At 36.4% G+C, this 144,179-nt stretch overlaps 6 protein-coding genes and 2 non-coding genes across 9 annotated transcripts; 3 read left to right on the top strand and 5 right to left on the bottom strand.

Annotated features, from left to right (window-relative positions):
* Nucleotides 1-15,376: 15,376 nt before the first annotated feature.
* Nucleotides 15,377-15,483, bottom strand: LOC145596329 (small nucleolar RNA R71). Its single transcript, XR_014103174.1, has one exon. It is a non-coding gene; the product is annotated as a small nucleolar RNA R71 (small nucleolar RNA).
* A 12,831-nt stretch (nucleotides 15,484-28,314) lies between these two features.
* Nucleotides 28,315-28,420, top strand: LOC145596217 (small nucleolar RNA R71). Its single transcript, XR_014103091.1, has one exon. It is a non-coding gene; the product is annotated as a small nucleolar RNA R71 (small nucleolar RNA).
* Nucleotides 28,421-45,368: 16,948 nt separating this feature from the next.
* Nucleotides 45,369-51,601, top strand: LOC145595239 (ADP-ribosylation factor-like protein 8c). 2 transcript variants are annotated; one of them, XM_081651620.1, is made up of 7 exons: nucleotides 45,369-45,431; nucleotides 45,535-45,616; nucleotides 49,834-49,915; nucleotides 49,999-50,031; nucleotides 50,105-50,226; nucleotides 50,840-51,001; nucleotides 51,175-51,601. In XM_081651620.1, the coding sequence occupies exons 2-7, from the start codon at nucleotides 45,579-45,581 to the stop codon at nucleotides 51,290-51,292; spliced, it is 555 nt and encodes a 184-aa protein (XP_081507746.1). In that variant the 5' UTR covers nucleotides 45,369-45,431; nucleotides 45,535-45,578; the 3' UTR covers nucleotides 51,293-51,601. The 2 variants fall into 2 exon arrangements, with proteins under 2 accessions (XP_081507746.1, XP_081507745.1); XM_081651619.1 differs by having other exon boundaries at nucleotides 45,396-45,616.
* Nucleotides 51,602-54,579: 2,978 nt separating this feature from the next.
* Nucleotides 54,580-58,066, bottom strand: LOC145595238 (putative inactive receptor kinase At3g02880). The gene is made up of 2 exons (XM_081651618.1): nucleotides 56,496-58,066; nucleotides 54,580-55,515 (listed from the first exon to the last, which is right to left on the bottom strand). The coding sequence occupies exons 1-2, from the start codon at nucleotides 57,865-57,867 to the stop codon at nucleotides 54,884-54,886; spliced, it is 2,004 nt and encodes a 667-aa protein (XP_081507744.1). The 5' UTR covers nucleotides 57,868-58,066; the 3' UTR covers nucleotides 54,580-54,883.
* Nucleotides 58,067-68,117: 10,051 nt separating this feature from the next.
* On the bottom strand, nucleotides 68,118-69,818 carry LOC145595710 (15.7 kDa heat shock protein, peroxisomal-like). Its single transcript, XM_081652127.1, has 2 exons — nucleotides 69,664-69,818; nucleotides 68,118-68,402 (listed from the first exon to the last, which is right to left on the bottom strand). Exons 1-2 carry the CDS (start codon nucleotides 69,800-69,802, stop codon nucleotides 68,119-68,121), a joined length of 423 nt encoding a protein of 140 aa, XP_081508253.1. The 5' UTR covers nucleotides 69,803-69,818; the 3' UTR covers nucleotide 68,118.
* Nucleotides 69,819-71,329: 1,511 nt separating this feature from the next.
* On the bottom strand, nucleotides 71,330-77,463 carry LOC145595237 (uncharacterized). The gene is made up of 4 exons (XM_081651617.1): nucleotides 77,057-77,463; nucleotides 76,833-76,955; nucleotides 75,227-75,445; nucleotides 71,330-72,100 (listed from the first exon to the last, which is right to left on the bottom strand). The coding sequence occupies exons 1-4, from the start codon at nucleotides 77,222-77,224 to the stop codon at nucleotides 71,663-71,665; spliced, it is 948 nt and encodes a 315-aa protein (XP_081507743.1). The 5' UTR covers nucleotides 77,225-77,463; the 3' UTR covers nucleotides 71,330-71,662.
* A 494-nt stretch (nucleotides 77,464-77,957) lies between these two features.
* LOC145594269 (protein FAR1-RELATED SEQUENCE 5-like) lies at nucleotides 77,958-80,314 on the top strand. Its single transcript, XM_081650605.1, has 4 exons — nucleotides 77,958-78,120; nucleotides 78,512-78,715; nucleotides 78,837-79,501; nucleotides 79,784-80,314. The coding sequence occupies exons 1-4, from the start codon at nucleotides 77,958-77,960 to the stop codon at nucleotides 80,312-80,314; spliced, it is 1,563 nt and encodes a 520-aa protein (XP_081506731.1).
* Nucleotides 80,315-84,407: 4,093 nt separating this feature from the next.
* LOC145594268 (uncharacterized) lies at nucleotides 84,408-87,485 on the bottom strand. The gene is made up of 3 exons (XM_081650603.1): nucleotides 87,398-87,485; nucleotides 85,345-85,585; nucleotides 84,408-85,252 (listed from the first exon to the last, which is right to left on the bottom strand). The coding sequence occupies exons 1-3, from the start codon at nucleotides 87,483-87,485 to the stop codon at nucleotides 84,628-84,630; spliced, it is 954 nt and encodes a 317-aa protein (XP_081506729.1). The 3' UTR covers nucleotides 84,408-84,627.
* Between the last annotated feature and the right edge of the window lie 56,694 nt (nucleotides 87,486-144,179).

Below are 144,179 nucleotides of genomic sequence, written 5' to 3'. Positions count from 1 at the left end.
TAAAACACATAGTGCATGGGAATGTAGTTAATTTGACAGAATTTGCACATTATTTTTATGATAATCCCAATCCCGATTTTCGCATATATAAAAGAAGGGCTTTCCTTTATTGTTTATTTAATCAATTGCTCTTAGATAGCGGTAAAGATAATGAAGGGCAATCAATAATTGTATCTGTTATAGAACAAGTTGAATCTGGGAGAAATCCAATGCCATTAATTGTTGGAGAGACTATGCTATGGTTAGATGCATTGAGAAAAAATCCAAAAGCACCTTTTAGGGGTTCTCCAATTTTATTACAGGTATAAAATAATATTATTATTAATTGTCAAGAACTAAAGCATATTAATTTTACACTGTAATACTAATTTAAACATATTTTTTGCAGATATGGCTCATGGAGAGATTGAAGCTTATTAATCCCCCTGATGACATTCAAACATATGTTCCAAACTGCATAATCCTCCGAAAGAAGCGATTCTTGAAAATCGGTCGCCGTGAGTGGAGCAAGGTGTTTGCTGCCGGTGATTTTACCATAAACTGGGTTGTTCCTTGGTGGAGGATCGAGGCGATGATTGGTTGCAGTAACCAAGCATATTGTCGTCTCCCGAGCTTGTCAAGACTAACCTTTTATTTCCCTTGTAGAGTCATGAGACAATATGGTCTTGCACAAACCATCCCTACCGGAGATCTTCGCCGCCCTCATGAATTTCCTGTGTCACAAGAGATTGAGCGCTTCGATGGATACTGAAGTGGTAGGCCTTTATGGGAGGTGATTGCCTATAAGGAACCGCCTTGCTTGTCAAATAAAGTGAAGCAGTGGCTTGATGGAAGATTTCAGAAGCCTCAAATTACTATTGAAAAGACCAATGTGAAGGACCGTCTAGGTGACAAGAAAGTTCCTGCTAAAGAGCGTCTAGGGGAAAGAATTGAATTCAAAACTCCTATTATGCCTAGAAAGAAGAGTGCTAAGAAAAATCAAGGAAATAGGAAAGTTGACTCTACTAAGAAGGAAGTTTGGATAGAGAAGAAACATGGGGTCCTAGCGGAAGGAGAAACTATCCATACCAAAATAGAATGCAGATCTTCTAACGGTTGTCTCCTAATGAAGGTTATGGATCAAGAGGAAGAGAAAGAAGACACAAATTGGAAAAGAATGAAGAAAGAGAAAAAAGATTAGAACATTGCTTTTCTTTTGATGTATTAGACAAAATTAATTTGCTTTAGTTAATTTTTCAGCTTTTATTTTATCAATAATGTACTTTCTTTATTAATCAATAAAATTTCAGCTTTTATTTTAATTAACTTTTAATTAAAGCAATGAAAACAATTACAACACTTATTTTTCGGAAAATTAATTCAAGTACGGGAGTCGAAAAAATTTCCAGAATACGTGAAACTTGTCCAGACGCTTGCAGAAGATTGGCGCTGTCATCTGTGGCACTGTCGCTGACGATTTAACTCTGTCGCCTGGCGACAAAATTGTCGTCTGGCGACAGAGTCTGTTTTCTGGCGCCAGTCTTGAAACTTTGCAGACGTGCATTTTTTGCTTCGGGGATACAGGATTTGAAGAAATTAAAGTGGCCGCACCCCATTCGGGTTGCCTACGTATCCTTTATTTAAGGAATCAGGCCAAACGTAGCTCTCTTGAGTGTTTCCTCAAGTATTTATGGGTAGTATTTCTTAAGTTGGTCAAGGTTTGTCATGTTTGAAAATTCATTGCCATCCATATCAGTTAATTTAGCTGCGCCTCCTGACAGGATTGTTTTGACAATATATGGTCCAGACCAATTAGGGCGGAATTTGCCTCTCGGGTCTAAAACATTTTTCCTTAATGCTTTTAATACCAAGTCCCCAACCTTGATATTTCTAGTCTTAACCTTTTTGTTGAAATGTCTAGCCATACGGGTTTGATAACATTGGGTATGGTGTAGAGCTTCTAGTCGTTTTTCATCGAGTAGGATTAGCTCTTCATATCGTGCTCTGGTCCACTCAACTTCATCGAGTTTACTTTCTAACGCAATGCGTAAAGAAGGTATTTCTAACTCTACAGGTTGTACGGCATCCATCCCGTATACTAAATTGAATGGTGTATTTCCTGTTGATGTGCGGATTGACGTGCGATATCCTCACAGTGCGAAGTGGAGTTTGTCAGGCCAATCTTTATAATTTTCAGTCATTTTCTCAATGATTGTTTTCAGATTCTTATTAGCGGCCTCAACTGCTCCATTTGCTTGAGGTCTGTACGGGGAAGAATGGTGATGTTGAATACCGTACTTTTGCAGCAATTCTTCGCATTCTGCTTGAAAGTGAGTTCCATTGTCACTTATCATCTCATGTGGGACTCCGTATCGACAAATTATGTTTCTTTCGATAAAGAGTGCTACATGTTTGGCGGTGAGTTTGGCATATGATTGTGCTTCCACCCACTTTGTGAAGTAATCTATTGCAACCAAGATGTATTCGTGACCTCCTGTTCCTGGTGGTGTAATTTTTCCAATTATGTCTATTCCCCATGTAGAGAAAGGCCATGGTGAAGTATAGGTGTAGAGAAGAGATGGTGGGATATGTTGCAAATTTGCATAAATTTGACACTTGGGGCATCTTTTTACATATTGATGACAATCTTTGTTCATGGTAGTCCAGTAATATCCTTCTCGCATTATCTTTTGGACTAGCATTTTGCCGTTAACATGCGTTCCGCATATACCCTCATGGATAACTCTCATAGCCTTTTGAGCATCTTTTTTTCCTACACATAATAGAGCTCGTCCCTTAGGTACCCTTTTGTGTAGTTCATTTCCTATGAGTACAAACTGGGAAGCTAAGAGCCTTAATGCTCTTTTCGCTCTTTTGTCCGCATGGGGAGGATATTCTCCTTTGGTGACATAATTCAATATATCTACGAACTATGGTTCTTCCTCTGGTTCTTCTTCTTGAATTACTTCATCGTCCTCTATGGCTTGGATGTATGCTGGTTTATGCCTTTTCTCTATGGTTAAAGGCATATGTTCAATTTCTTTAGGTATTCTAACCATTGAGGCTAATCTTGCCAGAGCGTCGGCGAATTGGTTTTCCTCTCTAGGTAGATAAGTGTATTCTACCTTTTCCAGTTGATCGGTGAGAGTTTCCAAATATGTCTGGTAAGGAGCTAGACTCTCACTCCTAACTTTCCATCTTTTGGAAATTTGATTAATGATTAGGGATGAATCTCCAAATATCCGGAGTTTTTCACGCCTAAGGCTAAAGCGGTTTCGAGGCCTACCACGCATGCTTCATATTCAGTTGCGTTGTTGGTGACGTCGAAATCTAATTTGATGGATATAGGAACATGCTCTTCCTTAGGTGATACTAATAAGACTCCTACGCCGCACCCCTTTTGGTTTGAGGCTCTGTCAAAATATAGAGTCCGTGTGTCATCCTCTGTCATCATTAAATCTTCGTCCGGGAATTCATTCTCTTCTAAGGGTGTTGAATCTTCTATTGGGAAATTTGCTAGAAAATCCGAGACCACTGATCCTTTAATTGCTTTTTGAGGCATAAACCTTATGTCAAATTGAGCCAAATTTACTATCCATCTTGAGATTTGTCCATTAAGTGTAGATCTTTCGAATAGATATTTTAAGGGATCCATTCGTGAGACTACATAGACAGTATGCACGAGCATGTAATGTCTTAATTTAGTTGTGGCCCATACCAATGCGAGGCACAACTTTTCCAATGGTGTGTAGCGTGTTTCATACTCGAGCATTTTTTTACTCAGATAGTAAATAGCATTTTCCTTGCTTTCTACCTCTTGTGCGAGCATAGCCCCCATTGTTTCCTTTGTGACGGTTAAGTATAGTCTTAAGGGTATTCCGGGGAGTGCTGGAGCTAATACGGGAGGATTCGCGAGATAGGCTTTGATCTTTTCAAAGGCTTTTTGACACTCATCGTCCCATATGATTGTTACATTTTTCTTAAGCTTTTTGAATATTGGCTCGCATATCGTGGTTAACTTGGATATGAACCTACTTATATATTGTAACCGAACAATAGATCCTCGAATTTGCTTTTCTGTTTTGGGCGGTGGCATAGACATGATTGCTTTAATCTTTGTGGGATCTATTTCTATTCCTCGAGAACTTATGACATAACCCAAAAGTTTCCCTGAAGTGACCCCAAAAGCACATTTAGAGGGGTTTAACCTCATGTTGTATTTTCTTAGCCTTTCAAAGAATTTTTTTAAGGCTATTGGGTGTCCTTGACGATCTTTTGATTTTACAATCATATCATCCACATAGACTTCTACTTCTTTATGCATCATATCATGGAGTAGGGCAGTTGCTGCTCGTTGGTAGGTGGCACCTGCGTTTTTCAACCCAAATGGCATTACCGTGTAGCAATAAGTACCCCAATGTGTTATGAATGTTGTTTTCTCCATATCTTCTTCAGCCATGAGGATTTGATTGTATCCTGCGTATCCATCCATAAACGAGAGAAGTGCATGGTTTGCTGTGTTATCTACCAAAATATCGATGTGTGGCAAAGGGAAGTCGTCCTTTGGACTTGCCTTGTTTAAATCTCGATAGTCGACACACATTCGAACTCTACCATCTTTTTTCGGAACTGGGACCACATTGGCGACCCATTCGGGGTATTTGGATACCCGGATAAAACCTGCAGTTATTTGTTTTTGTACTTCTTCTTTTATTTTAAGAGCTACGTCGGGTTTCATTCGACGTAACTTTTGTTTTACAGGTTTCATTCCTGGAATTAATGGTATAGTGTGTTGAGCTATTTCTCTATTAATGCCTGGCATATCTTCGTATGACCAAGCAAATACATCGATAAATTCTTTAAGTAGATTTATTAAATCGGTTCTTTCTTCTTTGTTTAATGTTAGTCCGATTTTAACTTCTCTTTTAATGGTTGGATCTTTTGAGATATCAACCGTTTATGTATCCTCAATTACTGGCGTTTTATTTTCAAGTGTTTCCATTGCTTTAATAATTTCTTTGTCATTTTCATCATTAGTTAAGCAATGTTCGTCATCTTTAGATAAAGAAAAACAAGAGGAATAAGGGGAAGAAGACATATTATTGAACTCGGAAATCATTACATTGAATAAGGAAATATCCGTCGGGACTTGATTACTAACTATCTTAGGAGTAGGAAAAGAAGATGAAGATGCTACAACTAAAGACTTAGAAGACTCGATAGGGGGAGACTCTAACTCAGATTCTGACTCAGACGACTCTTCGAACATTGGTCCTTGTCCTGTAGTTATTGAAACCTTCCTTCCACTTGTAGTAACGATTCTCACCGTCTTGCGCCATCCACGCTCTTGATCTTCTATGGGAGTGATAAGTTTGGAGGGATCGAAGTTTTCACTTTGGAGGACTGCTTGGATAAGTGATGAATTATCCTCCACATGTTTTGGTTCATTCTTTTCCCTTCCAAAGAGGAGTCCCATGACATTAAAGTCGAAACAAGGGGGTGCTTTTTCCTTATATGTTGGAGCTGGGATCTCGTCTAGGAAACAACAATCCAGGAAGATTTCGAATCCAGGCTGCCTTATACCATTCACAACAAATGGTTCGGGAAATTCATGACAAGGATAATCCTCTCCTTCTCTTATAAATTTCCCATTTAAAGTAAGAGGATATTGGTCCATGGGTATTTCCCTTTTTTGTATGCGGGCATTTCTTGGTGCCTTTAATTTTTCCTGGGCTCGTTTAAAGTCTTCGCGAGTTGGTTCGAAACCAAGTCCGAAAGTATCCAGTTTAGGAAGGCTAGGTAAACCCATATGTTTAGCTATTCCTTTTTTCTTTCCTAGAGTCATTCCAGGAAAGTGTCCTTGTTTTCTTAGGATAGCATTTGTCACCATGTTCGAGTGGAGGTCATAATGAAGAGGGATCCTCCCGTCTTCTTCTATTAAGGAGACCTCTTCGCTAAAGCCCCAAAAATCTTCGTCGTTTTCATCGTGTTCCACATTAATTAGAGGGTTTTCTACCGTTTTGATCCTCATAGATGAAGTGATGTGGCTAGGAATGGTAGGTCATTGGGCTACCACCTCGCCCTATCAAACAATATTTATAGCTTAACCAACCCCTAATAGTGTAGCGGCAAGTCAAGGTCGAATCCCAAGGGAATGATGTTAAGTGCACGAAGTTTAGATCAAGCTATTTCGGAAACAAAAGGGGTTTGAAGTAGGACTAGGTCTAAACTAGGAATGCAAACTTGTATTTAATCGATCTAAAAACACTAGGGCAATGGATCCACATACATTCACAATGGAATTGGTAATTTGGGAGGTCAAACCGACTAAGTCAATCGATATGAGGGAAAATTATCATGTATCCAAAAGAGCATGCTAAGGTGGTTCACCTAGAGGTCTAACTAGCGTCAACTACGCTAAACACTAACTAGGGAACACAACAAAGCACCTCAATCGTGAAATTGCAAGTCTACTAATCAATGGTCCGTGTCATAGCAAACTTACAATGCAATCTAGTGCATTAATCAAAGATGGCCAAACCTCAACTAATCACACACATGCACATGAAAAATCAACCAATTTAATCATATCATCAACTCCATCAATTATCCCCAAATTACACTATTCCATCATTCATGCATGCTTCACCATCTCCCTAGCTAGAGAACTACTCACTAGCCATAGAAATGGAGATCAAAACTACAACATTCATCAAATTCATCATCAACATGCTTGAATTCAAAGATTAAACCAACAATCAATCAAAATCAATCAAAATTCAATCAATAACCAAATCAATCATCAACAACATGAAAAACTAATGAAATCAACTAAAATCAAACTTGAATTGAGATTAAGAAGAAGATCCTTCCAAAACTTTGATCAAAAGATCAAATACAATGATGAATTCTTAAACAAACACCAAAGATCATGAGTTTCTCTCTCTAGTTCTTGAGTTTCTCTCTCTAAAAATTCTCCAAAAACTAACTATCTAATTCAATCTAAAACTTCCTTTTTCAAAAATAGGTAGAAATAACTATATATACAAGGAGGAGGTTGGTAATGACGCCCAAAAATAGACCCTCGTAAGTGCGGGCGCTCGGAGGAGGGAGAAAGGCGCGCACGGGACACACCCAGGCATATGCGCCCGCACGTGCCTGGTGTGCGGCCGCACACGACCAATGTGCGGCCGCAAACTCCCTGTGTGCGCCCGCACGTGCCTGGGTTTCCTCCCCTTCTTCTCTTCGTCCTAGCTCAAGTGATGCACGCACCTAGGATGATGATGATGGAGGACAAGGTGGGCAGAAACTTTCTTAAACTTCTTGAAGAATGAAAGCCATGAATAAGGCATAAACAAAGCCTTGAAGCTTGCCCCTTGGATCCACCTTTGACTTGAAGCTTCTTGCACCTTCTCTAGGCATAAAAGCAATGAAAAATCGTAGAGAGGAGGCTCGGGAATTCTTGGACAATCGATTACCACCTACAAGCAAAAGATAAAAAGCAAGTAAAAGAGAAAAATAACAAATAAACTAGAAAAAGACATGAAAAAGAGAAATAAACTACAAAAAGCATAAAATGAGGAAAACAAGAATGAAACCAAGGAAAACTAAAGAAAAGAGAGATAAAATGAAATAAAAATCATCCAAAAAGAAACCAAATGAGTGCCAAAAATGTCACTCATCAAATTCCCCCAAGCTAAACTTTTGCTCGTCCTCGAGCAAAACCAAGCAAGGAAAAGAGAGGATGAAAAATTTATTAAAAACGAAAAAGAAAGACTCAAGATAAGAATATACGCTAATACTCATTGTCGTAGGAATCACAGTTGTTTTTAGCTACAACAAGCCCTTTAAACCCCAAAGTCGCCTATGAGGACGAGTGAGGTCTCGTAAGGGTATCCCAAGAGTTTGACCCATAACTCTCAACCAAACATCAATGAGGCAAACCAAAGAATTAAAAGAAAAAAAAATGAAAGAAAAACAAACCTTTATGAAATGAATCAACATAAAGACTATAAAGCAAATGAGTGACAATCTTTTTCAAGTAGTTAAGGTATGCACGTTTCAAAATATCCAAGGTTGATTGAAACATAGGGTATGCTAGGCATAGGAACTAGTTATCACAATTCACTTTCATCCCAAACAATCTTACCGCGTTCTTCCCACTAGTCTCAAATCTCCCTTTAGTGAGTGTCCCAATGATTCCTTGAAGGAACCGGAAAAAGAAATATTTTAGGCTACTCGACATCTTGACTATGCATCCCCTTTCCTTAGGCAATGACCCATGATGCCCTCCCCCGAATAGTGACTCAACTATCTAGGTCGAAAGGTCTTTCCCCAAGGTTGTAACGCAAGGCATAAAGGGTGAAGGTAGGCTAAAAATTTAAAAATTTGGTGATATTACTAAAAAGTGAAGCAAAAGGGTGATCAATCCTTAACACCACAATCAAGAAATTACCAAACAAAAACAACACCCCCAAGCTTACTTGAAGCTATACTCACAAAAATATATACAAAAAGCGTACACGCTTCTCCCCCAAGCTAAAATGGAGCATTGTCCTCAATGCTTAGTAGGAGAAAAGAATACATCAAAATATTTTTGAATATTTCACTTTTCACATTTTTTGTTTTTTTTTTTTTTTTTGTTTTTTTTTTTTTTTTTTTTTTTTTTTTTTGTTTTTGTAAATGCAAAGTCCTTGGCTTTTTTAACTTGCGACGGCTTTTACAACATTTGCACTTATTTGTCCATGCCTTTTATAATGTAGGACGACTTTTACTCATACTCATTTGCCATTATTCACAAAGAAATCAAAACACAATCTTGCTTTCATAAAAACCAATTTTCCAACTTAACCACCACAAACTTCATCTCAAATGATCATATTGCTTCACAAAAATCAAGAAAAGTAGAAAATGAAACAAAAGGTCAAATAACTAAAGATGTGGCTTGAAAAGAAGGGATTAGGCTCAAATGGTTGCAAGAAGGCAAATGGAAACCCAAAAATAAAAGAAAGTAGCAAAACAAAGTAAAAATGAAAATACCACCCCGAAAAATGTGCCTTTGTCCTTCCTAGATAGTTCGGTCTCGTGTTTGAGAATTATACATCAAGCTTTATTAGATTAGGTTTGCATAGTCAAGGATCCACGCCGCTCATACAAGGAATGTTGAAGGCTAGAAAAACAAGTAACCTCACAAGGTTGTGGCAAAAACTCACCAATGGTGTCAAATCAACTATAGGAAACAACTACCAACATACCACAAACAAGTAGAATCCGGCTTCATGATCCTCCTAGTTCAAACCAACTACCCTAGCATACACTATCCTAGAGTCAACCGAACATAATCTCAAACCGTGCATACCTTTACAACCTAGGAAGAAATTCATGCAAAAGACAAGTCCAATGTACAATGTTCATCTCAAAAGAAAAGAAATGAAAAACAATGCCTCAAAATCACATCAAAAACAAAAAGAAAAATAAAAGAAAATAAGAGAAAAAAGTAAAATAAAAGAAAGTGAAAGAAAAGAAAAATGGAGACATAGGAAAGGAAAACATAGGAGAAAATCATGCAAAGGTCTAGAAAGCATGTTAAACACATAAAAATCCCAATCGACAAACAAGTGATCGATAGACAACAAAGTCACCGATCCCAAACACATTACGTGTTAACAAGCATCCATCCTCGAACCATTCAACTTCTCCTAAACTAATCCTATTCTATGCAACCAAGGAAAATAAAGGGAAAAATAAGAAAGGTCTCACCGGGATTCCAAGCATAGCAAAATAAACGAAGCAATAAGAAACCACCTCGTAGCATTCCATATCCATAAGCTCTTCAAGGAACCAAGTGAGAAAAAGAAATAAAAGAAACTATGAACAAAGAAAATGGTTAGTAACTTCAAAACAAAGAAAAGAAAACAACAAATAAAAGAAAATAAACAAAGCAAGAAATATATACAACTAAGGGAAAGAAAAACTAAAACTAAACTAACTAAAGAACTACTCTAAACTACAAGATTTGGATTTAAGGGATTTGGATTGAGGGATTTGGATTTAAGGGAATATCAACAACAACATGTCAAGCAAAGCATCTCCACAAACAACAAACATCCAAGCGAATAGGGCAAACAAGCTAGCTACAAGGAAAGTAGCCTAGAGATCAAGAAAAGTGGGGAAACCAAAAAGAGGAAAGAAAATAAACATGCAAGCAACTAAGATATGTACACAACAACAACAAGGTCACCGAGCAAGTTACTAGTTCCCCCAAGCTAGATAGAAAATACATCTCAACATCCCAAATCAAAACAAAGCAAGTATCAAAAATATAAGGGATGGAGGTAAAAAGCATGAGAAGCTAAAAGGGAACTAATAACTACTACCGCCACCACCACCACTCCCACTAGGCCCGGCCCCATCGGGGTCTCTGTTGCGCTCGGGGTCATCGAAGGGATGAGGGTAAGGCTCCCATCCTCCGGTGTACCCATCGGGCCACCCATAATGCCCCTTGAAAAGATCTTGTTGCCAAGGAGCAAGAGGGGTGTAGCTATCGGGCAAAGTGAGCTCAAAAGGGTGGTTGGGATGGACATGGGGGTAGTTAGGATCCCCCCTATAGTCACTACCACCCGGAGCCTTGTAATCATAGTTACCATGCTCATCCGGGTAATAGCGACGCTCGGTGTCGGGGTTAGGAGGCCCCGACCAATAAGGATGCCCAAACGAAGGTAGAGGACCTTGTTGGGGCGGGAAATATGGATAGTTAACCGGGGGAGTGATGTTCCCACGGTTAACTTCCATATCATAAAGTTGTTGTTGTTGTGAAAACATACCTTGTTGCACTTCTTGAATACCTCTTACTTGGTCATAGAGTGCCCTAAAGTCTTGATCGTACATGCCATCAATGTGGATTTTCAATCCACTCATTTGCTCACTAAGAGCTCTCAAGTCATCATTGGCAAAAGCATGTTGCCCTTGTTCTTGTTCTTGCTCATGGGAAGCTTGTTGGTGTGGAGAGAAATGTTGTTGTTGTTGTTGTTGTTGATCTTGTTGTTCTTCTTCATCTTCTTCTTCTTCTTCATCCTCCTCGGAATCAAAGTTGGGATGTCGAAAGGACCTTGGAACATGCCAAACATTGTTGGCAACCCTAGCCAAAGAAGTCAAGCGAGGGTTAGGCAAGAAGCACCAATGCTCGTTGCCCCTTAGCCACTCATGTCTCCCTTCACTGAAACCCTTGGAGATAAATTGGATTTGGCCCAATTGTTGCATATCAAGATAGATGGAAGCTGCATCCCCTATCTCCCTACAAAATGGAAGATAATCATTGAGGCGAAGGCGAGTCACAAGCCTAGTCACCATACCCCCACAAGGGATCTCTCCCGACCTTCTCTTGCGAAGTTCCAAGCAATATTGGGCAAAGATGTAGCCCAAGTTCAACCAGCCCACAAACTCCGGGCGAGTAGAAAGCCAAAGTACCTTGAGCTCCAATTTGCTCAATTTCCCCATCTCTTGCTTGGGGAACAAGACACAGCCCAATAGACGATGCACAACCCTAAGGCAAGGTTGGAACACGTCCGAGATCTTGGCCTTGTTGGCAATGAACTCACTACCACCGGAGATGTCTTCCCACTAAGAATCTTGATCATAATCCAGGAAGATGAAGTGTTCAACGTTAATAATATCCCCATGGGGATCAAAGTCCAAAGCAGCGTTGAACTCCTCCAAAGATTGGTCAAAAACTTGGTTGAATAATTGGAACCGCACTCTATATACCCCTCCAATGGGTACTAGCTCCAAGGTAGCCAAAAATTCCAAGGTAGGCTCCTTGTAAGTACGGTAAGCATCGGCGATGAAAGTCCCCAATCTCAAGTTCAAAAGTAATGACCGCACATCATCATCGATCCCCAACTTCAACATATCGGGTTGAAAGTGATGGCGGGTTTGTTTGAGGGTTCTTTCATCTTTGAGATTTTGGTAAAAGGCTTTTTGTTTTTCGATGAAATTTTTCTTCTTTGGAAGAGAGGTTGGAGGTCGTGTTTGAGTAGAAGATGGGTTGGAAGTACTAGGCCTAGAAGATAAACTAGGCCTAGAGGAGGTGCTTGGGCGGGGAGGCTCTTCAATGCTAACATCGGTTTTTCGCTTTTTGGTGAGTTTCTTGAGGTATTTAGACATTTTGAGAGGTATAAGAAATCACCAACAACCAATCAAGTAATCAACCAAAGAACCAAGAACACCACACCCAAATTCAACGCTTACTACCAAAATCACCAAACTTCCAATTTCACAATTTCTTTCAACCAAACCAAATCCAAACCAATCAATAATATCAATGTACCAAGAAAAATTCCTTTCAATCAATCCAAGAGCAAAACACAAAGCCAATTCCAAAATCACCACTTACTACCAACTTTCCAAAATTTCAACTCACAAGAATTCAACCAAAATTGATGAAAATTGCTACAAAATCAACAAACAACACAATGTCATGCAAAATCAATCAACAATCATCACTAATTCACAACCAAAATCAAGAACAATCATCAAAAATCACAAAATCAATACTGCACTATTCATGCTTATACAAAATTGTAAATCATGCAAATTTATGGTATAATTGACAAAATTAAAGCAAGGATTAGTGATTATACCGTCAAAGAAGCAAGATAAACCAAGTTTGAGCAAGCAATTCCAACTCCACACAAAACCCCCAAATTTTCGGCCAAAATGTGTAGGAGAGAGAGTGAGTGAAATTTGGGTCAAATTGTGAGGAATTTATAGTGTAGGAAGACTTGTGAGTGATTTGAGTGAAAAAGGAGTGATTTTAGTGAGGAAATTAGTGAATTTAGATGGTGAATGGGAGATGTAATGGTGCGCACAAGGAGGGTTTGGAGAGGAGAATTCGTGGTGGTGAGGATGGAGAATGGAGGAAATGAAGGGAAAGAAGGAGAAAGAAGAAGATAAAGGCCCCGTCCAGCCATGTGCGGCCGCACAAGGCTGGTGTGCGCCCGCACACGAAGTATGTGCGCCCGCACAAGCCTTGTGTGCGGCCGCACATACTGTGCCGTCTCCTTCCTTCTTTTTTTTCTCAAAAATTTGATACTTACTGCCTATTTGGGTGTGCACATGAATCATGATGGTGATGAGGAACAACATAGGCAGTAGCAAAAATTATTTTCAAAGTCCCAAAAATTGAAAATTCATGTGCACACCTCAAAAATTCACCAAGCATTAATTTCCTCCATTATTCAAAATATGAATTTCCTATCTCACTGATGTGTTCATTTTATATATATGTTTATCCCCGTCCCTTGGTCGTAATTAGTAGTGTTTTTGGCTCAACCGAGCCACTTTTATTACTAATTTGTGTTTTCCAGTGCTTTGGTAGTTTTTCTTGTGTTTTGTAGGAAATTGCATTCTTGGAGCATTTTCCCGGGTTTTTAGAGGAGCATCTACAAGTATTGGAAGACCGCGACCCAGTTCGATAGCCCAAGACCGATTGGAGTCATCAAATCGGTGATTAAGGGCTCGAGTATGAAGATCCAAGGAAGAAACTCGGATTGGGCCGAGGAGAAGAGGCCCAATCGAGTTGTTGGTGGCCCAAAAAGAAGCCGCCCATGTTCGTGGGCTCCGCCCGGTGCACGCGCCCGGCCGGGCGGGCCAGATCGAGACGCGCCCGGTGCACGCGCCCGGCCGGGCGCGAGAAAGCCATTAGGGGAAAAAGAGCGGGCCCGGTCGGGCGGCCCCTTGCCCGGCCGGGCGCGTGTCGTTCTCTAGGGAGGTTTAGCCTTCCGTTCAATTTTTGTTTAGCGTTTAGAGCTTGCTTAGTATTAATGTAATTTTTATTAGGCGAGATGATGATCTCTTATCATTATTATTACTCTAGTTTTAGTTTTTCTCCTCCTTCTCTCTACTTAACTTTCTCTCTCTAGATTTTATTTTCCTTCCTTGTTCTTGACACTCTTGTAATTCCGCCGTCTTGGTACGATTTCTCCTTTTATTAATTTCAGTATTTTATTCTTTCCGATTTCTGTTATGTCTTGTTTAATTATTATGCTTTGCTTAGTTTTGATCATGTCTGAGTAGTTTCCTTCTAGGGTTTATGGGGATCTAATAAATAATATGAAGGGGTTAAATATATGATCGTTAATTATTAATGCTTAATTGATTTCTTATTGATTGTTTACATGCTATGCAATTAGATTTGGCCAGATTTGATTGTATGAGTTTAGCAATATTGATTCGAGATTCGAGAGATGAGAATTGATGTTTAGGCTTAGTTTCAATAAGCAGATTAATTTATAAATGGTTAGGTCGAGATTCGAGAGATGAGATTTAATACCGGTAAATTAATTCTGTGATTTAATACGTAGCGAAAGCCCTTTACGATCTGATTAATTGATGCATTGATGATTGGTTATCATGTTTACCCTGGAATATTGTTTATTAGTGAACCTATACCCTAGACTTTATTAATATTGTTTTCTTCCCTTACTCATTCTCCCTACTTATATCCTTCGTAGTATAGACTTTTATTCACAAAAATATTGGTTACTTTAATAATTTAGATTATAATTAATTAATTAGGAATAAAAAGACTTGTTTCCCTGTGGATTCGACCCTACTTCCCTATCTGCATTAGCTAGTGGACTTAGGTAATTATTTTTGATTAGGTGATACGACTTTAGCCTGTCAAAATTTGGCGCCGTTGCCGGGGAAACGGTTTTATTTTTATTTCTAATTGTTTTTATAGTTTAGATTATTTTCTCTTTTGCCTCAAGGGACATTAGTTCTTTGAGGTAGTACTAATATCTGTTTTTTTTTTAGTTCCTTGTTTATGCCCAGGTGTTCCAGATCAGGTTACATTCCATTCGATCCTGAGATCGAACGCTCGTTTCATAGACAAAAGAATCTTTACAGGCAGATCTTAGCAGATTCCGGGAGTAGTGATATTCCTGGAAATCCATTACCTTCCTCTAGTGATTCGGAGCATTCATCTGATTCAGAACTAGAGATGGGTACACCACCACCTCCACCACCTCGTAAGCTAAGCGATTATTCGCAACCATCGCTGACAGATTTTCCGCATCTTTCTCCTACGCCCGATCTCGAGGGAGTCCAGTTCGAGATCAAACCCCAATTCATCACGATGATAGAAAGAAAGCAATTCAGTGGAGCAAAGGGTGAAGATCCTAACCTTCACATTGCAGATTTCTGTCAATACTGCAATACTATTAGGTAGAATGGGGTAACGCAGGATCAAATCAGGGAGATTCTTTTTCCCTTTTCTTTGTGTGGAAAAGCTAAATTATGGTTTAATGGTTTGAATAGAGCTGCACTTGGTATTACTAACTGGGAGACTCTTGCGTTGAATTTCTATAATAAATATTACCCTGCAGAGAAAACAGCTTTATTAAGAAGCGCCATTCAGAACTTTGCCCAGGAACCAGATGAAGCATTATATGAAGCTTGGGAAAGGTTCAAAGATCTGCAGAGGGAGTGTCCTCACCACAATTTGGCTAAGTGGCAACTAATTCAAGCCTTTTACAACGGATTAGGAAATGCATCTAGAACAATTTTAGACTCCGCAGCTAGCGGTAGATTTATGAATTTAAATGTTGATGATGCAGGTCAGGTTATTGAAGATATGGCAATCCATAATTCCCAATACGGGAATGCTAGAGGTTTTGCTCACAAGGGCAAACATCATGTTGATTCAGTCACTCTTTTGCAAGCCCAGCTTACCTCTATTTGTCAGAAATTAGATAATCTCACCACGAACAATTCTAATTATGTTGCTAATGTTTCTGCTGTCGCTAATAATGCTAATGATGCTTTTTGTGAAAATTGTGGCAGTGTAGGTCATTATGAACAAGATTGCAGGAGTTCTATGGAGCAAGTTAATGCTTTCCAAACTTATAAGCAAAATAATCCTTACTCCAATTCCTACAATCCTGGCTACCGGAACCATCCCTACCTATCTTACCGTAGCACCAATGTTCAAAATCCTCCACCTCCACAACAACCACAACAAGCACCCCCTCCACAGCAGAAATACTACCATCCTCATGCCAATCAGAAACCCCCATCACAACCCCCTACTACATCTTCTGATCCTACTTTATCAGAAATTAGGGCAATGCTGACTAATATGCAAAAGCATATGGAGAGTAGAGACCAACAGATTGACTCTATTATAGCCCATAATAAAGTCATGGACACCCAAATTGCCCAATTGTCCTCTACCCTTCAAACTCGTCAGCAGGGAGCTTTACCAGCGCAGGGAATCCAACCAACGGATCATGCAAATGCAATCACCCTAAGGAGTGGTTCACACTACGATGGGCCTCCTATGCCCAAAGATGATGAACCTGTTATAAAAAAAATTGCTAATCCTGATTCCGTTGTACCAATTTCCCCTGCAGGGCTGCAGGGTAAAATTCCTGGTGCTAATATTTTTGATGATTCATTGCAGGGTACAACCCCAGGGAAGGATACACCCCAGGAGAAGAGTAGGGAAGCACCACCAGTTATCAAATTACCTTTCCCTAATCGCCAACTAAAGACTAAGTTGGACAAGCAGTTTGGTAAGTTTCTGGAGGTTGTTAAAAATTTGCAGGTAACGGTTCCTTTCACTGAACTTATTACACAGGTTCCTGCATACGCTAAATTTATGAAAGATATTTTGACTAGGAAGAGGGCCTTTAATGAAGTAGAAACTGTCGCTTTTACTGAGGAGTGTAGTGCATTATTACAAAATAAATCTCCTCCTAAATTAAAGGATCCTGGTAGTTTTTCTATCCCTTGTCATATTGGTAATGTCTTCATAGATAAAGCATTATGTGATTTGGGTGCTTCTGTGAGTGTAATGCCATCGTCTGTCTGTTCTAAATTGAATATGGGTGAATTAAAAATTACTAATATCACTTTGCAAATGGCAGATCGTTCTGTTAAATACCCCTTAGGTATTTTAGAGGACGTCCCTGTTAGAGTCGGTAAATTTTTCATCCCTGTTGACTTTGTTGTTTTAGACATGGCCGAGGACACACAAATACCCATTATATTAGGTAGGCCTTTTCTCCATACTGCAGGAGCCATTATAGATGTTAAAAATGGTAAACTAACCCTATCTGTTGGTGATGATAATATTACTTTTAATTTAGGGAAGGTTTTAAAAGGTCCTATGCTTGAGGAAAACTGTTGTTTGATTGATGTGTTGGACATAATGGATGATATTTGTGATGATAGCTTGACACAGATTCTTGCAAGGGATCCCTTGGAAGAAATACTTTGTGGTAATTTGTCTGTAGGTGATGCGAGTATCTGGAGCAAGGAGGTGGATATTATTGAAAAAGCACTTGCCATAGAAGAACTGGATGACAATGACAATAAGAAGGTAGTAAAATTAGTTCAGGAATCGAAACCTGCAGAGGTAAAGAAACCTGAACTAAAACCTCTCCCTTCTCATTTAAAATATGTTTTTCTTGATGAGCAGGAAATGAACCCTGTGATCATCAGTACTGCACTTGATGACCCACAAATTTCCCAACTTCTAGAGGTTCTCAGAACCCACAAAAGGGCAATAGGGTACAGTATTGATGATCTCAAGGGTATTAGCCCAGATTTTTGTATGCACAGGATACACCTAGAGGATAACTACAAGCCCTGCATTCAACCCCAGAGGAGGTTAAATCCTAACATGCAAGAGGTAGTCAAGAAAGAGGTTATGAAACTACTTGATGCAGGTATCATCTATCCTATTTCTGACTCCAAGTGGGTAAGTCCTGTACAGGTGGTTCCTAAGAAGGGTGGGATGACTGTTGTTAAGAACGATAAAAATGAATTAATTCCCACTAGAACTGTTACAGGGTGGCGTATGTGCATTGACTATCGTAGATTAAATGTCGCCACTAAAAAAGACCACTTCCCTCTCCCCTTCATTGATCAAATGCTTGAGAGATTAGCAAACCATAAATTCTTTTGCTATTTGGATGGGTATTCGGGATTTTTCCAAATTCCGATCCACCCTGAAGATCAGGAAAAGACAACATTTACATGCCCTTATGGCACTTTTGCATATCGTAGAATGCCTTTTGGTTTATGTAATGCACCTGCTACTTTTCAACGTTGCATGATGAGTATCTTTTCTGAGTTCATAGAGTCTATCATGGAAGTCTTTATGGATGATTTTAGTGTCTATGGTTCTTCATTTGATGCATGCTTAATTAACCTAGCTAAAATCCTGAAAAGATGTGAAGAATGCAATTTGGTCTTAAATTGGGAAAAATGTCACTTTATGGTGACAGAGGGAGTAGTATTGGGTCACATTGTATCTGATAAGGGCATACAGGTAGACAGAGCAAAAATTTCAGTGATTGAGCAATTACCTCCCCCAGTAAATGTTAAGGGAGTTAGGAGTTTCTTGGGTCACGCGGGGTTTTATCGCCGTTTTATCAAAGATTTTTCTAAAATTGCTAAACCACTGACTCAGCTTTTGCTTAAGGATGCCCCTTTTGTTTTTACTGACGAGTGTCTTGAGTCTTTTAACAGGATCAAGCAGGATTTAATTTCGGCGCCCATCATATGTGCTCCTGATTGGAATCTTCCCTTCGAGATCATGTGTGATGCAAGCGACTTTGCTTTAGGAGCCGTGCTTGGACAGAGGAAGGACAAAGTTTTACATGCTATCTATTATGCTAGTAAAACTTTGGATGAGGCTCAAATCAACTATGCCACCACAGAGAAGGAGTTTTTAGCTGTCATTTATGCTTTAGAAAAATTTAGATCATATCTAGTTGGTTCTAAAGTAATTGTTTTTACTGACCATGCAGCTTTAAAGTACTTGATAGCCAAGGCAGAATCAAAGCCTAGGCTACTCCGGTGGGTTCTCTTGCTCCAGGACTTCAACATTGAAATTAGGGACAAAAAGGGTGCAGAGAACGTTGTGGCAGATCACTTGTCACGAATCAGGTATGATGAGGGTAAGGATTTTCTCCCTATAGATGATTCTTTCCCAGATGACAACCTGTATGCAGTGGTAGAGCAACACCCCTGGTACGCCGATTTTGCAAATTATTTAGTGGGTGGTACTCTACCTCTTGACTTATCCTACCAACAAAAGAAGAAATTCCTGTATGATGTTAAACATTATTTTTGGGATGATCCTTTTTTGTTTCGTGAGTGTGCAGATGGATTATTTCGCAGGTGTGTTCCCGAATGGGAGGTACACGGTATTCTCACTAGATGCCACACTTCACCTTATGGAGGACATCATGGTCCCTCTAAAACAGTGGCCAAGATAAATGAGTCAGGATTCTATTGGCCTACCATGTTCAAGGATGCTAACATTTTTGTGCAGGCTTGTGACTCTTGCCAGAGGACTGGCAACATCTCGCGGCGGCATGAGATGCCTCAAACTGGTATTTTGGAAGTTGAAATTTTTGATGTTTGGGGTGTTGATTACATGGGACCGTTCCCTTCCTCTAGAGGGAACCGCTATATACTAGTCGCCGTTGATTATGTATCCAAGTGGGTAGAAGCCATTGCCACTCCTACCAATGACGCCAAGGTGGTCCATAGGCTTTTCAAGAAAACCATTTTTCCTAGATTTGGAGTGCCTAGAGCCATAATTAGTGACGGAGGATCCCACTTTCATGAGCGGAAGTTAGATACCCTCCTAAAGAAGTATGGTGTTTACCATAGGACAGGGCTAGCCTACCATCCCCAAACTAGTGGCCAAGTCGAAGTGTCTAATCGCGAGATTAAGGTCATCTTAGAGAAGGTGGTAGCAAAATCTAGGAAAGATTGGAGCGATAAGTTGGATGACACCCTATGGGCATATAGAACCGCATTTAAGACCCCTATAGGTACCACTCCCTATAGACTTGTGTACGGCAAAGCATGTCATCTTCCGGTGGAGTTAGAGTACAAGGCATATTGGGCTATTAAGGAGCTCAATTTGGACGCTAAGCTAGCGGGAGAGAAGAGGCTTCTACAACTTAACCAACTTGATGAGTTTAGGTTGATGGCCTATAATAGTGCGCGAGTCTACAAGGAGAAGACTAAGAGATGGCACGACAAGATGATCCTTCCGAGAGAATTCAACGAGGGTGATAAGGTGCTGTTGTTCAACTCTAGGCTTAAACTTTTTCCAGGAAAGTTGAAGTCAAGGTGGTCGGGTCCTTTCACAGTAAAACGGGCCAACAAATTCGGTTATGTAGAGTTGTTTGATGAGAATGGCAATGAATTCAAGGTGAATGGGCAGAGACTTAAGATTTATCATGACGGGGCTACGATTGGTGCTGTTGAACTACTACACCTGACTAGTTCCAGCTCACCTAGAGAAACTTATGGTAAGTGGGTCGTGCGGGACCTAGATAAACCAGCGCTTTGCGGGAGGCAACCCGTATTTTACTTGCTTTTATTTTTGTTTTTCCTTCTTTTTCTTATGAGAGGAGAGAGGAGGGAATTTAATGAGTTTTATGAGTTTTTGATACAGTTTACAGGAAAAGAGTTAGTCAAATTTTGAGGAAGAAAAAGTTCGTCAAAACTTGCTCTCGGGCCCGACCGGGCGGAGTTCCGCCCGACCGGGCGCGAGAGTTGACGTATACGGACTCAAAATTGGCCCGACCGGGCGGAATTTCGCCCGACCGGGCGCGAGTACGAACCTCAGAATTGAAGAAAATTCGCCCGATCGGGCAAGGGGACGCCCGACCGGGCGCGAGAAACGGAACCAAAAAAAAGGGAATGATCGCCCGACCGGGCGAATAACCGCCCGGCCGGGCGCGAGATAAAACTCCCAAGGAGGAATAGATCGCCCGACCGGGCACATGACCGCCCGGCCGGGCGCGAGAAGATATTCCACTAGTTCACCAGATCGCCCGACCGGGCAGTGCTACGCCTGGCCGGGCGCGATCAAATTCCCCGAATTTATAACCGTTTCCTTCTTCTTTCTTCATTCTTCCTTCTTTCTTCCTTCACTTTATCTCTCTAAAACTCTAAATTTCCTCTGACTTCTCTCTAAGTTTTCTCCCTTTCCCTTACCCAAATCCAAATTTTTTTCACATATTATTACTCCTCTCTTCATCCTCTACATTTCTATACCAAATATTTTCAGTTTCCACAAATTTAATTTTTGACCACTCCCTAAAATGGCGGCTAAAAGAGCAAGAAGCCTACTCGGAGGAAGCTCCAGCTCGTCCCAGCAGTACGACCCGGCGCTCCAGCTCCCTCAGTGGCCGCCGATCAAAATCGCAACGGCGGAGCAACGGGAAAAACTTGAGGTGCTCTACGGACGCGAGGTAATCCCTTCACGGTGGTTACACCGCCCTACTTTAGAAGCTTTAGGTTTATATGGTTTTGTTAGGAGATTTTTAAACGATATTGGTATGCGTAAATTTGTAGATATGCATTATGCCACGTACCGTGAATTAACCTGTGAATTTCTGTCTTCTCTTGTTATTCAAAACCATAAAAGTGGTCCTAAATTAATATTTAGGCTTAACAATAAAAACATCACTCTTTCTTTTGTGGAATTCTGTAAATTATTCGAACTGGAACCTGATTTGAACAGACAATGGAATGCTGAATTTAAAATGGAAGATGTTTATTTAGCTCTAACTGGCATTTCAAATGTTTCTGCTCAACATGCTAGTGCTAGGCCTATTCATCACCCCATCCCCAAACTGTGGCAAAGATTTGCCGGTGTATGTTTCCTAGGTAGAAATGAACCCCATAACTGTCAGACCAACGAACTTGCTGTGATTGGTCATTACATTTTTGGGTATGAAAAACTGAACATCGCCCGGTATATTATTCACCACCTAGGTAGGCACGCCACGGCCAGCAACCACCACACTACCCCTATCCGTCTTGGTGGCCTTATCACTAGGATAGCCATCAAGAAGGCCGGTTTTGTAGAGAGTGGACCTCATAGGATGACCAACATGGGGCCGGATACTTACATGACCTCTAGGTACCTTGAGGAGCTGGGGTGGTTGAGAGCGGATGAGAACCAGGTCCCCCATTGGTGCATTAGGACAGGGACTGAACAACCCTTGCCTATTTTTCCTTTGCCCAACCCCGACCTGACCGCCTTTCCCCCAGGGCAGGAGTCTTATACTTATGCCCTGTTAGTTGCCCATGCTAGGGGTGAGGATCCACAGCAGGCCCATCCACCTCCAGTACAGCCCATTGCACAGCCACCATCACCTCCCCGACAGTCCTACTCCGTCCCTCACGGTGACTCTGACCCAGTTTGGGACTTACAGAGTATGGGGCTCTACCCTATTTATGATGATTACGCTCGTCGGGGCAACATTCCCGACGATGCGGTTTACCCAGACTGGTTTCAGCCCCCACCCCAGGGATACGATAGGGATCCCACTGCCCATGGCATTTACACTGACTATTCCTCGTTCCATGGGTACGGACAGGACATTCCTTTTGGGGGACCGCCGGGGGGGACTTTTCACGCTAACTATTTTGGTAGTGGCTCTTTCGGTGCAGATGGTGCCGGTTCCAGTGGTGGAGCAGGTGGGTCCTCTCATATGGACCAGGATGAGGATGAGTAGCCAGCTGGGCTACTTTCGAGCCAATGAGGACATTGTCCAATCTTGGCTTGGGGGAGGATTTTTGGATTTGGTATATATTTTTCTCTTTCCTTTTCTTTATTTTTGTTTATTTTTGGTGTGTTTTGTTAGTTTAGATTTATTGCTTTCTAGTTTAGTTTATTGCTTTCCTTATATGAAAAATACAAAAAAATTGAAAAATTAAAAAAATACAAAAATACGAACCACTGAACTGTAAATCATGCTTCCCTGTGCCCCATACTTGAGAAAATTGTTTTGATTCTTGGTATTTGATTTTGAGCATTGTGGATTAGTTGATCATGACTTGAAGTTTAATTACTTGGATTCCTAAACATGCGTCAATTTTGTCCAACTACTTGTGAATATAGTGCTTGACTAGTTGATTTGGTTAGGAATGTGTGATTAGTTCCTAGTATGTCAATGAATTTGAGTATTGGTTTGCAACTATGAGTAGTGTTTCATGACTCAATATTATGCACTTGTGGAGGACAAAGGCATTTGTTCTTTTAGGTGGCCTTCAGATTTATTTAGATACATTTGTTCCCTTCTTGCTACCCATGTTGTTGCCTTGACCTTTTGTTGTTTATTTGCCACATTACAAGCCTTATTTGCCCCATTGGTTACTAGTCCCAAGCTTGGCTTGGGGGAGCTATTAGTGAGTGAGGTGAGGGAGTTTGTAGTGTGCACATTATTTGCACAATTGGGTGGGTTTGAGAAGTTATTTGTTCTTGATCATATTTTTATTTGATGAGTTTTATTGTGTACATATTTGAAAAAAAAAGAGAAGTTCAAAAAAAATATAGTGAAAAATAAAAAAAAAAGAAAGTGAACTTCTAGAAAAAAAAGAAAAAAAGAGCAAAAAGGAAAAAAAAGTTTCATGTTCAAATTATCTAAGTGAAGGTTTATCAAAAGAAAGAAAAAAATTTGAGTTTCATTGTAAATATTTGAGTTTGAGTTCTAAGTTTGTTTATTCACTCTTATTCCATATTATCATATTTTTATGAGTGAAATTGTAAGTTTTGGGATGGATTTTTATGATTGGAGTATATTTGGTGATTTATGTTGGAGTTAGTTATGTTGGAGATGTGTATGACCATTATTTTTGGTCATGGGTTTATTAGGATATGGCTCCCTTTTTGCATAGCTTTTCTCTCACGTATTCCCAAATTTATCCTACCCTTTTCCCTAGCCTTACATTACAAGCTTTAAAAGACCTTTTGACCTTGTGCATAGAGTTGTGTAAATATGAAAGTGTTGTTTATCAATGCAAGTTATGATTTGACATATTCCGAGTCGACTATTAGGTTGAGCGTATGTCTTTTTAAACACACGAGTGTTGTGAGTTTGGGAGGGCATTGTTCACATTAAAGGGGTTGGGATGGAGAGCGATCGAGTACATCTTTTACTCGCCACATAAATGAGAGTTGAGTGTGTGAGCACTAGTCTTGAATTCTATATGCTCTTGTGGTTTGCTCTATTTGACAATTGTTGGGGATGAAGGGTGATTAGATGGATAGGATTGGTTGATTTTGAAGCATGTTCACTTGATTTGCCTTGAATCGTTTGTGCTTGATTTTTATATTGGGGTGAGGCATGTTTTATTTGTTCATTGAGGAGCTCCTTGCTTAGGGACAAGCAAGGGTTTGGCTTGGGGGAGTTTGATGTGTTCATTTTATATATATATTTATCCCCGTCCCTTGGTCGTAATTAGTAGTGTTTTTGGCTCAACCGAGCCACTTTTATTACTAATTTGTGTTTTCCAGTGCTTTGGTAGTTTTGCTTGTGTTTTGTAGGAAATTGCATTCTTGGAGCATTTTCCCGGGTTTTTAGAGGAGCATCTACAAGTATTGGAAGACCGCGACCCAGTTCGATAGCCCAAGACCGATTGGAGTCATCAAATCGGTGATTAAGGGCTCGAGTATGAAGATCCAAGGAAGAAACTCGGATTGGGCCGAGGAGAAGAGGCCCAATCGAGTTGTTGGTGGCCCAAAAAGAAGCCGCCCATGTTCGTGGGCTCCGCCCGGTGCACGCGCCCGGCCGGGCGGGCCAGATCGAGACGCGCCCGGTGCACGCGCCCGGCCGGGCGCGAGAAAGCCATTAGGGGAAAAAGAGCGGGCCCGGTCGGGCGGCCCCTTGCCCGGCCGGGCGTGTGTCGTTCTCTAGGGAGGTTTAGCCTTCCGTTCAATTTTTGTTTAGCGTTTAGAGCTTGCTTAGTATTAATGTAATTTTTATTAGGCGAGATGATGATCTCTTATCATTATTATTACTCTAGTTTTAGTTTTTCTCCTCCTTCTCTCTACTTAACTTTCTCTCTCTAGATTTTATTTTCCTTCCTTGTTCTTGACACTCTTGTAATTCCGCCGTCTTGGTACGATTTCTCCTTTTATTAATTTCAGTATTTTATTCTTTCCGATTTCTGTTATGTCTTGTTTAATTATTATGCTTTGCTTAGTTTTGATCATGTCTGAGTAGTTTCCTTCTAGGGTTTATGGGGATCTAATAAATAATATGAAGGGGTTAAATATATGATCGTTAATTATTAATGCTTAATTGATTTCTTATTGATTGTTTACATGCTATGCAATTAGATTTGGCCAGATTTGATTGTATGAGTTTAGCAATATTGATTCGAGATTCGAGAGATGAGAATTGATGTTTAGGCTTAGTTTCAATAAGCAGATTAATTTATAAATGGTTAGGTCGAGATTCGAGAGATGAGATTTAATACCGGTAAATTAATTCTGTGATTTAATACGTAGCGAAAGCCCTTTACGATCTGATTAATTGATGCATTGATGATTGGTTATCATGTTTACCCTGGAATATTGTTTATTAGTGAACCTATACCCTAGACTTTATTAATATTGTTTTCTTCCCTTACTCATTCTCCCTACTTATATCCTTCGTAGTATAGACTTTTATTCACAAAAATATTGGTTACTTTAATAATTTAGATTATAATTAATTAATTAGGAATAAAAAGACTTGTTTCCCTGTGGATTCGACCCTACTTCCCTATCTGCATTAGCTAGTGGACTTAGGTAATTATTTTTGATTAGGTGATACGACTTTAGCCTGTCACTCACCTTTCTAAAAATTCTTACCCTTTTACCTCAAATTTCGATTGAAATCGAACAAAATATGATTTGTGCCATGAACACCTTCCATCCATCATGCAAGCTTGTTGAATTCCAATCCCACAAACGAACATCCTAAAAATCCAAATAAAGAGAAAAGTAAAAGAAAAGACAAAGTAATAAAAGAAACAAAAAATGAGAAAAATCAAAAATCAAAGAGAAAGGTTAGAAACTCTGGGTTGCCTCCCGGGAAGCGCTTGCTTAAGGTCCTAAGCTCGACCCTTCCTCCTAATCTCGGAGGATCAAAGAACACCACCCTCTTCAAGGTGGTTGATAGAGCAAATTTTTCTTCAACCTTTGGAAACTTCTCATTGTTGCTTGATGAAACTCTCACAAACTTCTTTTCAAATTCTTCTTTTTCATTTTTCAACTTCTTCCTTTTTCTTGCCTTCTTAGAGTCACGAGCCTTTTTCTTTGGCTCGACTTCAACATCCATTGTCATGGAAGCTTTCTCTTCCTCATGAGGATTAAGTTTGAACCAATTTGGAAAACCAATATCTTTCTCATCCTTTGGCTCTTGAATCTCAAATTTTTCTTCACTAACAACATCAATACTTGCAGAAGCATCATCAACAAACTCAAAAACATTGTTAGTGGAAGAATCAACCATGCATATATCATTGATGGAATGAGAAAGACTAGCACATGCAATATCTTGAACACAAGACAAAGACTCATGCATAAGTTTCAACTTAAATCTCTCTTCTAAATTCCCACACCTCAAAGTAATTTGACCTCCTTTGACATCTATTAAAGCTCCCGAGGTAGCTAAGAAAGGCCTCCCTAAGACGATTGGAATATGTTCATCTTCCTCAATCTCTAGAACAACAAAATCCACCGGAAAAACAAACTCTCCAATCCTTAAGGGGACATCATCAATTCTTCCCTTAGGAAGCTTAATAGAACGGTCGGCCAATTGAAGTGTTATCTTGGATGGTTGAAGCTCACCAAGATCAAGCCGCTTGAAAACCGAGTAAGGCATAATGCTAACACTAGCACCAAGGTCACACAAAGCATTTTCAAAAAGCATTTCCTTAATTTGACAAGGGATTGAAAAATTCCCCGGATCTTCCATCTTCCTCGGGAGTTCACCATGGATAAGAGCACTAAAGCACTTCCCTCCATCCACCGAACTACCCTCATCAGCATCCTCTCTCTCTTCTAAGATCTCCTTAACAAACTTGGAGTACTTAGGCATGTCGGGAATTGGTTCGGTAGGGGGTGTAGGATCATGAACATCCTTAAAAGCTTCAAGGAATTTCCCAAATTGCTCATCCATTTTAAATCTCAAGTATTTTTGGGGATATGGAAGATCGGGAATTCTCTCCATCTCACTCATCCTTTCATCAACACACTCTTCTTTTTTGTCAACCTCACAAAAGAATTCCTTAGACTCAACTTTTTCCTCTTCATTCTCCTTAGCAACACACTCATCTCTTTCCTCCTTTGACCAAGAAACTCCCTCATCAAAATCAAATCCACCACTAGTGGATATAGAGTACACGGGTTTCATTGGTTCAACACCTTGGGAAGGCAAAGATGAAGGACTAGCAAAATCCTTAATTGTGCTTGCTAATTGAGTGATTTGAGTCTCAAGCATCTTATTGTGAGTCATCATCTCATTGAATTTCTTATCACTAACCGCCATATAGGTGTTAATGATCTTGGTTTGATTATCAATAAACTCTTCCAAGGCTGTCTTAGGAGAGGAAGGTTGTGAATAGGAATTTTCATTTTGAGTCTTTGGAGCAAAACCTGGTGGGGGACCTCTTTGAGCATTGTTTTGAAAATTTCCCCTTCCTTGGTTGTTCCAATTACTCCTATTTTGATTTGAACCATAACCTTGATTATGGTTACCACCACCATGATTATGGTTTCCATTACCTTGGTTATGATTCACATAACCTTGGTTTTGATTACCATAATTATGATTTTGATTACCATAATTTTGGCCTTGATTTTGGCTACTATAACCTTGGTTATTGTTACCACGAGAACCTTGATTCCCTTGGTTCCTATAACCACCATTATGATTATAGTTGTCAAAATTGCCTTGGTTTTGGTAATTCCTATTCCATTGGCCTTTTTGATTATCAAACCTTTGAACATTGTTGTTTGACACAAAATTGACAAGTTCACATTCATTGTCAAACTCATCAACACATTCATTAGGACAAGCACTAGAATCATGATCATACGATCCACATGCATCACAAAACAAGCAACCCAAAGGCATATTATGTGAAGAGGGAGGGGGTTGAGAGTTAGAAGGAGTACCTCTCCCCTTAAATTGGGAGGGAAGATTGGAAGCTTGAGAAGAGGTAGAAGTGCTCTCAAACTTAGCTTTGATTGCGGTGACCTCCTTTCCTAAATTTGTCATTTGAGAGGAAAGGTTGTTGATTGCATTGAGATGGTCCACCGAATACAATGAAGATTGTTTGCTTGAAGAGTCTCTCTCCCCATCTTGCCAATCCCTATAATATGTCACCACATCCTCAATGATGTCCACAACTTCTTCCTCGGTTTTGTTCATGATAGGGCCCCCGGCCCCTCCATCAAGGCATGATTTGCCTTGGGGACTTAAACCGCCATAGAAGATTTGGATCACTTGGTATGTGGGGATTCCATGATGAGGACACTCCCTTTGATACTCTTTAAATCTCTCCCATGCTTCATAGAGACTTTCATTTGGCCTTTGCTTGAACCCTTGAATCAAGGCTCTTGCCTCCGCCGTCTTCTTTTGGGGATAGAAACGGGACAAGAAAGCCTTTGTAACATCATCCCAAGTTCTCAAGGAGTTGGGCTTCACCTCCTTGTCTAGCCACTCCAAAGATCTTCCTATTAGAGAAAAGGGGAACAACTTGAGGCGGATGAATTCTTGAGAGACCCCATTGACTTTGATAGTGTTGCAATATTTTTCAAATTCTTTCAAATGGTTCAATGGGCTTTCATTCTTAGCCCCACTATATTGCCTTCTCTCGATCAAGGTGATCATTGCCGGACGGATTTCGAAGTCATTTGCCGGGGTAGTTGGTGGAGCAATTCCACTTTCAAATCTATATGCCCCGGGCACTCCAAGCTCCTTCAAGGCTATTCTAGGATGTTCACCCATTCCTTGTTCTACTTGAATTTCTTCTTCACTCGAAGAGCTATAAGCCAAAGATCTAATATCCACTCTTCTTCTTGAAATAGTCCTTTCTATTTCCGGATCAAGGGGAACAAGGGGACGATCACGGGTTCCATGCATGCAAAACTCACACAAAAATGTTAGTAGCACGGCTACAAATGTAGCCTAGAGAAACAAAATCTTTTTGTATTTTATCAAAAAAATGAAATAGACTCAAAAACAACATACACTCAAGCACCACTCCCCGGCAACAGCGCCATTTTGATGTGGCTAGGAATGGTAGGTCGTTGGGCTACCACCTCGCCCTATCAAACAATATTTATAGCTTAACCAACCCCTAATAGTGTAGCGGCAAGTCAAGGTCGAATCCCAAGGGAATGATGTTAAGTGCACGAAGTTTAGATCAAGATATTTCGGAAACAAAAGGGGTTTGAAGTAGGACTAGGTCTAAACTAGGTATGCAAACTTGTATTTAATCGATCTAAAAACACTAGGGCAATGGATCCACATACATTCACAATGGAATTGGTAATTTGGGAGGTCAAACCGACTAAGTCAATCGATATGAGGGAAAATTATCATGTATCCAAAAGAGCATGCTAAGGTGGTTCACCTAGAGGTCTAACTAGCGTCAACTACGCTAAATACTAACTAGGGAACATAACAAAGCACCTCAATCGTGAAATTGCAAGTCTACTAATCAATGGTCCGTGTCATAGCAAACTTACAATGCAATCTAGTGCATTAATCAAAGATGGCCAAACCTCAACTAATCACACACATGCACATGAAAAATCAACCAATTTAATCATATCATCAACTCCATCAATTATCCCCAAATTACACTATTCCATCATTCATGCATGCTTCACCATCTCCCTAGCTAGAGAACTACTCACTAGCCATAGAAATGGAGATCAAAACTACAACATTCATCAAATTCATCATCAACATGCTTGAATTCAAAGATTAAACCAACAATCAATCAAAATCAATCAAAATTCAATCAATAACCAAATCAATCATCAACAACATGAAAAACTAATGAAATCAACTAAAATCAAACTTGAATTGAGATTAAGAAGAAGATCCTTACAAAACTTTGATCAAAAGATCAAATACAATGATGAATTCTTAAACAAACACCAAAGATCATGAGTTTCTCTCTCTAGTTCTTGAGTTTCTCTCTCTAAAAATTCTCCAAAAACTAACTATCTAATTCAATCTAAAACTTCCTTTTTCAAAAAATAGGTAGAAATAACTATATATACAAGGAGGAGGTTGGTAATGACGCCCAAAAATAGACCCTCATAAGTGCGGGCGCTCGGAGGAGGGAGAAAGGCGCGCACGGGACACACCCAGGCATGTGCGCCCGCACGTTCCTAGTGTGCGGCCGCACACGACCAATGTGCGGCCGCACACTCCCTGTGTGCGCCCGCACGTGCCTGGGTTTCCTCCCCTTCTTCTCTTTGTCCTAGCTCAAGTGATGCACGCACCTAGGATGATGATGATGGAGGACAAGGTGGGCAGAAACTTTCTTGAACTTCTTGAAGAATGAAAGCCATGAATAAGGCATAAACAAAGCCTTGAAGCTTGCCCCTTGGATCCACCTTTGACTTTAAACTTCTTGCACCTTCTCTAGGCATAAAAGCAATGAAAAATCGTAGAGAGGAGGCTCGGGAATTCTAGGACAATCGATTACCACCTACAAGCAAAAGATAAAAAGCAAGTAAAAGAGAAAAATAACAAATAAACTAGAAAAAGACATGAAAAAGAGAAATAAACTACAAAAAGCATAAAATGAGGAAAACAAGAATAAAACCAAGGAAAACTAAAGAAAAGAGAGATAAAATGAAATCAAAATCATCCAAAAAGAAACCAAATGAGTGCCAAAAATGTCACTCATCATGAAGCATCAATGGTGATTGGAATGCCTCCAACTATAGCCTTTACTTGTTGATGGAGAGACGAAGGGACGGCCTTTAGATCATGAAGCCAAGGGCGCCCTAATAGCAGGTTGAAAGAAGCTTTGATATCTACTACCTGAAATGTAGTGGCATGTTCAATTGCGCCTGCTGTTATATTCATAGTAATTGTCCCTAATGCTTGTCGTCGTGAATTATCATAGGCTCTTATTCCTTAGGTTGATGGGGATAAATCCTCATCTCTTATTCCCAACATTCTTGCAGTTCTAAGTGGGCATACATTAATTGCCGAACCGTTATCAACAAGGGTCATAGGGACATTCATTCTTTTGCATATGACTGTGAGGTTTAGAGCTTTATTGTGTTTGTCACCTTCCGGGGGTAGATCTTTATCAGAAAAAGTGACTAAATTAATTAGACTTGGGAGATCACTTGTGAGGAAGTTTGCAAGTCCCTCAGGAGTGGTGTCCGAATCTATGCCTACTTTAGCCAGTGCATCCATAACTGCTATTCTATGTTCTCGAGACGTGGCTAAGAGTTTCCATACATTCATCTCTACCTTAGTCTTTTTTAGCTGCTTGACAACATCGTTGTCTTCTATAATAGGCATGGGAATTTGCTGGATAGAAGGTATGGGTTGCGTTAAAATGGGAGGTTGTACTCACCCGGACCTAGTGAGGACATCTATAGGTGAATCTTCCTCATCCCAAATGTCACTTACTGGGTATATTGTTGATAGAGGAGTTTCTTCAATATCTTTAAGGTAAACATCCTCATCATCACTGTCCCATACTCCATTTATCATGGCATCCTGTGGAAATTGAACTAACTTTTTCTCATCAATCAAACGTTGAACCAAATCTCTAAACTTAAAGCATTGCTCTATTGTATGTCCTCCTGATTGATGATATGCACAGTAATATTTGTCTGTCCTTTTCAGCGATTCAAATGGTCTAGGCTCGAGGGGTTGGACTTTTCCATTCTCGAAGAGCATTTTGAACATGTTTGTGTATGACGTCCCAATTGGAGTGTACTTCTTATTGTTCTTTTTGGGGGTGTCAATTACTTGGAAAGAAAAGGGTTTCTTTCGCTTAAGCAGGTCATTTTGCTTCTTTATAGCTTCGAAGGTTTGTGACATAAATTCTTTCAATTCTGAAAGTACTAACGTTAATGCCAATACTTCTTGCTTAGTCGCGGGTTCTTGACCGGAGGATTCGAGAGCATCTTCGAAGATTTCTTCTTCGATGTTCTCGATAGGCTCTATGAGATTAGATGGATCCTCTTGGTTTTCTTCGTCAGAAATAGCCAAAGAATCCGATAGTGGTGCAGTATTAATACTTGGCTTCTTACTTGCAGGAGGTAATGGGAGCTTGTTACTATCAATCAAATCTTGAATGGCTTCTTTTAACCTCCAACAATTTTCTGTAGGATGTCCTCTACCCTGGTGATATTTGCAATGTGCATTTGGGTTCCAGCTAGCCGTTCTCCTTTCGACAGGTGGATCTCCAAATGGTCCAATGGGAGTTATAAGACCTTTTGCATGTAAACGATCGAACGCGGTGTCATAACTCATACCAATAGGAGTATAGTTCTTCCTAAATGGTTTCTTTTGTCCTTGGTTATTATTCATTGCTAATACTTCATTAAGAGGAAAAGTGCTAACATTATTTGAGTGGGTAGATTTGGATGAAGAAGGATTGTCGTTCTTCTTATTTTTCTAGCCACTACTTGAGTTGTTACTAGCAATTTTTTGTTTAGTGAGGTCATCCTCAATGTTGATTCCAATGTCATATACTGCTTTGAAAGTATTTAGGTTGCTTTGGTATTTGAGATGCTTGGAATATTTTTCTTGGAGGTTCTTAATGAACATCCTAACGGATTCCTTTTCACTAGGCACTTCGACCATTTTTGCAGTGGTTTCCCTCCATTTATTGAAGAAAGAGGTAAAACCCTCATTTTCTTTTTGTTTCAGCATTTCTAATTCTCTGTGATCGGTTTCAACTTGTATATTGCATTTATACCTTTTAATGAAAGCGCTCACAATAGATTCCCAACTAGAGGTCTTTTCTTTATCAAGTGAAAAGTACCACTGTTGACATACAGCTTCTAAGGATAATGAAAACACAGAATGAAAAGCTTTTCTATCTATCCCCTTAATGCCCATTACAGTTTCAAAAGCCCTTAAATGAAAATAAGGATTATCCATAGCCTTGAACTTAGGGATGTCGTTGGGATTGAATTTTTGTGGAAGAAGATCCTTATCCACCGAGACCCCTTGGGAGCTAATCTCTTGAAATCTGAAATCGTTGGATAGCTTGCCCAAACTTTCCTGGATTAGGTCCATTTGTTTCTGTTTCTCAGGGTTATTTATTTGCAGCGATAGGTTTTGCAACATCTCAGCCAAGTTGGCTACCTGTCCCCTGACTTCATTAAGTTCTTCTTGACTAGCCATTGCCTTCTTAGCCTTCCTTTTCCTACCGATTGGTTTGTCGAAAAGTAAGACTTGAACGAAAGTATTGTCTTTGATTAACCGCCCTTCCTTTCTTGACCACGCGCTGTAATTTAAACCATATTTTGTTTTAATATTTGACTCTAATTGACTTGACCTTATGTTTAATCAAAAAAAAATGATGGGGTATATATTATATATATATTAAGGGAAATTAAATTGGAGGATTAATATCCGACTTACCCCCCCAAAAAAAATGACGGAAAACACGCATTCAAGACTCTCTAATCATGGTCATAACGTGACAAACATGTTATGTGTGTGCTTTATGTGTATGTGAGTGACATGCGTTGACTACTAGTGTGCGACCATGGACTTTTAAATGCCTAGACTCAATTAAAGACTTGAACATGGTTTGAGATATTAACAAACTGATTAATCCGATTAGTAGACTATTAATTAGACTCGTCGTGGTGACTCGAGCAAGAAAACTGGACTGTTGCTAAAACAATAGAACTGTCGCCGCCGTTTAGAGCCTGTCGCCAGACGAAAAAATTGTCGCCGGGCGACAGACACTAAACTGCAGCGCCACAATCCAAACTCCTGCGCCATTGCTGGAACATTAATCTGGACTGTTCCCAGTAATTTTACTCTAAATGGACATGCCTAAAGTCGTACTAAGTCGAATTGATTAAATTATTAGTCTTTAATTAATTCAAGATTAATTAATTAATTAATTAGACAAAGTCCTTTTAGTCATTAGTCAATTTATTAGTCTTTAACACAAGTCAAACAAACGGTTAACACACATATAATATATACAAGCAAAAAGTACACGTAGATCACATAGTCACAACATGATGAGTTTGCAACCTAACCATGGCTCTAGTTCTCTAAAGTTCGAGGATATGGGTTAAGTCAAAAAAGGTCCATGGTTGAGAATCCACATGCATTGCACACAAGCCTACCGGGAGGGTTGGAGCGAATGGACAAGATTCCGCGAGTTCGTGATGAAATCGAACTCGACGCCACGGTTTGGTGGATTCACAAAACTTACACGTCCCCAAATCTGAACTTTGCACAAGATAGTGGAATATTCCATTGGGCAGGCGAAGCAGGAACCCCCAGAGGGTTATATCCATATGTAGAACACATATGGGTTCAGAAAAGTGAGAAAATGACTCAATCAATAAGCAAAATCGAGCCAACAACACTAGAAATGGTTAAAGCAAGAAGACAGACCCCTGGCTCAGTATTGGAAGAACTTGGCGCCAGACTACAGGGACTGTCGCCGCAAAAAAGCTTCTGTCGCCAAGCGACAGAACTGTCGCCAGGTGACAGAAACTTTTTACGGGCGACAAGCCCTGTTTTCTAGACGCTAGTTCCTACATGCCTTGGCAAGTTTCTGTGTTCTTCGAATTTTCCAGATTTCGCATCATCTTTTCGATTCTAGTCATGAAAGATATTTCTCAAATTTCCTACGTGTAAAATTCCTATGGATTGACTCATGGGGTACTCCCATGAGGACCTTTTAATGCATATGACAATAATGTTAATCAAATCACGCACATGAAAAACTTAGAATTTTTCGAGTCTCATCCGCTCATTCTAAATAATTGCCAAAATTTAATAAATTTCAGGAATATAAATAGAAATCCTCCCCAGTGGAGTCGCCAAAAACTGTAGGGAATATTTCAAGCATTATGATAATCCCAAACTTGAACCCCACTGTGATCATACACTAAAGTACGGTGGCGTTCCAAAGGGAAAGACAAAGAGCAAAAAGACTCGCCAACAAGTTTTAAGGAACTTGTACCCAAAAGACAATCCAAAGGACCGTCAAATACTCCATAAGGTCTTGAACCAAATAGGGTCCGGGGATGAGGGTACGAATCCAATCTACAAAAGAAAGGACCCGCCCTATAAAATAGGCCTCTACTTTGTTCTGCTCATATTCATGCGCGCTTTTCGAATAACATACAAACATTATATTGATCCTAACCTGTTTATCTATGTTGGTTGAAATTAATGCACAAATAATACTATTATTGGCGATCACTTGAATTAAAATCACATTAGCCTAAACCAAATTATTAATTATCTTATTAAGCGTGATTTCAAGTACAAATTCCCTTTAAACCTGCATAAAAGGCGTGATCAGGCAATAACAATAAAAATATATATCAAGCAACATAAGAATAATAAATATTAAATAATAACGATGATGATAATAGCATGATAAGGCATAATAAAGCTTGATAATAATAGCAAGATCCTAGGCATGATACTAACAAGATTAATAACAAATCCTAGCATTTCACTAAGTAATAAAGATCAAAGCTTTAAACCTAACATGGTACTAACATGATATTAGAAAGAGTAAAGGCATCCTAAACATGATACTAGAAAGCATTAAAAAATCCTAACTTGATACTAGGAAGCATTAAACAATAATAAACATGCAATCTACATTGTGAAAGAAATAGGGAGTAAGCTAATCTACTTACTTTGAAGCCTCGTACCTCTTTCTAATAACAAAATACACAAGTTAGTAAACTTCAATGAAAATAAATAAAGAACAATTAAAGAATCAAATTGGAATCAAATTAAATAAAGTTTTGACTAGTTTTGGACCAAACCCTCAGAAATTATCAAACCTTGCACATCTAGGGCGAAGGCAACTTCGAACTTGGATAGGTGATTCTAAGTCTAATGTATGCGGAATATTGTATGTAAAAACTAGCTTAGAAAAAGAGAGAAAGAAAGCATATATTGCTCAAGAGAGAAAAGAGAGAATTGATAGTGATTGATGATTCTGAAAACAGGAGTTCGGACGCTATTTATAATGAAAATAATCCGGAAAATCACGGAATTTGATAAGGAATAAAACTCCACGCTGTCGCCAGGAATTAACTCTGTCGCGACGCGACAATATCTGTCGCGAGGCGACAGGGTCTGTCGCGTGGCGACAGACTTGTCGTCTGGCGACAGCCTGTATAAGCGCGTTTTTCTTCACACGGAATCCGATCTTTAATCAACTTGATCTACGGAATCCGTACAGAAGATAAAATACATATTTTAAGATAACAAAATAATATTTTATTCCAAATAAAAAACCTTTAAAGATAATTAATTATTAATCCTATCAATATTAGAATTAAAAGGAACTTTCCAGAAACTTCTAGAAAACTATAATTAATCCTAATAATTTTAGGAATTATAATTAATATTCGGCCCTCCTCTAGATCATTGGGCCGTATTAAAATAAAGCACTGGGCCGAGTTTAGTATTTTGGCCATAACTCCCTCATTATTCATCGGAATTGGGCTTATAATATATCGTTGGAAAGGTCTTTTCAAGCCCCATCCAACTACACCATTATTGGACCCTTATCATGGACCAAAATAAACTGAAATGGACGTTTTCAAATAAATAAAGTCATTTTCCCCTTATTTAGAAATTAATTAAAACTAAACCGCGACACTTGACTTTCGAATCACTTTCACCTAATTCGATAATAACACGATGCACAAGGCATTCATCACTGGGTTTGGTTTTGGGGAGACACAAATGGGTGTCTACAGCCGTTTTTACGGTGGCGCTAATGTCTTAGATATTCCTAAATCGTGTTTTAAAGAGGGTAAAGTGTATTTTAAAGGAAAGGAATTTCTAGGGTGTTACATCTGAGCATGAAACTGAATACCTAAAGTTGATTGCATAATCAACAATCACAGCAAATCCACATTGTATACAGTAGTCCCTTACAACATCTCTCAAATGCTGCTTATCTGCGAACAACTGCCATGGCTTCAAAACAATTTTACCAAAGCCCTCATCCTGATATACTTCCCCATTGTTGTATAACTTTGCAAAATAGTTGTCCATGTCATTTTCACACTCAAAAATAGGTTCCTCAAATGGATCAAAGCCATCCTTAGTCAAAGGACCATAATCATCTCCCTCATTATCTTCTTTTGTATCCACACTCTCATCAGTGTCTTCATCTTCAACCACAGTTGGGCTGTACCCTTCATCTTGCTTCATCATCTTGCAAACTCAAAGCCTGGTCATCATCATCCCTAAGGCTAACAGTCAAACTCCTTCTAGTGCTCACAACCCCAGAAGATGCATTTTGCTCACTGCCACTTGCACTACTACTACTACTAACAACTCCATCTCCTCTTATAGAAACTGACACTTTGGAAGATTCAGCAGACTCTTTTTCACTCAAAGTTTTACTACCCCTAGCAAAATGTCCTATGTTTTGAATAGGTTACAAAAGTGATTGGGTTGATGGGTGAGGCGGTTGTGCTTGTTGTGTAAACAACTGAGATGGTATTTGTGATGCAGGTTCCTCAATGGGTTGCTCAATGGGTTGGTTTGGATCCCATGGAGTGGGAGAAATGTTAAACCAGTAGTCTGCTGTGTTAACCCTAGCTCTCCCTCTCCCATTTCCTCTACATGTCTCAGTCAAAACTCCTCTGCCTCTCCCTCTACCAGCTCCCCTGCCTCTGCCTCTAGCATTGCCCCTCCCTTTCCCTTTCCCTCTCCTAGCTCCCCAACCTCTCCCAGCTCCTCTCACACTTGCAGTCACTATTTGAGTATCAGGTTCCCTGTCAGTATCACTCTCTCTATGAGGTGAACCCATATAGTCAGTCCATTATTCATCTATGCATTGATTAATAGCATGGTCAGTTTGCTCCAACTCAAAGTCATCCATTGGAAGTTTCAGAAAAGAGACCGCCTATTTCAATAAACAGGTCTCTTTTCTTCCTTAACCTTTTTTAAAAATAAGTAGGGAGGCAAAGAGACCTGTCAATAAAAAAGGAGGTCTCTTTGCTGATACCATATTTTAGCCAATAACAGGAAAGAGAGCGTCCACTATTAGGGTCTATTACTGTAAGTTGAAAGAGACCTAATTTCATAAATAACGGGTCTCTTTGCTTTTTCTGAAAAAAAAAAAAAACAAAACCGCTAATGTTGGTAGCGGTTTTAAGCCAAACCAAATACCAATCCAACATGGACGGTTTTGAGAATTTGCTTTTAAATGGGTGTATAGTGGGAATTTGTGTTTGTTTTAACATTATTGAGGGAAATCGCTCTTTTTGTTTTAAAGTAAATTTTCTATTTCAAAATTTACTACAAAACATATGATGTAAATAAGAAGTAATCACAATTTGACTGCCCTGCCAATTGATATTACAGTAGATTTAAAATTAATAGACCAGGACACAATTTCTTAAGACACAAAGAGACAAATGTAAACATGTAGACAAATTTGATACTATGAAGCAGAAATCATTATAGAATTTATAAAAGAAATTAAAGCAATATTTTTAGAAACTTTTCCACTAGAAAGTAATACATCTAAAAGAACAAGAATTCTATGTAGATTTTTGTCAATACATCAAATTATATAACCACAACCAAAATCAATACCATTATAACATATATAATTACAAGAAATAAATTTAAATACCTACCTTATCATCCTAGACTATTTAACACCCTAAACCCTTACTCCTAAATCCTACCTACAATAATTTGCGCTAAGAAAGATCAAATTATATTTTACAATATCATATTATAGTTAACGGTATAATGAAATTTACTTGACATCCACACAAGTGTTGTCATACATAATAAAATATATTTCATTAAAGAACATGCTAATACCCTCTACTTGGTTGGTTTATGGAATAAATGTTTGCTACGTGACCCAAATACAGATCCAATCCAAAGCTATTTTTATATATTTTTTTTCAAGACCATTTGCTTTGGATCTGAATGCAATAAAAAATAAAGCCTTGGAAAACGAAATTCCGAGCTAAGCCATCTAATTTGGACAAGAGAAATGTACATAATCATGATAATTTAACATTTATTTTTTAAAAAAAAAAAAAAATTATGTATCAGACTCGTATTTGTGAAATCATAAATGATTCACCAAGGGTTATGAAAATATGATGGAGGGTTAAATCAATCCAAAATGATACTAGTTATATCCCAATCAACCGTGTCTATAATATAAACAAAATAAAATTACCCTAAAAACTTATCCATTAACTTGTCACAAACGTAGATCAAATCAATTGATAGGGCTTATTCTGATTTACTAAATTGAGCTGAACTGAACTGAATATAATATGAAAGGAGGAAATTAGGAACTGAATTGAACTTAAGCTGAAGAGAACAGGCCCATAATGCGGGATTTTAAAAAGTAAAAATTGACGAAAATAATCTCAACTTTGCCTTATTCGCTCAAAATAATCCCAAATTTAGATTATTTTTTATAATCCGAACTTTGATATGAATTTGCTCCTAATGGTCCCAAGTGACCGGTAATCTGTTGAGTAGGTAAATTTTTTTTTTTTTTCAGATTTTAATTTACACGTGTCACCACGTGATTGGTCAGAAATAAGATTTAATTTTAATTTTATTTAAAAACATGATTATTTGTTACCAATTAACACTTAATTATTGTTCAAAAAAATAACACTTTCTTCAAAAAAAATAATAAAAAAATTAACAATGTCAACCATCAAGCCACCAATCACCATCACCAACGACCCAGCCCCCTCCACTACCCTACCTCCCTTGAGCCACCAACACCAACCCAACCACCTCCACCACTTAACCTCCCCAGCTTAACACCCACCTTTACCACTGTACCACAACCACTATAACAAAATCCCGACCGATTTTCGGCGCCCAAACCACATACCACCGTGGCAAAAGCCAATAACAAGAGCCATAACATCATCAACGATAGTGGTTTGTTGATAACAGGGCAAGAAGTGAGGGAGTAGAGAAGAAACACTACGGCTGACTCGATAGTGGGCCGTTGATTTTAAAGGGTTTCGTGGGGGAGGAGGGTTGGTGGTTCAGAGGGAGGGGGACGGCGCGGCGGCGATGAGGGTGGAGGGGCTCCGCGCATGGCCGGATTTGGGGGCAGGGTCGGGCACTCGAGCTGGGCAGTGGAGAAGGTGGTTGGGGCTAGTGGCTTGGTGGGATGGTTTTCTTAATTTTTTTTATTAACAGTTTTTTTTTCCTTAAGAAAATGACTTTATTTTTTAAAAAAAATGTTTTTATTATTTTACCAATAAGGAACCGACACGTGTCATATAAGTTGTTATAACAAGTTAGATGACTGATTGGGACCATTAGGAGCAAATTCATATCAAAATTCGGATTATTAAAAAATAATCCAAAGTTGCGATTATTTTGAGCGAATGAGGCAAAGTTGAGATTAGTCTTGTCAATTTTTCCTTTAAAAAATTGACTTCAAAATATTTAATTTCAAAGTTATAGGAGACAAAGTTGTGACTTATTAAAATTGAAGGAAAAATTGCGGAAAATAATACAACCTTTAGCCCGTTCTTTTTTAATAATATAATGCAACCTTTTGATTAATTCTTAATAATATAACCTTTGGGGGTGTCAATTTTAAATAAGACAAAAAACTTGTAACCTTTAAAACCGGTTACCCATTACACGTGTCATCAGGTAATTGGTTTAAATATTAAATTAAATTTTTTTATTTAAATAATTAATTTTAGATTTAAAAAGACAAAGAAAAAAGGCAACCCCCTTTTTAACCCCCAACAACCACCATTCCACCATGGCAGCCCGCCCTTCCCCGGCGAACAAACCCTACCCACCCCCCTGCGGCGGCCGACCAACCTTTATGATCGAGCTTCCCTTCCCCTGACACGCGAGCCTCACCGCGACGCAACACAACAGGGGACATTTTTTTCGATGCAAGGGATGTGAAGTGGGGGGGCTTTTCAGGCAAGGAAAAGGGAGGGACGTTGTTATCGGGGTCTAAGAAAGGGAAGGAGTTAGTTTAGTGGTGTTTCGGCGGTTGTGTGGTGGCTGATTGCGTAAATTAGGGTGGTTTTGGTGGTGGTTGGGAAAGGGGAAGTTGACAGGGGGAAAGGGGAGGTTAAGGTTAGGGGGTAATTGAGTCAGTCGGCGGCGGAGGAGTTGGTTGCCGGCTATCCTCGCTGTCATGGACTCATGGGTGCTGCGTGGGGGAGGGAAGAGGAGGTGGCGTGGTGGTTGCTGGGATTAGGGTGGTTTTGTGGTGGTTAAGAAGGAAAGGGGGTTAGGGTTTGGCTTGGCTGTTGTCGCGATGGAGGAAAGAGGAATGTCGGGGTTAAGGGGGAAGTGGTTGGCGGACGGTGAGGATATTGATTACCAGACGTACAGTCGTCGTCGAGGCCTGAGGGTGCCAGGTAAGTTTGGGGGAGGGGAGAGGAGGTGGCTGGGTGGTGGTGGTTGGGTGGTTTGGTTTTTTTTTTTTTATTTCTTTAATAATAATTATTTAATTTATTAATTATATTGAAAACCCAATAAAACAATAACACGTGTCACGGTGACCTTCAAAAACAGGTTACCAACAAGTAATGTCTTGTTTAAAATTGACACCCCCCAAAGCTTATAATATTAAGAATCAATCAAAAGGTTGTATTATTAAAAAAGAACGGGCCAAAGGTTATATTATTTTTCGCAATTTTTCCAAAATTGAAATAAAATTATTACACTTTTTATTATGAACTTATTAGAAGCGTTATTTTTTAAAAATTATTAAAAATTAAAATTGAAATAAAATATAAACCATTAAGAATATACATGAAACACATTTACTGTCATGATAATTCATATTATTCTGATACAATATACACACATCAGTTGATGTTATAACAAATTAAATATGATTGTTATGTGGATGATTAAGTCATCGCTCTATATTGCACGACATAATGACGGTACAAAAACTTCTTGAGAGATATTCCAACTAATCCATTATTAATATGAAAATATTTACTAATAGCTCACTAAGGGTTAAGTCCATCAACCACGTCTCTAATGAAGGTGGTTAAGGGTCTGTTCTCATTCGTTTATTTTTAGTTCAGTTCGGCTCAGTTCAGTTCAGTTCAGCTCAGCTCAGTTCAGTTCGATTTATGTCTAATCATATTGCTAATGATATAAAGCCAAACTTTATTCTTTTAAGCTCTTATTACAATGGCGATGATAATGATAATAATAATAATAATAATAATAATAATAATAATAATAAATAATAATAATAATCAGTAAATAATAATAGTATATTTTTCTTAAATATTTTAATATGTAGATTTGTATATACACATAAGTATAATAATAATAAATAATCAAAGATCACTTATCCGTAGTCAAAAATCACTAATTAATAAGTTAAGTTCAGTTAAGTTCAGCTCAGTTCAGTTCATTTCAGCTCAGCTCAGCTCAGTTCAATCAATGAGAACAGGGCCTAAGTCTATCAACCACGTATATATCAACATTATAATCCTCACACATTGATCATTGTATTAAAAATTAATGTATGATTGTAGTATGGACGAGTAACTCATCCCTTGTTATATAGCACCATACAATTTAACGACAAAACTTTAAATGGGTAGGATTATGCCAACTAATTCATCAATATAACACACATACTAATAATTCACTAAGGGTATCAAAAAATCAGAAGGTGTACAAAAAAATTAATATGATACTTCGTACTAGTTAATTAGTGAAATAGGTTAAGTACAACATCAACCACATATTTAGTGCAATAATAATGCAAAAATGATCCTATAAATTATTTAATGGTCTTCTAAATGTTGTATGATTCAAAAAAAAGATTTATAAATCAAATTTTAAAGTTATTGACGGTATAAGTTGTGACTTATTGAATAAAATATGCCTATGTCATAATTTACTTCTATTAACTACAAACTTTTTTCCTCAAATAACTAAAAAAACATAAAAACTCTGCTTTTTATTTTGACATACTTAGTAAAATTTATGAAAAAATTGAAATAATTTGTTATAAAAAATAAGTCAAAAACTATGGAGGAAAAAAAATAATTTTTCCTATTATGATGAGTTATTGGTAAGTCGTGACTTATTGAAATTATACTCCGTAATAAATTTTTATTTTGATTCAATTTCTTATATTAAAATATATTTAAAAAAATATTAGAACTTAATTACTAAAAGTTGCCAATAAACTATGCAATTGTCGTGTTTGTAAATTGTGAATTATTTGTGATGTCTTTAATCTTTAAAAATAGTAGAGGCTGGGTGAAAATAAATTTAGAATGATTCTAGTTTAAAGATATGCTAAGTTTAACATCAATTACAATTTTAATTCCAAATAAGAAAAAATGATCCTAAAAATTGTTTAATGATTCAATAAACCTTGTTGTTGTTTTTATCTCCCCTCATCTATAGTTTGTACATTCTCCATAATTAATAAGCAAATGAACTATATACGATCTATAAAATAAATACCTAATGTTCATAACAATTATCCAACTAATTTATAAAAATACCTAAAAACCATAAAATATAACAAAATTAAGATGGAAATTATAAAGGATGTTATAAATTTCTTGCTAATTGAATCTTCAACATTATCAATGGAAGGATTACAATTGTTTGAGTTGGAATCATCATCTTCAAAACTCACAAAAAAATTTATAAGCGATAAAGAAAAGCAACAATGGCGGCCAAGGTGTTAGATTACATAATAAAACAAATTAATTTTTTTTTTCCTTTTTGAAAGGGAAATAATTTGTTTAGAATAGAAGATAACTTTCTCTCTTCGCACCATATGAAAATATTTCCGCCACAAGATTCATTTGGGTGGGAAGATGAAGAAAATTTCCCTCCTAGTTTCCCCTATTGGTGGTGTACAATATTCCATTGTACTTTTTTTTTTTTGGCTGCAAACACTAACTATGATAAAGATGCGTGTAGCAGCACAATCTTATAAGGGTGTGGTCTACATCACAAACTATGTAATTGGGTGCACATATTAGCATAAATGACACTAATGAACTAAGGTTCCATGGAAACAAGTGGAATCTTTATTATTTTCGATAATTGTTTAAACATTATTTAAACTTATACTTCCTCCGTTTTCTTTTACTTGCAACATTTCCCTAAAAAGGAAATGTCACAATACTTGCAACACACTATAAAAGGAAAGTTACTTTAAGGAAAAACTATACTATTTTCTTATTTAAAGCACTTGGTCCACTAAATTACACTTCTAACAACCTCTCATCCCATTTTAAAGTGTATTGTATCATGTGAAACCCACATTTCTTAAATACCGTGAAAAAATGTGTGTTGCATCTAAAAGAAAACGAAGGAAGTATAATTTTCCATCATGCGTGACTAAATTAGCCTTACTTTTTTTTATTTATTTTTTTTATTTAAGCATTTCTTAACCTCCACCCTTTTATTAAGCGGATTCCTTCAAAAAAATTGTGCTATTATTTTCCTTTGTTTGCTTCTCCAATTACTTTTTCTAATATCGATCTCACACGATTGACTTAGTTTCCTTTCCCTTTCCACTTAGTTAAACACTAAATTGATTAAAAAAAAAAAAAAGCATTTAAATACCTTTATTCTTTAAGATTTCAGGATACATAGGTAACTTTCTAAAACCAAACCCCACAAAATGATTTTAAATACTTAATTTACAAAATAATATTAGAATTGGATTTTAGGATGTGCCAAATTGATTTTCTTGTTTTTGATGTACAACACTTAAATTGTGGAGGTTGAGAGAGAATAATTTAAAGGGAAAAAAATTAATTATAATGGAAGAGAAACTAAGTCAATCATCACATGAGATGTAAAAAAAAGTAATCGAAGAAACAAACAATGGAAAATAATGGCGAAAACTTATCGAACTAAATCTATTTAATGGTTACTTAATTACATGAGATGGAAAATTAAGTAGAATGGAATTAAACAAAAATACATTTAAACAAAAAAGCATTAAAAATACTTCAGATTTCACTTTCATAAAAATCTAAATTTTTCCAATGTCATTGATGTTGTTATGTGCACCTAAATGCATACTGTGTGATGTTGAGTGCACCCTCGAAAGATTGTGCTGCTATACGCACCATTGTCATAGTTGGTGTTGTTGCGGCAATTTTTTTTTTTTTTGGTGCAATATATTCCTTATCGGACATAATCAATTAAGGGCTACCACATTGGACCAAGTAAAGGATGTAATCATAACGGACTAGACCACAATTTTGCAAATGGATTGATAATATGGCTGATCCACATGTTCATGTAATGTGTATGTGTGTAAAAGAGGTGTTAACACATACTTGTACATCCGATAATGGCAACTTGGTAACAACATTCACATTTTTCAGAAAAAGGAAAGCGCCAAATGTGCGAAGTTTCCATTGCTTCCCAACAACGTTTTCTTCTTTGTTTTTCTTTGAATTTCTCAATCTTTTCTTATTTCTGGGTATTACTTTGCTCTTCTTTTTAGGATTTCATTTGCATTTGATACCACGAAACCCTAGATTTTGAATTATGGGTCTTTGGGATTCTCTACTCAACTGGCTCCGAAGGTAATTTCTTCCTCAAGTTTTGATTTTTCCAATTTTTAACTTTTTTATTTTTTGTTTAAGCTATTGTATTATGTTTATGAATTTTGATTTTGATTTGTGTTTTTATGCATCTAGGTATTGGTACTATTGGAGTTATGTTTGGTTTAGTTGAGAATAAATTGAAGTTTTATGCTCAATTTTTAGTCACTCCATATTCATCAATTAGATTGCTTTTGCTGCTGTTTGAGATTATGGATTTTAGGGATTTGGTTTTAGTCCTAGGTTAATTAGTACTCGTATTATGGAATCCAATTATGGTGAAGGGCTAATTTCTGTAAGCTATAAACAATTAAGCTAAAATGGTGTAAAATTATTCCTTCAAAATTTTTTTTAAAGAAAATATTAGTAGTCGACTAGTCGGTGGACATGTTAAACTTGATAAACTTCATGCTCGTCTCAACTTTCTGGTGAGAATGTTACGCTTGTCTGATAACTAAATTGCAATGGAGGGCGAATATGTGACATTACGATTTATGAAGCTGTTTAGTAAGCCTCTCCTCTTTGTTGAGGTGACACTAACCTTGAATTCAATAATTTCTTACCCGAAATTGGTTTCCCTACGCCGAACCCTCTAGAGAGTAGAGACACGAAAATGAACTTGTAGAAATTTTCTTGACGCCCTTATGTCTACTATAGTACTATGACTATGTATTATGTAATGAGTATGGATCTTATGATGTAATTGTTAGGTCATTAATCTCATTATTGATTTAGTGTATACAAAACTTAAAGTCCATGGTGAAATATTGGGAGAACATGTCAAACACATCAACGGAACACATGGTTTCAACGTGAATGATGAGCCTTCATTGCCTAGGAAACAAGATGCTCAAATCGACATTTTCACTAATGATACCATTTTATATGCGTTGTGGTTGTTTTCATTTGTCGTTCTTGTCCTTTTTATGTTGCTGTTTTTGGTTCGGTTTACAAGCTGTCTAGGTAATTTCTTGGTCATATTGATTTAGCGTATTATTGGGAAAACATGTCGAGCACATCAATAATATACATGAAGCAATATTTATAATGAGATTGATGAACTTTATTGTCTAGGAAATTAAATAAGATGCTCTAATTGTTATAATGGACAATAAAATGCTTTAGTTGTGATAATTTACCTTATTGTTAGAGACTTTGATTTGTAATCTTCTTAATATCTCATTTTGATTTTGTAATTTCCTCAAGAGTGACCTATGAAGTAGAAAAAATACTCCATTTTTTTTTTTATTCTTTTATAGAATGCTAACATATTCACTTTCATGCTTGTTGGCACAAAATTAGATCATTAATGATATCTATAATTATCAAATTAGATCTCACATGTTTTGTTTTTCCTTGTGTAAATTTCACCGATCATGGTCAATGGTGCAAAGTGTTTAAAAAACAATACAATGGGTTTTGATATTAAAGACTTTTGATTGAGGGTCCATTGGGTTTTATGTCTATGCATCTCAAGACCTGAATTTGGTTGATAGTTAACTCCTCTTTTCCTTTCACAAAAAGGTTTTGTTTGTTTTGTTATGAATTGGTGATACACATTGAATCATAATTAACGGTAAGTTTTTCTACATCTCTTTGGGATAAAAAAATGTCTTCTTCTAGCTTGTTAAGAATACAAGTATAATTGCCATTGCTGCAATATCAATATCTCCATCTAAAGCTTATCAGTACACCATTATGATGTGGATCTCTCAAGACTCTCACAAGGCTCACAAGCTATAATAACATTGGATCTTCGGAATTTAATAAGGACTAAAGAAATTACACGAAAATTAAAAGGATAGTACTCTAATTATCGCAGGAATAGAGGGTCTCTTCCTAGTCGCAACTAGAAGATGATCACAAGTTGCAACAAGTGATGCTTTTTTATTAACAATCAAACGAACAACGCTCAAAGGATTAATTCCCAAAACAAATCTCTCTCATTCTTACACTATTATTGATATACACCCATTTTTATAGGGTGACAAATCGTACAATGATATGATAGAAAACTAATAATTTTATCCTAAAATAAGATAAAATATTAAGAATCCTAATCCTAATATATTCACTAATCATATTTTAACCAACTACAAAATTTTTCCCAACATAAATAAATTAAATAAATAAATAAATATCCTGATAGCTAAAACTCTTAAAGTCTAAAAATAGGAAAAATCCTTTCAAGTGAAAGGTAAAAACCCATAGGAAAAAATCCTAATAATTAATTATAACTAAAAGATAGTGTAGGCTTTCTTAAAATTCCATGAATTTTCAAGAATACCCATATTGGTCTATTGCTCCCGCATCACATGTGAACTTGCCTGTGATGTTTATCATTGAGCTGAATTTATTGAAGTTGGCTGGAATTCCAATGCCTATGTGAAATAATATTTTCTACAAGTTTTAGAGCTTAAACATAGAACCTTACTAAAACATGGACCCGTCTCTTTTGTTTTTTTGAAATTGAATTTTGTTTATTTCTCTAATTATAGACAAAAGAGTATGTAATGTTAATTGTAACTTGTGTAAGTGCCTATGGTGCATCGGGATGATTAAAAGGAGGGTGGCAGGGTGGGGTGGGAGGAGCGAAGTGAAGAAATGCAAAATTCAATTGCAAGCTCGGTATTAGACTTTTGTTTTTCAGTAACAGGGATGCTTAAATTCTACCCTGAACACAATAGATACTAAAAGCTGGAAGTTTGTAAAGCTTGTTGACATTTTGTTTATATGTCTGACTAAGACTCCATTTCTTATTTCTTATTTTAAAGAGATTAAGTTTTTTTTTTTTAAATAAGAATAAACTATTGCAGATTCTATGAATGAACCAAGTTCTTTGGGATATTATTTCTACCATGGATTACAAAATTGAGTACTTTGTATCTTTTACTACTAGTAGCATGTAAATAAACCTAGTAAATGTGCAGTTTGGATTGAGTTTGCTATATCTGGTTGGGTGATGAGCCATATAGTATTGTGTTGGTTTAGTTCAATTGACATTACTATGTATAAATGTCCCATTCTTTCCAATTAAAGAACAAGTCAGTGGTTAATCTTGTTCACCCGCCATCACATCAACCATGTCCCACTCTTTAGCTTTTACTAAATTTTTATGTCTCCATCCATTTTAAATCATTTTAATAACATTTATAGACACTCTAAAAAACCATTTCAGAGTCAGCAATAACTATATTCTAGAATGGATGGATTTTTAGTCCTCAGATTAGTTAAATTTGTTCTTGATGTAATTTGGTTATTTTGTATTAATAATATTTGTGTCTGATTTGGCTTATTTGATGTCTGATTTGGCTTATTTGATGTCTGATTTGGCTTATTTGATGTCTTTACATAATCTCAAGACAATAAAGACATTGAGATCAATAGCAAATGGCCATTCGCCATTTTGAAAATAGCGAATAAATGCTTTATTTTCTTTTTTTTTCTTGTATTTTTTCAGCTCTTATTCTTTGTGAATTGTTTATCAATCTTTCTTTTTTAAGACACTGGTGACTTTTTTTTTCCACTTTCAATCAATTTATTTGATTCTATGACTATTCTAAAAATAATTGTTGATAGTCAGCTGTGAAGTATTCTTAGATAGATGGAGTAATAATCTTTAAATTAGTTAGATTTGGTTCTTGGTTGGAAAGAGTTAGAAAGGATATGAAGTATTTGGAATTCCATGAGGATGAGGTTTTGGATCGTAAGGGTTGGTGGAGGAAGATTTTTGTGGATGACCACACGGAATAATCAAATTTGGTTCATGTAGCCGACCCCTCTTATGGGATTAAGGCTTTGATTAATTGGTTCTTGACGTAATTGGGTTTTTTGTATCGATTTTAGTTTGGGTCTGATTTGGCTAATTTGGATTGAGTAATAAGGTAAGATTACATGAAAATTATATGCAACACTAGAACAAAGCTGTCAAGCTCTTGTCAAGCTCTTGTAAAACCCAAATGTCAATTGTAGGGGGTTAAATGATTATAAGAAACCATGGAAGATCATGTTGGCTAATCCCATTAAAATTAGCTTTCTATGGTGATTTTGTCATGCTTTTCTTCTGATTTCTTGAGGTTTTTTTTTTTCCTACTCATACATGCTTAAATACTACCGAAATAAAAATTGCAGTTGCAGGGGTTAGATAATGACTGCTTGCTTGAAGCTCATAATTTCTTGTTTTTGTATTTGTCTGTCAGCTTATTTTTTAAGCAGGAAATGGAGCTATCCCTTGTTGGCCTTCAAAATGCAGGGAAAACGTCCCTTGTTAACGCAATTGCTGTGAGTTTTGGCATAACTTTTTGCTTACTTGTTAAATTTAATTTTTTGGATTCTTTTGACCATTGTTGCTAATCTGTTAACAGACCGGGGGATACAGTGAAGACATGATTCCAACTGTAGGTATCTTTACAAAGAGAATTTTTAAAGTGTGTATCGTCTTGCAAGTAACAGCTTACACTTTAAAACCAGGTCGGATTTAATATGCGCAAAGTTACTAAGGGCAATGTGACTATAAAGCTTTGGGACCTTGGAGGCCAGAGGAGGTTTCGCTCAATGTGGGAGCGTTATTGTCGTGGTGTCACTGCAATTGTGTAATTTTCTCAATCAATGGACTTGTTACATTTCTCTTTTTAACTCTTTTGATTGTGTTAGTGTGATATTCAATGTTTACTAGAACAAATAGAAACAAATCGTTGCAAAGGGAACATCTTTTCAAGTACTAAATAGCCTTTTAGTCTACCAGTGTCTCTAGGTTCTTTCTTTCGACTTTGTCCTTTCCTCAGTGTACCCCAAACTAGCCTATTTGTGTGCTTATTTTAACCCACTAGATTGTGATTACCTTCTGAGCTTTTAAACGGTACAGATTACTAAACTATGTTACTATGGCGATTCATGTCGTCATTGAATTGCCTCATTATTGTGTTTAATAGAAAAAATACTTCAGCTTGAAATATGTGTTAAATCTTTTTTTTATTAATGACTAGCAAGATAAGTTATGGTAATTTAGTAATGACTAGCAAGATTAGTTTATTTTAATTCATGAAACTCGTTGCAGAATAGATTTTTTTTCTTCTTTGGTTGTGCCTCTGGAACATTTGAGTCTTCCCAGATGCTTAATACCAACATTTATGCGACTGTCTTTTTGATCTGTATTACGGTGCCAAATAGCAAAAGAGTACTCAATCTTCTTTGCATCACATATAGGTACGTAGTAGATGCTGCTGATAGAGACAGTATCCCGATATCCCAAAGTGAGCTACATGAACTTCTGGAAAAGCCATCGTTAACTGGGATTCCCTTGCTCATTCTTGGCAACAAAATTGACAAGTCAGAAGCTCTTACTCAGCAAGCTTTAATGGATCAGCTGTAAGATCATTAAATTTGCACTTATGCTATGGTTCAACTTATCTTAACTTGTCGTTACTAAACTATTTAGAATGTGTTTCTAGCTTGTATGATTTTCTTATGGTTTGGATTTTTTTTTTTTTTTTTTTTTTTTTTTTTTTTTTTTTTTTATCTGTGCTTACTTTCTGCTGCAGAGGCTTACAATCAATCACTGATAGAGAAGTTTGCTGTTACATGATCTCATGCAAGGACTCCGTAAACATAGACAGCGTCATTGATTGGCTTATCAAGCATTCAAAAATCGCCAAATGATCCAAAGCCAAAAAGAAAGGCTAGTCATAGTATGTTTGATCTAATTGGTATATGTGGTTCAAAACAAACAGTTCAATTGGCATTACATAAGCGTGACATATCAGGATGCAGGAACTATGATCCATTTTCATGCCTGTTCAATCAATTTGCCAGCTTATACGTAGCTAATGTATGCTAAGCTATTATTATTGGTTTAAGTGTTAGGCTGTTATATATTTTTTTCAATTTGTATTAAATTTGATTTTCATGTGCGTCAATAAATGCAATCTTTGACAATTATTCTCCCTGAAGCTGTTAATTTATTTATTATATGTTGACTAATCTTACTCTTCGTAACATAACTGGACTTATAATACTATTTGTGCTTTCTTCATTTCTTGTTACCTAGGATTCTAGGAAGGATTCCGTTTACATCATTTGCCCATTGCAGCTCAATAGGTCAAATACAATTTAGTCAATTTTATAGGGGGTGTTAAATACCACCATAAAAAGTGATCTAAACCACCAACATTTAGTGTGAATGGGCAACCAGGCCCATAGTTTTCACCACTATCTTACCTGTTGCCACCAATCAATAACACCTTGACACCACCACCCTAATCGATGACAATCACCACCATTTAACCAGTGATAACCACCACCACGACTCTGATCAGTGACCCACCACATCCCCCTCAAGGATGAACTCACCTTCCTCGGTGGTGGTTTTTTTTATTATTTTGGACAACCACGGTAATCGAAGCCTCCGGTTACGACTTTGGGCTTCGGTTACCGTGCAAGATAATCGGAGCCTAGAATCGATTGCTGCAGCTGCCGGAAATTAAAAAAAAAAAAAAAAAAAAAAAAAAACACCACCTTCTTGCCAGCGAGGGAAGGCGGTGGGTCGTTATTGAGGGGGATGTAATAGGTCACCAGTTAGGGTTGTGGTGGTTGTCACTGGTCGGAAGGGGTGGTGGGTCGCTGGGGAGGATAAGGGGTGTTGAAGTAGTAACAACATGGTTGTCCATTCACACTAAATGTTGACGATGGTGATAATTTTTTTGTGGCAGTGTTTAGCAATCCATCTTATGTATTGTGTTTCAGATAGCACCAAGTGCTTGTAATTTTAGACTTCATATTAGATTTAATAGACTTCATATTAGATTTAATGAAAATTAACTTAAACCGAGAAGAATGTATGCAATTTTTTTTTTTAAGGAATGTGGTTTTTTTCTAGAGTTGATTTTTTTTTTTTTTTAATTCTCTAGAATTATAACAGGAAATTATAATTTAATAATCTTAACTCTAGAGCGATTTTATTTTAATAATTTTAACTTTCGATCTTGTAGAATAATATCAACTTTAGGGAATAAAAACTCAATGGCTAGCAACTTGTTTTACTAGGTTATCCAGATATGTGTCAACATGTTATTGGCCTAAATTTTTGTATAAAAAGTTATCTATATCTATACTTTATTAGTTAGTATTTAAAAACACAAACCATAATTTTTCATATGATACATGTCATCACAAGTCATTCACTACCACATATGACACATGTCACCCCTTTTAATATTTTTGTTTAAGTTTTTATGCATTATACAACTTGCAAATTCAATTAAGAAAATGAAATGTTTCATTGACTTAAAATATAACTTAAACCAATATGTCAAGTCATATACTACAATCTTCATGTATATATACGTAACTAAATTCCTTTATCCTTTTTTCACAGTTCTACCCTTATTCTTTTTTTTTTTTTTCCTTTTAAGTTTAGCAATGAAACAATTACTTCGTATTTCATATTAAAAGTTTCAACTACTGAAAAACACACCAACATATGAAATTACTTAGGTAAGAACCCGTGCATCGAACGGGCCAAAAGGCTAGTTATTAATTAAAACCACCCCCACCACCCTAAACACTCTATGTTGTTTACTTTCCTAATGAATCATGCCTGCTCTAAATGTTCTGAATGACGGTTTATGTTAGTTATTCCCGTATCAATTTGACATTAGGCTTTGTTTATGTTTTTTTTTTGGTTGTAATTGTATTATACTTCTATAATTAGGTAGATGCTACATTTGCTTCGGGTTAAATACTAAAGTTTGGATGACATTTCTTCAATGAACATCTTTAATTTTAAATACTAAATTTAAAAATAGTTGATATGTTGACATTTACATTTATAAGTCTAGAAACATATCATTTGTTTTATTTGCATTTAAGCTACAAATCATTTGACAAATATATTTAGTTATTTACTCATAATATATTTAGATTTAGTCAACTGTTCCTTTGACAATCAAATGAGAGACAAATCAGTGGGTCATGCATAGACATAACTTACGTAATTTGGCACAAACCCAAGACAAGCTAGCCTCGTTCTTACTAAACAAGAATGTTAAACAAAATTGCAAGGTGTTCATTGGCATGGTATGACATATCCTAAACGATCTCTTATATATACTCCTTATACCGTTATACAACCTGCCTTGGTACCATATTCATTGGCCTGCTTGCTCGACCCATGCCTAGCTCTATACCATATTCACTGGCCTGCTTGCTCGACCCATGCCTAGCTCTATACGGCTATACAATGCTCACCTCATTGTATAATGTATATGCCATAACAACCTCTGGTTTCATTTTGGGTGTATTAGGCCAAGGAAACGTTGTTAAAGGACAAGAGGGCCCACCATTAAAAGATGAGAGAATAAAGCTAAGTCATAATATACAATAAACACGTTGTCTTAACGTGCAATTAAGTGGGTATCACATCTAATCCGGCCCTCCAAACACCTGTATGCAGCTAAACAGGAATCAAACACTAAAAGTAGAAGTAGTTGTTTAATCTAAATATAAATTCTACTATTTGTTTGAAAAGAAATCCAACATTACTTTTACTTTCAAGACTAACATTCCGGTTGTTCAAAGAACTAATCAACTCCCCTAACTTCTTTCCACATCAAAAGAACAATGTTTTATCTACTTCGTTTTTGTTTTTGTTAAAGTTTCACCAAATTAATCTTGCATCAAAAGCAAATTCCTAGAAGACAAAAAAATAGGACATAGTATTAGGAAAGTGGTACCAAAGAATAACTGGATCTAATTATGGCAACAAAATCAACCGGGGACACTTTTAAGCCAGGGTTTGTGGTTCTAGTTCAATAGGACACTTCTCGATAACATATCATAAGAAAAGGTATTATGAAAGTAAAGAGAAAAAAAAATGAGGATTTATGGATTATTCACATTTCATCTCCACACAATCAACAATCAATGATGTTGAATGTAAGTACAAAAACATTGGAATAAAAAAATTACAGGTGACAAAGTAAAGATAAATGGTTCCTGAAATAAACAAAATCAATGAAGAAAAAAAAAAGAATTTTAAAAAAAAAATTAAAAATAAAAAAGGAAGAGAAAAGTAACTACACAAAGGAATGAATCTCAATCAAACAAAGGAGAGTTTCAAGAATAAACAAACAATTTTGAGTATTTCTATAAATTGTGGTAAACAATTGTAAGAATTGATAGTGTTTGTTATCAATTAATGTTTCTGAATGGATGGATGGTTGTGTGCACCTGACGCGGAGTGTATAGGGAGGATTAGCTTGGTTTGGAAGGTGTGTTTTCTGGATCACTAATGATGTCTGCAAGAGGGTCTTGTCCCGTTAACGTAGATTGGCATATTTCCTCAATGCGACTGGTTACATCACCCATTGATGGTCGGCTATCTGGGTATTGGGCACAACAGTCGATTGCAAGCTGCAAGAGCTTGACCATCTCCTCCTCGACATTCTGATATCTTAGGAGCTCCATGTCAAAGACTTCAGCAGCCCACTCTTCCCGAACAACTGACTGCACCCACCGTGGCAAGTCCACCCCTTCTTCATTTAAGAGAGCATGGGTAGGAGCCTTGCCTGTAAGCAACTCCAGGAGGAATATACCAAAACTGTACACATCGGCCTTTTGAGATACTCTACGAGGATCAGTGATCTCTGGTGCACGATATCCAGCTACACGGTTTGGAGTTGCACTTGGACTTGCAAGTTGTGCAAGGCCACTATCTGACACTCGAGCTTCATAAGAGTTGGTAAGAAGGATGTTTGATGACTTTATGTTACCATGAGAAGCTGTGGGGTTCTGTGAATGGACGTAAGTAATGCCACGAGCAGCTCCTAGAGCAATTGCAGACCGAGTTTCCCAGTTTAATGGTGTTCTCCCACCTCCTCTGTTACCTATTGAAAAGAGAGAAAAAACCAAAATTTTCTGTTATTTTCCGTTGTAAACCTTATTTACATTTACTGTAAACAAAGCAAATCTTCTGCAAGAACTTTCAATATACATACATATCTACATTGTTAACATCAAAATCCTCAAACAACGAAAGTAGCTATTCATGATTGTGAAATTGAGAAGAAAGTGGGGCACATATTATTAAACGAATCTTTCGTTGTAGGCTACAAACTACGACACAGCAGAAAATGAAATAACTTATAGAAACAACAGCTAACAGGTAGTATCATATGCCAAAGTATCAATCGCGACATTAAACTTCATGTTAACGATATACCACAAAACAATAATGATTTGGTGAAGGTTAGATGATAAAAGTTTAAGTAGAAACCCCTAAATAAAACATACCCAATACACTATTTTCCAGGCATGAACTTGATGTACAACCAACTTCATAGACACCCACTGACTAAATTAGCAAAGAACACCAACCCAAAAAATCTTAAGCAACAAGATTACACTCCCTAGATAAGAGAAAAATACGCGCTTGATTATTGACCAGATCTCAAATCCGGGGTGGTACATAATATGGACTCAGCATAAAAAAAACACTTATCATGACTAAAAATGCAAGCAAGAACTTTTAGTAATTAAAACAAGATTTCCAATAATCAATGTAGTTGTCTCAAACCAGCAAGGATTTCGAACTTCTAGCCATGTATCAAACTTCTAAACACTTCGAAATGATTGTATTGTTTCTAACATACTTAGATCCAATATAAGAACTGCAGTGCATAGTATACAACAGAAAAAGATCCAGAAAATCATGAGCAATGTGTATAATCATCATGATTCATGAAAGCAATAAAAGGTTCACAATAGACATAATAATTCATTCAATCAACCAAAAGCAAAAACAATAATAAACTAAAATCTAAAAAAAAAAAAATTGAAACACATGAAAAAAATAGTAGCTTCTTACCATGTAATAGAGCAGACAAACTGCCCATTGGGAAGTAATCATAAACTAGAAGCTTCTCATTAGCACTACAATGGTAAGCTCTAAGACCCACCAAATTCTCATGATCTAATCTTCCAATCTCCTCGAGTTTCTCTCTAAACTCTTTCTCCGTCACTGTCACATCCTTCAAACGCTTCACAGCCACCGCCACGCCATTATCCAACGAAGCCTTGTAAGTCGTCCCATAGTTGCCTTTCCCCAATACCTCAGCCGACGCCCTCAACAAATCATCCAGATCGAACACTCTAGGCCCATTACCAAAAAACACCAATGTCTTGTCCACACCACCCCCACTCTTAGCACTGGATTTAGCAGCAGCTGCTGCAGCAGCTGCGGCTACAGCACCCGAGCTCTCACCGTTCCTCTCAGCAGCTCGCTCCGCCGCCCCTGACTCCACATCAGATTGCTTAGCACCACTACCAGCAGCAGCACCAGCCGCGGCAACTGCATCCACAGACCTTGTCCCAGGCTGTTGCTCAGTCTTTTTCTTTTTTCTACAGCAGCAGAAGAAAATCAGTAGCAGAATCACCAGCAATGCGATCACACAACCAATTACAATCCCCGCAATCGCCCCAGCAGATAGCTTTTTCTTCTTCTTCTCCCCACCATCACCATTTCCACCATCACTCGGATTAGCAGAAGGAGCAGTAGCAGCACAGGCAGTCAATGAATTCCCTTCGAACGCCGTCGACGGCATCCCGCAAAACTGCGAAGGGATACTCCCAGTTAACAAATTATGAGACACATTAAACTGCTTAAGATTACCAATCTTCAAATCTGGAATCGAACCCGTCAATTGATTACTCTGTAGATACAATGTAGCTAGATTAGTCAAATTATTAAACCCTAAAGGGATCCCACCGGAAAATCTATTCCCGGCCAAATCAAGCCGGAATAAATTCTTCATCGTAAACAAAACCGCCGGAATCTCGCCGGAAAGATTATTATGCTGAAGATAAAGGTACCGAAGCTGCGACAACGAAGAGAAATCACTCGGAATATTCCCGGACAACGCATTATACCTCAGAGATAAAAAATTAAGCGAAGTAAGATTCCCCAAAACATTGTTCGGTATTCGGCCTATCAATCCGACCCCAGGCAAGTGCAGCTCGACAACACGACCGTTTGTATTACACACTACGCCTTGCCATTGGCAGGCGTTGGGCGCGGAGGTGTTCCAGCGGCCGGGGAGAGCGGATTTGAGAGCGGACAATGCGCGGGAGTCGGAGGGGTTGGCGTCGGCGGGGGTTGCGGTGGGGAGGAGGGAGAAACCGAAGGTAATTGCGAGTAAAACGACTACTACTGTTGGTGGTTGTTTGGTGGTTGACTTCATTGTTGGGTGTTAGAGAAGAGATCAGAGAGAATTAAAAGGAGAAAGAGTGTTTTTGTTTTGGTTTTGGTTTTGATTTTGGGTTTATTTGTTGGAAACGGTAATACGTTGCATTTTTCCACACGGAGAGAAGGAGAGAGAAAGAAGAGAGAGAGAGAGAGTGTGTGTTGTGTGTATAGAGTATAGAAGTGTGGAAGGAGAGATAGGAGATTGGAGATGAAGATTGGTTTAAGTGGGGTTACCGAGTTAATTAAAAACTACGGACTAACTGCTGTGTACTTATTAGTTGTATTTATTGTATTAAATATTTTTGTTTAAGATTTGCGTTTTACTTTCTCTGTCTTACAAATATTGTTATATTATACCGGTATGTATCTTACGTCCATGAGTATTTTATTCTCATTTTTATGATTGTTTTTCATTATCATTAACTGAAAAAACAACCTAATATATTGTACCGTAAGGTCTTAATATGGATTCCTATCTTTATTCTACTCCATTCGTCTTAAAATAAATTAGCACGTTTAACTTTTTTTAAAAAAATCGGGTGTACAATAATTATTGTACATCCATTATAAAGATAGGCTAAAGTGATCAAAAGTTACCCCTGAATTGAATAAAAGTTACCCCAATAAGCATAAAAATAACTCAATACAAATAAAAATTATACGCTTTATTAGTAAAAAAATCATATTTTAAACGACAAAAAATCAATTATTAGTGATTGAATGTAATTAAATTACCATTATAAAACTTTTTTGTTGTCTATTTACATAAAAATTATATTATGTTTAAAGTTACCCAAAAAAAAGGCAAAAAGTTACCCTAAAATTAGGTAAAAGTTACCCTTATACTGCTCGATGTACAGTAATTTTATTGTAAACCGGGTGTATACAAAAGTTTTCCAACTTTTTTTTTTCACTATTTCATATACCACTTTTTTATTTTAAGGGGATTTGATGTACCACTTAGGGATATAAATAAGCGTTATATATTTTTTAAATTTCGTATTAAAATAAAATACATGACAAAATTAAGAATAGATTTTGGATTTTATATAATTAATAATTGAAAAAGTTTTATACAGTTATAATCATTTTTTTTAAAAAAAAAAAAAAAAAACAATATCAAATCTTTAAATTTGATTACCTTTCTTAATTTATAAGAGTTGATCTAATTGTCTTAACTATTTTATTTTTGTAAGTGTGTCAACAATATCAATATATAAATCTTATATGATTTTGTCAACATCTACAAATTGATAAGTTTTTAATTGCTTTAATTTGTGGGATTATGGTTTGAAATGAGATTATAAAAACCCAAATGTTTGTTTGATGGGAATTACATTACAAAATGGGAATGGGTATTGTTTTGTGGAAATGATCAGATCAAAGATTGAGAATTTTCAAGTTTAGTAAAAACGCATACCTTATACTCCAATATGCAATGGTAAGTGTAAAACTAGTTTAGAATTCTCAAGGTTCCTAGAGATTGGGTTGTTCCTGCGCACTGGTTAGTTGAGTGTGCTTGTCATCGTCAGTTCGTCCTTTTGGTTAGCTGGGTGTACTCGTCATTGTAAGTTCCTTAGTTGGTCTTTTACTTTCTGTGTTTGTTAGTCATTTACAGTTTGTTTGTCTTTTTTTTTTTTTTTAATGATCTTTAATTTGTCAAAAAAAAAAAGGTAAAACTAGTAATTTTTATAATTTTTTATTTCAAATTCCAAAAACTAGTAAATTTTGTTTTGTTTTTTAATTTGAAAGAAATCAATTCATTAATAAAAAGTACGAACAATTTCCGTAAAAATTGTTTAATTATAAATTAATTCCCTAATTTGTGTCAGTCCAAAAACTTATTCCCATGGTATTATTGTCCACGTAGGCCTGGTACAAGGTTCGGTTTTTTTTTTGGTTCAGGAAAGAACTGATAATGGTGATAGCGGTTCTATATACCATTAGCTGTTCTTAGACAAGAACCGCTAATGCCGATTAAATAATGCCACACTTATATTACTCTTTTAAATTCCTTCTGGCTTTCTTCTACTAAAACCCAAAACCCAAAAAAAAAAAAAAAAAAAAAAAAAAAAAAAAAAAAGGAAAGTAATTGATGTGGACTTTAAATTTGAGTAAAAAAAAATTTGTATTGCATTTTTTTTTCTGTTTTTTGTCGCAGGTTCTTTTGGGCATTATGCCTTTTTATTTAACAGGTAAATATAGCTGTAATAATAGTTGGCAGGCTCACAGATTAAAACTGCTAATGACGTTAGCGGTTTTATACATAAAGAACCGCTAACTTAGCAGTTCTTTATGTATAAGACCGCTTACGGTTTAGCGGTTTTTTTCTAAAAATTAAGAACAAAAATTAATGAGGCTTCTACCAGTCTTACATGGACAGTACCGTGGGAATAAGTTTTTAAACCGACATAATTAGGGAATTAATTTATATTTTAGCAATTTCTAGGAAAATCGTTCTAAAAAGTGCGGCATCTAAAATTTAGGGATTTTAAAATTTTCAATCATTTTTTTAATATGTCAAGCAAGTGATTGACAATAGTAATGATCACACCCACCAATTCTCATTCCCACTCGCACCCAATATTCCCCAAATTTCATTCCTACATGCTAAGAGACCGAGTAGAATTTCAATTTTTTTTCCCAAAAATAATGTGCGCCCGGAAAGAACATTAGACATATTTGCATGGTGCACCCGAAAAGAACATTAGACATATTTTTAAGAACATGGGTAAAAAAAAAACATACTAGTGTTTGAAAAAGAACATGCTAGTGTTTGAAAAATAACATGTTTGTATTTGACAAAGAACATACCTATATATATGTTCGTATATACTTATGTAATATGTTGATTAAACATGTTTTTTGGGTTTCAATAATGCAAAATATGTTTAATTTTGGCTCGTATGTTCTTTGAATTTGGCTTTTTTTTTTTTTTAAAGATGGTTCAGCTCGTATGTTTTTTAAGGTAACAAGTTATTTAACTTATGTTCTTTTAACATATGTTATTTTGAATTTTGAAAATAAAACCTTGTATTATTTTTAGTTGAAAATAATTTTAGAGAGAGAAAAACAAAATTATGTAAAGTTGAATTTTTGGAGAGAGAGAAAGCTTTCGTTAAAGTGTAATTTTTCATCAAAGTTTAATAAAGTTTTTATCATGTTCTTTTTGTAATTTCTTTATGTTCTTTAGTAATGCATGTTCTTTGTTAAAAACAAACCTGTTCTTTTCAAATAACTAAATGTTCTTTTTGAAATACCGAATATATTCTTTCCGCTTTTTTTTTGTTTCACCACATGGTGCACCCGGGTGCACCAACCATAGATTATTAAAATCTTATAAAACTACACGCATAGTGTATATGTTCAGCCATGGTGGAGACTGGAGAGTTCCACCAAGGCCCCAACCCATATAATGCCTTTTTTTTTTTTTTTTTTTTGGGTGAAGCTAACCCATATAATGCATTAATACAATTCAATTGTTAAAAACTTTACAAAACAATTTGGCACTTACTCCGTATTACAGTAATTATCATCATCTTATGTTTATGGATTTTACATTGTGAAATTAGGGACAAAGAGTAATGAATTTCTATTGCAAGTATTTCAGGTCCTTTTGAAACGGAGGATTAAAAAAATGAAAATAAATAAATAAAGTATAATAAAAAAAGGTTAATGGGGTTGAAAGATTAGTTGTTTGATCGCTGGTCAGTGGTCATTGTCTTCTGCTTAAAAACAATACGAAGTACCTTTCCTTTTTCTTTTTCTTTTTTCTTTTTTCTTTATCGAATATGTAAATTGGCCTAAGTTTAATTTGTTTCTCATTTAGGTTATGTTTTAGTGATTGACTGATTGGTACTGCACTAACTTGTGGCGAAACTGAAAACGAGGAACACGATTCTTTATCTTTTTCAGGGTTTTTTAAGGGTTATATTGGAACACGAATCCGGTTAAAATTACTTTCTTTGGTCTTGGTCAATCTGTGATAAATTACAATTGGGTTTAATTGATGTAATAACTTTTTTACTTTTGAAAACCACCATTCTTGTATACAGTTAGAGGTGTCAAAAACTAACCTGATTAATCTAATAGATTCGAAAAGTTTTAACTTATATTCTACTGACATGAACACAATAATCTAGCAGAACTCAAATTTGAAATAGACCCGACCTGATGCGACCTCACTGAACAACCTGAACCCTCGAATTGACACTACAGCCCTGTTTGATTCACCTTAAAATTGCTGAACTGAAATTATTTTTACTGAACTGAACTTATTTTTACTGAACTGAAATTATTTTTACTGATTTTCTATTATAATTCTTCTTTAAGAAAACTGAATTTTACTGAACTGAACTTATTTTTACTGAACTAAAATTATTTTTACTTAATATTATTTTTTTAAGATGAAGAGAACATGGCCTACCTCTACTCATAGTTCCAATAAGTAAAATTAAAACTATGTAAAATAATATTGATAGTAAAATACTTTAGTGCTTATTTGGTCAACATGGAAATCACATGGGAAATTATTTACTTTAACATAATTCCTTTGAAATGGCCCTAAGTTATTTGGTTCTTCTAAAGGAATTTGTAGTTCATAGGAATTTTCAGTGACCAAGCAGAGGTGGCCTGGGTAATTAATTTCTCATGCATTGTGAGAATAAAGTTCTAATTCCATGAATATACAATATAATCTCTCCATTTTCACCTTTTGCTATCTAGGCCCCTGTCCTAACACTTTCATAACATACTTTGCTATTTTCAGTTTCATGTTAAGTCATGTTATGTCACACAAACGTACCTAGTTTGTAGCTAATTCTCATCTTTAGTGTGTATTGCAAGTTTATAATGAGCAACAATAAAATTGATATTCAGGTATCTATTAGAAATATTTTGTGTGGCCCATTAATATTATCATTTGTGTGGCGTAATTATATTAAGAAATATCATATGTGACATAATTTATGTGACGTACTCCGGTATATTTATTTCCCAAAAATTTCACGCATTATATTCCCTACTCCATGATACACTCCAACATCAAATCTTTAGTAACTTTCGCAACACCAATATGGCGAATATCCAACACCTACCAACTCATAATAAAGTTATCAACTTATAATTGCAAGAGGCTTGACGGCTTGAGCACCGTTTTTTGTCCAAGTATCTTAATAAGATACACTCATACATTAAACCATTAGGTTCAACTTTACACCAATAAACAATTGCATCGTACACTCACCAACATAAATAATTCTAAAAGTATAATAGATTGATAAATCCCATACAAAAAAAAATATATATATATAAATATAAATATATATATATACATATATATACTTGATATGTTGTTGATTTGCGAAAGTTCCTCACAAAAGCGAAACACATCTTCGTATCCACCGCCAAGAGCCAGCAAGCTATTTAAGTGTAGTAGCTGGTCCATGATTATGTGTTTATTTTATGTACAAATTTCAATCATTTTTTTATGAATATAACAATAATATTATACTTACAATTTGTATAAGTTTCTCGAATGTATAATAAATAAATAATATAATTGAATGATACAGAACAAATTTTAAGAAAACATTATGGTATTCAAGATACAAAATGGATTGTTTAATTCCTATTGTGTAGGCTTAGTTGACGTTAACCGTGTCTTAAGAGTAGGGTGAGTAAGCGACAAGTTTCTACATTACCAAAATGACTAAACTTTGTACCAATGCGGCCAAGACAATTATATCATAATATCATGGTAGTAAACCGTGTCTTAGGAGTAGGGTGAGCTGAACTGAACTGAACAGAACGAAACTTATTAGAGTTGAACTGAACTGAAAATAAACGTGTGAGAACAAGCCTTTTGTTAAGCCCGTATATAATTAATTGTATTTAGTTGGTTAACGGGCTAAGTTTAGGCCCTTGGCTTAGGTTGTATATATATATACCGCATTAAAAATCAATACAAACTAAGAATACACATTCTTGACATGGTATCAGGCCTAACCTAAAATTCTCCTATTTCTTGGAAGACTAAGAAGCAGGATACCGTTGCTAAATCTTCTGCGGAATCTGAGTACCGTACAATGTCTAAGGCCACTAATGAGTTGAAATGGTTGAAGGCTCTTCTTGACAGCTTAGGAGTTTCGCATCCGCAAGCGATGAGTTTATTTTGTGATAGTCAATTTGCGTTGTATATTGCGCAAAATCCGGTCTTTCATGAGCGTACTAAGCATATTGAGGTTGATTGTCACGTTCGGGATGCAATTCAGGAAGGGATTATTAGACCATCATATGTGAAGACGACAGATCAACTAGCGGACATCTTCACAAAAGCATTAAGCAAGCAACAATTTTTTTATTTACTTGGCAAGTTGGGCATTTGTGATTTGCATGCTCAAACTTGAGGGGGGGGGGGGGTGTTAAGCCCATATATAATTAATTGTATTTAGTTGGTTAACGGGCTAAGTTTAAACCCTTGGCTTAGCTTGTATATATATACCGCAATTAGTATTATGTGCACCATGGTGCACCTAGAAATAGGTGCACCACTACTATACTTTTGAACATTTAGTAAAAAAAAAATTGAACATTTTACAAAAAAATGAACATTTAGTAAAAAGATTATGAACACGTCACAATAATTGAGCATAAACATGCAATTTTTATGTTCATATTTTATCAAGAAATGTTCATTTTGTATACATTAAATGTTCAGTTTATATTACAAAACCATTGAATTATTACGAGTTAGTTCAAAATTTGTTTGACTCGTAGTAATTTAAAATTTGCAATTGTTCAGATTTTTTTACTAAATGTTCAAAAAAATTTATTGTTCATATTTTTTTACTAAAAGTTCAAAATTATAGGCGTGGTGCATTGCGATTGTTCATATTTTTTTTTTACTAAATGTTCAAAATTGTGATGTTCAGATTTTTTAACTAAATGTTCAAAATTCTTGATTGTTCAAATTTCTTTTACTAAATGTTCAAAAGTATAGGCATGATGCATTGCAATTGTTCAGATTTTTAAATTAAATGTTCAAAATTTGCGATGTTCAGATGTTTTTATTACATGTTCGAAATTTGCAATTGTTCAGATTTTTTTACTGATTGTTCCAAAGTATAGGCGTGGTGCACCTAGAAATAGGTGCACCATGGTGCATCTTAAAATTTGCCTATATACCGCATTAACAATCAATACAAACTAAGAATAACATTCTAGACACCTTTAGACATAAAACTATGATTATTGGCCTATAAATAGGGCTATATTAGAGGAGAGTTTGTCCAATTACACAAATTATCCAAAAAGGCGGGTGTACGTTAATTTATTGTAAGACATGTTAAAGTTATCTTAAAAGTATTTAAAGTTGCCCTTTATACTAAAAAAAGATACTACATTCTAATAATAAATTTTATCTTATACAAAACTTATAACGTATTAGATTAATCATATTAGTCTTTATAGTATGTAATCATGATTCTATATAAATTACACATTTGAATAAAATTAAAACCAAAAACAAATTAAAAGTTACAATTTTAAGGGTTAAAATTACCATAAAAATAGTTATTTAAAGCTTGTTTCAAAAAAATAACTTTATTTAAAGTTACCCTCAAACTGTCCGTTTTACAATAATTAATGTACACCTGCCTTATACAAGACTGCCCAATTACTATAATCTTACAAAATTATAACAGATTACTAGTTAGGCCCTTAGAGGTTTAGACCTAGGTGTAATACCCCCTATTTTTAATGTATTTTACATATTATTTATTTAATTATAAAATATATTTTGGGTCAAACTATTTTAATTAGTTTACAAGTGAAACAAGTTTTAAAATATTGGCCAATAAATATTAAATTCAAATGTAGCCCACTTTCACAATAGGGCCTATAATCCTATTTACGGCAAATTTTAACATGCACCATGGTGCATGTATACCCGTGTGCTCCAAACAATAAGATAAAGATTACAAAGCCCCACATATTCTATCAACTCTCACACTTTCCTGATTTCTGATTTCTCTCTCCTCTATTTTTCTGTCTTTTAATTTCATTCAATATTTGTTTTTGATTAAATTCCTTCACCACCATTGTTATCATCACCATAGATTGAATTCCTCCATCTCCTCCTCTTACAATAAACTAACATCTGATTTCTCTCTCCTCCAATTTTCTCTCTCTTAAATTCAATTATTATTTTGTTTTTGATTTAATTCTTTCATCACCAAATTAAATTCAAATTTCGTTTTCTTCAACCTTCAATTTGAAGCTTTTTTAATAGTGTTTCTACAATGAAGTGAAGTTAAAAATGACGAATTTGACGAGGAGAAGGTGGTTAAGACGACAGAAGATAATTAGTTTAATTTCCGATGAGATCCATTATCTTAATCACCATAGCTTCGTTTGATTTTCGAAATATGTAGCTTTCATATTCATTTAATCTTTTTTTAGTGATATTTGTGTATTTATTATGAACAGCTTTGTTTTTGCTTATTTTGGTATTTTGAACATTTTAGGTTAAAAATATGAACATGTGATATGTTTCCAATATATATATATATATATATATATATATATATATATATATATATATATATATATATATATATATATATATATATATATATATATATATATATATATATATATTTACTGACATATATTTTTGGAATTATGAACATCTTAATTATAATTCTGAATATGTTATACACTACTTACGAACTTTTTTTTGTTTTAGATCTATGTATTTTGTAATCATATTGGCATTCTATACATAATAATTTATATATCTAAACATGTGTTTACATATGAAAATTTATTTAATGTGATAATTATTATAAACATGTGTTTTCATATTCTATCATAAAGTTATGATCAAATTGAAATGTGATAATTATGCAAAAATGTAACATACTTAGCAAACAAGAATTTATATAATCCCTCCATTTTTAAAGTACATTCATTCTCTAAGAGTTTGTTTGACATTGTTATGATTTTCTGTTTTATTTTATTTATTTTTTTATTTTTGTATTTTAAAATCATACGATGAATGTCACATAATGAATCAAAAAATTAGTCAAACTTATTAAAATCATGATAATTGTGAACACTGATAACCATAAAGTGAAAACACTTTTTTTATTTTTTATTTTATTTTATTTTTTTCCGGTTTTTGGTTTTTTTCTTTTTTTTTAAAAAAAAAAAACAGAAAATTGACAAACAAACCCTAAATCTGTCGGTTTTTTTTTTTTTTTAAAAAAGTGCATCAATCATGAATGTCGACTACTATAGTTTAGTAGGGAGTAAGCATGAACCAACCAATTTTCTCACTAGATCCACCTATGTTTTCCAAAGCCAATTTAACATAGCTTACCACCATTCCCGACCTACCAACAATAGTATTATGTGCACCATGGTGCACCTAGAATTAGGTGTACCACGTCTATACGTTTGAACATTTTTTTAAAAAAGAAACTGAACATTTTACAAAAAAAATGAATATTTAGTAAAAAAAAAACATTAACACGTCACGAAACATGAACATAAACATGTAATTTTTATGCTCATATTTTATAAAGAAATATTCATTTTGTATACAGTAAACATTCAGTTTATTTTACAAAACTATGAATTATTACGAGTTGGATCAAAATTTATCTGACACGCAATAATTCAAAATGTACAATTGTTCAGATTTTTTTTACTAAATGTTCAAAATTTGTTATTGTTCAAATTTTTTTACATGTTCAGAAGTATAGGTGTGGTGCGTTGCGATTGTGCAGATTTTTTTACTAAATGTTCAAAATTAGCGATATTCAGATTTTTTTACTAAATGTTCAAAATTCACGATTGTTCAGATTTTTTTACTAAATGTTCAAAAGTATAGGCCTGATGCATTGCGATTGTTCAGATTTTTTTTTACTAAACGTTCAAAATTTGCGATGTTCAGATGTTTTTACTACACATTCAAAATCTACAATTATTCAGATTTTTTTTTACAAAATGTTCAAAATATAGGCGTGGTGCACCTATAGTGCATCTTAAAATTTGCGACCTACCACCACATATATAAAACAAACATGTTATATTTCATCTAATGGGCCAACTTCACCTAAGTTTATTGAAACTATTATTTGAAGACTTGAAATAGTAGTTCAAAACACAATACATCATACATTTATACTTAATTTTTTATAGCTAAAGCTAAACTGCTAAAGACACGCAAACATCTTAACCTTTAAAGCTTGCTAGAGATGTTGATGGTGCGAACTTTAGAAGGCTTAGGATTGTTATCCTTAGGAACAACTATAGTTAACACACCATTTTCCACCTGAGCTTTAATCTGATCAACTTTTGCATTTTCCGGTAGCTCGATTTGCCGGTAGAAGTTCCCCTTACCACCTCTTTCGGCTACATGCCATACAATATCTTTGCCCTGCGACTCCTCTTTTCCTCCTTCTCCTTTTACGTGGAGAACATTCTCTTCATCTACCTCCAATTTTACGTTATCCTTATTGTATCCTGCTCATTATGGACTTGCTCATATCAATATGCAATGTATAAGACTAGTATTTTGATAGCTTTTGAATGGAAGATGGACAAGAAGTTCTAAAAACATTATAATGCATATAATATGACATTTTTCGTATTCGTAAAAACAAATCCTTATGCAAGTCCAAAATTCTAATAATAATGTTATAAGTCATCCAATATAACCATTGATCCACTCGTGTTTTCTACAATTACAAGGGAAATAAGTTTATATATCCACCTATTTTGAAAGCCCCATATTTTGGGACCAGAGCCAACACCCAACTTGCAACGGCCCAACCTCATTCAAGGTAGGAGCATGTTTGGTTAGTGTATTATTTGGGTTGGAAACGGATTCGGTTAAACCATTATCGTTATCGAATATATGGTTAAGAGATTTGGTAACAATTACCTTTATCTAAGGGTAAAGAATTCCATTCAATTGTTACCACTCTAAAACCTAAAGTAACAAATACCTTTACATTCCTCAAATACAAATACTACTAAATTGTTAGATAAATCAAACAAATTAAAAAGAAATAGTCATATGATTCATTTTCCCCCTTTTATTGGTTTCCTTTCCACTTTGTTTCTGGTGTTCTAACCAAATGTCCCCTAAATCTCTAATACCTCATTCTTTATCTTTTACAATTTCTTGATAGACTTGATTGTTTTATAGTAAATAATTTCAACACATATACTCTATATGTTTTGTTTTTCCACCAACATATGCAATCAACGAACTAGTTGCATAAGCCAACATTAATACTACCTTCGTTTCGCATTATCCGCAACAAAGGAATATTTTATATCTCACAAATAATGCCCCTTTATTGCAGATAATGCGAAACGGATGTAGTAGTTATCAATAAAAAAAAAAACCCATGAAACTGTCTAGTAGGTGTAGAAAAATTTGTAGCAAATCAACTCAAAGTAGCACGAAAAACGCTTAACGTGTCTAAAACAATTGCAATGAATTGCAAAACTAGAGTACTAGTGGCAATTTAGCAAAGTTATTTAGTACTCCTAAGAATTATACCCAATTGATAAAAAGTAATCAATTAGAAAATTTCTTATTGGTCAAAATTAAATGTAAAATTTACCAAGCTGGGAATAAATTAAAGCTAAGCACTGTTAATTTTTAAGATTATCAGACAAAAACAAATTAAGTGCAATGTTAATTATTTATACATGAAATTAAAAATAAAAACAATTTATTCAAAAATGAAATAATAAGAAAGAGAAATGAAACCTGGAACATTAATTTTGAAGAAATGAGCATTAGGAGATTCAAACCAGTCCAAAAGAGCAGTGGAAGCAGACCATTCACGATACATTGGAGGACTCCATATTATGCTCCTAAATGGCTCGCCAAATAATCCCTTTCCCATTTTATTATTTGTAAAAAAAATTCGTATAAACTTCTCTATCCTACTCTGCCTTTAATATGGGAATTTTATTTTCATTTTACATAAATAAATATATAGTAATATGATATAATTATGTAGGTGATGTAACATAAACCATGGCCTAGAAGGTTCTGCATGGCCATATGCTGCTTCCAAATCTTTCTAGAGAATGACGTATGTTACCACACTCTTCCATCAGTTCGGATAATTGGATCGGGTTTGATATGGTCGGGTCGGATCGGGTAAATTTTTAAAATTAAGTTATACGGAGTAGTAAATTATTATGTCCACGCGAGTCAAATCCGAATCATATATTTTTGGGTTGGTTTCGGATCGGGTCGAGTCGGGTGTGCTTTTGACACCTCTACTCTTCTGTAGGATCGGTGGGAAGTCTTGGAACCTTTTGTATTAGCACACGTTTAATTTATTCATCTGTTCTAAATCACTCACGATATTTTGACTTTTTCATTATTAATATAGTGTGCTTTAAGTTTTTTACTTCACTTTAAAAAGAATAATATTCCATAAGGCCCTGTTCACTTCACCTTAAAAAAATAATATTAAGTAAAAATAATTTTAATTCAGTAAAAATAAGTTAAGTTCAGTAAAAATAATTTTAATTCAGTAAAATAAGTTCAGTTTAGTAAAATTCAGTAGCTTTAAAGAAAAAATATAATTGAAAATCTGTAAAAATAATTTCAGTTCAGTAAAAATAATTTAAGTCAGCAAAAATATTTCAGTTCAGCAAAATTAAGGTGAAGTGAACGAGGCCTAAAAATATTTTCAGTTCAGTAAAATTAATTTCACTTCAGTATAAATAGGTTTAGTTCAGCAAAAATAATTTCAGTTCAGGAAAAACCAGTAAACTTAAAGAAGAATTATAACTGAGAATCAACAAAAATAACTTCAGTTTCGCAAAAATAATTTCCGTTCAGCAAAAATAATTTCAGTTCAACAAATATAAGGTGAAGTGAACTGTGAACAAGGCATAAAATTGAGAATTATTATTAATGTACTTCGTATATATTTTTTATTATTAAAGAAATTATAAAATTATTTTAGTGGACTGAAATTGAAAAATTACCCTTTTAACTTTTCCATGTACTTTTATTATTTCATCCTTTCTTTTTTTATTTTATTACATGTGATAGTTTAGAAAAGGGTAGATCATTTAAGGATGGAGGAAGTAATAAATTGAAAACAAATTTATTTGTACAGTTTTAATATTGCAAAATTTTAAAGCTATATGCAATTCTGAATGTATGTTATCAGAGCTTGATCTTGCAATTCTTGAACATTCTTTTGCATAACTATGAAATTTCCTCTATATTATTTCATATCTTCTTTTTCACCTATGGAAGGCTTATATATAGAAAAGTACTGAAACATTAAATATATGGAAGGCACGCCATTAAGATTCTACTTCACCTATGGCAAGTGTTGGAAATTTAAAGCCACAGGATAACCAGAAATCAGTGGTAAAAACCTTCACTAGAAGATATAACAGTAAATACATTTGTTCCAAACAATGCTCTAGAAGGTGGTGACCATTTGGGTATACATAATAAGCTAATTGGTTGGGGAAAGAAAAATCACATACATAACACTTGAAATTATATACGGAATACATTTAGAAAAAATTAAAACAATCCATGTAATAACTCTAGTTTGATTACTTTGCTTTCTTCTAAAACATTAGAAATCCCTCTCGTGTCGAGGGGAGAGGGAGAGAGAGAGAGAGAGAGAGAGAGAGAGAGAGTAATCAAATTGATATAAGATTATATTTTCTGAAGATTACATAACTGATCTGGGGAAATTAGGGAGGACAGGGGAGGGGGTAATTCATAATTCCATCTTTGCCTTTTTCCTTGCCAGGAAACGTTCTTTGGCAGCTGCGAGAGCTTCCTGACTTTTCTTATGATGATCCTGCTTAGGCTTATCAGTGGGAGGTGGTGGGATGTCTTCTAAAGATGTATTAGGAGAAGGTGCCAGGTTTGCAGCTGGCTCTGGCCTAACCTCAGGAGCAACAGCTGCTTCTCCTCGATGTCTATCCTCCAATCTCGATGGGGAGACCACCGCAGAGCTGGTGGATGGATTTCCCACAGCTCTATCATTTAAGTCTGGTTCTTTCTCTGACTTCTCCGGTTTTTTTAGCTCTTCAATGGCAGTTGCTGGTTCCTTGTCCCCTCTCCCTGGCTTTTTAGACTTTTCTTCCGCTCCAAATGCAACATTTTTTGCTAAATTGAAGTAAAAATCTGTGAGGTCGCTCTTCTTGGTAACCTGCAAATTTCAGAAGGCAGCCAATATTACTACTATAAAGCCGAGCACATTTGATATTAACATAATTATGTAAACACATAGAACAACATGATAACAATCACATCTTTCTCACTTCAAACAAACCCCATCATAGAGCAACACATCCTCGGATCCTCCTCATATCCCCTAACCCTCATCTGTTATGTCATGACGACTCAAGACATTAGAACGTTTATTTTCCGTCAATATATATTTTCTTTGTATGTTCACCTTCCGAGTTCCGACATCAAGGGAGTAGAGAAGGATCAAAAAGGGGAAAGGCTTTAAAAACATTCAAACCGAAGAAGAGAGAAGCATCTCATGGCCCCATGGCGGAATTCATATTACCCCAAGTATAATTAATAGTTGATTTATTTCCCTCAAAAAAAAAAAAAAGTTCATTTATATTAACAAGGGGTAAATCATTCTCTTTCAAATTTGTTTGTTCTAATAAAATTGGATTTTCTGGCTAATGTTGAAAAGTTGAATTGAAGGGTAGAAAAGTCAAACTAAAGAAAGTGAAGGTGAATTTAGGTAGCTGTGAGAAAAAAAGAGGTAGCAATGGTGTTATTGCAAGGAATTTATATTATAACCCTCATTTCAAGGGTAGTATTATCCTAGTATGGCGGTGGGTAACTATTATCTCTGTTATGAGGGTACTAAACTCCCCATCTCTCTTTTCCTCATACCACCATTAACATATTTCTTTTATTAATACCTCATCTTCATTTTCTAGGTTTGATCTGCAACTAATGTGAGAAAAAATTAGTAGTTCCAAACCAACTACTAAAAAACCTTTACAGCTTCAACCAGCAGTGGCCATAATATGTTCCATTATACCCATTATACGAGCTTAACAATATTTGAAATCATACTCTTATGCTGAAGTTCAATTTTGGCTAATTACATCTAGAGATGTCAATCAATTGTTTAATTGAGGTTGGGTCATATTCATATTAGGTTCGAGTTTGGTTATATTTACGGTATATTTTCATTCAAGTCATCCAATTTCGGGTTCAGATCTGGTGGCGGGATCAATTTAAATTTGGTCATCTGGTGTCAGGTATGAGTTGGGTTATTCAGGTCAACTCATAGCTTTTATGGAGAGTGTTCTTGCTTCAACAAAGAGACATATCATGATATCAAGTTTTGACGTCCATGTCTCATTAGTACTGAATTGTTATTTAGAACTTCTCATCATACACAACCAATGTCACTAATCACACTAAGAAAAGTTTGCTTCATTGTTTAGCGGATACAAATTTAAAATGAATAGGTCTGCTTTGATTGAAAGGCAAGGATGATTTAATGAAGAAGCTACATGAGCTAGTTAAAACCCAAATCAAGAAGTGGATGAAGCATGCAAACTAGAATAGCAAAGAATCACAAATAGCCTGAATCTAGGGCATATAATCTGATACACCATTAAAAGGACAGGAAGGAACAAGCTTACACCGCACATCAACAACAGGCCTTTGAAACCATCAAGAAGGCAAGCTATATACAATGCCTATAATATTGAACATCCTACTATCCTAATATTCAAAACAGCTAACTGATAATCTTTCTTCATTGATGATGAGATAAATAAAGAATTAAGGGCAATCCATCCAAAGAAAGGGAAGATGATGCATGCGCATTTGAGTTTAGATTACTCATGTCAATTTCGTACTGTACAGCTGTACAAGCAAAGACCCTTGACTGCTTCACAGTATTTATCCTAATATTATATCCCAACAATTAGCACAGGCATGTGCATAACCATCATCCAAGGCTGAATGTAAATCCAAGTTTGAGGAGAGGACTAATGCTAACAATTGCTTCCACTACTGAGTTTACACTTAGTAGGTGTACCCCGCCTACTCCCACTAATTATTCCCAGCTACATACCTCTGTATTTTTTTTTTTTTTTTTTTTTTTTGATAGGTAAGAAGATGGCACCCTACCAGATTGGAGCCTATCACAAAGTCACACAGGCAAGGCCTCTTGGAGTGGGACGGAAGGGTAAGGGAGTTCCCATCCCCAAGTTGCATTTAGTGGGGTTAGGAAAAGTAAGTTCAACAAAAATAAAGTGACTTAAATGCACCCTTACTAAGTAACTACCCTACTACTCTTCATTATCCATATTGTAATAACATAGCATACTATAGCAAGTTATATTCAGTTACTTGTTTATTGTAATTCCATTAATAATATTATGAGTCAGCAAAAATTTTGTGATAGTTTCTCCTATACTTCAACAAATAAATTTATATGAAGTTATTCTCCCATCTCTTTTTGTTCTTGTTATAATTTTTGTGTACCAAAATTTTGTTTTGATTTAAATCTATCTTTCTCATCTTACCTTTTGTCCCAATATTACCTTCAGGACTTCAGAAAATTAAAAATCCGCAATATTAGCCTCATTTTGTACAAAAGCTGGGCACCATTCATTTATATACAATTACCCTTTCCATTCAGCAATTACCACCCATACTCAATTACCTTTATTTTTCCATTAATTTTCACAAATACTCAATTAATACATATTTATTTTTCAACTTCCAAAACAATATAATCCAATTTTCTTAATCTCTGAAAAAAAAAAAAAAAAAAAAAACAAAACAAAAAAAACTCAAACAGGAAAAACAAAAAGAGGCAGAGGGAGAGTATTATTTTTAGCGAATGACTTATGTTGCCATGTACATTAAAGTTTACTCCCTGTGTATTAAAATAATTGCAACACTAGCCTTTGCAAAGAAATTTAAGAGATATAGCTTGCGGGTGTGATAAGAGGTGGCAGGGCATCGGTAATGTTATTTCACCGAGGAAGTAGATGTAAAATGTGATATTGGAGCTAAAGAGGGATAAAAAAATGTGGTCTTTTTCTTTGAAGGAAGTGTTAAAAAAAATTTTGGCACAAAAGAAGCATTAAACATTTTGGTCACATGGGTAGATTAGATAATAAATATTAACTAAAATAAACTATTAAGCTTCTTCTTCTGCATTCAATGAGATAAGTCATCTTGCTCCCATATTCATTTTGAGAGTAATAAATCAAGCTGAGCCACAATTTATACAAGCCATTAAAAACACTAAAAAGATCTAAAAGCAGAGACAAAAACTTACATTATCTTTCTCTTCGCGCAGCTCACGCAAGCGTTCTTCCTCCATCCATCTTGCCTGCTCTGCAAGCTTCCTTTTGTAAGCTCCAGTAACAAACTTGTCTTTATCAGCATAAAGGTGGTCATCTTTGCTTCTTTCTTTTGCAAGCTTCCTCTCATAAACAACCTCATGTTCTTTTTCTCTTTTTTTGGCCTTTTCCATCAGTGCTTGAATGTATTTTGGCTGAGACATTCATATGAAATGCATAAGAAGAAACATCAACAAAGATGAAATTTCTGTTGCCAAAGAACCTAGAAGTAACATGTCCATACAAGAAGTTACTTATAAAAGACAAGACGAGCATCAGCTGGAAAGAGAGACAACTAAATGGTGAGAAACCAATAGGAGAATTTTCTTACAAGTTGTAAACCTTGACATATAAAAGCAATCAACATTGGGTTACATGAAAGAAAGTGTAGGTATAGGCTGCAGGAACACTGGGAAGTAAACAAACATTGAGAAAAATTCTCAAAGGTCACGTTTTCAAGTCAACAATGCTACTGCTAAAAGAACATACTTTTGACCAAAAGCCTAGAATAAACACAAATAAATCAAAAGGAATGGCAGCAATGTTTGTGATGAAAAGTTAAACAGATAACTTCACTGCCAACAATCAAGGGGTCAAACAGCAGCTTACTTGCCTAATCCACAAAACATAGATGAGAAATTGAAAACCATCATAAATGATTTTGTCGTTTTGAAAAACACCCTCACAAGTACCAACAACAAAGCACAAAACACAATTATTCTGCAGTCAGCAACTTAGTACTACTTCCTCTCCATCTTTCTTCATACTTGAGAATTCAAGATTATTTTCCATGCATTTTTCATTTCAAGATTAAACACCCATCTCCATTGCAAAATTTTTGAGATATTTGCAACCTTCTGCCACGTTCTTGCTAATTATTTTCAGTCTACCAGGAGTTCACGACTAATTGACTACCACCAATGGCTGGCCGTACAACCACCTTTGTCAATGAGAAATGCAATACTCCAGGGAATTATCTCATCACTGAAACAGATCCCAAAACCCCTACAATTTGTCAACGCCTTTGGGCCCTCACTCAATTTTTCACCTCAATTTCTGGCTGGTAGCTGCCATATCTATTTACCTGTCTCAGTCCATTTGCTTCACCATCATGGCAACATTAAACTTGTGTATGGCTAAGTATCGAAATAAGTTCAAATCACAAATGCTAATGAAAGCATGGGGAGATGTAGTTATGGATAAGGTTTTGTTAACCTCCCACAAAAAGAGGAAACCAGATTAATTCCATATCTTTTGATTCATAACTAAACCATTGTTTGTATGTTTGCAATCGAAGTTAATGCTTCTTCACCACTTTCTTGGTTTTGTACTCTTATGCATATAAGAATGTTTATCCTTCTATTTTTCTTAATTTATATACAAGCTAGAACTGTGAGATTGTAATAGTTCTGATAACCAGCTACTTAATCACCCACAAAATATTTCATCATCTTGTTATACTATCAATTAAGGTTCGAAACTATCAATTAATGTTCAAAATCAAGAAAATGAAATCAAAGTTAACCGAGTTAGACCAAATACCTGACGCTGTTGTCTATCCTCGGCTTTCGGCTTAACAATTTTCGCTTTCATATCATCATAAACACCATCATAATCAAACACTGAAGGATCTTCTTCTAACGCTTTCTTATATTGGTCCTCAACCTACAAACAAATCAAACAAATTACACCATTAATTTCACTCCAAAGTTCAAAAAAATCGATAAACCCAGAAATAAATTGAGGGAAAAAGAGAGAAACCTTACATCTTTTAGGGATTTGTTCTTGAAAGCTTGACGGGAAATTTCTTTCTCAACATCATCATCATCGTCGTCGTTGAAAGCAAGGGGTTTGGGGGGCAATGGTCTCGCTTGCTGCTGTTTTTGCTGGGATTTTGGAACCCTAATTTGCAAACCGTACTTGCTTGATTGCATTGTTCACTAATCCACCTGAGAAAAACCCTAAATTGAATACACTGACAATGAAATTAATGATAAATCCTAGATTGAGAAGTTGATATCGGACGATTTTAGTATAGGGGAGCTCAGAAGCTGCTTCAATGGAGGAGAAGAAGCTCGGAAGCTGCTTCAATGGAGATGGAGGATTCTTAGTTCGCGCTTCAATGGAGGAGAGGAAGGGGTGTAGGCTGTGCAGCGAAATAATGACACAATGTGAAAAGCTAAACAAAAATAGGAAAATTCGTAAATATTAAGTCAACCTTTTAGCCATCCGCTTTATTATGTCAACCTTTTAATTAATTTTAAGAAAAATTGCTCGGGTTAATCTGACGTTTGTCTTATCCGCTCAAAATAATCTCACCTTAATCCGACATTTAATGTCAATCCGCTTAAAATGGTCCTAGCTGTCAAAAATTCTTGGGTGGATCTGGTCCACAATAAATTTATTGTGGACCTTATGGTCTCACGTGCCAATTGCCACAAAACCCAGCCAGCCCTCTGACCTGTTTCCCAAGCTTACTAATATCTCTTCTGCCACAGCCTACTAACTTCTTTCCCAAGCCTTATTTTCGACGCCATTAACAACTTTCCCAGAGCTCCAATTTTCATCTCTCTCCTTCTAATTCTACTCAATTCTAGGGTTTATTTTCAGACTGATCAATCAATTTCTTCAAAATTTATGGAGAATTCTTCTATAAAATCAATTAAAATGGATCTAAATCAAAGTATACAGGACACTATAGAAAACTTTAATATTAATGTCATCGATTTCGATCTGAACGAAGCTGTTGAAGATGAAGAGCAAACTATAATTGAAGCTGAGGATGAGAATGAAGTTCATGAGGAAAATCAACTTCTAATGCAATCTCAAGGTATTATACGATATATTTATATGCAATTAATTTTAAAATTTGATAATTTGAATTGCGATTATGCAATTGTTTGTTTGGAAAATTAAATTAGGCGTTTAGGTATTTTGTTAATTTGATAATGTGAATTAAGCGATTATGCAATGCGATTATGCAACTGTAAATTATGCGATTGCGTAATTTATGTTGATTGAAAATTACAAGTTTATAGACATGCAAACTCACTTTTAAGTAACATAGTTGCCTTTAATGATAGTATAGTCATCTATTTTTTAAAACAAATACATGGTAATTATATGATGCTGTTAAAGCTTTTCCGACATGCAAAGCCACTTTTAAGTAGCATAGTTGCCTTTAGTGATAGTATAGTGATCTATTTTTTTAAAAATACCAGGTGCAAGTAATAACGATGAGATTAGTGGTTGGTTAGTAGGAGAAACTCGAGCAACACTTGCGGAAATACATGAATTGTATTGTCAACATGATGCTGCTGTTGGTTTTAGTGTTAGAAAAGCAAAACAAACAAGCAAAGTTGGAACTAAAGATATCATCACCAAAAAGTTCTTTGTATGTTCTGCAGCTGGACTAAGAAATTTTGGTAAAAAGAAGAAAAAAAATTCCAGAAGGACTCTTCAGTTAAAAAAAAAAAAAAAAAAAAAAAAAAAGACAAAGTAGGAGAGTTCCAATAACCAGGACAAACTGTAATGCTTTGATAATAGCAAAATTGAATGAGGAGGGGCAATTTGAGATAGTTCAGCATGTGTTGGTGCACAATCATCCACTCACTAGACCACAATGGAACCATTTCCACCGTTCAGAGCGTGCAATGACTGGAATTAAAGGGCAAGCGATTGAGGCCATGCAAGAATCTGGACTAAGACCTATGGAATCCTTTAATTACATGTCAAATGAAGCTGGAGGAGAAGATGCTATTGGTCATACAGTGAAAGACCACATGATTTATTGTTATAAACTGAAAATAAAGGCTATTGAAGGAGGAGATTCTCAAGTAGTTTGTGACAAATTACAAGAAGCTTATTCTGAGGACCCTAACTTCTTTTTCAGAGTAAGGTTGAATACAGAAGGAAGGGTTTGTAACTTGTTTTGGAGGGATTCCATGATGCTTGAAGATTACAAAATATATGTGGATGTCACTGTATCTGACACCACATATAGGATGAATCGTTACAACCTCATTTGCGCACCCTTTGTAGGAATAAATAACCACTGGAAGAACACTATGTTTGCTTGTTCTTTTATAGGTGATGAGACCACAGATTCATTTGTGTGGCTATTTGAGACCTTCAAAAAGGCAATGGGTGGTAAATGTCCTGTCTCACTGTTTACGGACCAAGATGCAGCCATGGCAAAAGCAATACCAAAGGTAATTTCTATTTTTGAAGTAACTTTTTGAATACCACTACATATAAATATGTTTGTACTGAAATTATATTTAGTTACCTCTATTTTAAATGCAGTGGCCATTTTTAAAACTCTAGTAACTGTATAAAAATGTGCAGGTATTTCCAAATACTAGACATAGACTATGTCTAGTCTATGGCACTTGATTCAAAATGATGTAACAAGATTTGGAGTTTTGAAGAGTGATGACACATTCAAAGCTGCTTTCATGAAATAATTGAGTGGTTGTATTACTGAAGCTCAGTTTGAAGTATGTTGGGATTCAATGATGACAAAGTACAAGCTGAAAAACAACAATTGGTTCAAAAGGTTATACTCACTAAAGCATAAGTGGTCAACAGCTCTAAGTAAGGACTTTTCCGCAGGAATCTTGTCATCACAGAGAAGTGAGAGCACAAATTTTGCAGTGGGATTCAAAGCAAACAAGAAAACAAGTTTGACAAAATTCTACAAAATATTTCAGAAGACAGTGAAGACTTGGAGAAGGAATGAGGATTTTTATGAGTTCAATAGCACAAAATCAATTCCTACTTCAAGCTATCCAATGTCTGCCTTACTTAAACATGCTGCTGAGGTTTATACACATACATTATTCAGGGACTTTGAAGAAGAATTCAACCTAGCCATTGGATCTCAAACTAAACTGCTATTCATAAATGGAGGCAAAATGGTTTACCAAGTGTACCTTGAAAGCAGAGATGGCACAACTCAAGCAGTAACTTATGATCCAGTTAACCAAACAATTCAATGTCCATGCAAGAATTTTGAAGAGTAAGGTTGGTTATGCTTCCATTGCCTTAGAATCTTACACATGCATTATGTTGAAAAAATCCCAGAGCAATACATATCTTTCAGGTGGACTAAAATGGCTAAGGATAATGTTTGGGAAAGTAAGGAGGCAGAGGAAAGGAAGAAGGGGACATTAAACAACTTCACACCCTGGCAGCTACACATGGTGATTGAGGAGGTATTATAGTCTAATCCTTAAGAGCCACAAGTTTGAACAAGCAAGGAAAGTCTTAGAAGAAAGCTTCGCAAAAGATTCAAGTGCAATTGATGAGATTATTTCTGCTGTGAACTCAACTGAGAACACTACAGGTGTAGAAGAGAATTCAGAAGCAAATTCATCTAGTGTGGTTCAAGTACTAGACCCAGCTTGAGCGAAAACTAAAGGAAGCCAATCAAATAAAAGGATTCCAGGAAGCTATGACTACATGAAAAAGGGGAAGGGGAAGAGAAGGAAGCATAGAGAATTTGGTGCCAAAAAACCAAATATTAATAATAAGTATATGCTCTGATAGTTTTAAGAACACCAAATTGTATCATAGTAACCTGTATTGTTACATGGTTACCTTTTATTTTTAATTACATTCTTGGAAACTTTATATCTTCTAAATACTTATTTTTATGATATAGTGTCTTTCATGATTGACATAGTAACCTTTAATTTGATCTTAAGTGTACTTGATTCTTTTCAAACAAACAATGAATAAAGCAGATGAGTACTGTAATACCTTATACCCAAAGCCTCCTTGTCTAAACTTGTTGTTAATTGGTAGTTTGCTCTACTACACAGAAGGCTCCTTTTAGTTGTTAAACGAAGGCTCCTTTTAGTTGTTAAAGCTTTCTTGTTTCAATGTTTCTTATGATTAAGAGATAACAAATCAAGAAAATGAAATGCTCAAAATCTTATAACTAACTACTGGTTATTATGGTATAGTGTCTTTTATGATTGACATAGTACCCTTTAATTTTCAGATATATATTTCTTGGAATAGTAACCTTTTTTTACAATATAGTGATCTTTATTTTTAAATAGTAATCTTTATTTAACTACGGCAGCTAACGCGCGCAATGTGCGCGTCAAATCTAGTCATATCTATAAGGTTTTTTTTGGTTTGGCATTTAAATCACAAATTTAGTTTTTTTTTTTTTTTTTTTTTTTTTTTTTTTTTTTTTTTTTTTTTTTTGAAACAAAAAATCACAAATTTAGTTAAATTAACAATAAGAGAAAATATATAAAACAACTATACTTAGGAGGTATAAATGTTCAAGATAACTAACATTATGAAAACATAAAAGTAAATAAATATTTTAGAGGATATAGGTGTCTAAACATTATTCATTAAAAATAGTTTGTACATATTAATGAGGGTATGTATGTAAATACACATTTTGAAGGGTATAATTGGCATTATACTATTCATAAGAGTAGCTTTCTACTTTTTATAAGGTAGGGATACTCTTGTATTGTCAGTTTTTTACCATTAATTAACATAGTCCATAATCTTGACATAGTTACCTTTGTATTCAGAATAGTAACCTTATTAATAAAATAGTGACTTTATTTAAACATATAGTGACCTTTGATGATTACCATTAATTTAAAACAATCCTTAATTTTGACACTATAAAATGTTGAAAACGAAGTGACCTTTTTTCACCAAACAAAGACCTTATTTCACCAAACAAAGACCTTATAAATAATATAGTGACTTTATTTTAACATATAGTGACCTATGATAACAAAGAACTTTAAAAATCGAATTAAACAAACAATATACCATTTACATAAAATGTTGGCAAAAGCTTGTTTACACAAAATGAATATTTTTCCAATTCTTCATTCAATAACCTACACAAAAGTTGAATGAATACTAATTAGCTATACAATCTTTAAAGTACTTTTCTTAGCATCAGAAAATTATGATCACAACTAACTCAAAATATCAGTGACATCTTAAGCCTTTCCTTTCTTCTTCTTGTCTACAATCGGCTTCTTCTTATTCTTCTTCTGTTCAATCTCTTTCTTCCTTCTTTCTTTAACCTCTTTTGAAAGACGCTGCCTATCAGGTTTGAATTCAGCCACCTTACCAATTATAATTGATCTAGCTTCATTCATATCAGAAAAAACCAAAGATGCAACAATTTGAATCCGGAGAATCTTTCTATGTGAAGCCTAAAAAAGTAAATTATCAATATAAGATATTGTGATATTAATTAAAACAAATAATTTAAAAGGGATAGAATCATAACTGTTTTTAAAATTTCACATTTAAACTCATCAGCTCCATTGAATAAAAGCATACTCATTATAGTATAAACACCAGAATCTGAATTATCTTTGATAGATCTCCAATTTAAAGTAGGAAACTCCAAAGCATAGTCAACCATATCTCCAGATTGAGTAAGCCTTTGATCAAAGAAGGTACTGATCATATCACACTAGCAAAAAATCATATAATCAGACGTCATCTAGAAAACAGGAATTTAATTTGAACAAGGCTACCAACACAAACAATGACTTTGAAATCTGAAGCAAAATTTCAAACTAGTTTAAAATTTGTCCAAATCCTAATTCCTAAAACTCAAAACCTTTAGACAAGAAAATAGTGAGAATATGGAATGAGAAAGTAATACCAAGAGACTAGACAACATTTTCAAGAAGATACGACCATCCTCATCATAATTCAAACTATCAATAAACTGAATTTTTCCTTCAATCAAATTCACCACAAATAAGCAATAGTGATTGCCACAAAGACAAGGTAAAAATATCTGCAACAAAGATACCATAATTAGTAATAGTATTTTACAATAGGCACTCTCATTTTAAAAAAGGTATCTACAACATAAAAAAAGGAACTATATTTTTCAAAGCATCAAAAAACAGAAAGTATTACAGCTCCACTTCTAACAAATCAAAATTATTGCAAGCTATTTTCATCCACTCCTCCAATTCTTGATAAACATTGTCCAATAGTTGTGAATTGTCATCACTGCCGGCAGCTTCTACTATTGTAACCTTCATAATATTTAAACAAATAAAAAAATAAGTGAAAAGTATAAATATGTATAAACATTAAAATAATTAAACAACTCACACTAATGGAAGAACCAAAGTACAATTTCCGAGGTCCATCATTAAGACATTTCTGATTTTCATTGAGAAGCAATGCCCAGCAATCCAAAATACTACTGCCCATGATTTCAGAAGGCTCTCCTAATGTGTAGAAGTCTTGTCTTTGAATCAAATGCTTTTCGTGAAAAAAAATACCAACAGTTCACTGAGTCAAAGAGTATAAAATAAGAATTAAAAAGGTGTTTGATAAATAAATAAATAAATAAGAGAAAATCAATGTAATCAAACAAAACATTACTTACTTAGGAGCCAAACAAGAATCATCGATAATGCAATAGTCAACAATCTCTAGGACTATTGGATCCAATAGCTTCATTTCTTTGTTATTTAACTTCAAAAAGTGTGAAATGAGTATAAGCTTTTTATCAGATTTTCAATCAAAAGAAAACGAACACCTAGACCCTCCATTTGCAAGAATATTTTCAAAGCCAATCACAGGCAAAGTGCCTCTAATTGCCTCCCTCCCTTCAATTGTTTTGTTATGGTCAAATGTAGAAATGTCATCCAACACCTCGGGCATTTTTGTCACCCAAATAGCAAGTTCGGAGATCTCTTCAATCACATATTGAACTCGAGGATCCAAAAAAACTGATCATCCTGGGACATATTAATAGCAGGAGAGTTATTGGGTCTCATTGCGGCGTGAAACAAGAATCTGTTTTATCTTGTCATTGTAAAAACAAGAAATCACATTCATATCTCTTTTCATGAACAAAAATTGTTCATGAACAGGCTGCAAAGACATTAAAAAAATCATGTACAGAATTTTTAATAATATCCAATAATTTATATATATATAAAAAAAAAGAATAAAAGTCAGCTACTCCTTACATCAATAGCAGCCGAATGGATCTCTTGATCAGACATCGAACCTAGTGGGAGAATGAATTGTATTGTACCAGGAACATCAACACCCCCCCCCTCGACATTATTAACATTCCCCATACTTTCCCCTGTAGTACCCACATGACCATCATAAAACTTCAGTTTACCACTAACAGGATACACATCAGAGAGTAAAATCTCACACCCAAAACTTTTAGACAATTTTTCCTTCTTAATTCTGTCCCTAATCAACTCATCATTCCAATGTTGAATTAAGGGTAAAGAAGAACTTAATTCAATATTCCTAAATTTCAACCTATGGAAGTTAATAATCTCCAACATCAAAATACAACCACAACAGTTTTGAATTTCTCCTTTTTGTAACTTTTAATGCCTTCACACAGTTTTTCAAGAACATATTTACACCAATTCAAATTCTTAATTTGTTCAACATCATCAAGTGCCTTGGCAATCCTAAGATCAGCGGTTCTGTTAGAAGTAGGAGCTAAAAATGTGGATACCGCATGCATAACAAAGAGTTTCTTAAACTCATCTCCACCTTGACCTAAAGTAGGTATCCTATCTTCTAACAAATTAAGTGGAATTTGATCATTTTCATCTGTCAACCCAAAATTCAACCTCCACTTCTGTTTGAAAACAAATTCTGGATTTTTTTTATTAGCAGCTCGAGGTATCTCCTCAACATTTTTGGGGTTCAAAGGAAGGCAAAACACATCATACTCAGTCACCACAAACTCCTTACCATTATCAATTGAAAACATGCAGCTACCATAGTCAAAAGAATTAATTAGCCACCTATACATGCTAGTAGGATTCCTTTTCAACTTTAATGATAATAACCCTCTGAAACCGATTACATTTACAGAATTTATTTGAGCAGGAAAAAATTTAGACATCATGTCAACCAAATGCAAAGGCCTACATTTAGTTTTAAACGGCCGCAATCTGCAAAATAGAAATAATAATGCATAGTCACACCAACATGCATGTAGAATCTAACTTTTTGAGAGCACTCCAAAGGAAATAAAGTTACTTACGTAGGTACATCACCACCAGCTTCACCCGCTTCAATTATTGATTTCTTCGTTCTTGTCCTTGGCTTCTTAACACGAACAAGAGCAGCAGCTTCAGGGCCAAGTCCAGGTTCATCTTCACGAGCTCTCTTATGCTGAGATGAAGGTGAGCCAGTTGTAGAAACTTGATGCTCATTAACCTCTTCAGAAACATCTTCTTCAGCAACACTCTTTTTCTTGTTAGCTCTAGTTTTCTTCTTCAATCCTTTGGCAACATTATTATAGAAAAGAAATCAAAATGTAAATTATAGTAACCTTTCTGAAACAATAGTGACCAGAAAATTTAAGACTAGAGAATCATAGGAATCAACACTCAAAACAAACCAAAACATGTCACCAAACCAAATTTCTGTACACAATTAACTCTCAATTAACACATAATCAACCCAGCTAACTCAATTAACCCTTTACATATCTAAAGTAGAAAAATCAAAACTCCAAACAAAGCAAGATAACAAACCAGCAAGATATCATAGTCACAAGTCCATAGTATACTTCAGTATGACTGAGGTTCCAAGCTTAAAAAAACAAAGCACTTCTTCAGCTGACCACATTAATGCAGTAAACTAGACAACAAATTATCGGATCTCAAATATAGAAAATTTTCTAGTGTGGATTCTATGTGGGAGAAGGAATAGAATGCTTTTGCAAAGAAAAAACATAAACCTGCACCTAGCCAATCCTCTGCGCTAAAAGGAAATCAACAAAACAATAACAATAATACTGCAAAATGCACAATAAAGTGACTAGCGGATCATAGCAAAACGTACAGAATGTCAAATATGATCAGATTTTTCTACAATCTAGAAATTAAATTCCCACAAAACCGTGCATTTCTACCTTGTCAAGAAAATCTAAGCACTATTCTTCTCTACCCTTAACAAACAAAGTACCAAATCATTTTTTCACACAGCCAACAACTTCAAATTCCAATAGCCAAAGCAGCACAAGTCCACAACTACCAACAACAGCTTTGTAATTAAGGTTCAGTCGCAACAAATTCGCATTCCTAAAACTCGATTTTAAATTGCAACTAACAAAAGCCAAAAGGAGTACCAACTATATCTCTAAAATCTCCCTTGGCTCAGCCACTCTACTGCATTAGAGAAGTTTTTAACAATGCAATCACCGCCAGCCCAGCAAAACCTCAAATCGATGTTACAACAACTCTCAGCATATCCACGCCAAACTCTCAAAGTGAAATCCTAGTTTACACCCCATAATCCACATAACAACTTAATGTCACTAACAAATCACACGCTCGAGAAATGAGGTGAAATTTGCATGATCAATTATAAGAAATGCCTCGAAAAATTTCAACAAAATTACATTTCACAGTAGTAGCAGCATCCCTCTAAACAATCTACTAACTCATGACTAGCAGCATAAATACGAAAAATATAACCAAAATTGAAATTAACTCTAAGAATAGCCACTTGCCACAAAGAAGTATAAAAAGGCACAAAACCATGCGCTGTCAGGATTATCTAATTGCAGCAGTAGGGGTCAGAGATTCAAACAAAAATTAAAGAAAAAAATATCCAAACAAAAATTCATACAAATAGTTTCAATTAAAGAAAAACAACAATTATCAACTCAAAATTGCACAAATCATCATCGAGAACAACACATTATCAATCAAATTGAATGAGAAAACAAAAAACAATCAAAATTGAACGAAATAACAATCGAACATCGCAAAACCCTAGATCTTCACTACGAAACAAAATTCAAACAAAAATTCATACAAATAGTTTCAGTTAAAGAAAAACAACAATTAATCAGCTCAAAAGTGCACAAATCATCATCTATCGAGAACAACACATTATCAATAAAATTGAATGAGAAAACAAAAAACAATCAAAATTGAACGAAATAACAATCGAACATCGCAAAACCTTAGATCTTCACTATGAAACAAAATTCATACAAAAATTCATGCAAATAGTTTCAAAAGAAGAACGACAACAATAAATCATCTCAAAATTGCAGAAATCAAAAGATAAACAAAGATTACCAGAAGGTGGTAGTTCGTCAACTTTTGTAGCCGAAGAACGAAGGCCACATTTTCGTTGAAATGTAGCACCTCCTTTGGTTTTCGCCATTAAAGGATTCAAGCTTAAGAGAGAGAAAATGGAAGAAGGGAAGAGAGAGAAAATGGAAGAAGGGAAGAGAGAGAAAGTGTCAGCTTCTTTGTGAAAATAAAAGAAAGAAATAATGTGGAACAATTAATTTGTAAGAAATTGGGTGAGTAAATTGTCACGTGAGGTATTTGGTCCACAATAACATTATTGTGGACTAGGTTTATTTAAGAATTTGTACCTAGCTGTTGGATATATTTTGAATTATTTTGAAAATAGATAATTATCAAGAAAGTGGTCCATTTATTTTGAAAATTAGTTTCCCATGATCAAGGAAACTAACTACCCATTATCCCACTAAGTTAGGAAACCGCCCATAACAAACTCACGTAAAGTAGGAGTTTTTGATGGCAAAACTTCCTATATAAATGTAATTCAACGTGAGTCTCATTCAAGCAACAAGGTCACTGCATCCAACTCTCAAAAATACATATACACCATCAAAGTGAGAGTAAGGGTCTAGCACCAAAGTTGAGAAGAGATTGTTCACGGTTTCGGCGTCGTGACGAGGTTGTTCGAGTCTTCATCTTCCATGTAATTAATTTGCAATGGTTGGAGGTATACTCATCAATTATCGCTTCCGCAATCATGTTTTGTATGTTTACAATTTAAGTTATAAACATGTTGTTTGCTATTCATGATTTACATTTGGTATTAGAGCCATGTTTTCCTCTGCCTTGCTTAGTTAGAATCGTCAATAATTTTTACATGCTGCTTAAATTGACGATGCAACAATCTCGATTGTGTTGGGCAATTATTTCATATATGCTACTGTATAATATGTTTTTGGATAAGGAGTATGAATGCTATGATGTTAATGTATCACTACTACTTGATGTCTCTGTGCATATTGTATTCATCATCACATATTTATATTTTTTACATATCTTTTTTATTTATTTATATATAAAGTATGGATATCCCCTCTGCATGCATTTTTTAATGTTTATACAATATGTTTTGCATTTATCCAGATACATAATTATAGTATGTGATAAATTAAAATAAAAGGAAAAGGGTTTCTATTAGTGCTATTGCGATAAAATCGTTTTCATATGCAACGCATTAATAGTCAGCATGATAATTATTTGCATACTTTATTAATCTTGTGATACATCATTGTTTAAGGATTTTGTTATTCATTTTGGATCAATTGGATAATGAATTAAATTATGTAAATGTCAAGTGTGTTAAAATTTTATTATTTAGGGAGTAGCCACAACATCTCTATTTAGTAAAATTTTATATAGAAATCACATGTGGAAACTAGACATTTGTTTGTAATTAATCCTCTATGATATAAGACTTACCCACAGGAATTCTATTATATTAGAATGATTAATTAGAGTGAAGTATTGAACTTTGTTTATTAAATGTCCCACGGGAAATTAAGAAATTGATACAATTTAATAGCTTCACAGTTTGATTATTATGTTATGTTTATCTAATTGAGTAGAACTTTAGGCCACAGGCAAGTTTTATGTCACTAGATTTATGTATTTACCTTATTTACATTGGTAAAGCATGATTTTATTTTACAGTCTATATTGATATTAAGCATTTTTAGTTTTACCTGGAATTATTTCTGATGTCAAATGTGACAATCCTGAACTAAGGGGTGATAACTATAAGGTGTGGAAAGAAAGCCTGCAATTAGGAAAGACGAACCACCTGCCATAACGGAGGATAGCACTCAAGATGCAATTAGTCTTTATGAAAAGTGGGAAAGGTCTAATTGTCTCTCCGTTATGTTCATAAAGACTAAGATATGTGCTAGTATTTGTGGTTCCGTCGATAAGCATGATAAAGTGATTATATAGTGAACTCTAGCGCATCATCAAGCAACATAAATAAACCTAAACATGCATAATCTACTAATGCAATAAAAAAACATGACATAGTATGGCCCCTTAATCCTAAGAAAACTAATAAAGTAAAATGCTCCCACTTGAATCATCATGGATCGCATCCACCTTGCTCTTTTGGGCCTTCACTTCATGGGCTTCTTGGATTAACTGCAACCTGTAATTCTACTCTATTCTATCTACGACTTAAATAAAATAAAATAAAATTACAAAATACTTTATCGGTTCGTAGACCGTACTAAGATTACAAAAATACATCACGATGCGCAGATCGTATTTAGCAATCTACTGGGCCATACTAGTCATTATATAGCAATAAACAACATCATATATTATAAAATTGCCACATAATAAATCACTCATCATGCTTTCCTAAACTACAACATCGAATGTTCACAATTAAGGAAACATGGCATCTAAATATCTCATATTTTAATTAATGTAATTAGATAATATCATATATTATTCATGATCATCAATAAAATATCATATATTCTAAATTAGTCATGAGATAGAATCAAATCTTATTTTAATCTTAAAAGATAAATCATATTTATCCTCAAAGATTATCCAAACAAAGTTAGGAAAATCTATCCTAATTACTAGCCAATCACAATATTTTAAATCAATTATATCCAAAAATAATTATGGGATAATCACATTATTTAAATCAATTATTATCCTTTTGGAATATGCTCAGAATATCCTAACAAATCTTATCCAAAATTAACCACTTTAATTATGGATAATTACTAGTTTAACAACTTAAATATGGATAATATCAAATACAACAACTTTTGAATATTTGATTTTATCCTAAAATAAAAGATTTTATCCAAATTAAACCAACTTTATCTTTTAAAATAAAAGATCATATTTTCAAATTATTTTAACTTATCCAAAATAAAACCGATTTTATCTCAAAATAATTCGTAACTATCCTGAAATAATTTTTCAAAACAGAATTTTTTTTTAAATACCGCAACCACCAACGCCGGCCACCGTGGTTGGCTAGCCGAAGCTAGCCACGGTGGCTGGCTGCCGTGACAGCAGCCACTGCCACAAGGGCAGCAGCGTGGCAGCTGCTACTGCTGGGCTGCAGGCCACCGTGGTTGGCTAGCCTTGGCTAGCCATGGTGGCTGGCGGCTTTGCAGCATCCACTGCCGCGCAAGGCAGCAGCCGCAGCCCTGCTCCAGCCGTGGCAGCAGCTGTGCAACACTTGCACGCTGTTGTCCACGGCCACCGGACCTCCGCCCTCCCCTTCCCCTCCCTCTTGGACCACCACCTGGTCGGCTGCAGCGGTTGCCGGCCAAAATAATTTTTTTTTTTTGTGTTTTAATTTAATTAAAATAACATTTATCCTAATTAAATTAAATTAGTCCATAAGATTAAAATTAAATCACATTCAAATTTAAAAATTAGGGTTCATCATAAAATTAATCCCAATTTAATTATAACTTTTAAATTTAAATCTTTGATCATACGTAAAACATTTTTATGCATAAATCAACCCAATTAAAATTATGAAACATAAAACAAATCGAATTAGATCAAAATCAAGCACAAAAATCATAATTTAGGGCTAGGATTTTCGAAAAAAATCGAAATTAGGGTTCTAGGGCTCGAAAATTCGAACATATTAGGGCATAAATTCGGTCCTTTCATGGCTATTTGAGCATAATTAAATCGCATTTAATCGATTCCAAAAGTTTAATCACATTAAATATAATAATCGAACCATAATTAAATTAATTTCTCCCTCTTAATTGAATTAAAATTGTGGATTATCAAAGAATTATTGGCAATATGCGTAAATGCAATAGGCTAACTGATACCACTGTAGGAGTTTATAGGTACTACGCAGCGGAAATAAACATGAATCATATTCATACAGTACCTAATCCAAGGATCTAATGCATAACACATAAAGCACAAATAATCGTACCTTTGAAGCGTGATTCCACGTGCGATCGAGCAAGAACAAAGGGAGATAAAGAACCCCAAGCATGATTCCTCTACTTGGTCCACGGGCACAGATTAAGACCTCCACTAATGCTAGTTAATCGTGACTGAACGCTTCAATCAACCTTCAACGGAGAGGAGAGACATACTAACCAAGAACCACCACGATAACCACTACACGCGCCACCAAGGAGTGGCCGTGTAATACCCCTCATGATTGCTTTAAAGGAGTTTGATATACTACTCATATCAACAAGATGCATCTTCCTTTCAGGGAGCTCATATGCTAAGAATACTCCATAGTTAAGCGTGCTTGGCTGGGAGTAGTCTTGGGATGGGTGACCTCCTGGGAAGTTTTCTCGGGGTGCGCATGAGTGAGGACAAAATGCGCCGAAAGGACTTGTGTTGGTCTGTGAGGACAGTTGTTGGCCCTCGATGCGCATTTCATGACAATAGGCCCCTCCCTAATCTGTTTGGGGTCGGGGTGTTACAAATGGTATCAGAGCAACCTTGCGACCGCGTGTTGACCGTGGATAATTAATCCTATGTCAGTCGTCTAGCGGGGGAGAATTCTGGGGCCATACGGCCATAGCCAGACTGGATGTAACACTTTGGCTACCCAGTTGCCATTAGGCGTAATACTGGACTCCCTAGCTTTCTAGGCGCAACGAGGGCGTTGCCGTTTTCAAGTGGGGGTGTATGTAATACCCCTCATGATTGCTTTAAAGGAGTTTGATATACTACTCATATCAACAAGATGCATCTTCCTTTTAGGGAGCTCATATGCTAAGAATACTCCATAGTTAAGCGTGCTTGGCTGGGAGTAGTCTTGGGATGGGTGACCTCCTGGGAAGTTTTCTCGGGGTGCGCATGAGTGAGAACAAAATGCGCCGAAAGGACTTGTGTTGGTCTGTGAGGACAGTTGTTGGCCCTCGATGCACATTTCGTGACAATAGGCCCCTCCCTAATCTGTTTGGGGTCGGGGTGTTACAGGCCGGCCGTACGGACGTGAGAGGAGGATGAGGGCCGTGAGTTGGAGAGAGGATTAGGGTTTTGGGATTGGTTGCATTGATGTCAAAATTCACAGTGTGTGAATTATGACTGCCTCTTACAAACACTAGGCATGGATCTTATTTATAGATCTCATCTCTAAATAAGAGCCCATGTCAAAAGCCCAAAACCTAATTCCAATCTAACTATGCTAGCCCAATCCAATTCATGATTAATTAATTGCTCATGAGGCCCATTAATGGGCCTCTTACTTGCTTAACCCAATACCCTTGTGTGTGACCAATATAGGATCCATTCTAAAGGGCTTTGGGCCATTTTACTAGCCCAAAGATCATCTCTCATAGTCTAGCAACAGAGGATGACGCCCCAATAGAATGAACTTATTATCTCCATAATAGTGATCCTTGATATATCTAGTAATTGCACTTATCGAAGACATAATTCCTTCACAAAGAACTCATTAAGGCCATCGATGACCAGTTTGCAACTTCTGACAAAGCTCTTGCTAGCACCTTAATCATGCAGTCTTCATCCATGAAGCTCACTGAGACCAAATGAGTGCGTGATTACGTCATGCGCATGAGGGATATAGCTGCTCAACTTAAGGATTTGAAAGTTACCATGTCTGACTCTTTCCTAGTGCATTTTATTCTGTGCACCCTTCCTAATCAATACGGCCCTTTTAAAGTCTCTTACAACACACATAAAGATAAATGGTCAATTAATGAACTTATGACCATGTGTGTTCAAGAGGAGGGAAGATTAGCTATGGAAGAGAGTGAAAAGGTGAACCTCACAACTTCTGAAAAGAAGAAAAAGGATCACACTAAGGAAAATGGAAAGGGAAAGATTCCAGCAAAGTCATCCATTAAGAAGGAGTCTACGTGTTTCTTTTGTAAAAAGAAGGGACACATGAAGAAAGATTGTACCAAGTTTAAGGAATGGCTTAAGAAGAAAGGTAATTTTCTAGCGTTTGTCTGTTATGAATCTAATATGGTTGATGTTAATTCTAATACATGGTGGATTGACTCTGGTACTACAATCCATATTTTGAATACCTTGCAGGGTATGACAAACCTAAGGAAACCAATGGGGAGTGAACATAACATCTATTCAGGCAACAAGATGAGTTCGCATGTGGAAGCAGTTGGGACATGCAGCTTAACTCTAAGTAGTGGTTTTATTTTGCATTTAGAAAGGACATTTTATGTTCCAAATTTCTCTAAAAATTTGATTTCAGTTTCAAGACTTGTACCTTTGGGATTTTCCTTTAATATTTCAGATTCTGGTTTCAGTTTATCAAGAAATTCTAAAGTTATTGGTTATGGTATTTTGTCTAATGGTTTATATTGTCTTAAATTGCAAAATGATATCACTCATAATTCCATGCATGTTAATATTGGTTATAAAAGATGTATTATGAATGAAAAATCCTCTATGTTATGGCACCGAAGATTAGGACATATCTCAATTGAGAGAGTCAAAAGGTTAGTAAAGGATGGGGTACTTGATACTCTAGACTTTGCTGATTTTGAGACATGTGTTAGTTGCATTAAAGGAAAGCAAACTAACAAATCTAAAAAGAGTGCTAAGAGGAGTTCTGCCCTATTAGAGATCATACATACGGATATTTGTTGTCCGGACATGAACGCTAAAGATCCAAAATACTTCATTACCTTTATTGATGATTATTCGCGATACATGTATCTTTACTTACTTCATTCCAAGGATGAAGCTTTGGACGCCTTTAAATTATTTAAGGCCGAAGTAGAGACACAATGTGGTAAGCACATTAAGATCGTGAGATCAGATAGAGGTGGGGAGTACTATGGTAGATACACCGAGAATAGACAAGCATATGGTTCGTTTGCAAAATTTCTTCAAGAGCATGGGATTGTTGCCCAATACATACACCTTGCCCGGTTCTCCGGATCAGAATGGTGTAGCAGAAAGAAGAAATAGGACCTTAATAGAGATGGTGAGAAGTATGCAAAGCAATGCTACACTTCCACCATATTTGTGGATTGAAGCTCTTAAGACAGCAGCGTATATATTAAACCGGGTTCCTTCCAAGGCTGTCTCTAAGACGCCTTTTGAGTCATTTAAAGGATCGAAATCAAGTTTACGTCATATGCGCGTTTGGGGGTGCCCGTCTGAAGTAAGAATTTACAACCCACAAGAAAAGAAGCTTGACCCAAGGACTATTAGTGGATATTCATTGGATATGCCGAGAAGTCTAAGGGATATAGATTCTATTGTCCATCTCATACCACCAGAATTGTGGAATCGAGAAATGCAAAATTTCTTGAGAATGACATAGTTAGTGGGAGCGATCAATTTCAAGGCAATGTTCCTGAAAAGGATCACATTGAAGTTCCACCTTCTGATTCAAGTGATAAGATGGTTATTGTTCACGTTCCTCAAGTTCAACCGGACGTAAGACAACCAATAGCCAATGAAGTTCCACAAAATGACATTGAGGAACATTTGGATGATAATACAAATGAGGAACATTTGGATGATTAACACATTGATCAAGTTCCTTTAAGAAGATCCGTTAGAGTGAGAAGATCAACTATTTATGATGATTTTGAGGTGTATTTACATGAACCGGATTATAATGTTGAAGCTGATAATGATCCAATTACGTTTTCTCAAGCCACAAGTTCAAAGGATTCAGAGTTGTGGATTAGTGCCATGAAAGATGAGATGTATTCTATGACGTCTAATAAAGTTTGGGATCTCGTTGAATTGCCTGATGGTGTAAAAGCCATTGGATGTAAATGGGTCTTTAGACAAAGAAAGACTCATCTGGCAACATTGAGAGACATAAGGCTAGACTTGTTGCTCAAGGGTGCACTCAAAGAGAAGGAATCGACTACTCGGAGACCTTTTCTCCTGTATCGAAAAAGTATTCTCTTCGAGTGATTATGGCATTAGTAGCTCTTTTGACTTTGAGTTACATCAAATGGATGTGAAAACAACTTTTCTAAATGGTGACTTAGAGGAACAGGTTTACATGAGATAACCTAAAGGATTCCTCTCTGAAAAGGGTGAGCATTTGGTTTGCAAGCTTATAAATCCATATACGGACTGAAACAGGCTTCTCGCCAATGGTATATGAAGTTCCATGAAGTGATAACTTCATTTGGTTTTGAAGAAAATATCATGGATCAATGTATATACCACAAGGTTAGTGCGAATAAGATCTGTTTCCTTGTGTTATATGTGTACGATATTTTGCTAGCAACTAATGATAAAGGGTTGTTGCATGAGGTGAAACAATTTCTTTCAAGTAGTGTTGATATGAAAGATATGGGTGAGGCATCTTATGTCATTGGCATTAAGATACATAGAGATAGATCTCGATGCATTTTGGGTTTATCTCAAGAGGCCTACATCAACAAAATACTTGAAAGATTTAATATGAAAGGGTGATCATTTCACTTTGGACTTATGTCCCACGAATGACCTTGAGAGGGAACAAATGAGAAATATTCCTTATGCTTCAGTTGTTGGAAGCATTATGTATGCTCAGGTTTACACTAGACCCGACATTGCATATGATGTTGGAGTATTAGGAAGATATCAGAGTAACCCAGGTCTTGATCACTGGAAGGCTGCAAAGAAAGTGTTAAGATACCTTCAGGGTACCAAGGATTACATGTTTATGTATAGACGAACATAAGATCTTGAAGTTGTGGGCTATTCTGACTCCGATTACGGTGGCTGCATTGACTCACGAAAATCCACCTTAGGATATGTGTTCATGCTAGCTGATGGTGCCGTCTCTTGGAGGAGTGCGAAGCAGATCTTAACTTCTACTTCTACTATGGAGGCTGAGTTTATATCTTGTTTCGAGGCTACCTCACATGGTGTTTGGCTAAAAGGTTTCATATATGGGTTAAGAGTTGTTGACTCTATCATTCGCCCAATAAGGATGTATTGTGACAAATTCAGCTGCAGTTTTTATGGCTAAGAATAATAAGAGTGGAAGTAAAAGTAAACACATTGACATAAAGTATCGAGCCGTAAAGGAACGTGTTCAAGAAAAGAAAGTGATCATAGAACACATTAGTACTGGATTGATGATTGCTGATCCCTTGACCAAAGGCATGCTAGTTAATGGTTTCAAGGGTCATGTAGAAAAGATGGGACTTGGTTCCGTCATGTGAAATCTTTACTTGTTTTATTGAAACCTTTTTCATTAAGTTTTTGATATTTTGCATTATTTGAATTTATGTACGTACTTTTGGTAATTTAGTTATTTCAATAAGAAATGTCATTTTGTTTGACCTAGAGTGAACATGAGGTTTACTCATGAAGTTATATGAGTGGTGGAAAGCTGAATATATTGTGATACATGGAAGATTAGTTCTCGTTATTAGGGAATTTGTCGCTATGATTCATACATTGAGTTTTTCCGTTTTAATGGACCAAGTGGGAGAATGTTGGATATATTTTGAATTATTTTGAAAATAGATAATTATCAAGAAAGTGATCCATTTATTTTGAAAATTAGTTTCCCATGATCAAGGAAACTAACTACCCATTATCCCACTAAGTTAGGAAACCGCCCATAACAAACTCACGTAAAGTAGGAGTTTTTGATGGCAAAACTTCCTATATAAATGTAATTCAACATGGGTCTCATTCAAGAAACAAGGTCACTGCATCCAACTCTCCAAAATACATATACACCATCAAAGTGAGAGTGAGGGTCCAGCACCAAAGTTGCGAAGAGATTGTTCACAGTTTTGGCGTCGCGACGAGGTTGTTCGAGTCTTTGTCTTCCTCGTAATTAATTTGCAATGGCTGGAGGTATACTCATCAATTATCGCTTCCGCAATCATGTTTTGTATGTTTACAATTCAAGCTTTAAACATGTTGTTTGCTATTCATGATTTACACTAGCCGGTCATTTAACTTGTTATTTCAAATTACATAACACGTGTTAGCATTTGATTGATCGTCTAAAAAATAAATGAAAATAAAAAGATAAATTAAAAATTATACTTAATTATTAATTAAAAAAAAAACACTTGTTTAATAAAAATAAAGATAAAAATAAAAATAAAAACCACCCCCACCAGCCCAACCACCTCCCACGATTGCCCACTCCTACCAACCCTCCCCGCTTCCTACCGGAGCGCCGCAACGATTGTTGTCCTCTCTCCTTGTTGAATTAAAACTCCTTTCCCTTGAACCACCAACCACCCACTAAAAAACCCTTCCCCGTCCCGATCCCGACCTCCTTCCCCTTCCTAACTAAGTTTCTGGCTCTCTCCCCTTCCCCTGTCCATTTTCCGGCCCCTCCCTTCCCTTCGCACCTACTTCATCCCCTTCCCCTTCCCACGCCTCAATTTCAGTCGCCCTCTCTTTCCCACACGCCTTGATTTCAGTGATGGGTTTGGTTGTTTAGAGTTGAAGAAAGTGGCCGGAGTAGAGGCAGAGACCGTCGAGGGCTAACGGCCGGTCTGGGACAGCGTCCTGGGGACGATAGAGATGGGTTCTGGGACGATGGGGGGGCAAGGTGGTGGCTGGGGCTAGTGCTGGTGGTGGTGGTGGTTTAAGTTTTTAATTATTATTCAATTATTTTGATAATTAAAAAAAAATTAGTTTTAAACTAGTTGATTAAAATCAATTAGTAATAACCTTTCTTAAAATTAAATTAAAATTAAAGTTAATTTTTTCCAAACATGTTGTGACACGTGTAAATTAAACTTAATAAAAACAAATTAAATTACCTTCTTAACTGATTGCTGGTCACTTAGGACCATTTAAAGCAGATTAGTATTTAAGGTCGGATTATTAAAAACTAATAAAAAGATGAGATTATTTTGGCGGATGAGCCAAAGGTCGGATTATTCCGAGCAATCTTTCCTTATATCTAAACACGTCAACCTTGTATTAGCATTAGTTTTCACTACGTTTTTTTACGGGTGACCGGATAACTAGGTAAATCCTTTTTAATTTCTGATTTTGAGATGAAAATTTGATTTGGCATGCAACTCCAACTGCAAACTCACGATAATCCCCGACCTTCTTGTCTTCATTCTTCCTTTTAGCTTCATACTCTTAACTCAATTAAAAATACTGATTTCTTCCTCGTACACTAAAACCCACGTCCCACCCTATACCATTGCTTACTCGTTACCACACATGCTCACACTTTACACTAGCAGACCCAAAATCACATGTCGCACTGTCACCACACAACCACAATCAATTCACCTATTTTCTCATTATCCTCTTTGAATTACATGCACTTAAATATTCTAAATTGAATTAATAGGTTTTCTTTTCAAGGGAGGGTAGAATATTAAATTAAACAACAGCAAATTGTGGCTTCATTTTAGCCTAAAATTGAAATAAGAGAAATGAGGATGAGGATGAGGAAGATCGAATGGAGAAGAAGAAGAAGTATTGAACTTATCATTGTAAATAGTTGTGAATTAAATATTGGGGAAAAAAATTAGCTCTTTTACCTTCATCTAATAGTCCACTTAAGCAGTTAACTTGTTTTTACAGGTCATTTTTAATTTTAACATAATAAAAATTAATGCTATTACAAGGTTGAGTTGTTCAGATAAAATCAAAGGGTTGACATAACAAAAGCGAATAGCCAAAAGGTTGACTTAATATTTACAAATTTTACCCAAAAAAAAAAAACTTGAAGTTAAAATTGTTTTGTTGAAGATAACCCAATACTACTAATTCACTTAATTAACCTATAATTTTTTTCTATTTACCGTCTAACTCTTACTTAACTATTTAATGATTAAATTGAATTATACGATATAAATTATTAATTAACCACCACCCTCAAAGCCACAGTTGTAGACCTACTCACTCTCCTCGCCCTCAATGATCAAGCTTCCAAGGTTCATCCACTTGTTGCTTAGATCTTCAGATTTCTTGTTCCGTTTATGTCGAAGTTAATTGAGGATGTTGGTGTTGATGTTAGACGGAGGTCAATAGTGGGCGTTGTTGCAACGGGGTTAAGGGGGAAAGGGAGGGGGGTCGGCTGGCGGTGGATGTAGGTCGCAGGGGTTGGGAGGTTCAAAGCGGCAGTTGGAGGTGGGAGCTACGACCAAAGGATGGGGGAAAAGAAGGGTGGAGGTTGGGCTGGCAGAGGGGGGTGTGGTTTTTATTTTATGTATAATTTATAAATTAATTTAATTATTAAATAATTAGGTGACAGTTAGAGAGTAACTAGAAGAGATTAGAGGTTAATCAAGTAAATTAGTGGTAGTTAGTTGTCTTCAACAAAAAAATATATATATTTTGGCTTTTTATTTTACGGTAAATCTTTTATAAGGTTTTTTTTTTTTTTTTTTTTTTTTTTTTTTTTTTTTTTTTTTTGCAAAATGATACATTTCAAAGGTTTTTTTTTTTTTTTTTTGCAAATTTTCCAAAAATATATTAAATGACGAAATTTTACGGCGCATGAGAAAAATTAATGATGCATTAACAAGAAAATACAAAAATGGCAATTTATATAAATTTTTGCCAATTTTTTTTGTAAATTAGGGGATCCAACACGCAATGCGCGCGATATGGCTAGCCCTTTGTAAAGAGTAATTACTGTTGGCACTAATGCTATGTGATTATGTACAAGGTATTTTGTTGTAATTATTTTCTTATAGGTGATATATATAATGGATGTTGTGAAACGATGCAATGTTCAAACTTTTGAGAGAACTACTTTAAGTTTATAGAGGAAGTTGTAAAATAACCACAAAATAAGAGTAACAAGTCATAAAAATGTATACGGTGTGTAGACACCCATTTGTGTCTCCCAAAAACCAAACCCAGTGATGAATACCTTTCATGTCAAACCATAATCGAATAAGGTGAAAGTGTGAAAAGTCAAGTGTTGCGGTTAGTTTTTGTTAAAATTCTTTCTTTCTGTTTTCGAAAACCCACTCTATTTTATAAAAACGTCTAATCCAGTTTAGTTTGGTCCATGATAAGGGTCCAATAATGGTGTAGTTGGATGGGTCTTGAAAAGACCTTTCCAACGATATATTATAAGCCCAATTCCGATGAATAATGAGGAAGTTATGGCCAAAATACTAAATTGGGCCCAAACCGGATTTTACCTACGACCCAATGATCATGAGGAGGGTCCAAAGGTTTAATCCTATTCCTAAACTAATTAGGATTGATTAGAATCTTCTATAAGTTTCTAAAATATCTTAATTATCCTTTTTTGAAAAGATAAGATCATGGAATTTGATTTAAATATAAACTTTCCTTTTTTAAAACTTTCCTAATTCTATTCGGATTTAAAGATGTTCAAAGATAGTCAGATATTATTTTTGTGACTCATATTATTAATCCAAATTTTATATGGTTGGATAGATCTTGAAATTATCTTTCCAATGATATATTATAATATTAAATCCAAGCTATAACGAAAAAGATATGAAAGGAATACGAAACTCTATCCAAAACTGACACCCTTTCACTATTTCGGCTATATCTTTTTTATATAAAAAATATTTTAATCTGATTCTAATTGCATTAGAAAGTAGACTTCAAGAACTTTTTAACGACATATTATATGACTTATTTGGACTTCTAGATCAAAAGATATGATAAAAACAAAATCCGTAAAAAACTGTCTTGTCGCGAAACGACAAGCCTGTCGCCTCGCGACAAGATAAATTTCTGGCGACAGGTCTTGTTTTCTGGTGACAGCATGGAGTTTTATTCCTTATCAAATTCTATGATTTTTCGGACTATTTTCTTATAAATAGGATCCCGAACCTTTGTTTTTATTCATCAATTCTCATCTACAATCAACTCTCATCAAGAATTACTTAATTCTTAATCTCTCTCTCTCTTTCTAAACCAACCTTTTTACAAAATACAATATTCCGCATTCACAAGACTTAGAATCACTTAGCCAAGTTCGAAGTTGCCTTCGCCCTAGACGTGCAAGGTTGATAATTTCTGAGGGTTTGGTCCAAAACTAGTTTAAACTTTGTTTAATTTGATTTCAATTTAATTATTTAGTTATTCTTTATTATTTTCATTGAAATTTACTAACTTGTGTATTTTGTTATTAGAAAGAGGTATGAGGCTTCAAAGTAAGTAGATTAGCTTACTCTCTTTTTCTTTCACAATGTAGAAAGCATGTTTATGATTGTTTTATGATTCCTAGTATCATGTTAGGATGCTTTTAATGCTTTCTAGTATCATGTTAGGATGTTATTTTATGCTTTCTAGTATCATGTTTAGGATGCCTTTACTCTTTCTAATATCATGTTAGTACCATGTTAGGTTTAAAGCTTTGATCTTTATTGTTTAGTGACATGCTAGGGTTTGTTATTAATCTTGTTAGTATCACTAGTAGAAAATAGTAAATGGGAAGCCCCAAATGGCAAGCGGTTTTGGAATTCCGCTTGCCAATTTGTAAATGGCAAGCGGTTTTGGAATTCCGCTTGCCAAATTGTAAATGGCAAGCGGTTTTAGATGAACCGCTTGCCAAATTGTAAATGGAAAGCGATTTGAACCGTGAACCGCTTGCCATATGTTAAAAAACCCTAAAAATCTCATACTTCTTTTTCTCTCTCCTCCTCCCCTCCATTTCTCGCGCTCTCTCTCCTCATCCTCCCAGATTAGTTTTCACGCTCTCTTTCCTCCTCCTCACTTCTCACGCCTCCATCCCCTTCTCTTTCTTCTCACTTCTCTCTCCCCTCTCCCCTCCATTCTCACGCCCTCACTTCTCTCTCCTCCATCTCCTTCTCTTTCTTCTCTCATCTCCTTCTCTTTCTTCTCTCATCTCCTTCTCTTTCTTCTCTCATCTCTTTTACTCTCCACCACGAAGAGCGACGACCGACGAGCAAATTCGAGCCAAGACCCTCATTTTCAAGTGGGTTTTCATGTTTTTTAGGTCAAAATCGACCATGAAAACTCTAGCTCTAGAGTTTTCATGGTCGATTTTGACCTTTAAAACGATAAGTTTCAACCAAATTGTTCTTTTGGTGGATTTTAAGGTGTTTTCCCTTTTTTTTAAGGTGGGTTTAAGGTGTTTGGTGGTGTTGGTAGTGGTGATACGGGATAAGCTAAGGGCGGTTGTGGGTTTTGTTTGGGTGGGTTTTGGTGGCTACGAGTGAAGGTGGATCTGGTGGTGTTTTTTTTTTTTTTTTTTTTTTTTGACGAGCTGGTGGTGTTATTTTAAATGTATTATCAATTTTTTTTGTTATTTTATATTTTTGTTGAAATCTGAAATTGTAAAATTACAAGACTGAAATGGTGGGGGTTTTGGTGGGCGAAGTGGCTGGGATCTGGTGGATGGTGGTGGTGCTGCTGCTGGTGCGTGGACGGTGGTGGTGCGTGGATGGCGGTGGTGGTGGTGGTGGAGCGCGTGGACGGTGGTGGAACAAGAGCTGTTCGTATTTTTATTTTTTGTTGAAAACTTGTATTAATTATTTACTTGTATAAATTTTTGTAATTTTTTTTAATGAAAATGTAATACTTACATCAATTAATTAATAAAAATATTATTGTTCTTAAATATATTTTGTTTATGTTTCAATTTCAGAGAAAAAAACAAAAAAAAAAAAATTTATTTTTTTATTTTTTATACCCCTAATGGGCAGCGGTTTGGCGCCAAAACCGCTGCCCATTCTCTTCAAATGGCAAGCGGCTCTGAACCGCTTGCCATTTAATTGGACAATGGCAAGCCCCCTAACAAGGAGCGGTTCAAAACCGCTTGCCATTAGGGGGTTTGAACCGCTTGCCATTTTGTTTATTCTAGTAGTGTATCATGCTTAGGATCTTGCTATTATTATGCTTTATTATTAATATGCTCTTGATTATTATGATTATTATTATGTTATTGTTATTTATTGCTTATTAAAATGTTGCTTGATATATTTTTATTTGTTATTGCTTGATCACGCCTTTCATGCTTGTTAAAGGGAATTTAAACTTGAAATCGCGCTTAATAAGATAATTAATAATTTGGTTTAGGCTAATGTGATTTTAACTCAAGTGATCGCTAATAATAGATTTATTTGTGCATTAATATTTAACCAACATAGATAAACAGGTTAGGTTTAATATAATGTTTGTATGTTATTCGAAAAGCGCACATGAATACGAGCAGAACAAAGTAGAGGCCTATTTTATAGGGCGGGTCCTTTCTTTTGTAGATTGGATTCGTACCCTCATCCCCGAACCCTGTTTGGTTCAAGACCTTATGGAGTTGATGGTCCTTTTGGATTGTCTTTTGGGTTTACAAGTTCCTAAAACGTGTTGGCGACTCTTTTTCTCTCTTTTTGTTCCCTTTGGAACGCCACCATACTTTAGTGTATGATCACAGTGGGGTTCAAGTTTGGGGTCATAATGCTTGAAATATTCCCTACACGGTAAATAAATGTTCTCATCATCATAATGTCATGCATGTAATTTTTGTTATTTAGCAAAAATTAATGGTGATGTTTTAAACAACAAAACTTGCATCCATGAGATAACCTGACAACATAACTGCCCTGCAAAATAATTATAACAACTAAATAAATATAAAAGCAACAGCAACAACAACAACAACAACAACAAATTGGGATAGATAGAGTAGTCAGCTAGCGACTTGGAGTAGTAGCAAGCAGGCTGATCAGTTGCCACTGCGAGAATCAATCATACTCTTCAGCTGCTTCATGTAAACTTTTGTGAGAGTATGTGGGGAGTAGCTAGAAGTGGTAGGCTATATTATCATCAGCTTGGGTTCTTCTAATAGCAGCTATGCCAAGCGCAATGAGGTTTGTAGAGCGCTTAACATGGAGTGTGGTGACAGACCATTCCCTTCGAAGAAACTCCACAACATCACCAACAATAGTACCTAGCTTGTGATCCACATATGCTGATGCATTGTCAAGCATATGTTTGAGGGCCTTTGCATCGATTCTAGTCAGACAAATCTATAACCTCTCTCCCAAGATGTAGTTAGACCTCCGTGTATTGCAACGAGTTCTGCCGAGGTTACACCAGGGTACCTATAGTTTTAAGCTTCAGTGTGAAACCTATCTGCCACATTCCTTTTGAACATCTTATAACTCCCCCCGCTCTAGCATTATCCATGGAGATCCATGAACCATATATCCGTGTTGATCTTATAGTACCCTTTTGTGGAGGTGCTCAAGTCCTTCCATATGACCTAAAATACAAAACAACATATCTCAATATTAGAATAAAAATAAAATAAAAAGTTTTTAATAAAAAAAAAAAGAGGAAATGATTTATAACTAAAGGTGGCTACATAAACCAACCCGAAGAAGTTAAACAAGTTTAATTAAAAAAAAATACAACATAAAATGCACTTTCTTTAATGATCCCTACTACAAGACTTTCAACAGTATTTGTGTTCAAAAATACCTCAGGTTATTTATGATTTATTTTAAGGAATTATGCCTAAGTTCCTTTACTTTTCATAATGGTGTTAAACCTAAAGTTGTTAATGATCTAGAAAAAGTACACAAAATCATCATCAAAACAAGCTGTAACACCCCCAAATCTCCCTCTACGGAAATACCAGTATAATATGTATAATTATACTGTAGAGATAGACTTAGGCGTATTATCGCCGCGTGATTACGCAAGGCTACTCAAAATACTTAACTCGATAACCAAATACTTGCAGCGGAAACTCAACTTTCTTTTATTAATACTTATGAAAAATAGTAACATTGTTGTGAGTACTTAAAATAAAGACAAGACCAACATTCCTAAACTAGGTGAAGCAAATCTCGGGACTCCCATATGCTCATTCATGACTCCATCTGAAAATAGTCAATACTGCTTATCATTACGGTAAACAGGTTGAACCAAAACAAATAAGAAATACATATTAGCAAATTATGCTAAATACGATAAGTGCAATATAATGTAAATTTAGTTTATTCGCAAACATGCTTTTAAAATCAATATCAATAAATAATCAATAATTCCAAACTCATGATTCAAAACCAATTTCAATGATTCAACATTCAAAATAACTGATAAACCAATTCCTTTAAAATCCAATTCGTTTTTGAACCAATTTCTTTTAATCCAATTTCTCACCCAAGTGTGCATACCCCCCAAGCTAGTCTCCTTATATTATAAGGCTATTCTTGAGGAGACCCGGTCATACAAAGTCCAAGGCCTTATCAATAAACCAAATCCGCATAGTGGGATTACCAACATTCTTATAAAGCATTAATAATAATGATAATAATTCAATGGTTCAATAAATCCTTTTAATATCCAATGATTCCAATATCATTCAAAATCCTTTTAAATAATTCCACATAATTTCAAAATCAAAACCTGATAAGTAATTACTTGAGAATAAAATCTCATATGAATAACTTTTCAAAATAAAAAATTCTTCTTTGAAAAAACCTTTTATTTTATTCAACAAACCTTTTAAAAACAAATACAAATATGATAAGTAATTCAAAACATTCAAAACATGATTTAAAAATCAATCATTCAAAATATTTTTATCAATACCTCCAAACATAATTTATTTCAAAATCATAATTCAAATCAATTTAATTCAATCACCAATCAAAAATATAAAACATGTTATTCAAACCAATCACTTTCAAAGGTATCTATCCACCTAACTTATCTTGATACTTGCTTAGCAAAACACACCAAAAGAACCTCAATAATCTTGATCGAACACACCCTACAAATAAATATAACCTTAATCAATATAAGGTGAACAAATAATAAAAAAAAACCGCCCAACTATATGTACATGAACCTTTTAAATTAATTTCTCATAAACATCATTAAAAATCTGATTCTATATAATTAAAACTACTCATAATAATTATTTATAAATTCCCCATAATATAATAATAATTGAATAAGAGAAGAGAAGAAGAAAACATAAGAAAACAAGGAAGAGAGAAGAATTGGATTTGCGTTGGAAAGAATAGGCAGATCTTTGCAGAGGCTATAACTCCTTTGATATAACTCCAAATTGGGTGATTCTTGAGCCTAACCTCAAGGATTTTTTGAGAGGAACAATCTTCTTTTAATCATCGATTACCCAAAAACTGACCAGAAGTGCCCAAAAACTAGCTTTAAAGATAAACGGGATGATTTGTGTAAAATTGAGGAGAAGAAAAGAAGAGAATTGATGTGTAGAATGTGAGAGGTATGAAGGGGTATTTATAGGCTAGATCATGCAAGAATTATGGAAAGAGAATGTGGGAAGAATTATGGCAAGTAGGGTTTATGGGATTACTTGGAGAAGTGAATAAAGAATAATGGAAGGTTTTGATATTAAGATGATTGTGTATAATTAAATATGGAAGGTATGTTTGTCATGAAAAATATTATGGCAACTGGAATTACTTGGAGAATAATTAAGAGGAATAAAAGGCAAGAGAATATGATGGTCAAATATTAAATAGATGGAGAAATAAAATTAAGGAAAATACAAGATTTTAGGAGATAATTAAAAATACAATTTACCAAAATAGTTTCCCCCCAAAATAATATAAGAGGGCCGATCTTGAGCTTTCCATAGCTCAGATTTTTGGATTCTCTTAGTAGTATTTAGGAAGATTTTTGCTCGGTTTAAGGAATAAAAATAATTGTGTAAATAATATATTACTCAACTAAATACCAATTATTCACCAACAAAATAACTAAGAAAAATCAGATTTCCTACACATAGGAAATCTGAAATTCCTAGCTAGTTAATGGGAATTTTCGGACATATTAATTAATTAATAAAATATAGTTTTTGCCTTAAATAAAATATCCGAAATACGTAAATAATCCGGTTTTTAAATAGGATAAATGAATAATAAATCTAATCCAAAATAATAATTAAATTTCAAAATGCTTTTGGCGCCAAAATTCAAATATCATTTTGGCTCCAATAATAAATTTAATAAAATACCCTTTTTTATAAAATAATTCCTAATTAATTAATTAGAAAATACGTATGAAAATACGGGGTACTACACAAGCAGTTTCACATGAAAGTACACGAGCTAAATTGTTTCGGAAAGATGCTAATGAGGAAATTGAAAATGTATAAGGTATACCGGAATGTCATTGTCAATTGTTTTGAAATTCCCACAACTGCAGCTGTGAGACCTCGTATTCTTACTTCCTTATATGAGACAATATAGATGATTAATGATAAATTCCTAGCTTATCATGCATAACTGAAGCACCTAATACATTATTATTGGTGTACCCTTTTTAGTTCTACTCCATTCACCCACCAAAGTACCAAATTCATAACAATCTCTTTTGTTTTCTCCCTTACTTCTGCGGGTTCATCCTTTCTTTTTAAATTTTTTTCCAATTAGATAAGATTTATGATATGTATATGATCGCACACCTTCCAAGTCATATAACCACATTACAATCCTAATTATCAAGGATTTAATTTGTAGACTAATAATCAGATTACAATTAAACTATTTAACAACAGATGTCGATGATGTAATTAAACCCTTGATATAGACCTCCACAATGTAACATTACATGCTGTAACCTCATCTGACATAAAATACACCTAAGCCATAATCCATTAAATATCATTACTAATATAATTATGATTCATACAACATAAAACTTTCACTTAACCAAGCAAAATTATTAAGTTACCTTATTCCAAGGACCTTGTTGAAATTGTATATCCCTCGGGCCATCTTTATGTTGACAACCTTTGAAAGCGAAACACATACAAACTTCAATCCTAGTTTCATATAATCACAAACTCTACATGACAAATTTAACCCATTTAATAAAGTAACTTTTTTCTGCAAATTTCGTTTTTATTATCACTAACAATTAAAACAATCAGCTAAAAAACAACTACAATTGCAAAATTTAATCCAAATAATATACCCATGTAGATCTAACCAAAAAACTTGCATTAATATGTAACCTTGATGAATTTTACTTGTGTGTATAACATCCATCAACAAAATAAGTATAAAATTCTAACAAATCCATCAATTTCTATCTCCAAATAAAAGCAAAGGATAACATAAATAAGTGTAATTGGTTGGACATTACTAAAATCAAACAAAGCGTAGTGAGTACAATCATATTGACCCTTAAACTATGAGTTAAATTAAAAAAATGAGTTCATCCTTTTGGGAGTGAGCGTTTGCCCTTGCTCCTGGTTGATTGTCATAGCAAAACAAAGCACCCAAAAAATTCGAAAACAAATTTACCAAATCATGTGTTTCTGAAAAATTAAATCCTAATTTCAAATAAATTTAAATTTTTTTATAAATTTTATAAAAAAGATAGAAAATTTTCCACCATCACCAATAAACTTGAAGCTTGCTAATCAACAACTTGTGGTTTTATAAAAGCCTTACTCAGAAAAACAAATTTTAAAAATGAAAATTAAAATCCAAACCAACATAAAAAACTTAAAATGAAATACAACCTGTTGTTGTCAAAATTAAAAATTACCAAAGAGAAGGAGAAGATGAGAGGATGATGTGCCATGGAGGAGTTGGGTAATAGAAAATAGAGAAAAGTGATGAAACGTAATTGAGAGAAGATAACCAGACATATAGGCCTACAAATTAAAGGCGTTACAAAGGAGTAAAAAAGGGAAGGTCAGGGGTATTAATTATCAAATTGTAAATGGAGGTAAATACATTATTAATATTTTAAGGGATAAAATCATCTTCACGTTGTTCATAAGAGTTTTCTTCCACTTTTTATAAGGTAGGGATACATCACTTTGGGGGTAAGAATCACTATTTTAAGATTAAGTTTTTCCTCAGTTTTTAGAGGAGGCTAACTCTAACAATAATTTATCTACAATAGTTCAAACAAGTAAGAAGTTTGATGAGAATGGTTGTCCAAATGAAAAGTTTGAATATTATATATTTGTGATTAATTATAGTAATATGAATGGTGATTAATCCGTTTATGTTTGTTTTTAGATTTGATTATTGCAAGTTAGGTGGTCTAGATATTGTATGAAATGACTGGGAAGAGAAAAAGTCAAATAATGTTTAAAAACATGAATTAAAAAAAGTAAGGAGAAATAAAGAAAATATGCTAAGTAAGATTCAACTATTGTGGTGGAATTTCCGACCTCCAACCTTACTTATGTCTTTGTACGCAGCCAAGGCCATAGGTGCGGTTGTAGTGTATTTAACAAAATTGATTTGTGTTGTTCTTTGCGCCTCATTAAAAGGTAATGTCATTGTGGCCAATTTTTCCAAAACAGTATGCAAAGAAGCTTAATAGAAAATTCGGGCGAAAAGTATGTTATTTTTTTTATCACCTTTTTTTTTACTAATCAAATTTAAAGGAATGTGTATCTTATAATGTAACCTTGTTTTTGTCATGCATGACTTGTCTACAAAAAAGGTAACAATTGCGTTGTACAGTTTGGATAAGGTTCACGTCGGGTCAATTTGACTCTAGCCATATTCAAGTCAATATCATGTTCAAGTCATTTCATGTCTAAGTACTTTTCTATTCAATTTCCAACAAGTTAATTAGACATCTAATTAATGGAAAATTTGTTAATTACTACCTTAAAAAAGGGGTCTTTATGAATTACTACAGTAGGGAATATTTCAAGCATTATGATAACCCCAAACTTGAACCCACTGTGATCATACACTAAAGTACGGTGGCGTTCCAAAGGGAAAGACAAAGAGCTAAAACGAGTCGCCAACAAGTTTTAAGGAACTTGTACCCAAAAGACAATCCAAAGGACCGTCAACTACTCCATAAGGTCTTGAACCAAACAGGGTCCGGGGATGAGGGTACGAATCCAATCTACAAAAGAAAAGACCCGCCCTATAAAATAGGCCTCTACTTTGTTCTGCTCGTATTCATACGCGCTTTTCGAATAACATACAAACATTATATTGATCCTACCCTGTTTATCTATGTTGGTTGAATATTAATGCACAAATAAGACTATTATTGGCAACCACTTGAATTAAAATCACATTAGCCTAAACCAAATTATTAATTATCTTATTAAGCGTGATTTCAAGTACAAATTCCCTTTAAACCTGCATAAAAGGCGTGATCAAGCAATAACAATAATATAAAATATAATCAAGCAACATAATAATAAACGATAAATAATAACAATAATAGCATGATAAGGCATAATAAAGCTTGAATATAATAGCAAGATCCTAGGCATGATACTAACAAGATTAATAACAAATCCTAGCATGTCACTAAGCAATAAAGATCAAAGCTTTAAACCTAACATGGTACTAACATGATATCATGATATTAGAAAGAATTAAAGGCACCCTAAACATGATTCTAGAAAGCAGAAAATAACATCCTAACATGATACTAGGAATATTAAACATCCTAACATGATACTAGGAATTAATAAACAATAATAAGCATGCAATCTACATTGTGAAAGAAATAGGGAGTAAGCTAATCTACTTACTTCGAAGCCTCGTACCTCTTTCTAATAACAAAATACACAAGTTAGTAAACTTCAATGAAAATCAATAAAGAATAATTAAAGAATTAAATTGGAAATCAAATTAAAATAAAGCTTAGACTAGTTTTGGACCAAACCCTCAGAAAATATTAACCTTGCACGTCTAGGGCGAAGGCAACTTCGAACTTGGATAGGTGATTCTAAGTCTAGTGAATGCGGAATATTGTAAAAACTAGAAAAGAGAGAAAGAAAGCATAAATTGCTCAAGAGAGAAGAGAATAAGAATTGATAGAGAGAATTGATAGGAATTGATAGAGAGAATTGATGATTCTGAAAACAGGAATCCGGACGCTATTTATAATGAAAATAATCCGGAAAATCACGGAATTTGATAAGGAATAAAACTCCACGCTGTCGCCAGGAATTAACTCTGTCGCGACGCGACAATGTCTGTCGCGCGGCGACAGGGTCTGTCGCGCGGCGACAGGGTCTGTCGCGCGGCGACAGACTTGTCGTCTGGCGACAGCCTGTATAAGCGCGTTTTTCTTCACACGGAATCCGATCTTTAATCAACTTGATTTACGGAATCCGTACAGAAGATAAAATACATATTTTAAGATAATAAAATAATATTTTATTCCAAATAAAAAACCTTTAAAGATAATTAATTATTAATCCTATCAATATTAGAATTAAAAAGAACTTTCTAGAAACTTCTAGAAAACTACAATTAATCCTAATAATTTTAGGAACAATAATTAATATTGGGCCCTCCTCTAGATCATTGGGCCGTATTAAAATGAAGCACCGGGCCTAGTTTAGTATTTTGGCCATAACTTCCTCAATATTCATCGGAATTGAGCTTATAATATATCGTCGGAAAGGTATTTTCAAGCCCCATCCAACTACACCATTATTTGACCCTTATTATGAACCAAAATAAACTGAAATGGACGTTTTCAAATAAATAAAGTCATTTTCAAAAAACAGAGAGAAAAGAAATTAATTAAAACTAAACCGTGACACTTGACTTTCGAATCACTTTCACCTCATTCGATTATGTTTCGACGTACAAGGCATTCATCACTGGGTTTGGTTTTGGGGAGACACAAATGGGTGTCTACAGAAGCCCCCACTTTGACTGAGTTTGAAGAAACTTATGTTTCGAAAAACGAGAGTCAAAGTATCGATAGGGACGGAGAATGATTCAAAATGTTCTGCAATTCCAAATCATTCTTATAACGCCGATACCTGCAAACTAATCATTAGTTAAAACAGATAAAAGAGTTAAGAAACGCGTATCTTGCACCGTCGAGCACACGTCTCTGAACGTAACCGTTTTGCTGTTGCATTTGTTGTTTGTGACAACCTCCACTGTGCCTCGTGAACGCCTTCCTTGAAGATAACCATATGTCGTTGTCTTCAATATTCTTGATCCTCCACAGTATTTCGGGAACATCATCGAAAATAACTGTATGTCGTCATCTCCTGGGTGTGGCCATATGTCGCCACAGCAGTATGTCGCCGCTATAGACAATCTCTTCTTTACCTTGAGGGACCGCCGAAGGTGACCTTACTTCGCCATCTCCATCATTTGTGACACTACCTCGTCACGACCGTACTTCGCCGCTAAACAATTTCCCTTTATGTTGAGACATTGCCAAAGAATCACTTTACCTATTGACCCTTAATATCATTATTTATCGTTGCTTGCTTTTTATATTTGTGCCGGTACTTTGGTGCTTTTGCCTTTGTGAACCATTATTTTGGTGCGTTTATTGAACCAATATTTCGGTGCCTTATTTGTTGAACCATTATTTCGGTGCCTTATCATGAGCCAATACTTAGGCGCTTTAAGCTAAAGTGAGACGATCTTTCATCAAGTCGATCACTCAGTGCATTTGATCAAGCTGACTAAATCATGTCAATTGCTTAAAAGGGCTAACTGGCGTACCAAGGAACCCAAATCACTGCACTGGACCCACAAAACCATAAGGAGGGGCCCAGCACTCTGTCGCCACTCCAGCGCTGGCCAGAAGCGTCTGTCGCGGGAGTTTGCATCTGTCGCCAAGCGACAGAGTCTGTCGCCTCGCGACAATTCTGTCGTTTGGCGACAGAATCGGGGTTTTAAACCCGTCTTCTTCTTCATTTCCATTTCGCTGCTCTGCTTCAGTTTTTCGCAAAAAAACTTCAACAAATTCGTTCTTGCTCACTTCTTGACCAAATTCACTCAAACTTGTTGCAAATCGAAGCTTTTCTCATCTAATTTCCGGATCTATGTAAGTTTTGCTCAAACTCTACTCGGTTTTTGATGAATTGCGTGTTCTTGTTTGCGTATTTTTCGAAAATTTGAAAATTATCTTGCTTAATTTGCTTTGTTCGTTGAATTTTATGCCTTGAACTTGTTTAATTATGTTTGTATATTACTTTGGGAGTATTTTGAGACTTGTTTGACTCAATTTGGTGAAGAAACGAACAATTCGCCATTGTTGGACCTCTTAAGGTCGCGAAGAACAATGTGAGTCGTTCTTGGTATTTTAACTGCTTTTCCTTGCACCATTTGTCACAAATATTCATCACATGTTTGCAAGAGATTGTTTATTTGCTCAAAGAATACTTCCATGCTTGTTTGAGATTCTTGCTCTGTTTTGGTACTACGTATTCTGTTTTTTTTTTAACATAGTATCATGCGGCTTAGGCGAACTTAGATACTGTAGAAACTTAAGCTTAATTACTTTTACAAACTTTAGCATGGCTAGACGACGTGGTTCGAGTTCTCGGTCGAGGGACGCGCGTCGAGAGGACGAGCCTACCAGTGAGGGCGAGGATGTGCCTTCTACCTCCGGGTTGGGCGTCATGCCTGATTGGGATGAGCGCACTTTGTTTCACGCGCCAGTTCATCATTTGTCGGAGAGAATCCGACGAGGTTTAGCGAGTGGGAGGACCCGTAGCCATGGCTCGGGTAATTCCACCATCATCTCCTTGTACCATAGTTTCATCTGCCGCGACGAGGGGCTTCGATATCTTTGGAAGTCGTGTGGGTTGACTCCTCTGCTGCAGGCCACTCGGGCCATGTTTTCATACGACGGGGGTAACCTCGTCGTCCGGACTTTGGTGGAGTTCTTTTGGGACACCACCAACACTTTTCACTTTCCTTGGGGTGAGATGACAGTCACACCAGCTGACTTTAGTCTCATCACAGGATTAGAGTTTCAGTCTACTCCGCTGCCGTTTGATGCTGGCGTTACTGTCTACTCGCCAGAGGTTTTGGAGTTATTGGGGCCGATCGTCATTCGGGCCCAGGCTGAGGCTCAGTCGGGACATCTGAGTTCCCGATGTATCCGTCGCTGCACATTGGCTGCAGCCTTTGAGGACGATGCGACTACCCGAGAGCAGCGGGTGCGCATCTTTGTGCTGATTCTGCTATCAGGGACGTTTTCCCCTGATCGAGGTAGTAGAGTACTACTGTACTACCTGTCTGCCGTTCGCGACCTAGGATCGGTCGGGACATATGATTGGGCCAGCATGGCCTATGCTGATTTTCTGTTGGGCTTACGGCGTTCCTGTCGCCACAAGGCCCTATCTGGAGAGGTCGCCCTGTCCAATTTCTGGAGGGTCGTAGAGGTATGCCTCTTTTTTATCACTTAGACTTTGCTCTAGATTTTTAGGAACATGATTTTACTAATTTTTGCTTTTGTATAGATTTGGTTTTACGAGTATTTTCCCTCTCTCGCGCCAGCGAGGCCTTCTCCTCGCGTGCTCCCCATTGCTGCTAGTTGGGGAGGCCGCAGAGGTCCGCCGGAGGTGTTACGCCTTCGAGAAATGATCCTCACGGTGGGTTTTTCTCTTAACTCTTACTTTTTGTTTTATCACCTTTAGCATTAGTGTCTTACTTAGTGATATTTCAGGAGCCTAGCCCGGTATATCGACCTTGGGCTGGTTTCCCTATCTCTGCGCTGGCGGCGCAGTATACAGCTGAGCGTCGCTACTTTCTGGGGACGTATGATGCGGTGGTCTACCTAGGGGAGCGGGTGACCATCCAGCACTCCTCAGATTCTTTCGTTGTTCCAGCTCCTCCACCCAGGCACATATTCCATGATGCCTTGCAGCGGGATCGTGCTGGTGGTCCTTCGCGAGGTACTCATTGGAGGTCCCATATTCTCCTCGAGCAAAGCTATGAGGAGGATCTGCTACCGTTGCTGGCGCCGGCTCCTGTCCCTTCAGAGGAGGCAGCGATATGTTTTATTTGCCTTAGGTAGCCCCCAAGTATCCTTTTAACTTTTTACTTTTAGCAGGCTGGTCCTAGGGAGTTTATTCCTCCGAGGATGTCTATACGTTACCAGGGTACGTATGGGCCGATCGAGGAGCTCATTCCGCCTGCTCCAGAGGGGGAGCAGTTTGTGGAGCGATCTATCCCTCGTCACCAGACTCGAGTAAGTAGTTAGGCCATTTTATGTCATCCTTTGCAGGGAATATTTCAAGCATTATGATAACCCCAAACTTGAACCCCACTGTGATCATACACTAAAGTACGGTGGCGTTCCAAAGGGAAAGACAAAGAGCTAAAACGAGTCGCCAACAAGTTTTAAGGAACTTGTACCCAAAAGACAATCCAAAGGACCGTCAACTACTCCATAAGGTCTTGAACCAAATAGGGTCCGGGGATGAGGGTACGAATCCAATCTACAAAAGAAAGGACCCGCCCTATAAAATAGGCCTCTACTTTGTTCTGCTCGTATTCATGCGCGCTTTTCGAATAACATACAAACATTATGTTAAACCTACCCTGTTTATCTATGTTGGTTGAGTATTAATGCACAAATAAGACTATTATTGGTGATCACTTGAATTAAAATCACATTAGCCTAAATCAAATTATTAATTATCTTATTAAGCGTGATTTCAAGTACAAATTCCCTTTAAACCTGCATAAAAGGCGTGATCAAGCAATAACAATAATATATATCAAGCAACATAATAATAATCAATAAATAATAATGATAATAATAGCATGATAAGGCATAATAAAGCTTAATAATAATAGCAAGATCCTAGGCATGATACTAACAAGATTAATAACGAATCCTAGCATGTCACTAAGCAATAAAGATTAAAGCTTTAAACCTGACATGGTACTAACATGATATTAGAAAGAGTAAAGGCACCCTAAACATGATACTAGAAAGCATTAGAAACATCCTAACATGATACTAGGAATTAAACATCCTAACATGATACTAGGAATCATAAACAATAATAAGCATGCAATCTACATTGAAAGAGAGTAATAAAATTACATACTTTGAAGCCTCGTACCTCTTTCTAATAACAAAACACACAAGTTAGTAAACTTCAATGAAAATAATAAAGAACAATTAAAGAATTAAATTGAAATCAAAATTAAATAAAGTTTAGACTAGATTTGGACCAAACCCTCAGAAATATCAAACCTTGCACGTCTAGGGCGAAGGCAACTTCGAACTTAGCTAGATGACTCTAAGTCTTGTGAATGCGGAATATTGTAAAACTAGAAAAGAGAGAAAGAAAGCATAAAGTGCTCAAGAGAGAAGAAAATAAGAAAGAGAGAATTGATTATTGTTGATGATTATGAAAACAGGGAATCCGGACACTATTAATAATGAAAATAATCCGAAAAAACACGGAATTTGATAAGGAATAAAACTCCACGCTGTCGCCAATACTGGACTCTGTCGCGACGCGACAATGTCTGTCGCGCGTTTTTATCTTTACACAGAATCCGATCTTTAATCAACTTGATCTACGGAATCCGTACAGAAGATGAAATACGTTTTTAAGATAATAAAATAATATTTTATTCCAAATAAAAACCTTTAAAGATAACTAATTATTAATCCTATCAATATTAAAACTAAGAAGAACTTTCTAGAAACTTCTAGAAAACTCTAATTAATCCTAATAGCTTTAGGAATAATAATTAACATTGGGCCCTCCTCTAGATAATTGGGCCGCATTAAAATAGAACTCCGGGCCCAGTTTAATATTTTGGCCATAACTTCCTCAATATTCATCGGAATTGGGCTTATAATATATCGTTGGAAAGGTCTTTCCAAGCCCCATCCAACTACACTATTATTGGACCTTTATCATGGACCAAAATAAACTGAAATGGACGTCTTCAAATAAATAAAGCCATTTTCATAAACAGAAAGAAAAGAAATTAATTAAAACTAAACCGCGACATTTGACTTTCGAATCACTTTCACCTAATTCGATTACGTTTCGACGCACAAGGCATTCATCACTGGGTTTGGTTTTGGGGAGACACAAATGGGTGTCTACAGAAGCCCCCACTTTGACTGAGTTTAAAGAAACTTATGTTTCGAAAAACGAGAGTCAAAGTATCGATAGGGACGGAGAATGATTCAAAATGTTCTGCAATTCCAAATCATTCTTATAACGCCGATACCTGCAAACTAATCATTAGTTAAAACAGATAAAAGAGTTAAGAAACGCGTATCTTGCACCGTCGAGCACACGTCTCTGATCGTAATCATTTTGTTATTGCATTTGTTGTTTGTGACAACCTCCACTGTGCCTCGTGAACGCCACCTTAGAAGATAACCATATGTCGTCGTCTTCAATATTCTTGATCCTCCACAGTATTTCGGGAACATCATCGAAAATAACTGTATGTCGTCATCTCCTGGGTGTGGCCATACGTCGCCACAGCAGTATGTCGCCGCTATAGACAATCTCTTCTTTACCTTGAGGGACCGCCGAAGGTGACCTTACTTCGCCATCTCCATTATTTGTGACACTACCTCGTCTCGACCGTGCTTCGCCGCTTAACAATTTCCCTTTATGTTGAGACATTGTCAAAGAATCACTTTACCTATTGACCCTTAATATCATTATTTATCATCACTTTTATATTCGTGCCAGTACTTCGGTGCTTTTGCCTTTGTAAACCATTACTTTGGTGCGTTTATTGAACCAATATTTCGGTGCCCTGAACCATTATTTCGGTGCCTCATTATGAGCCAATACTTAGGCGCTTTAAGCTAAAGTGAGACGATCTTTCATCAAGTCGATCACTTAGTGCGTTTGATCAAGCTGACTAAATCATGTCAATTACTCAAAGGGGCTAACTGGCGTACCAAGGAACCCAAATTACTAAACTGGACCCAAAAAACCATAAGGAAGAGCCCAGAACTCTGTCACCGCTCCAGCGCTGGCCAGAAGCATCTGTCGCGAGCATTTGCCTCTGTCGCCGCACGACAGAGTCTGTCGCCTCGCGACAATTCTGTCGTTTGGCGACAGAATCGGGGTTTTAAAACCCGTCTTCTTCCTCATTTCATTTCGCTGCTCTGCTTTAGTTTTTTCGCAAAAACTTCAAACAATTCGTTCTTGCTCGTTTCTCAACCAAATTCGCTCAAACTTGTTGCAAATCGAAGCTTTTCTCATCTATTTTCCCGATCTATGTAAGTTTTGCTCAAACTCTACTCGGTTTTTGATGAATTGCACGTTCTTGTTTGCGGTTTTTTTGAAAATTCGAAACTTCTCTTGCTTAATTTGCTTTGTTCGTTGAATTTTATGCCTTGAACTTGTTTAATTATGCTTGTATATTACCTTGGGAGTGTTTTGAGACTTGTTTGACTCAATTTGGTGAAGAAACGAACAATTCACCATTGTTGGACCTCTTAAAGTCGTGAAGAACAATGTGAACCGTTCTTGGTATTTTAACTGCTTTTTCTTGTGCAATTTGTCACAAATATTCATCATATGTTTGCAAGAAATTGTTTATTTGCTCAAAGAATAATTCCATGCTTGTTTGAGATTTTTACTCTGTTTTAGTACTACGTACTCTTTTTTGTTGAACATAGTATCATGCGGCTTAGGCGAACTTAGATACTGTAGAAACTTAAGTTTAATTACTTTTACAAACTTTAGCATGGCTAGACGACGTGGTTCGAGTTCTCGGTCGAGGGACACGCGTCAAGAGGACGAGCCTACTAGTGAGGGTGAGGACGTGCCTTCTACCTCCGGGTTGGGCGCGATGCCTGATTGGGATGAGCGCACTCTATTTCACGCGCCAGTTCATCATCTGTCGGAGAGGATCCGACACGGTTTAGCGAGTGGGAGGACCCGTGGCCATGGCTCGGGTAACTCCACCATCGGTTCTTTGTACGACAGTTTCATCTGCCGTGACGAGGAGCTTCGACATCTTTGGGAGTCATGTGGGTTTACTCCCCTGCTGCAGGCCACCCGGGCCATGTTTTCATACGATGGGGGCAACCTCGTCGTTCGGACTTTGGTGGAGTTCTTTTGGGACACCACCAACACCTTTCACTTTCCCTGGGGTGAGATGACAGTCACTCCAGCTGACTTTAGTCTCATCACGGGGCTAGAGTTCCAGTCTACTCCACTTCCCTTCGACGCTGGCGTTACTGTCTACTCGCCAGAGGTTTTGGAGTTGTTGGGGCCGATCGGCATTCGGGCCCGGGCTGAGGTTCAGTCGGGACAGCTGAGTTCCCGATGTATTCGTCGCTGCACATTGGCTGCAGCTTTTGAGGATGATGCGACTACCCGAGAGCAGCGGGTGCGCATCTTTGTACTGATTCTGCTATCAGGGACGTTTTCCCCTGATCGAGGTAGTAGAGTACTACTGTACTACCTGCCTGCCGTCCGTGACCTAGGATTGGTCGGGACATATGATTGGGCCAGCATGGCCTATGCTGATTTCTTATTGGGCTTACGGCGTTCCTGTCGCCACAAGGCCCTATTTGGAGAGGTCGCCCTGTCCAGTTTCTGGAGAGTCGTAGAGGTATGCCTCTTTCTTATCACTTAGATTTTGTTTTAGATTTTTAGGAACATGTTTTCACTAATTCTTGCTTTCGTATAGATTTGGCTCTACGAGTACTTTCCCTCTCTCGCCCCAGCGAGGCCTTCTCCTCGCGTGCTCCCCATTGCTGCTAGTTGGGGAGGCCGCAGGGGTCCGCCGGAGGTGTTACGCCTTCGAGAGATGATCCTCACGGTGAGTTTTTGTCTTAACTTTTACTTTTGGCTTTATTACCTTTAGCATTAGTGTCTTACTTAGTGATATTTCAGGAGCCTAGCCCGGTGTATCGACCTTGGGCTGGTTTCCCCATCTCTGCGCTAGCGGCGCAATACACAGCTGAGCGTAGCTACTTTCTGGGGACGTATGATGCGGTGGTCTACCTAGGGGAGCGGGTAGCCATCCAGCACTCCTCAGATTCTTTCGTGGTTCCAGCTCCTCCACCCAGGTTCATGTTCCATGATGCCTTGCAGCGGGATCGTGCTGGTGGTCCTTCGCGAGGTACTCATTGGAGGTCCCACATTCTCCTCGAGCATAGCTATGAGGAGGATCTGCTACCGTTGCTGGCGCCGGCTCCTGTCCCTTCAGAGGAGGCAGCGGTATGTTTTCATTTGTCTAGTTTTATTTGTCTTAGGTAGCCCCCAAGTATCCTTTTAACCTTCTATTTTTAGCAGGCTGGTCCCAGGGAGTTCATTCCTCCGAGGATGTCTATACGTTACCAGGGTACGTATGGGCCGATCGAGGAGCTCATTCCGCCTGCTCCAGAGGGGGAGCAGTTTGTGGAGCGGTCTATCCCTCGTCACCAGACTCGAGTAAGTAGTTAGGCCATTTTAAGTGATCATTGCATTGGCTTTATGTTCGCTATTCTGACTTGATTGTTTCGACAGTTCTCTCGCGAGGTGGTGACGGCTATGGCTAGGTGCATTGACGCCTTTCGCAGCCAACTTGTGAGGTTGCGGAACCGTGCTACCTGTCGTAGCAACGATGTTGAGGAGGTATTATTTTACTTTCACTGTTTTTGGTTTTATTTTTGTTATATTGGCTAATTTTGAATTTATTTTTGCAGGGGCAGCCTATTCATTCTCCACGCACTCGGTCGAGGCCCGAGCCTAGGAGGGAGACTACTAGGTCCGACTCGAGGCGTCGCCGGACTACCTCTAGTGGACGAGGTGGTCGTTCTGAGGCCGCCGCTGTAGAGGATTCTGCGTCATCGCCGGAGGATGCTCCGACCGGGCCTACTGTTCGAGGTGGGATGGGTGGTGGGACGTACGAGTTTGGCTCGTCATCGCAGCAGCCCCAGCCTCTTTCTGTCGGGTTTCAGGGTGAGGTTAGGTGGCCTGGCCCTGAGCTGCAGTTTGCGTCATCTGGTGGTCCAGGGGACGATGATGGACATACTCCGCGGAGTAGGGCGTTTTTTGATACATTTGGTATCCCTCGCGATCTGCGACCTCCGGCACCATAGTTGTACCTGTATTTATTTTTATGTTTGACTTTTGTAGGACTTTGTCTGGTGTATTTATGCGACTCATGTACTAGACACTTGTATATATGCATTTATTTATTAAACATTTTATTTAGTTTGTCATTTTATAATGTACGCGTTGTGTGTGGAAAAGTGTAATTTTTGCGCGAAATTTTTCCGTCATTTTTAATATTAGTGGAGGGTATACCGACTCTCTCCCCCAAAAGAAAAAAGAAAAAATGAGAGCAAGCTTTGAAAAAATAGGCATTATTATTATAATATTGATAATGATGGTCATAATAATAATAAATAATAATGTTAAGAATAATGAGAAGAATGATAATAATAATAATAATAATAATAATAATAATAATAATAATAATAATAATAATAATAATAATAATAATAATAATAATAAGGAAAATAAGGGTAATAAGGGATAATAATAATAATAATAATAATAATAATAATAATAATAATAATAAGGGATAAAACAGTAAGTCAAGTCAAATTCGAAGTCAGATACGTAAAAACACGGTTTCCTACGCGCAATAGGTGACGCTGTTTAAGGAAAATACTGGGTTGTTCCTTGGTGGAGAATCGACGCGATGATCGGTTGTAGTAACCAGGCATATTGTCGTCTCCCGAGCTTGTCAAGACTAACTTTTTATTTCCCTTGTAGAGTCTTGAGACAATATGGTCTTGCACAAACCATCCCTACAGGAGATCTTCGCCGCCCTTAAGAATTTCCTGTGTCACAAGAGATTGAGCGCTTCGATAGATACTGGAGTGGTAGGCCTTTATGGGAGGTGATTGCCTATAAGGAACCGCCTTGTCTGTCAAACAAAGTGAAGCAGTGGCTTGATGGAAGATTTCAAAGACCTCAAGAGACCAACGTGAAAGACCGACTGGGTGACAAGAAGATTCCTGCCAAAGAGCGTCTAGGGGAAAGAATTGAATTCAAAACTCCTATTATGCCTAGGAAGAAGAGTGCTAAAAAGAATAAAGGAAAAAGAAAGGTGGATTCTACCGGAAAGGAAGTTTGGGTAGAGAAGAAACATGGAGTCCTAGCGGAGGGAGAAACTATTGATACCAAAATAGAATGCAGATCTTCTAACGGTTGTCTCCTAGCGAAAGTTATGGATCAAGAGGAAGAGAAAGAAGAAACAAACTGGAAAAGAATGAAGAAAGAGAAGAAAGATTAGAACACTGCTTGTCTTTTGATTTATTAGACAAATTTAAATTTTGCTTTAGTTAATTTTTCAGCTTTTATTTTATCAATAATGTACTTTTCTTTATTAATTAATAAAATTCCAGCTTTTATTTTAATTAACTTTTAATTAAAGCAATGAAAATAATTACAACATTTATTTTTCGGAAAATTAATTCGAGTACGAAAGTCGAAAAGATTTCCAGAATACGTGAAACTTGTCCAGACACTTGCAGAAGATTGGCGTCGTTGCCTGAGGTGCTGTCGCCGGCAATTTGACTCTGTCGCCTGGCGACAGACATTGTCGTCTGGCGACAGAATCTATTTTCTGGCGCTAGTCTTGAAACTTTGCAGACATCGGTTTTTTGCTTCGGGGATACAGGATCTGAAGAAATTAAAGTGGCCGCACCCAATTCGGGTTGCCTACGTATCCTTTATTTAAGGAATCAGGCCAAACGTAGCTCTTTTGAGTGTTTCCGCGAGTATTTATGGGTAGTATTTCTTAAGTTGGTCAAGATTTGTCATATTTGAAAATTCATTGCCATCCATGTCAGTTAATTTAGCTGCGCCTCCTGACAGGATTGTTTTGACAATGTATGGTCCGGACCAATTAGGGCGGAATTTGCCTCTTGGGTCTAAAACATTTTTCCTTAATGCTTTCAATACCAAGTCCCCAACCTTGATATTTCTAGTCTTGACTTTTTGTTGAAATGTCTAGCCATACGGGTTTGATAACATTGGGTATGGTGTAGAGCTTCTAGTCGTTTTTCATCGAGTAGGATTAGCTCTTCATATCGTGCTCTAGTCCACTCAACTTCATCGAGTTTACTTTCTAACGCGATGCGTAAAGAAGGTATTTCTAATTCTACAGGTTGTACAGCATCCATCCCGTATACTAAATTGAATGGTGTATTTCCTGTTGATGTTCGGATTGACGTGCGATATGCCCACAGTGCAAAGTGGAGTTTGTCAGGCCAATCTTTATAATTTTCAGTCATTTTCTCGATGATTGTTTTTAAATTCTTATTAGCAGCCTCAACTGCCCCATTTGCTTGAGGTCTATATGGAGAAGAATGGTGATGTTGAATGCCATATTTTTGTAGCAATTCTTCACATTCTGCTTGAAAGTGAGTTCCATTGTCACTTATCATCTCATGTGGGACTCCGTATCGGCAAATAATGTTTCTTTCGATAAAGAGTGCTACATGTTTGGCGGTGAGTTTAGCATATGATTGTGCTTCCACCCACTTTGTGAAGTAATCTATTGCAACCAGGATGTATTCATGACCTCCTGTTCTTGGGGTTGTAATTTTTCCGATTATGTCTATTCCCCATGTAGAGAAAGGCCATGGTGAAGTATAGGTGTAGAGAAGAGATGGCGGAATATGTTGCAAATTTGCATAAATTTGACACTTGGGGCATCTTTTTACATATTGATGACAATCTTTGTTCATGGTAGTCCAGTAATATCCTTCTCGCATTATCTTTTGGACTAGCATTTTACTGTTAACATGTGTTCCGCATATACCCTCATGGATAACTCTCATAGCCCTTTGAGCATCCTTTTTACCTACACATAATAGAGCTCGTCCATTAGGTACCCTTTTGTATAGTTCATTTCCTATGAGTACAAATTGGGAAGCTAAGAGCCTTAATGCTCTTTTTGCTCTTTTGTCAGCATGAGGAGGGTATTCTCCCTTGGTGACATAATTCAATATATCTACGAACCATGGTTCCTCCTCTGGTTCTTCTTCTTGAATTATTTCATCATCCTCTATAGCTTGAATATATGCAGGTCTATGCCTTTTCTCTATGGTTAAAGGCATTTGTTCAATTTCTTTGGGTATTCTAACCATCGAGGCTAACCTTGCCAGAGCGTCGGCGAATTGATTTTCTTCTCTAGGTAGGTAAGTGTATTCTACCTTTTCCAGTTGATCGGTGAGAGTTTCCAAATATGTCTGGTAAGGAGCTAAACTCTCACTCCTAACTTTCCATCTTTTGGAAATTTGATTAATGATTAAGGATGAATCTCCAAATATCCGGAGTTTTTTCACGCCTAAGGCTAAAGCGGTTTCGAGGCCTACGACGCATGCTTCATATTCAGCTGCGTTGGTAGTGACGTCGAAATCCAATTTGATGGATATAGGAACATGTTCTTCCTTAGGTGATACTAATAAGACTCCTACACCACACCCTTTTTGGTTCGAAGCTCCATCAAAGTATAGAGTCCACGTGTCATCTTCTGTCATCATTAAATCTTCGTCCGGGAATTCGTTGTCTTCTAAGGGTGTTGAATCTTCTATCGGGAAATCTGCTAGAAAATCCGAAACCACTGATCCTTTGATTGCTTTTTGAGGCATAAATCTTATGTCAAATTGGGCTAAATTTACTATCCATCTTGAGATTCGTCCATTAAGTGTAGATCTTTCGAATAGATATTTTAAGGGATCCATTCGTGAGACTACATAGACCGTGTGCACGAGCATGTAATGTCTTAGTTTAGTTGTGGCCCATACCAATGCGAGGCACAACTTTTCCAGCGGTGTGTAGCGTGTTTCGTACTCGAGCATTTTCTTACTTAGATAGTAAATGGCATTTTCCTTGCTTTCTACCTCTTGTGCGAGCATGGCCCCCATTGTTTCCTTTGTGACGGTTAAGTATAGTCTTAAGGGTATTCCGAGGAGTGCTGGAGCTAATACGGGAGGATTTGCGAGATAGGCTTTGATCTTTTCAAAGGCTTTTTGACACTCATCGTCCCATATAATTGGTACATTTTTCTTATGCTTCTTAAATATTGGTTCGCATATTGTGGTCAACTTAGATATGAACCTACTTATATATTGCAACCGGCCAATAAATCCTCGAATTTGTTTTTCGGTTTTGGGCGGTGGCATGGACATGATTGCTTTTATCTTTGTAGGATCTATTTCTATTCCTTGAGAACTTATGACATAGCCTAAAAGTTTCCCTGAAGTAACCCCAAAAGCACATTTAGAAGGGTTTAGCCTCATGTTGTATTTTCTTAGTCTTTCGAAGAATTTCTTTAAGGCTATTGGATGTCCTTGACGGTCTTTTGATTTTACAATCATATCATCCACATAGACTTCCACTTCTTTATGCATCATATCGTGGAGTAGGGCAGTTGCTGCTCGTTGGTAAGTGGCACCTGCGTTTTTTAGTCCAAATGGCATTACCGTATAGCAATAAGTACCCCAAGGTGTTATGAATGTTGTCTTCTCCATATCTTCTTCGGCCATGAGGATTTGATTGTACCCTGCGTATCCATCCATAAACGAGAGAAGTGCATGGTTTGCCGTATTATCTACCAAAATATCGATGTGTGGTAAAGGGAAGTCGTCCTTTGGACTTGCCTTGTTTAAATCTCGATAGTCGACACACATTCGAACTCTACCATCTTTTTTCGAAACTGGGACCACATTAGCGACCCATTCGGGGTATTTGGATACCCGGATAAAACCTGCAGTTATTTGTTTTTGTACTTCTTCTTTTATTTTAAGGGCTACGTCGGGTTTCATTCGACGTAACTTTTGTTTTACAGGTTTCATTCCTGGAATTAATGGTATAGTGTGTTGAGCTATTTCTCTATTAATGCCTGGCATATCTTCGTATGACCAAGCAAATACATCGATAAATTCTTTTAGTAGATTAATTAAATCGGTTCTTTCTTCTTTGTTTAATGTCAATCCGATTTTAACTTCTCTTTTAATGGTTGGATCTTTTGAGATGTCAACCGTTTCTGTATCCTCAATTATTGGCGTTTTATTTTCAAGTGTTTCCATTGCTTTAATAATTTCTTTGTCATTTTCATCATTAGCCAAGCAATGTTCGTCATCTTTAGATAAAGAAAAACAAGAGAGATAAGGGGAAGAAGACATATTATTGAACTCGGAAATCATTACATCAAATAAAGAAATATCCGTCGGGATTTGATTACTAACTATCCTAGGAGCAGGAGAAGAAGAGGAAGATGCTACAACTAAGGACTTAGAAGACTCAATAGGGGGAGACTCTAATTCAGATTCTGACTCAGACGACTCTTCGAAAATTGGACCTCTTCCTGTGGTTACTGAAATCTCCCTTCCACTCGTAGTGATGATTTTCACCGTCTTGCGCCATCCACGCTCTTGATCTTCTACAGGAGTAATAAGTTTGGAAGGATCGAAATTTTCGCTTTGGAGCACTGCTTGGATAAGCGATGAATTATCCTCCACATGTTTTGGTTCGTTCTTTTCCCTTCCAAAGAGGAGTCCCATGACATTAAAGTCAAAACAAGGAGGTGCTTTTTCCTTATACGTTGGAGCTGGGATCTCGTCTAGGAAACAACAATCCAGGAAGATTTCGAATCCAGGCTGCCTTATACCATTCACAACAAAGGGTTCGGGAAATTCATGACAAGGGTAATCCTCTCTTTCTCTTATAAATTGCCCATTTAAAGTGAGAGGATATTGGTCCATGGGTATTTCTCTTTTTTGTATGCGGGCATTTCTTCGTGCCTTTAATTTTTCCTGGGCCCATTTGAAGTCTTCGCGAGTTGGTTCGAAACCAAGTCCGAAAGTATCCAGTTTAGGAAGGCCAGGAAAAACCATGTGTTTAACTATTCCCTTTTTCTTTCCTAGAGTCATTCCGGGAAAGTGTCCTTGTTTTCTTAGGATAGCATTCGTCACCATGTTTGAGTGGAGGTCATAATGAAGAGGGGTCCTTTCGTCTTCCTCTATTAAGGAGACCTCTTCGCTAAAACCCCACAAATCTTCGTCATCTTCATCATGTTCCACATTAATTAGTGGATTTTCTATTGTTTTGATCCTCATAGGTGAAGCATCGATGGTGATTGGAATGCCTCCCACTATAGCCTTTACTTGTTGATGAAGAGATGAAGGGACGGCCTTTAGATCATGAAGCCAAGGGCGTCCTAGTAGCAGGTTGAAAGAAGCTTTGATATCTACTACTTGAAACGTAGTGGCATGTTCAATTGCGCCTGCTGTTATATTCATAGTGATTGTCCCTAATGCCTGTCGTCGTGAATTATCATAGGCTCTTATTCCTTGGGTTGATGGGGATAAATCCTCATCTCTTATTCCCAGCATCCTGGCGGTTCTAAGCGGGCATACGTTAATTGCTGAACCGTTATCAACAAGGGTCATAGGGACATTCATTCTTTTGCATATGACCGTGAGATTTAAAGCCTTATTGTGTTTGTCACCTTCCGGGGGTAGATCTTTATCTGAAAAGGTGACTAGATTAATTGGACTTGGGAGATCACTCGTGAGGAAGTTTGTGAGTCCCTCAGGAGTGGTGTCCGAATCAATGCCTACTTTAGCCAAAGCATCCATAACTGCTATTCTATGTTCTCGAGATGTGGCTAAAAGCTTCCATACGTTCATCTCTACCTTAGTCTTTTTTAACTGTTTGACAACATCGTTGTCTTCTATGATAGGCATGGGAATTTGCTGGATAGAAGGTATGGGTTGTGTTGAAACGGGAGATTGATTGTACTCTCCCGGATCTAGTGAGGACATCTATAGGTGAATCTTCCTCATCCCAAATGTCACTTACTGGATAAATTGTTGATAGAGGAGTTTCTTCAATGTCTTTAAGGTAAACATCCTCATCATCACTGTCCCATACTCCATTTATTGTGGCATCATGTGGTAGTTAAACTAGCTTTTTCTCATCAATCAAGCGTTGAACCTAATCTTTGAATTTAAAGCATTGCTCGATTGTATGTCCCCTTGATTGATGATATGCGCAGTAGTATTTGTCTGTCCATTTCAACGATTCAAATGGTCTCGGCTCGAGGGGTTGGACCTTTCCGCTCTCGAAGAGCATTTTAAACATATTTATGTATGACATCCCAATTGGAGTGTATTTCCTAGTGCTCTTTTTAGGGGTGTCAATTACTTGGGAAGAAAAGGGTTTCTTTCTCTTAAGCAACTCATTTTGCTCTTTTATAGCTTCGAAGGTTTGCGACATAAACTTTTTCAATTCCGAAAGTACTAATGTTAATGCCAATACTTCCTGTTTAGTCGCGGGTTCTTTACCGGAGGATTCGAGAGCATCTTCGAAGATTTCTTCTTCAATAGTCTCGATAGGCTTTATGAGACTAGATGGATCCTCTTGGTTTTCTTCGTCGGAAATAGCCAAGGAATCTGATAGTGGTGCAGTATTGATGCTTGGCTTCTTACTTGCAGGGGGTAATGGGAGCTTGTTACTATCAATCAAGTCTTGAATGGCTTCCTTTAACCTCCAACAATTTTCTGTAGGATGTCCTCTACCTTGGTGATAATTGCAATGTGCATTTGGGTTCCAGTTAGCCGTTCTCCTTTCGACAGGTGGATCTCCAAATGGTACAATGGGAGTTATGAGACCTTTTGCATGTAGACGATCAAACGCGGTGTCATAACTCATACCAATAGGAGTATAGTTCTTCCTAAATGGTTTCTTTTGCCCTTGATTATTGTTCATTGTTAGTACTTCATTAAGCGGAAAAGTGCTAACATTATTTGAGTGGGTAGATTTAGATGAAGAAGGATTGTCGTTCTTCTTATTTTTCCAGCCACTACTTGAGCTATTACTAGCAAGTTTTTGTTTAGTGAGGTCATCCTCAATGTTAATTCCAATGTCATATACTGCTTTGAATGTGTTTAGGTTGCTTTCGTATTTTAGATGCTTGGAATATTTTTCTTGGAGGTTCTTAATGAACATCCTAACGGATTCCTTCTCACTAGGCAATTCAACCATTTTTGCAGTGGTTTCCCTCCATTTATTGAAGAAGGAGGTAAAACCCTCATTTTCTTTTTGTTTCAGCATTTCTAATTCTTTGTGATCGGTTTCAACTTGTATATTGCATTTGTACCTTTCAATGAAAGCGGTCACAATAGATTCCCAACTAGAGGTCTTTTCTTTATCAAGTGAAAAGTACCACTGTTGACATACAACTTCTAAGGACAACGAGAATACAGAATGGAAAGCTTTCCTATCTATTCCCTTAATACCCATTACAGTTTCAAAAGCCCTTAAATGAAAGTAAGGATTATCCATAGCCTTAAACTTAGGGATGTCGTTGGGATTGAATTTTTGTGGAAGGAGATCCTTATCCACCGAGACCCCTTGAGAGCTAATCTCTTGAAATCTGAAATCATTGGATAGCTTGCCCAAACTTTCCTGGATTAGGTCCATTTGTTTCTGTTTCTCAAGATTGTTAATTTGCAGTGATAGGTTTTGCAACATCTCAGCCAAGTTGGCTACCTGTCCCCTGACTTCATTAAGTTCTTCTTGACTAGCCATTGCCTTCTTAGCCTTCCTTTTCCTACCGATTGGTTTGTCGAAAAGTAAGACTTGAACGAAAGTGTTGTCTTTGATTATACGCCCTTCCTTTCTTGACCACGCGCTGTAATTTAAACCATATTTGTTTTAATATTTGACTCTAATTGTAGGGAATATTTCAAGCATCATGATAACCCCAAACTTGAACCCCACTGTGATCATACACTAAAGTACGGTGGCGTTCCAAAGGGAAAGACAAAGAGCAAAAAGAGTCGCCAACAAGTTTTAAGGAACTTGTACCCAAAAGACAATCCAAAGGACCGTCAAATACTCCATAAGGTCTTGAACCAAATAGGGTCTGGGGATGAGGGTACGAATCCAATCTACAAAAGAAAGGACCCGCCCTATGAAAATAGGCCTCTACTTTGTTCTGCTCGTATTCATGCGCGCTTTTCGAATAACATACAAACATTATATTAAACCTACCCTGTTTATCTATGTTGGTTGAAATTAATGCACAAATAAATCTATTATTGGCGATCACTTGAATTAAAATCACATTAGCCTAAACCAAATTATTAATTATCTTATTAAGCGTGATTTCAAGTACAAATTCCCTTTAAACCTGCATAAAAGGTGTGATCAAGCAATAACAATATATAATCAAGCAACATAAGAATAAAGAATAATAATAATGATGATAGCATGATAAGGCATAATAAAGCTTGATAATAATAGCAAGATCCTAAGCATGATACTAACAAGATTAATAACAATCCTAGCATGTCACTAAGCAATAAAGATCAAAGCTTTAAACCTAACATGGTACTAACATGATATTAGAAAGAATTAAAGGCACCCTAAACATGATTCTAGAAAGCATAAAATAACATCCTAACATGATACTAGAAAGCATTAAAAGCATCCTAACATGATACTAGGAATTAAACAATAATAAGCATGCAATCTACATTATGAAAGAAATAGGGAGTAAGCTAATCTACTTACTTTGAAGCCTCGTACCTCTTTCTAATAACAAAATACACAAGTTAGTAAACTTCAATGAAAATAAATAAAGACTAATTGAAGAATCAAATTGAAATCAAATTAAACAAAGTTTTGACTAGTTTTGGACCAAACCCTCAGAAATATATCAACCTTTCACGTCTAGGGCGAAGGCAACTTCGAACTTGGCTAGATGACTCTAAGTCTAATGTATGCGGAATATTGTAAAACTAGAAAAGAGAGAAAGAAAGCATAAAGTGTTCAAGAGAAAAAAGAGAGAATTGATTGTTGATGATTGATGAGAATCGATGATTCTGAAAACAGGAATTCGGACGCTTTTTATAATGAAAATAATCCGGAAAAACACGGAATTTGATAAGGAATAAAACTCCACGCTGTCGCCAAGACTGGACTCTGTCGCGACGCGACAATGTCTATCGCGAGGCGACAGGGTCTGTCGCGCGGCGACAGGGTCTGTCGCGCGGCGACAGAGTCTGTCGCGTGGCGACAGACTTGTCGTCTGGCGACAGCCTGTATAAGCGCGTTTTTATCTTTATACAGAATCCGATCTTTAATCAACTTGATCTATGGAATCCGTACAGAAGATGAAATATATTTTTAGGATAACAAAATAATATTTTATTCCAAATAAAAAACCTTTAAAGATAATTAACTATTAATCCTATCAATATTAGAACTAAGAAGAACTTTCTAGAAACCTCTAGAAAACTATAATTAATCCTAATAGCTTTAGGAATAACAATTAACATTGGGCCCTCCTCTAGATCATTGGGCCGCATTAAAATAGAACTCCGAGCCCAGTTTAGTATTTTGGCCATAACTCCCTCAATATTCATCGGAATTGGGCTTATAATATATCGTTGGAAAGGTCTTTTAAAGCCCCATCCAACTACACTATTATTGGACCTTAATCATGGACCAAAATAAACTGAAATGGGCGTTTTCCAAATAAATAAAGCCATTTTCAAAAACAGAGAGAAAAGAAATTAATTAAAACCAAACCGCGACACTTGACTTTCGAATCACTTTCACCTAATTCGATTATGTTTCGACGCACAAGGTATTTATCACTGGGTTTGGTTTTGGGGAGACACAAATGGGTGTCTACACTAATTGACTTGACTTTATGTTTATAATAATAAAAAAAAATGATGGGGTATATATTATATATATGTTAAGGGAAATTATATTGGAGGATTAATATCCGACTTACCCGCCCAAAAAAAAATGACGGAAAATACGCATTCAAGACTCTCTAATCATGGTTATAACGTGACAAACATGTTATGTTTGTGCTTTATGTGTATGTGAGTGACATGCATTGACTACTAGTGTGTAACCATGACACTTTTAAATGCCTAAATTCAATTAAAGACTTGAACATGGTTTAAATAACTAACAAACTGATTAATTCGATTAGCAGATCCATTAATTAGACTCATTGTGATGACTCGAGTAAGAAAACTGGACTGTCGCCAAAACAACAGAACTGTCGCCACTGTTTAGAGCCTGTCGCCAGACGACAAGATTGTCGCCAGGCGACAGAAACTAAACTGCAGCGCCACAGTCCAAACTTCTGCGCCATTGCTGGAACATTAATCTGGGTTGTTTCCAGTAATTTTACTCTAAATGGTCATGCCTAAAGCCGTACTAAGTCGAATTGATTAAGTTATTAGTCTTTAATTAATTCAAGATTAATTAATTAATTAGTTAGACAAAGTCCTTTTAGTCATTAGTCAATTTATTAGTCTTGAACACAAGTCAAACAAACGGTTAGCGCACATATAATATATTCAAGCAAGAGGTACACATAGTTCACATAGTCACAAGATGAGTTTGCAACCTAACCATGGCTCTAGTTCTCTAAAGTTTGAGGATATGGGTTAAGTCAAAAAGGTCCATGGTTAAGAATCCACATGCATTGCACACAAGCCTGCCAAGAGGGTTGGAGCGAATGGACAAGATTCCGCGAGTGCGGTATGAGACCGGACTCGACGCCATGGTTGGATGGATTCACAAAACTTACACGTCCCCAAATCTGAGCTTTGCACAAAATAGTGGAATACTTCATTGGGCAGGCGAAGCAGGAACCCCCAGAGGGTTATATCCATATGTAGAACACATATGGGTTTCAGAAAACTGAGAAAATGACTCAATCAATAAGCAAAATCGAGCCAACAACACTAGAAAAGGTCAAAGCAAGAAGACAGAACCCTGGCTCGGTATTGGAAGAACTTGGCGCCAGACAACAGGGACTGTCGCCGCAAAAAAGTCCCTGTCGCCAGGCAACAGAAACTTTTTACGGGCGACAAGCCCTGCTTTCTAGACGCTAGTTCCTACATGCCTTGGCAAGTTTCTGTGTTCTTCGAATTTTCCAGTTTTCGTATTATCTTTTCGATTCTAGTCATGAAAGATATTTCCCAAATTTCCTACGTGTAAAATTCCTATGGATTGACTCATGGGGTGCTCCCATGAGGACCTTTTAATGCATATGACAATAATGTTAATCAAATCACGCATATGAAATACTTAGAATTTTTCGAGTCTCATCCGCTCATTCTAAATAATTGCCAAAATTTAATAAATTTCAGGAATATAAATAGAAATCCTCCCCAGTGGAGTCGCCAAAAACTGTAGGGAATATTTCAAGCATTATGATAACCCCAAACTTGAACCCCACTGTGATCATACACTAAAGTACGGTGGCGTTCCAAAGGGAAAGACAAAGAGCTAAAACGAGTCGCCAACAAGTTTTAAGGAACTTGTACCCAAAAGACAATCCAAAGGACCGTCAACTACTCCATAAGGTCTTGAACCAAATAGGGTCCGGGGATGAGGGTACGAATCCAATCTACAAAAGAAAGGACCCGCCCTATAAAATAGGCCTCTACTTTGTTCTGCTCGTATTCATGCGCGCTTTTCGAATAACATACAAACATTATGTTAAACCTACCCTGTTTATCTATGTTGGTTGAGTATTAATGCACAAATAAGACTATTATTGGTGATCACTTGAATTAAAATCACATTAGCCTAAATCAAATTATTAATTATCTTATTAAGCGTGATTTCAAGTACAAATTCCCTTTAAACCTGCATAAAAGGCGTGATCAAGCAATAACAATAATGTATATCAAGCAACATAATAATAATCAATAAATAATAATGATAATAATAGCATGATAAGGCATAATAAAGCTTAATAATAATAGCAAGATCCTAGGCATGATACTAACAAGATTAATAACGAATCCTAGCATGTCACTAAGCAATAAAGATCAAAGCTTTAAACCTGACATGGTACTAACATGATATTAGAAAGAGTAAAGGCACCCTAAACATAATACTAGAAAGCATTAAAAACATCCTAACATGATACTAGGAATTAAACATCCTAACATGATACTAGGAATCATAAACAATAATAAGCATGCAATCTACATTGAAAGAGAGTAATAAAATTACATACTTTGAAGCCTCGTACCTCTTTCTAATAACAAAACACACAAGTTAGTAAACTTCAATGAAAATAATAAAGAACAATTAAAGAATTAAATTGAAATCAAAATTAAATAAAGTTTAGACTAGATTTGGACCAAACCCTCAGAAATATCAAACCTTGCACGTCTAGGGCGAAGGCAACTTCGAACTTGGCTAGATGACTCTAAGTCTTGTGAATGCGGAATATTGTAAAACTAGAAAAGAGAGAAAGAAAGCATAAAGTGCTCAAGAGAGAAGAAAATAAGAAAGAGAGAATTGATTATTGTTGATGATTATGAAAACAGGGAATCCGGACACTATTAATAATGAAAATAATCCGAAAAAACACGGAATTTGATAAGGAATAAAACTCCACGCTGTCGCCAAGACTGGACTCTGTCGCGACGCGACAATGTCTGTCGCGAGGCGACAGGGTCTGTCGCGTGGCGACAGACTTGTCGTCTGGCGACAGCCTGTATAAGCGCGTTTTTATCTTTACACAGAATCCGATCTTTAATCAACTTGATCTACGGAATCCGTACAGAAGATGAAATACGTTTTTAAGATAATAAAATAATATTTTATTCCAAATAAAAACCTTTAAAGATAACTAATTATTAATCCTATCAATATTAGAACTAAGAAGAACTTTCTAGAAACTTCTAGAAAACTATAATTAATCCTAATAGTTTTAGGAATAATAATTAACATTGGGCCCTCCTCTAGATCATTGGGCCGCATTAAAATAGAACTCCGGGCCCAGTATAATATTTTGGCCATAACTTCCTCAATATTCATCGGAATTGGGCTTATAATATATCGTTGGAAAGGTCTTTCCAAGCCCCATCCAACTACACTATTATTGGACCTTTATCATGGACCAAAATAAACTGAAATAGACGTCTTCAAATAAATAAAGCCATTTTCAAAAACAGAAAGAAAAGAAATTAATTAAAACTAAACCGCGACATTTGACTTTCGAATCACTTTGACCTAATTCGATTATGTTTCGACGCACAAGGCATTCATCACTGGGTTTGGTTTTGGGGAGATACAAATGGGTTTCTACATCCTTATATTGGCTTTATATTCGCTATTTTGACTTGATTGTTTCGACAGTTCTCTCGCGAGGTGGTGACGGCTATGGCCAGGTGCATTGACGCCTTTCGCAGCCAGCTTGTGAGGTTGCGAAACCGTGCTACCTGTCATAGCAACGATGTTGAGGAGGTATTATTTTACTTTCACTGTTTTTGGTTTTATTTTTGTTATATTGGCTAATCTTGGATTTACTTTTGCAGGGGCAGCCTATTCCTTCTCCACGCACTCGATCAAAGCCCGAGCCTAGGAGGGAGACTACTAGGTCTGACTCGAGGCGTCGCCGGACTACCTCTAGTGGCCGAGGTGGTCGTTCTGAGGCCGCCGCTGTAGAGGATTCGGCGTCATCGTCTGAGGATGCTCCGACCGGGCCGACTGTTCGAGGTGGGATGGGTGGTGGGACATACGCGTTCGGCTCGTCATCGCAGCAACCCTTGCAGCCCCAGCCTCTTTCTGTCGGGTTTCAGGGCGAGGTTAGGTGGCCTGGTCCTGAGCTGCAGTTTGCGTCATCTGGTGGTCCAGGGGACGATGATGGACATACTCCGCGGAGTAGGGCAGTTTTTGATACATTTGGTATTCCTCGCGACCTGCGACCTCCGGCACCATAGTTGTACCTGTACTTATTTTTATGTTTGACTTTTATAGGACTTTGCCTAGTGTATTTATGCGACTTATGTACTAGACACTTGTATATATGCATTTATTTCATTATTTATTAAACATTTTACTTAGTTTGTCGTTCTATAATGTATGCATTGTGTGTGGAAGGATGTAATTTTTGCGCGAAATTTTTCCGTCATTTTTAATATTAGTGGAGGGTACCGACTCTCTCCCCCAAAAAGAAAAAAGGAAAAATGAGAGCAAGCTTAAAAAATTAATCTTTATTATTATAATAATGATAATGATGGTCATAATGATAATAATAATATTAAGAATAATGAGAGAATAATGATAATAATAATAATAATAATAATAATAATAATAATAATAATGATAATAATAATAATAATAAGAATAATGATAATAATAATAATAATAATAATAATAATAATACTGAGGAATAAAACAGTAAGTCAAGTCAAATTCGAAATCAGATACGTAAAAAACACGGTTTCCTACGCGCAATAGGTGACGCTATTAAGGAAAGTGCTGGCGCCGTGTAATCTAGTCTGTCGCCCCGCGACAGGCTCTGTCGCCGCGCGAAAATTTTTCGCCTGGCGACAGACACGTTTTCCTATTTCCTACAAGAATGGAAGTCTGTCGTGGAGGAAAAGTTATAAATAGCCCCCAAATAGTCCGTTTACTGCATAATTCGATCAGCTTATCAAATAATTATATTAATTAGTAATCATGTCTCTAGCTAAAAGAACCTTTTGTGGGTACATGGATGAGTGGTGTCGTCACTTGGCTGCTAAAGATAGGAAAGCATTAGAACTTTCTCATATGGGGGGTATGTTTGGGGTCAAGGGGATGATTCTTGATACTGACTTTATTTATCCTGCCATAGATTATTGGAATATTGACACTCATTGTTTTAGATTTTTTCATGATGAAATATGTCCTTTACCGGAAGAATTTGGAGCCATTATAGGTTATTATTCCACAGACCTTGCGGTAATGCCTAGAGTCAATGAATATTACTATAAAGATTTTGAGCACTTCTTTGATTTAAGGGGGACGACTTTAAAAAACATAGTGCACGGGAATGTAGTTAATTTGACAGAATTTGCACATTATTATTATGATAATCCCAATCCCGATTTTCGCACATATAAAAGAAGGGCTTTTCTTTATTGTTTATTTAATCAATTGCTCTTAGTTAGCGGTAAGGATAATGAGGGGCAGTCAATAATCATATCTGTTATAGAACAAGTTGAAATTGGGAGAAATCCAATGCCATTAATTGTTGGAGAGACTATGCTATGGTTAGATGCATTGAGAAAGAATCCAAAAGCACCTTTTAGGGGTTCTCCAATTTTATTACAGGTATAAAATAATATTATTATTAATTATTAAAGCATATTATTTTTACACAGTAATATTAATTTAAACAAATATTTTGCAGATATGGCTCATGGAGAGATTGAAGCTCATTAATCCTCCTGATGACATTCAAACTTATGTTCCAAACTGCATAATCCGCCGAAAGAAGCGATTCTTGAAAATCGGTCGCCGTGAATGGAGCAAGGTGTTTGCTGCTGGTGATTTTACCATAAACTGGGTTGTTCCTTGGTGGAGGATCGATGCGATGATTGGTTGTAGTAACCAAGCATATTGTCGTCTCCCGAGCTTGTCAAGACTAACCTTTTATTTCCCTTGTAGAGTCCTGAGACAATATGGTCTTGCACAAACCATCCCTACAGGAGATCTTCGCCGCCCTTATGAATTTCCTGTGTCACAAGAGATTGAGCGCTTCGATAGATACTGGAGTGGTAGGCCTTTATGGGAGGTGATTGCCTATAAGGAACCGCCTTGTCTGTCAAACAAAGTGAAGCAGTGGCTTGATGGAAGATTTCAAAAACCTCAAGAGACCAACGTGAAGGACCAACTGGGTGACAAGAAAATTCCTACTAAAGAGCGTCTAGGTGAAAGAATTGAATTCAAAACTCCTATTATGCCTAGGAAGAAGAGTGCTAAGAAAAATCAAGGCAAAAGGAAAATGGATTCTACTGAAAAGGAAGTTTGGATAAAGAAGAAACATGGGGTCCTAGCGGAAGGAGAAACTATCCATACCAAAATAGAATGTCGATCTTCTAATGGTTGTCTCCTAGCGAAGGTTATGGATCAAGAGGAAGAGAAAGAAGACATAAATTGGAAAAGAATGAAGAAAGAGAAAAAAAGATTAGAACACTGCTTGTCTCTTGATTTATTAGCTTTTATTTTATCAATAATGTACTTTTCTTTTATTAATTAATGAAATTTCAGCTTTTATTTTAATTAACTTTTAATTAAAGCAATGAAAACAATTACAACATTTATTTTTCGGAAAATTAATTCGAGTACGAAAGTCGAAGAAATTTCCAGAATACGTGAAACTTGTCCAGACACCTGCAGAAAATTGGCGCTGTTGTCTGAGGCACTGTCGCTGACGATTTGACTCTGTCGCCTGGCGACAGACATTGTCGTCTGGCGACAAAGTCTATTTTCTGGCGCCAGTCTTGAAACTTTGCAGACGTACATTTTTTGCTTCGGGGATGCAGGATCTGAAGGAATTAAAGTGGCCGCACCCTATTCGAGTTGCCTACATATCCTTTATTTAAGGAATCAGGCCAAACGTAGCTCTCTTGAGTGTTTCCTCAAGCACTTATGGGTAGTATTTCTTAAGTTGGTCAAGATTTGTCATATTTGAAAATTCATTGCCATCCATGTCAGTTAATTTAGCTGCGCCTCCTGACAGGATTGTTTTGACAATATATGGTCCAGACCAATTAGGGCGGAATTTTCCTCTTGGATCTAAAACATTTTTCCTTAATGCTTTTAATACCAAGTCCCCAACCTTGATATTTCTAGTCTTGACTTTTTTGTTGAAATGTCTAGCCATACGGGTTTGATAACATTGGATATGGTGTAGAGCTTCTAATCGCTTTTCATCGAGTAGGATTAGCTCTTCATATCGTGCTCTGGTCCACTCAACTCCATCGAGTTTACTTTCTAACGCAATGCGTAAAGAAGGTATTTCTAATTCTACAGGTTGTACAGCATCCATCCCGTATACTAAATTGAATGGTGTATTTCCTGTTGATGTTCGGATTGACGTGCGATATCCCCACAGTGCAAAGTGGAGTTTGTCAGGCCAATCTTTATAATTTTCAGTCATTTTCTCGATGATTAATTTTAAATTTTTATTAGCAGCCTCAACTACCCCATTTGTTTGAGGTCTATACGGGGAAGAATGGTGATGTTGAATGCCATACTTTTGCAGCAATTCTTCACATTCTGCTTGAAAGTGAGTTCCATTGTCACTTATCATCTCATGTGGGACTCCGTATCGGCAAATTATGTTTCTTTCGATAAAGAGTGCTACATGTTTGGCGATGAGTTTAGCATATGATTGTGCTTCCACCCACTTTGTGAAGTAATCTATTGCAACTATGATGTATTCGTGACCTCCTGTTCCTGGGGGTGAAATCTTTCCAATTATGTCTATTCCCCATGTAGAGAAAGGCTATGGTGAAGTATAGGTGTAGAGAAGAGATGGCGGAATATGTTGCAAATTTGCATAAATTTGACACTTGGGGCATCTTTTTACATATTGATGACAATCTTTGTTCATGGTAGTCCAGTAATATCCTTCCCGCATTATCTTTTGGACTAGCATTTTGCCGTTAACATGTGTTCCGCATATACCCTCGTGGATAACTCTCATAGCCTTTTGAGCATTCTTTTTACCTACACATAATAGAGCTCGTCCCTTAGGTACCCTTTTGTGTAGTTCATTTCCTATGAGTACAAATTGGGAAGCTAAGAGCCTTAATGCTCTTTTTGCTCTTTTGTCAGCATGAGGAGGGTATTCTCCCTTGGTGACATAATTCAATATATCTACGAACCATGGTTCCTCCTCTGGTTCTTCTTCTTGAATTATTTCATCATCTTCTATAGCTTGAATGTATGCAGGTTTATGCCTTTTCTCTATGGTTAAAGACATTTGTTCAATTTCTTTAGGTATTCTAACCATTGAGGCTAACCTTGCCAGAGCGTCGGCGAATTGATTTTCTTCTCTAGGTAAGTAAGTGTATTCTACCCTTTCCAGTTGATCGGTGAGAGTTTCCAAATATGTCTGGTAAGGAGCTAGACTCTCACTCCTAACTTTCCATCTTTTGGAAATTTGATTAATGATTAAGGATGAATCTCCAAATATCCGGAGTTTTTTCACGCCTAACGCTAAAGCGGTTTCGAGGCCTACGACGCATGCTTCATATTCAGCTGCGTTGTTAGTGACGTCGAAATCTAACTTGATGGATATAGGGACATGTTCTTCCTTAGGTGATACTAATAAGACTCCTACACCGCACCCCATTTGGTTCGAGGCTCCGTCAAAATACAGAGTCCACGTGTCATCCTCTGTCATCATTAAATCTTCGTCCGGGAATTCGTTCTCTTCTAAGGGTGTTGAATCTTCTATTGGGAAATCTGCTAGAAAATCCGAGACCACTGATCCTTTAATTGCTTTTTGAGGCATAAATCTTATGTCAAATTGAGCTAAATTTACTATCCATCTTGAGATTCGTCCATTAAGTGTAGATCTTTCGAATAGATATTTTAAGGGATCCATTCGTGAGACTACATAGACAGTATGCACGAGCATGTAATGTCTTAATTTAGTTGTGGCCCATACCAATGCGAGGCACAACTTTTCCAATGGTGTGTAGCGTGTTTCGTACTCGAGCATTTTTTACTTAGATAGTAAATAGCATTTTCCTTGCTTTCTACCTCTTGTGCGAGCATAGCCCCCATTGTTTCCTTTGTGACGGTTAAGTATAGTCTTAAGGGTATTCCGGGGAGTGCTGGAGCTAATACGAGAGGATTTGCGAGATAGGCTTTGATCTTTTCAAAGGCTTTTTGACACTCATCGTCCCATATAATTGGTACATTTTTCTTAAGCTTCTTAATATTGGTTCGCATATCGTGGTTAACTTAGATATGAACCTACTTATATATTGCAACCGGCCAATAAATCCCCGAATTTGTTTTTCGGTTTTGGGCGGTGGCATGGACATGATTGCTTTAATCTTTGTAGGATCTATTTCTATTCCTCGAGAACTTATGACATAGCCTAAAAGTTTCCCTGAAGTGACCCCAAAAGCACATTTAGAGGGGTTTAGCCTCATGTTGTATTCTCTTAATCTTTCGAAGAATTTCTTTAAGGCTATTGGATGTCCTTGACGGTCTTTTGACTTTACAATCATATCATCCACATAGACTTCTACTTCTTTATGCATCATATCATGGAGTAGGGCAGTTGATGCTCGTTGGTAGGTGGCACCCGCGTTCTTTAACCCAAATGGCATTACCGTATAGCAATAAGTACCCCAAGGTGTTATGAATGTTGTTTTCTCCATATCTTCTTCGGCCATGAGGATTTGATTGTACCCTGCGTATCCATCCATAAACGAGAGAAGTGCATGGTTTGCTGTATTATCTACCAAAATATCGATGTGTGGCAAAGGGAAGTCGTCCTTTGGACTTGCCTTGTTTAAATCTCAATAGTCGACACACATTCGGACTCTACCATCTTTTTTCGGAACTGGGACCACATTAGCGACCCATTCGGGGTATTTGGATACCCGGATAAAACCTGCAGTTATTTGTTTTTGTACTTCTTCTTTTATTTTAAGGGCTACGTCGGGTTTCATTCGACGTAACTTTTGTTTTACAGGTTTCATTCCTGGAATTAATGGTATAGTGTGTTGAGCTATTTCTCTATTAATGCCTGGCATATCTTCGTATGACCAAGCAAATACATCGATGAATTCTTTTAGTAGATTTATTAAATCGGTTCTTTCTTCTTTGTTTAACGTCAATCCGATTTTAACTTCTCTTTTAATGGTTGGATCTTTTGAGATATCAACCGTTTCTGTATCCTCAATTATTGGCGTTTTATTTTCAAGTGTTTCCATTGCTTTAATAATTTCTTTGTCATTTTCATCATTAGCCAAGCAATGTTCGTCATCTTTAGATAAAGAAAAACAAGAGAAATAAGGAAAAGAAGACATATTATTGAACTCGGAAATCATTACATCGAATAAAGAAATATCCGTCGGGATTTGATCACTAACTATCCTAGGAGTAGGAGAAGAAGATGAAGATGCTACAACTAAGGACTTAGAAGACTCGATAGGGGGAGAATCTAACTCAGATTCTGACTCAGACGACTCTTCAAAAATTGGTCCTTGTCCTGTGGTTATTGAAACCTTTCTTCCATTTGTAGTAATGATTCTCACCGTCTTGCGCCATCCACGCTCTTGATCTTCTATGGGAGTAATAAGCTTGGAGGGATCGAAATTTTCGCTTTGGAGAACTGCTTGGATAAGCGATGAATTATCCTCCACATGCTTTGGTTCGTTCTTTTCCCTTCCAAAGAGGAGTCCCATGACATTAAAGTCAAAACAAGGAGGTGCTTTTTCCTTATATATTGGAGCTGGGATCTCGTCTAGGAAACAACAATCCAGGAAGAGGATATTGGTCCATGGGTATTTCCCTTTTTTGTATGCGGGCATTTCTTCGTGCCTTTAATCTTTCCTGGGCCCGTTTGAGGTCTTCGCGAGTTGGTTCGAAGCCAAGTCCGAAAGTATCCAGTTTAGGAAGGCCAGGTAAACCCATATGTTTCGTTATTCCTTTTTTCTTTCCTAGAGTCATTCCGGGAAAGTGTCCTTGTTTTCTTAGGATAGCATTTGTCACCATGTTTGAGTGGAGGTCATAATGAAGAGGGGTCCTTTCGTCTTCCTCTATTAAGGAGACCTCTTCGCTAAAGCCCCACAAATCTTCGTCATTTTCATCATGTTCCACATTAATTAGTGGATTTTCTATTGTTTTGATCCTCATAGGTGAAGCATCAATGGTGATTGGAATGCCTCCCACTATAGCCTTTACTTGTTGATGGAGAGATGAAGGGACGGCCTTTAGATCATGAAGCCAAGGGTGTCCTAATAGCAGGTTAAAAGAAGCTTTGATATCTACTACCTGAAATGTAGTGGCATGTTCAATTGCGCCTGCTGTTATATTCATAGTGATTGTCCCTAATGCTTGTCGTCGTGAATTATCATAGGCTCTTATTCCTTGGGTTGACGGGGATAAATCCTCATCTCTTATTCCCAGCATCCTGGCGGTTCTAAGTGGGCATACGTTAATTGCTGAACCGTTATCAACAAGGGTCATAGGGACATTCATTCTTTTGCATATGACCGTGAGGTTTAGAGCCTTATTGTGTTTGTCACCTTCCGGGGGTAGATCTTTATCTGAAAAAGTGACTAAATTAATTGGACTTGGGAGATCACTCGTGAGGAAGTTTGCAAGTCCCTCAGGAGTGGTGTCCGAATCAATGCCCACTTTAGCCAATGCATCCATAACTGCTATTCTATGTTCTCGAGATGTGGCTAAGAGTTTCCATACGTTCATCTCTACCTTAGTCTTTTTTAACTGCTTGACAACATCGTTGTCTTCTATGATAGGCATGGGAATTTGCTGGATAGAAGGTATGGGTTGCGTTGAAATGGGAGGCTGTACTCTCCCGGACCTAGTGAGGACATCTATAGGTGAATCTTCCTCATCCCAAATGTCACTTACTGGATATATTGTTGATAGAGGAGTTTCTTCAATGTCTTTAAGGTAAACATCCTCATCATCACTGTCCCATACTCCGTTTATTGTGGCATCCTGTGGAAGTTGAACTAGCTTTTTCTCATCAATCAAACGTTGAACCAAATCTTTGAATCTAAAGCACTGCTCTATTGTATGTCCCCCTGATTGATGATATGCGCAATAGTATTTGTCTGTCCTTTTCAGCGATTCAAATGGTCTTGGCTCGAGGGGTTGGACTTTTCCATTCTCGAAGAGCATTTTAAACATGTTTGTGTACGACATCCCAATTGGAGTGTATTTCTTACTGTTCTTTTTAGGGGTGTCAATTACTTGGAAAGAAAAGGGTTTCTTTCTCTTAAGCAACTCATTTTGCTCTTTTATAGCTTCGAAGGTTTGCGACATAAACTTTTTCAATTCCGAAAGTACTAATGTTAATGCCAATACTTCCTGTTTAGTCGCGGGTTCTTGACCGGAGGATTCGAGAGCATCTTCGAAGATTTCTTCTTCAATAGTCTCAATAGGCTCTATGAGACTAGATGGATCCTCTTGGTTTTCTTCGTCGGAAATAGCCAAAGAATCTGATAGTGGTGCAGTATTAATGCTTGGTTTTTTACTTGCAGGAGGTAATGGGAGCTTGTTACTATCAATCAAGTCTTGAATGGCTTCCTTTAACCTCCAACAATTTTCTGTAGGATGTCCTCTACCCTGGTGATATTT

This window comes from Chenopodium album, chromosome 19 (assembly GCF_948465745.1).
Source record: "Chenopodium album chromosome 19, dcCheAlbu1.1, whole genome shotgun sequence".
In the NCBI taxonomy this organism is placed as follows: Eukaryota; Viridiplantae; Streptophyta; class Magnoliopsida; order Caryophyllales; family Amaranthaceae; genus Chenopodium; species Chenopodium album.
Note: the sequence above shows the minus strand (reverse complement) of the source record. Positions and strands in the feature narration are given on the sequence as shown.

Bases quoted from the DNA above. Each gene is read 5' to 3' on its own strand.
- LOC145595239 (XM_081651620.1), top strand. From the start codon at position 45,579: ATGGGTCTTTGGGATTCTCTACTCAACTGGCTCCGAAG. The intron at 49,916-49,998 runs GTGAGTTTTGGC...ATCTGTTAACAG, and splicing joins CCCTTGTTAACGCAATTGCT to ACCGGGGGATACAGTGAAGA. The intron at 50,032-50,104 runs GTAGGTATCTTT...CTTTAAAACCAG, and splicing joins GTGAAGACATGATTCCAACT to GTCGGATTTAATATGCGCAA.
- LOC145595238 (XM_081651618.1), bottom strand. From the start codon at position 57,867: ATGAAGTCAACCACCAAACAACCACCAACAGTAGTAGTCGTTTTACTC. The intron at 55,516-56,495 runs GTAAGAAGCTAC...TCTTTTCAATAG, and splicing joins TTTGTCTGCTCTATTACATG to GTAACAGAGGAGGTGGGAGA.
- LOC145595710 (XM_081652127.1), bottom strand. From the start codon at position 69,802: ATGGGAAAGGGATTATTTGGCGAGCCATTTAGGAGCATAATATGGAGT. The intron at 68,403-69,663 runs GTTTCATTTCTC...CATAATGAGCAG, and splicing joins CTTCAAAATTAATGTTCCAG to GATACAATAAGGATAACGTA.
- LOC145595237 (XM_081651617.1), bottom strand. From the start codon at position 77,224: ATGCAATCAAGCAAGTACGGTTTGCAAATTAGGGTTCCAAAATCCCAG. The intron at 76,956-77,056 runs GTAAGGTTTCTC...ATTTGTTTGTAG, and splicing joins AGAACAAATCCCTAAAAGAT to GTTGAGGACCAATATAAGAA. The intron at 72,101-75,226 runs GTAAGTTTTTGT...TGAAATTTGCAG, and splicing joins TGCGCGAAGAGAAAGATAAT to GTTACCAAGAAGAGCGACCT.
- LOC145594269 (XM_081650605.1), top strand. From the start codon at position 77,958: ATGGATCTAAATCAAAGTATACAGGACACTATAGAAAACTTTAATATT. The intron at 78,121-78,511 runs GTATTATACGAT...TAAAAATACCAG, and splicing joins ACTTCTAATGCAATCTCAAG to GTGCAAGTAATAACGATGAG. The intron at 79,502-79,783 runs GTAATTTCTATT...ACTGAAGCTCAG, and splicing joins TGGCAAAAGCAATACCAAAG to TTTGAAGTATGTTGGGATTC.
- LOC145594268 (XM_081650603.1), bottom strand. From the start codon at position 87,485: ATGGCGAAAACCAAAGGAGGTGCTACATTTCAACGAAAATGTGGCCTT. The intron at 85,586-87,397 runs GTAATCTTTGTT...ATGTTGCCAAAG, and splicing joins TGACGAACTACCACCTTCTG to GATTGAAGAAGAAAACTAGA. The intron at 85,253-85,344 runs GTAAGTAACTTT...TCTATTTTGCAG, and splicing joins GCTGGTGGTGATGTACCTAC to ATTGCGGCCGTTTAAAACTA.